Source organism: Syngnathus leptorhynchus, chromosome 10 (genome assembly GCF_054491065.1).
Source record: "Syngnathus leptorhynchus isolate UIUO chromosome 10, UIUO_Slep, whole genome shotgun sequence".
NCBI classification, from domain to species: Eukaryota; Metazoa; Chordata; class Actinopteri; order Syngnathiformes; family Syngnathidae; genus Syngnathus; species Syngnathus leptorhynchus.
Window position 1 is genome coordinate 1,638,989 of NC_141204.1, and position 113,809 is coordinate 1,752,797.

Genomic DNA, 113,809 nt, shown 5'->3' on the forward strand with positions numbered 1-113,809 from the left:
TAAACATACAGCTTGAATTGACTAAGTGGCACACTTGTAACGCTTACACTCTGTTTATGTCCATAAACTACACCTGGCAAAATTGCCCTTGAGTACATCGCCGTGATAAACCAATCCTCCAGATTACGCAGGCGGGGCTTCTGCCCTGCTTGAAAAAAAAAATGGCGTTATAATTTAAATTTCAGCTTTTTATACATAGCAGCAAATTCCATTTTAAAGAGATTACAAAGTGAAACAGTAAAATCCGGCTGCCAGACCCGCCTCAAAGCCCTGCAGGTAATGAGATTTTATTTTTTATTTTTGCTTTAATCGTAACTTTGTGTACTATCCCGTCTTCATACTATGCATGTCAGCATTTCAATGGGAGCACGTACACAAAAAGACATACAGATCATTAAAAGACAAGCTACTACATCATATGAGCACCATATGCTAACCCATCCCCAATACACGCACACAGCCATTAGAAAACACATCTTCTGTCTTTTTTTTTTTGGGTGTAATTTCCTACTCAAACCACAATCTATCCAGGTGGCTGTTTATCCTCCTTTAATTACAACTTTTTTTTTTTCTCCCTAGGATCATAAAATAAAAATCTATACTTGCACTCCCCGGGTGCTCATTATCCAGTTTCACATATACAATAGTGAAATAAAACAAGAGTGTAATGAACATTGGAATTTGACCCTATACTATTTGGGCCATGCAAAAGGTCAGAAAAATTAATTGTGCCTTCTGTTGCTGTGGAAGAATGAAGAAATGAAGAGAGTAAAGGTTATGTGCGGAATGAGACATCATGGGTATCTTAAACCTTTGTTTCAAACGGAGTATAGTGATTTATTTATTGTGGGTGAAGCACCTCCAATCCTTGCTGTCATTTTAAGAACAAAAGCATCCCGCACTACAAACCAGTCCAAGTTAGGTTGTGCCCTGTTATTTATGGAAAACGAGGAGTGTATGGATTAAAGAGATGATGCCAAGAGTGTGAAGAGCAACCAAAAAAAAAAAGACATGATTCATTTCCCAAACCAGGAAGAAGCCAAAGGACAAGCAAATCAATGGCAGTTTGGATGCTATCTGGCCTTAAGCATTGACAGGCCCTGGAGTGGTTGGCATGAATGTAAATGCAAAAAGTGCACTTTTCGTTATAGGCAGCATGTGTTTCTTTGGCATGATTAACATTCCACAAAATATACTTTTCAAACATTAGTCGACGTGTTCTCACAAGCAGCAAAAGAACCAGTGTGCTAAATACATATATTTTCCCTTTTGAGCTGAAAGGATTAAGCTGAAGAGTTGATGTTAGTCATTTTCAGAGAAAACAGAGAGATCCATCAAATTCAAAAGCAGCCAAAACAATCAAATAATGCAGTGGATAAATGATGTCACACTCTCAAATCTATGGCTTATTGTCTGGGCACAGGGCCAATTCACATCACTACACCCGTTATGGAAAACAGCGGGGACGGGAGCTCGTCATCAATATACGACAGCCGCTACTGTTTGACAATGTAAATCTGATACGTAAAGCGTTCGGGGGTGCTTGCAGCATGTGGCCACATGTGAGGAGGAGAAGGAGGACGACGCCACCGCCGCCGCTGATCCCTGGCTGGCTCACTGCCACTCATCTGGGCACCTTGTCTATAAGCAGGGCAGAAAAATCAGACACGCCAGGAGAGCGAGAGAGAGAGAGAGAATTAAAGGAGAAAAGAGAGGGAGAAAAAAAGAAAAATGATTTGATATAAATATATATATAAATAGCAGGGCTTGCCAGAAGGCAAAGGAAATGAGAGCAAGTGAGCGCTGGAAAAGAAGGGCTTGAGCTTGACACGGGGCTTAAAATTGAGAGGGGGCGGAAAGAAGGGACCTACTGCGTGAAAATGTCTCCAACCAAAGCAAGGATTAGTGTTCCAACCTCCTCCACCGCCAAGATCCGCCAGTACAACTAATCACCTTCCCAGCTTCTCTCTTTCTCTCTCTCTCTCTCACTCCCCTTCTCCTTTCACGTTCACACTTTTCAGTTCCTTCCGCTCTTCGCCACTCTTTAGGATCATTTTTGTCCCTCTCGTCGCCATTACGCTCAAAATTAAAGCAGAATGTTCTGCCAGGCGCGATTAGCCGTGAACGCCTAACTTGGGGCAGAAGTATTTGTCAGTCTTGTCAATGGACACACTTCAAATGGTATCTACATAGGTGATGAAACCGATTTAAAAAGAAAAAACATTCCCAAAAAACATACCAAAAATATATCACATTAATATCATTATACAGATACAAAAATATTTTTAAAAAACATACCAAAAACATAAAAAAATATATATTAATATTATGCAGATAAAAAACATTAAAAAAACATAGGAAAAAAAAACGATATGTGAAAACTACATCAGAGCCTCCTCTCTTTTCTTGTCCATGTCAGTGTCATTTTATATCCCTTCTTCTATGATCCCACTGCTCCACCTACTCCACCTGTCAGACACCCCCCTCCTCTTCTCCTTCTTTTCTCCTCCCTCACTTCTCTTCCTCCTTCCGGGCCGCCGTATATTTCCTCTCTGGTGACAAGGCTCCTCACAAATATGGCGACAGCATAAACATAAACAAGTCAAATTGATCACACAATGAGCCAGACGGTGGATTTTGGAGAGAAGTGAAGGAGGTGGAGGGGGGGGGGGGTGTCTGAAACAGACAGGAACGATTAAGCTTCTTTCTCGCTTTTTTTTTTTTTCTCTCAAGCTTGAGCTTTCTTTTTCCGTTGTGTGTGTGTGTGTGTTAGTTGCAGAACCATCCTGGAAGAAAGCGACACTTCACAAGCAGATGCCTGGCATACGATTGCAGTCGGGGGAGTGTGTGAATTCATTCTCCTCCGCTATAAATACACGTCGCGTCCGTGTATAGGTGCAAGCACAAAATGTAATTAGGCAGTGAGGCAGAAACGCAAGCTGCCTTTCTCACTGTTTGCATATTTTGTCCACAAATAATGGAGTACAAAGGCAATGAGAGGAAAAATCTCTCTTGAATATTCATTTACAAAATAACGGTTTGCTGATAAGGCCGAGGCATGTGATAATCAATTAGCTAAATGTTCTACAAAAACCTGGCATGGGGTGAGGGAGGGGGAGGGGGGGGGCAATGATAAATATGCACACACACATTTCCGTCTTACAACAAGCAAAATGACAAATTCAGCAGAAGTCGGCATTGAATAACCATTAGCCTGGATGGAATATCACAAAGAACACAAAGTAAGTCTGTAAAGAGACTTTTTTGTTTCAAGTGTTTGTATGATAACAGTTTGTTTAACATACTGTGTATCGAAATGCACCTGCTGTTGTCTGCATGCGTGGGATGAGCAATGTTGGAGTGAAAGATTGGCTTGTTTGTTGGAGAGGTCAAAGGCAGGCTAACATCAAGCCGGTTTTACTTTGGGGGAAAAAAAAGAAAAACAAATTGAAGGGAAACACCCAAGCAGATGTCGACTATCTCTAATGGTGTGACTAATTATCATGTTGTATTATTGACAAAAGATAAACGCATGGATGACAAGACCAAGTGAGTAAAAGCTCACCATTTCAAACAAGCCGAGAATGACGCTTAATGAAAAATGATATGTGAATGAATAAATAAGCCGCTGTTACATTTGATGCCTAAAATGAAATGTTCATCAATCAGTGTGACGTTATTTTTTTTTTTCCAAACGGTCACAGATTCATTTTGTGTCAATCACGCAATTTATCATCTCAATAGCTGCTGCAGCTCTAAAAAATCCTACATGCGGCTATACGGGAATATGCATGTCATTTCTTTTTGAAGGCCTATTAAGGTGCATGTCCAGTGTAATTAAATGGTATTAGCGGCAGCGCTACGGTATTATGCATTGCCAGCCGTACCGCTACGGTAGTACTGCATGTGAAAGCAATTAGGATACATGCAATTAGGCCTTGTTTCCATTAATAACAGCTAACAAATACTCATGTAAGTTCTGCACAGCTGGTGTCAATATGAAGAATAAACGTTAGCACAGACAGGCTTTCTCTCCCAAAGGCCTCGTGTTGCCATGCACGACACGCCGTCCTCTGCTGGCCAGCCGGTGAAATACAGCTGACCCCGTCTCCGTGACTTCCTGCGTCCGTCCGTCCGTCCGTCTGTCCGGGCGGAGAACAAAGAGGGAGCGGTGTGCCAAAGAGGACTATCACTCTCTCTCTCCTCTAGGGAGGACAAGGGGAAAGGCATCCAAGAGGTGGGGAAAGGAAAGGAGGGGTTTGGGGGTCCACCAAGTAGAGTCATGCAGATGTGCTCAGCCCAACCCGGGCATTCCGCTTCATTGTGCGCCTCTGGGTGCATGTGTGTGAAATAAGATGGGAGAGGAAGGATATTGGGTTGTTTGGTTGTTGGCACCCAGGGCTGGGCTGGGAAGACATCTGTCATCATATCATCAATGCTGTCACATCATAGAACAAATGGGCTGTGAGATTTTTACAGCTTAAAATACAAGCCATGGCAAAAAAGGTGTCGTTACGTCTGATCTATTACCGCTTCTTTTCAACAAAGCACAAAGCTCTGACCACCAAGTCAACTCGTGAAAATGTTACAACGGGAAATGGTTTTTTTTGGGCGCACAGATGCAAATCTGACAACTCGAAAGCGCTTTTTCCCTACGTGAACGACCTTGTCTGAGGCCCAAAGTCACTTTCTGGTGTGTAGTAGCGCCACTTCTGCACAACAATAAGGGGCTTAGAGACGGCGAGCATATTATGTTTAATTTCTCCCATCATACTTTTATTTTTGAAGCAGGTCACCACACTGAGGCAAGGTGTTCTATAATGAAACCTTGACTGTGAAGAACTTCATCCTCTGCTTTGCTACCCGGTGTCTCGGTGACAAGACGACCCGCTTTGTTGCCAAGAGAATGAAGGAGAGCTTTGAACTGCTGACTGACAGCGCAGGGAAGCCGTTCCAGGCGTAAATGTAAATTATTGTTACTTACACGTTTAACCCAGCACCTACAACCCCCCCCCCCCCTCCTCATTTGGAACTGGTTTGTGGAAGAACTATTGAGGTGTTGGGGGGGTGTGGGGGACAAAACTGACATCATGTTGCCCTCTTTTGGCAGGTATTTGCAACTGCACCTCCCTGTCCTCTCACCTCCAAGATAGCCAACTCATCCATTCTCAACTGCGGTGACATGAAGACATGATGAAATGGAGTGATAATGAAGATGAATTTGGAAAAAAGAAAAAGACAAGCTGGTGGAATCATCTGTTTTGTAAAACGCATTTTTTTTTTCCCATTTCAAATATAAAGAGCATATCCAACTGCAATGCAAAAATACAGTGTTGTATTTCATACACACAGCCAACACCAAAAAACAATACAAGAAAATGAGAGGAGAAATGTTTCATTTCCATTATGTGAGGAGCTTCAGGAGAAAGTAGTGCAAGCCTTATAAATTTTGTACACACACAAACAACTTCAAAAGTACCTGGAATGCAGTCAAATGGATAAATGCGCTTTTAATATTAAAAAAAAAAAATCTTGTAAGGATATCTCATGATAGAACTAAATCAATTTGGATGGTCTAATTTTGTTGTAGTTTACGTGAAAATGTTACCCCTACATATATTCATGATTCCTCATCCGAAAAAGACCATCAAAATGATATTGTGCGCCAAAGCACATCATGAGTGTGTTCCATATTGGGCATCTTATGAGAAAACAGGTACAAAGAGATAACGGAGAATAATCATTGACCACAATTGGATTTAAGGTATAAAGTGACATGAAATGGAGATTGAGGCTTGTATTCGCCACTTGATCTTATTTTACATGCAGACGCTCCCGGGCTGAGCTAGCTGGCAGCGCCTGTCGTCAGGCAACGCTCCAAGCTTTTTTTTTTTTTTTTTTTTTTTTTCCCACAAGATGCATCTCGACGGAATCAATACGGCCCTCGCAGCATATCATTAGACATAAGTATTATAATTACTTGTGTTATTAATTTGGCCTTAATACCAGGGATGATATGATATGTAATTCAGCCCCGTAGAGGGAAGCAAAAACAAGATCATCACAAATGCATCTCTTATGAAAATCAATGTCGAAATGGATATTCCAATAAAGCCAAAGCACTGCCCCTCTATTTGATTCTCATGCATATCCAACAATCATTTTCTGCATTCATTTGGAGAAAAAAAAAATACAGAAATACCAGCCACATATTTCACACGAGCGCCCTGAGTCGGAGGCAAAACAATATGGATTTGTGTTGCCTTGCAAACAATTTTAATAAAAAGCAATTGATTGGGAATCGAGTAGCTCGCCTGTAGGCGTGAAGCACTAGACCCCAGTGGGTCCAGATCATTAAAGTCCTCAACTGCTGGCACAAATGTGTTCAATAAGAGTCTGGAACTCATGCTTCAGGGTTTGATTGGGATACAGCCGCGTCAAGCTGTTTGTGGCTGGCTGGCTTGAGTCTTCTGAAAGCCCCTTTTGCTGAAACACGATAGCCGTATGTGATTGGAAAGACAAATAGCACAATCCGAGCTCATCTTAAATGACTAGGAAATGGAAATACAGAGACTTTGATGGTAAATACCGCGTGTCGAGGAATAATGTGACACACGTACGTTTCAAAATGACTTCAAATAGGTGAGAAACATAAGACAGGACAAAGTTCACTAGATTCACGCGGAGACTTTCTGCAGTGGAGAATCAAAGCTTTGGTGCTGCGACACAGTTTTTTTTTTTTAATTACCAGGTACTTTATTTATGCTTCGGATTTCAATTTCTCCCTCCAAAGCTGGTAATGATATTCAAAACGCCTGCTGGCAAATGTGAATCCTTATTGTCTGCCGTCTTTCCTTCCCTCTAAAATATGAATACCTCCTTTTTATATGGCTTATTTGTCCTCCAGTCACTTTGTAAAATCTTTATTCTGTGCCACATATATTTTTAAATGTGAGCCTTGCTGGAAGGGATGGCAATAAAGGCTTTTTTTTTTGTTTTGTTTTGTGAAGAGGATCAATGTAGAATGTATTATCCTGCACTGCTGAGACTGACTTCAATAATAAAAGAATTGATCCTTTAAAGTGAAGCTTATTCTAGGCCAGCATGGTAAAAGAGGATGGTCCATTTCAATACTGCACAGATGGAGAATCACAGCAGGCTATTTCACCCCCTACCCCAAAACTTGTATGTTAAATTCAAAGGGCAATTACATTGTGGAATTGCAGCCATTCCACAGGAGCATGTCTAACAATAAAGCCAATGGGATAAGCAAGTTAACAAATAGCATGCATAGACACACAAGGCTAAAGGGACGTGGAAAGGGTGTCAAAAGACAGATTGTGCTTTCCATTCACTTCATAGATTTACCTGGCTGATGTGATTTTGCCCTTGTCCAAAACAGAAGAGGTTAATGTTGGCTAATAAAGCAGGAGGGAACAATAACAAGCATATTGTCAATAGCGCTCACCTAACAAACTCACTTCACGCACTCAAGTGGACTGCTGTAGTATCCTTGTAAATTGGGCAATCTTTGGTTTCCCCAAAATGTCCAAAAGATTTGATGCATTTAAGCACAGTTTTCTGATCTGGAATGAATGAATGAATCAGAGAGGTCAGTGAAGAAGTGACAAATTACTTTGTGTATTTTTATTTGATGTATCTTCCCCCAAGCAGATTTTATTTTTCTCAATCAAATCTCAAATGTTTCAGGTTAGGAAAATGAATCAAGTAGTCTCACAGTTGCTGCAATTTAGTTTTCTGACGGAACACATCCATTATACGCCACCACACTAAATTAAATAACAGTTGTACAATCTGGGATTACATCAGCTTCCTTTCATACTCAAATATACCTTTGAGTCTATTAATTATACCGATGGGGAAAATGAATTTAAATTGTACCTTGGAGGACAGACACTGATTGGAAATGATTGTAGCACCTTTCCAAGTTTTGCTTGTGGCGTAAACTCGATACACACACACACACACACACTAAAGGCAACTTTCCATCTCGGGTCACCTATTGGTTAAGGTGTGAAGGGCCAGGGCAGACAGACGCTGCCTTGTAATCCCATCAACTCTTGTCAATCAGTAGTCTGGAGAGAAAGCTTTCTACGAGACCCGTAATCCATGGCTAAAACCTCACGGCTCACGCACTGTCCTCCCTCTTATCTGGAAACACACATGTGCACACGTGCATGCACGACGCCACTAAATATTCCTGGAAACACATGATGGCTGCTTCACTCAAATTTGATAAATCAAACATCAAGAATAAAAAAAAAAGCATGGAACAGTCCAGTGAAATTGGGTTTGCCAGGCAATATTTAATAGCAACAGCTTACCTTGAAAAACTTCCAATATGTTTTTTGTTGTATAAATACTGAACACACTCAAAATACTGCAGAAGGAGGGTAATATATCATTGTGTATGCACAAATTACTAAATCTATTAAACCATTCAATCAATCAACATGTTCCATTATCATTCAAATGCATATGCCCAAACACCATGACAAAAAAAAAATAAAAAAGGACCGCAAGTGATAAATGCTTCTAGGACACTCCCGTTCTTTTCTTGCTTCAAAAGACAGCAAGGAACCGAAGGGGAGAGAGAAAGAGAGAGAGGCAAGAGAGAGAGAGGGCGAGAGAGAGAGAGAAGGACCCACACGGTGTAGTTCCAGCCAATTGCATTCCAGAGAAGTGACCATGGCCAGTGATAAACAAAGCACCATAGATCATTCCCTCTCGCGCAGAAGGAGCCCAGCAGTGAAGACAGAGGACGTGTGCGAAGCGGTCAGAGAAGCAGAGCAAGACAACAGAGAGCTCACCCACTGCCTATGCATTTGCTTCTTTTCTTCTATCCTCTCTTGCTAAGATTTTCCACAAGCGGAATGCCATGAAAGCCAGTCATGCTTGTAGATTTTCTTTCCAAAAGACTGAGTCACAGAGAAAGGCTGAGAAAGAAGAGGGAGGGAAAATATCGTAGCTTCTCCCTATGGCTACGTTTCAATGCGTCCTGTGAAATAAATCCTTTGCTTGTTCTAATTTCCCTAAGAGAAGCAACAAATTGCAACTTACCCAATCCCAGACACGGTATTCAGGATCATTCGAGCCCCAGTCAGAAAGCTGATATATTCCTCCAGAACAGATGTGCAAGAAGGGGCTGTGAGGTTCTCTCTCTTTTGTTTGTGAGCTGAGTAGCTAGGTTCCCTCTGTTTGTTGCAGCTTTGAAGCAGGTGGATGACAAAAAAACATCAATCTCTCTGGGCACATTGTGTGTGGCAAGCATGCATTGAAGCACGTCTCTCACTGGCTCTGTACGGCACATTGACACATTCCAAATCTCTGCTTACACATTCAGGGCGGAATGGGAGCTAAAAGCGGAGTGGAGGTGTGCTTGACGAAAGAAAGAAAGAAAAAAAAAGAAGTATTTGCGATAGTTTGACAGTTGAAGGGGAAATTTGAGACATATTATGGATGTTAAATTGAATGTGGGCGTTGAAGAATATCCTGTCAGTGTTTGTCAACCTGATTGCATAATTGCATTTCATGCATATAATCATGATTTCAATTATAAACATAAGTCTAAATTTCCAACAACAATTTTCCTTCATTTCTGCACCGTAGCTGTGTTTTGATGAGTAAATCTTCAGTTTTAAGGGCATCATAATAGGAATGTTTTCTGAACTTGACACCAGCTGCCACTTTTACCAAATGGTAGTTGGCAGTGAAGCTATCAATCATAAATTCTAAATTGGAAGGACAAAGGTCAAACTGTGGGCAAGAGACAGGGAAAGCATGCAGTTGTTGGCCAGTCACTCACAGGACACATCGGGACAATGATTACAATCATTTACAACAATGTTTAACAACTTGCAGAGAGAGTTTAATCCCTCCCCCAAAAAGTGCTAAAACATGTCAATGATTATATAGTGAAGTGTCAATGAAAAGCGAGTCACAACAATGACCAAGTCGAAGTCAATACATTTTACAATTATCCTTTGAGTTCCTGAACGCAACTCGGTGACGTTTCATGTTTGTTTGGCTGACGGTGGCGGAAACCGGGATTATTTCCTCCCGCTTACTATTTGAAAGTTAAAACAACGCGTATTACTCGTGAAGTGTATTTTATTTCAACACAAGAGCAAAACTATTCAACTTTCAAAGTTTCGTCCATGCATGAGACAAATCGGGTGCACGGAGTTGGTGGCACAGCTCGCATTCGCGTTTGACAGATGTTTTGATGGCATCTCTATTGGCAAACGATAACCCAATGCTCTTACCCCTCAACGTGGAGAAAACCATCTACGATGGATTCATCACTGTGCATGTAGGTGGAGTGAAGACCGATCAGAGGTGGCCCGAACTATTTTGGGCCTCGGCTCATAGTGCGTCAATATGTGCTCATTCATGTTTTCAAATAATGAAACTTGGCTCCAGGTTGCAGATTTGTGTCTCCAGTTTCGATTTTGCATCATGCTTATATATGCATTTACTAAAAATTGCAAATTGCAGTTTCAATTGTATTTAATATGTGCGTGCGTGCGTGCGTGCGTGCGTGCAAATTAAGAGCGTGCGTGCGAGTTAAGGACAGATGATAAACTTAAAAAAATGCTTTGTGTAAACAACAAATTTGCAAACTAATATTAATGTCATGTTTTTTTAACTTATCTATGTAACTTAGCGTATTTGTTTTTATCAATAGGAGAAAGACCTGAGACTGAGAATACATCTACCACCAGATCGCCAAGTCAAAAAGGCCAAGTATGCATGATCACATATGTGTCGTTCATACAATTGAACACGTTGCTCCAGCCCGCAACACTATTGTTGTTTATTTTATAGGTTGCATTGCTGTTGGAAGTTAAAACACCTCTTAAATGGCTATGAACACATTGTCAAGCAGGTAATACAGATTTACACGACAATAATGTTTCCCAGTCTTTATTGGGCCAATGCACACCTGATGATCCACAGTGGTTGGGAATCTGCACTACACTGTGCACTTACTATACTGACAATATCTTTGATTGATTGTTTTTGTCTGAGTCATTTCACATCTTTTGTGTTGACTGTGTCATACCTGGCATTGTTCCTGTGCACCCATCAAGCACACTTCACTCAGAAGCAGAGAAAAATATTTTTCACTGTTTAATTAACACCGCCTGGAAAATGTCCCTATTTGTTATGTGGTCCCTCAGGGTTATTTGCATGAGATTGATATTTCACCTCGGGCTGCAAAGTTCATTATTTTCGCAGCCTTTAAGCTATCATTAATTATTAAAGGAGGTGGCAGCCCCCATTAATCACAAACACGTGTTTGATTTGAATGGCTGGCTTGAGGAAGAAGAAAAAAAAAGTGTCACTTTATTATCTTGCCATTCAAAGATGTCTCTTCTTTCTATTGCAGAGACTACATCAGTCGTCTGATCTTGTCAGTTTCATTCTGGAACTGAAGACTGTCTTGGTAAGCAGAGCAATGATATGTGGGTTAACGATGCAGAGTTGACATTGTTAGTTGATAAAAAGAAAAAAGTTCATGGGAAACTCACGCAATTGACAACATCGATTTTTGAGGCACAGACGTACATGAATATTATATTCTGTTAAATGAATGAATAGTCTTTATTATTTATATACTTTCTGACCCAGTCTCAGCTTGACCATATTTGTGTTTTTGATTTTTCTGTCTTCCCTGTTATTGCAGGAAGTGTGCCTAAGAAAGCATCCAATGTCTGCCTCAATTCCGCCTCCACAGTACTACTCCCAACTCATCTTGGAAATGGAAACCCTTGGGTGGGACAAGTGAGTTTTTAAAAGGATGTGCAAAAACATCATTTCTGGAAGAAAAGACGGTGGAATATTAACAGTAACAAAGATTTGGCTATTTGGGGAGCTTCTATTGAAAAAAGAAAAAGGTTGCCACAAGATATAGCGATGAAGGAAATAAGTCCATTGTTTTTATGATATTAATGATAGGGAGTTTTTGTGTGTGCTCCCCCGAGGTCTGATTATTTGTAACTGTGTCAAGGTGTTTTTAATTGGACTAACATCCGCTGATGTGCTGCCCTGCAACAACATAACTCCACACTAACAAATGGATCTTAATGACTTCCTTATTTTTACTGATTTGGGTTGTAGTTAAATTCCGGTCACATTTAATAAGTGTCAGTACACGTGTTGTGACAGGCCCTGTAAATAGCACTGACTTCTCTCCTCAGGAGGAGTTGAGCTGCAAAATGGAGATGGAGAGTTTGGGTTTTTTTTTTTCTTGCATGGATTAGGCCTTGGCTACTATAGTCATTTTCCACTTTGCTCTTGATGACCACAGCTACAATTATGATATTAGTAAAATGCAAATAGCTCTAATTGAAGACTCTCAGGTTTTAATAGAAGGGGGAAAGATATGGTGAAAATGTGAGGCATTATACACAGCGGACCTCAATCTCCAAAGCACTTGAGAGTCGCTTAGTGTCTTAATTGGCATAGGCTGTGTTAATAGCCACTAGGGGTTTTTTAGATGTAATTCTGTCTGCTGATTGGGCCAGGTAAATGAGTTGTTCTGTCTCTCCCTCTCACAACCTCCAGATCACCCGTTTTGCATGTTACCTGGCTTCGGAAGTAGAGTCAGCAGCGGAGGTCTGATGGCCTAGACCTAATAGCTCGGCACCTTTTGTTTACGTTGTATTCGCCACGACTTTTACAGCTGGCTGGTTGTACATTTATAAGGTTTATTTTTTTGGGTGCACCTTGTGACGATAGCTTTAATGAACACACATAAGTCAAGCTAACATACAGTACACAAGTATGCGTATACCCTGGCACACATTTGCATGTTTTTATCTGGAAGCAGCCCGCTTGGCCGTGGGGTTGCAAATGGGATGGTCTCATCAGTCTTCCCAGCATGATATCTAACTGTCACGCTGTTTCCATCACGGCCAAGTAGCGATCGGAACTCGTTTCTCCTAACGTGTGAAGAAGAGGTGTGTTAGTGATGCACTGTTGAGACTTATATTTTTACGGCTGATACAACTACAAACTGGTTGTGAAAAACTAAACAGTCTATTTGTAAAGATGAAATACAAATGGTTAAGAAGAAATAATTAAAATAGAAAGGATTTGAACAGAATTCGCATTGTACTGGATTTCCAAAATCAGTTTTGCCTAGTTGCATACGGCTGTGATTTGGTACATAAATAGAAGACTGTGTTCAGACAGCGCATATATAAGTTGAAGTAAGAGTTTTGTACGATGGCTCTGTATGTGATATGTGAAATCCATTTTATTTGACTTTTCTCTATTTTGGAGTCTGCAAAATTGTACCACCCTCCCTCCCTCCCTCCCTCCCTCCCTCCCTCCCTCCCTCCCTCCCTCCCTCCCTCCCTCCCTCCCTCCCTCCCTCCCTCCCTCCCTCCCTCCCTCCCTCGTTTAGCTCGTATTCTGCTGGTATCTCAAAAGAAACAAAAGATATGATGGGCCTTTTGCTGGTGCCATGACAAAAGTGTCATGTCACTGGATTGGATTTTTCTTTTGATAAAGCCACAATCATTTAATTAGCGCATTTTACTAAGTGTCAGCTCTTTTCCCTGGGATGCTTGTCACTTTGTTCACTCGGACAGATCTATTAAATGTTCTGGCTTGACAGATTTGTGTATTTATAGCTGTAAAGTGTAATGGCTTTTTTATTGCTTTATACTACTATTTGTATATGAGTACTCGAGGATATTAAGCTATTATGACACAGAAGCTGTCTTCTGGCGCGAGATTATATTTATCAACTTTCAGCATCTGCCACCGCTATCGCTATCAAAGCGCCGCAAAGGCGAGGATGTGTGTGAATTACAAAGAAAGAAAGATTCTGTGTTTGAAGATAAATATAGAGATACAATAGATATGGAGCAATTGGGGATAAGAGGTGGAGAAAGAGAAGCAAATTGGCCTCATTACATTGTGCATTTTGTATGCGTCGACTTCAATGTGAATACCCTTCACTCGTGTTTGATTGCAAGCGTGCGATTGAACGGTCACATTTATGAGGTAGTCGCCGCCGACGTGGTCCGCCATCATTCCATCACTTTCCTAAGATGCTGCGTGCCGGGGACACTGCTCCCATCACTCCTCTCTAACACACTCCATAAATCCTTGGCAAATATACAGCCACGTCAAGTTGTAAGGTATTGTAAATCTTGAGGAGGGACTCCTTTGTCTTAGATCAGTCTTTTGTCTCAAAGTTTCAGTTGAGCAGAAAGTGGACTGGAAAGGGGGAAGCTCCGAGTCCTTCGTAGCGTGCCGGCCGGAGCAGCCGTAAATCTGACTGGAGTGCCGGTGCATGATCGGGACAGATCAGTGCAGTGTCCTCCGCCTCGGCAGGTTGTAATCAGCTCAGGAAGGAGGCTCTAATTTATAGGCCGAGCATCGCTGGCGACCGTGATCTCGCCCGTAAAGTCATCCAGAGACGCGGGATTTTATGAGTTTGTTTATTTTTATTTTTTTCCCTTGGCTTCAATGCTTTATGAAAATGTGCAAATGCTCAGCGTTAGAAAATGTAGTCCACTCAGCTGCAAGCTATTCTATAGACATTTTTTTTTAAAATGATTTAGACATGACATCTGCACCCTAACGTCGTGGCATTCACAACATTGTGTTTGTGTTTTTGGAAACTGCAGACTACTTTTCATAGACACGCAGTTTCAAACGTTGAAGGTGAAAGCCGAGGACTCCTCTGGACGGCAGCACATTCTTACCATTCACCTGAAATCCAAGGTAAGTGTGTAAAAACACACACACAGTCGGTCGGTCGGCATTGATGACTAGGTCATCTTCTCGATCAAATGATTCATCATCACGTGGAACGTGGTCCATCCTGATGTTGATATTCAACCAATCCAGATCCAGGTCTGACTTCATTTACCACATATGGGCCATTCAATTTGCTGATAACAAATCAGCAATTTACATCTGGGCCCTTAAATCTGGGGCAAACTGGAGAGAGAGGGTGTACACACTTGATAACCCAGTGTGAGTGAGATGTAGCACAGATAAAACAAAGATAGAAAGAACAGAGAAAGCAAGTACACTTAGTCTTATCTACATTTGCGTGTCACGACTTGCTGCTTTTAAGATATGTACATGGACAGCCACAACCGTGTTACTGTAAATGGCTGAGAGGAATCTCGGACATGACGCGCTGTTACCCTTTATACGTAGGAGAAGGATAATAAAACTTGAATATAATTCTCTTGATAGCTGCTATTAAATATACAAGTCTTGGAAAAATGGACAGTAGCATCACTTGTATTGTCAAATTATAATTTTTTTAATCAAAGTCTAAAAGGACTTCACAATATATCTCATTTATAATCTCACGAAACATCCGTATAACATAAATATTGAATCAATAAAAAGTGATTCATTGATTGGTGTAATGCACGCCTAGATCAAGTGTGCATTATAATAATTCTTTTATATGGATACAAAAAAATGATCAATTCATTTTTTTTCATGAATTTAATTAGTTAATGCTGACTTCAAATAGCGTTTTTATTGAAGGGTTTATTGCCAGGCTTTTTGTGGCGCTTATTAAGAGCACAGGCAGCTGTTGATTTAGGATATTTGTTTGACTTTACCACGATGCGGCCATGCTTACCTAAGCCCAGCTGACATCCACCTGGGACAAGGGAGGATGCTGAGAGCCCACTCTGTGCCCACCTGCCCACCTGGCCATTTACACTCTTCTTTCTGGAACTGTAAAAATACGTAGCAGCTTCTTCCAGCCGATCTTGCGCCAGGTCATCCCTCATTTAGCACAGCAAGGGGGCTGGAGGAGTTGCGGATGACAGGGAAGGAAGGGAAAGCAAGGGTAAATGTGCAAAGTTTGAGGAAGAGTATTTATGCTGATGCAAAACATGCTGATTGTACTTTTACCGTCAAATCTGGAAATAAGCAGCACTGTTTTTTAAATGTTGTTGGAATATAGAACACCAAATCCACTTAAAGCTTTTTCATTTCAAATTTTGGGCATCTTATTGGTTGAGTGGATTGATTTTAATGTTGTTGTTTTTTTTTTCGGTAACAAATTGCCCTTTAAATCCTTGACCTGATTTTAAGGTTGTTGAATTCAAGTCTTAATTTGGTGTGCTTAATGGAGCAATCTTGGTCATCACCAGCACCCGGCAGAGGCTCCTGAATGCTCAGCTGACCTGCCTGTTCCCCTTGACTTAAAATGGACACCACAGGTATGCAAATGATTTGATACTTTTTTTGCCTCTCATCTGAGCAGCCTTCTTCAATTCGTCATTCCTGATAGTCAAATGAAGCTGCTTGTTATACAGCTGTTTCCATGTGGAATGTGATTTTTATTTTGGATTTTTTTCTTCACTCCTCTTTATTGTCGTTTCATTCATCACTTCGCTCCCTCAGCGCTCGTTTTGTCCCTCATAACGACGACTGCCCCGATATCCGAAAGCATCGTTATCATATTTTCAAAGAAATTGTAGGACGGACTGACTGGGTGTGCGTGTGTGTGTCGGGTACATGGCAGGCATACAGCGAGGACCAGCTTAGAACAGCGCTACCGTATGGAGGCTGTCTGCCTGCTGGGCTGGTGATGGATCTCTCCCACACTACAACATGAAGTGTGTGTGCGTGCGTGTCTTTGTGTGCGTACATGCACATCTATGCCAAGTGCATTTTTTTTTTGTCTGATGAGTGATGGGTAAGTGTGTGTGTGTGTGTGTGTGTGTGTGCGTGCGCGAGTGTAGGCCAGGGGGAAGGGCCTGTCTGTCGGCAGTCCTGACATGTTCATTTGAAAGACTAATTATTGCTTGCTCTGTTGCAGGGCCAAGATGTGCTACTCAGGGCAGAAATGAACAACTAATTCCTATCCCAATCTAACAGTGTGTGCCGTATATAGCTTTAGCGTTTTTAATTGAATGAGGTTTTTTTTTAGCAGTATACTATTATACTTTTGGTTGCTAATCCAATTTAAATGTTCCTAGGTCACCCACAGTGCGGTCTATATCTTGCTTTTGAGTTTGTCAAAATTCAGATTAGGTTTTAACTCCTGACTTCAAGTAGCGACCTAAGATTGTTGCCACGAATCTTCCGGACAACTTTAACAGAGGTGGACATTCCATCAGTACTGACGGAATGACAAAACGAATTTTGTGACGAAATTTTCTTTTAATTTTTGGAAAGAGGAGGGTTTAATAGGAAGTTGTGAAATCGTATTATGCAGACCCATACTCTATTTTAGATGGTGGCGGTCATGCACCAAAAGTTTTGTTTGCACTTTGTTAATCAAAGAAGGAAACAAACATTTAACTGCAGTGCGGAAAATAACACAATTGAATTAGTCCAATAATTTCGGGGCAGGCAGCAAGCGCATAAAAGCCATATTTGGTTTTCTTTAACTGCGTGTAAAGTGAGCGCAAAACAGAAATTAAGGATCTCTTCATCTGCTTTAAATTCATGTGTATTAAGGGCAGTACAGTTTCTTGCTGTATTATCATTATTTATAGATAAAGCTTCACATATACCAACATCAAAATGCTATTGTTTTGTAATGGACTCAATAACGTGTAATAGCTATTACAATTAAGAGTATTGAGGGAAGCAAGTGCAGCTCACATTGAGTCTTGACTAAATTCCTGCTTTCACTGCTACAGCTGTCTAAGATACAGAAAGAATTCAATTACCTGCGCTTCTCTTTCTTTTCTTTCTTTTGAATCTTCCTGAACTGGGCTTAGCATGGTTGTGGTGAGCGCTAAGCATAATCATGCCACTGGCATTAATTGGGCTGTAATTGCAGAGGCTCTCAGCACCTGGCCGATGCTTAATTGTGTGCACTGTGCTGGCACAATGACCTATAATTTTTGGGTTCTTTTTTTTTTTTCTTTCCCACTCGTACCATCTGTATTGCTTACCCGCACTTCTCTCGGCTTCCCTGTTTGTGTGTCCACGTTAATGCGTCTGCCCCGAGTTTCGCTGATTTTGTTTTCTGTTTTGTGTTACTGGTTTGAGTCAAACGTGTCTATCTGCTTCTTCTCCAGTCGTCTTTAAAGCAACTCCACAGCCAGTTCCTGCTGCTCGTAGATGCTCTGACTGAGTTCTGGGATGTTCTCGATGAGATTGACGCAAAGACTTGGATTCTGGAGCCGGAAAAACCGAGTCTTTCTGACACTATGAGGCGAATAGCTATCGGTAACAAATTGCCCGATTATCAGGGCCGATATTATTTATCGACGTCCTTAACCACCGATAATTGATATCGGCCCTGAAAAAAGTATATTGTCTATCACTATTAATTCATCATATATGGATATATGTATTCTTCAAATGTTTCTGCAGGAAACAATGTCTCCATTAAAGTGGAAGTGGATCCCCGACACCCAAAGATGCTGCCAGAATGCTGCCTGCTGGGAGCCCAGCACGGTCAGTCGTACCTCATTCCCATAGTAACGCTTATTTATATATTGAGTGTTAAAGTCTGTATTTTCCCAGCTTTTTCCCGAGCTTCCAGAAATTCTTGAGATCAATGATATAATAACGTGGGTCTTTGTTAGTCAAGCGGTGAATTATGCAGTGTCCTGATGCTATCGCACTCATTCCAGAGCTCATTCAGCGGTCCTTGACAATCCTCTGATAAATGATCCGCTACTCAATGCTGTTCAAACACCATCAAAGGGTGCATTTTGGACTTGTTGACGCAAAATGTCTTAGGCCGTCCACCTTTTTAAGAATGTACGGCGATTCCATTCAATGTTTTCAAACTGGATTCTTTGAATTCGGTTTAAAAGTAAGAACAAAACTCATATCTAGATGAACTGAAAAAAAAAAAAGAAAGTCCTGTATTTGAATATGAAACAAGGAGTTTGTCAAAGTTGCAGCTCTACAAAACTATTTCTAAACAGTTGCACATAAATAGACATGATGAATTATTATCTCTGTTATTTAATATTCGCTTCTGGGGATTTTTAATGATATGTTATGCTCAGGATCAGCATTCATCAGTTATCATGTATAACACTTACTATCTTGTTCAGGGCTGGCATCTCTTAACCTCCTCACTTTTCCCAATATCTGAGGCAAATTTTAATGTTGTTCTTGAATATTTTTTTCCCGCCGAGGGCGGCGTGTCCTCGCAGTCATGACACAATAAGATACGTGCCACGGATAAACTCGGGTAATAAAAAAGCAAAATCTGTCTGTGCTGGCTATTATTCAGATTAGCTCAGTAAGACACCATCAGGTGGGGAGGAAAAGGAAATATCAGCGCATCAATTTCCTTACGTTTGGAGTTGAGCCGGGGCGCTTGCGTTGATTATTGTCTTCCGTCATGTCAGAGCTTTCCCGATTTCATTCCCGCCGTGGCAACCTCTGAGACATCCGACGAGCTTTCTCTTTAATTCCCCATCAATTGTCAGCCATTGTTTCTGCAAATCCAGGGTCATGAAACGCCAAGCGTGTTGCCTAGCAATGCGACTCAAATGATATTAAACATACACACTTCAGCCACCCGAGACGCTAGGCAGGCGGCGACCCTCAAATATGAGGCGCGCAAAAAATATTGCTTTTTGGATGTAGGAATAAGAAATAGTTAAAGTGATGAGCACTACTCAGAGACAAGGAATCCCCTGTGGAACACAGCAAGCAGTGCTGCTTCATATCTGCATGCGCTCACAAAGGCTGTTAAATAAGAATGCATGCGAGTAATATCGGGAAAGAATGTATGCTGGGAAAAAGAGATATCAATGTCAAATTATACGGAGGTGGTGACTTTGAAGAAATCAATTGTTAACCCTTTTTTCCTGTTGCAGTTGTGACTCCGCTGAGGAATAAACTGAACGCCAATATGCATTGGTGGTAAGTGATCGGCCTGATATTTCAATCGTGCTCTTTGTTATTTCAAATTCTTGAAAGTGATCAGTCTGGTGAAGATGGTTCAATTCATCTGTGGGAATTGAAATTGCAACAGTTCAATTGTTTGATATGAATTACATGTAATTCGACACAAACTCAAAACACACTTTTTAATTTAATTCACCATATAAATGAAAGTGCCATCATAGTTGCTGACATTTGCGGTTTTGACAATCTGTAAAGGTGAGGTAAAACAACACAAATTGAATTGAATGTTGACCAATTGTTAACAGAATGTCACGCGGGGGCAGAATTACTCTTATTTTTAGATGAGACGGGTTCCATTTGCCTCACAATGACACATGTCAAGTACTGTAAACGTCTCTAACACTCTTCAATTTAACACAGTGGCGGCACAAATGCGCCTTGTTTTTTTTTTCCCCCTGTGCCATCACCCCATTTCTTTTTTTAAACCAACGGTGAAAGTCTCTTAATCGTCCCCTAGTGTCTTTGCAGGCTCATTTGCATGTGGTTAATTAGTGTGTGAAGGAGCTGTCTGTGGTCTGCTGGCAGGAACCCGGACTCTGGTGTCTTGCAAAACCTCCAGGATGTTTTGGAGATCCAATTCCCGTCACCTGCCACCCACGAAAAATCTGTATGTCACACAATTGGCCCCCTTTTCCATTTCAAACGTGTCTGCTCCTATCGCAATTACCTCAAGGAGGGAGCATTGTGTGTGTGTGTGTGTGTGTGTGTGTGTGTGTGTGTGTGTGTGTGTGTGTGTGTGTGTGTGTGTGTGTGTGTGTGTGTGTGTGTGTGTGTGTGTGTGTGTGTGTGTGTGTGTGTGTGTGTGTGTGTGTGTGTGTGTGTGTGTGTGTGTGTGTGTGTGTGTGTGTGTGTGTGTGTGTGTGTGTGTGTGTGTGTGTGTGTGTGTGTTTCTGTTTCACATCTCAGCATGCATACTCCTCTTGGTGTGTCTGCCTGAGCGTCAAATCTTAAGGGGGCGGATATCCACTATTGTCTCTTATTGTGTCTGTTGCCATTTTCTATTTTGTTTTGCGAAGAGGTGGTAACAACGACTTCTCTAATTGGGTTGTTTACAGATCGAGCTATTAAAAACAACAAAGATGGCACAATTCTCTGCGCTATTGCAATCACTTTAATCACGCAAAAGCATTTATCTTTTTTTATTTCTTTCTTTTTTTTTTCCCGGTGCCTGCCTCTTCTCCCCTCCTGTCGCTGCAGTTGACTTGAAAGAACGCACTGCCACCATTAATGCTTCAGCCTCATTAGCATTCCGAAAGAAAAAAAAAAAAGTTTAGTTGACCAGATGTTGGTTTTTTTGTTTTTTTTTTCATCTGCCACTGTCAATTAATGGCTAGCTGTGATAAAGAAGAGGCTCTATTCAGTTTATTCTGTATTATTTTATTTATTTTGGAGAGCACAGGACAAAAGAATCCATTTGAGTTCATGTTTGCAATATTTTGAAATCCTGCACAGATGTTCAGTGTGGAGTGCGGGATCTGCTACGCCTATCGCCTGGAAAGTACGATTCCGGATCAAGTGTGCAACGATCCTCGCTGTGGTCAGCCCTTCCATCAGGCGTGCCTGTATGAGGTATGAAGGATGTTGAAAAATCACAGTATGCACACTGTAACCAATTAGTCATTAGTTTCTTTTCACCTAATTTTATGACTTCATCACTTTGGGCCTGTATCAAATACGACAAAATGTAGTGATGGGAAAATGAAGCTTCAAATTTGCTTCATGAACCAATTGTCCAAATCGAGCAGAGATTAGATTTAGCCACAACTCCAATGTAAAGTTCACAATTTGAAATGTGTCCAAAACGAGCTCATTCTTGAGCAAAGATTGAGAAAATGCGCCGAGACTTTGATGTGCAACTTTTCAAAGTATTACCTTTTTAAGTGCGCAGTGCGTACATTCCGTCGAAACAAACGTTCTCACTTGACACGTCGAATTCAAGGTGACAATTTGATGAAGTAGTGCTTTCTCTTTTGTCTCCTCCAGTGGCTGCGTGTGCTGCCCGCCAGCAGGCAGAGCTTTAACACAGTTTTTGGAGAGTGTCCTTACTGCAGCAAGGTACGGCTGCACATCGCCATGTGACTGACAGCTGCCTTCATAAAGGCCTTTGGTGTACAGTCAATAGATATTCAGGATGCTTAATTAGCATAGCTCAGAGTACATCGCATGGCCTTCTCTTTAGTGAAAGGCTATTGGCAGCAGAAAAAGGTGCCGCATTCACACTGACGCTATTTGTGCCATCGTCATAAAGGAACGAGTTAAAGTATGTGCCGGGGAACATTGGCGCGTGTCATTGAATCAAAGACAAAAATGAACTTACTTGTGTGCATGCCTTCCAGGTTATTTGATAGCGCAGGTAGTCAGAAATGAGTGCACTTTATTGCATTGTTGTCAAGTATCCTTCGTAAAGCGTTTGACGCTTTAATAAGTCGAGCTTTTCCTCTATTTCAGCCCATTACTGTGAAAATGGCAGCTCAGAAGTCCTGAGAAGTGGCTTGGCGTGCCACATCCACCAAAGGAAACAGTTTAAAAGCTCATTAGAGACAAAGAAAAGAAAGTCACCGTTTGTGTTGGAAAAAGTTGAATCGAGGAAAGTCCAACTGCTTGCACAATCGCATCTTCAGGAGTCAAGCTCTCAAATGTGGGTCTTCTCCTGATTCACGCTGATGATCTTGAGGTCATCTGTATGTCTCCATCCTCTTGTGAAATGTTAAAAAGTTCAATTTAAGGCTTTGCTCTGTTGAAACCAAGCTCAATCAAATAAAGAGAAAAGACTCAAGACAAATGCTTTTATTTTACTTTTTTTTGGAGTGGTTCCGGGCGAAATTCATACAAGCAATAGGCCTAACATGTACACGAGATCTCGTTCTCACACCTTTTTAGGCCGACCTCTCTTTCCTTTTGGAGGGCCTCTTATGTAGCGTGGATCAATGGGTTTGCTTCTGACCTCTTCCTCCTCATCCTCATCGTCAAAATCTGAGCTGTCATCTTCCTTGTAACTCTTAGCTGTTGTGGTCCTAGTCCTCTGTGGTCTTAGGACCCTCTCACTCTTCTACAAATGGAGAGGGGGAAAAACAAACAACATGAATATGTGTTAAAGTGGTCATGCAAAAGATGTGTCTGTTAATAAGTTGCATGATTTACAAAATGTTGGTTCATTTTTGTTGTTGTGAACGCTTAAGACTGATCATCAATGTATGCATTTAGTACGTTTATACCTGTAATTATTAGTAGTAATTTTTCCAGAGCCTACCTGTGGAATTGGGGGCCCTCGTGTGTATCTTTTAGGCACTTGTTTAGGCTTCTTCTCCTCATCCACAACCTCGTCGTCGTCGTCGTCCTCTTCTTCATCCTCATCAACAACCACTTGCATGGCTACAGACTTTGCTTTGGGGAAGCCTCGAGCTTTTGCTGTTCTCTGTGGGGGGGAAAAAAAAAAGTGTTGCTGTTTTTCATATCGAGCTGGCGTGGTGTGAGAAATTCTAATTGACCAGGCGACGCCGGTGACTAATGAATCCGAGAATGGCCTTTGTCTCTGCTGACATTTCCTCTCTTGACTAAACCGCCCATAAATGGCCACTTCTGTTTAACTAGGGGTGGTCAAACTGGCCAACACTCTCACATGGAAATTAAATGACACGGTGAGGGGGGGGGGGCATAATTGGAGATACAAAGTATGTGTCATCAACTTCTTCAAACTGTGGCCTGAGGGGGTCGGGAAGTGATTGCTGTAAATTGGAGGAGAATCCTCCAGTGTTGGAAGGGCTCACCTCTGGTAGACATGCCTGTCACGTCTCACCCAGGGTCAAGAGACTCTGTGGCACAAATTGGGCTACTTGTGACCAGCAGTCAAACTGCAGAATGCACTGTAAAGCTGATTTAGATTACTTTTTGGATGATTTCATTTGTGAGCCCTCAGGAGCTAGTAGTGAAAGTCCAACTTAATGTATCTAACTACATTAGCATGAAGGCACCACATTGGTAGTTTTTCCCTTCATAATTCTATTTTATATTGTATGTGTGAGTTTGCAAAAACATGAGAATCTATCTTGGCCCAATGCACTACACTCGATACTACACTAAAGCAAAACTCTGTGGCTCTCTGGCCGTGAGTTCTTGCCACAAGACAACAACAAAAAAACCCAATGGTGAGCTTCTAACTCAAAAACTAGGCCAAAAATGAAGGTATCGCAGTACAGTCATTTCGGACACCCTGAGCTTATGTTCTCACCTTGCCCCTGGCAGGAGAACTGAGCACCTTAGACATAGACTTTTCCCCGACTCCACGAGGTACTGAAAAATCCAGTTTTTCCTTTTTTCCAGTAGACAACATTTGCCTGAGGCGCTGGTAGTCGGGTTTGTCTTGGAAGCCCAGCGATTTCGAGTACAAGAGCAGGGAAGCCACCTCATCTAAAGAAGGGAGGAACAGCGTACGTCAAATTACAGAGTCAACTCATTGTTTTAGTTTCATGTGTCATGTCTTGCGGTTTCAAACAAAAGGCTTCAGCAAAAGTCCTGGAACTTCAGATGGTGGGCTTACCTGTGCTGGTTCCACCTACTGAAAGCTGCTTGACAGACTCTGGCAGCTTATCCATCAGTCTAAGCACCAAGCAAGAGAGATAAAACAGTGAGGGAATGAGAAAGAAAGAAATGACGAGAGGGGAAATATTTAGAAGGAGATAAGTCAGGGTTGGGGAAAGGACACAGCGGCAATGAACTGAATTGAAGCAAATTATTCAACTGATTCTTTTTACAAAATATAGAAGTGTCAGAATTGGATTAATGGCAAATGTATGAGTGGTACATTTCCTATGCTATCTGATGGTTGAACTAAAATAGCAAAGTCTTGAATCCAATTGATTCTTTTTAAATTGACTTGTGCTGGTTTTACAATCCTGGAAAACAATAATGGATTCTTGACCTGTAACCTGGAGCATCAATTAAGATTTGGTCTGTTGCGCTCGTGTGTTCGTCAGAGCCTTCATGAATGTTTGGTGGTTTTGGATGCGAGATGTTGAAAAGGAAAATGTGTTTTCAATGTGATCAATTCATATATGATCAGTTTGTAAGGACCTACCTGGCTTTCGCTTCCATGACCTTAACTGGATTCTTGAGCTCATGATCCCAGGGAAGGGACCCACATAACCAGTGAAGAAGACAAAAACCAAGAATCTGGATGTCGCCACGTCTTGCTGGAGCTTAGGCAAAAAGAAACAGTATACATTTTACATACATTAATATCTTGCATTGCCATTAACGTATAAATGTTTGAATATTGTGACATTTAAAAAAATAAAAAATAAATAAGAATAGCAGAAATTTTTGTACAAATTGCGTTTTAATCCATCACAATTATTAATAATTGAATTACCGGTAGTAGTAAAAAGCATATACACTATTTGAGAGAAAAAAAAAAACGTAATGTACCAGAGAGCGCTTGCATATTCCTGTATGTGAGAAGAACTGCATGGATCTACATTAATTTGTGAAGTGCATCAATACTTGAAAACCAAGTCCATCTAGAAGGGTCGAGCCCCAGGAGTTTTAAAAACTCAATACAGTAATGGCCGTCACACGTCTTTGGAGAAATTACGTATCGACTGGTTTCATTTGAGGGGAGAAATCTCCTCCTTGAGCCATGACTGGCATTGATTCTCTCCAGCCAACAGGGAGGTCCGATGGGAAAGCATGGTCCTGGCCACCCAGGACAAGATAATCAACGGGATGCTGATAATCTGAGTACACCATAACAGGCTTGTAGTACTAAATGTGTAGGCATTTATAAATGTTCAACTATTCATCTTTGAAGCATTCCATCTTTGCTCAGAATGGGAGGATGTAGGCATGCACCGTTAAGGGAAGTGTAGAAAAAAAGGAAAGAGCTACAATGAAAATGTGTTGAGTGAATAAAATAGTCGTTTGCCTTCACGCCAGTCATTAAATGGTCGGGCCCAGGCAGGGAGGCTAAACGATCAATGAGGATCAGGAGAGGAGTGTTGGAAGGCTGTTTAAACTGTCTGCTTAGAGCCCTTAACGCTTAGAATAACAACATGACAAACTCCGCTCGTCTTCATGAATGACCATGTACGATGCCTCAAGATTAAATTGTGCTAAAATGACATTGCAAGAATGGAAAAGCTATTTTGTAAATATTATTGTGAGGCTTCCTAAGGTTCTGCAGCTAAAAAAAAGAGAGGATAAAATGAAGGTTTTTATTATTTTGATTCTGCACATTATTTGATGCTCCAACAAAACTGCCAATTTGGAATTCAATATTGCTGACAGGTCAGTATTATTTTAGGCATACACCATTGCTGATAGTCAACCAAGCATCCACTATTGACCCGCTTGGAGATGGTGCTAGCCAGCGTGGAGGTCATGTGTGACTGGTGCATCCTGCTAATCAAACATCAACGTCACCACTTAATGAATGCATGTTGCAGGTTATGACTTCAGCTAATTAGTAAGTTGTTAAACAGAGACTAGGTCTGGGAATTCTGCAGAGGCGGTGGACAAACAATCGATGGTCAATGAGAAGAGAAGGATGCAAGCAGGGAATTTGCCAATGAAATGCTTTTTTTTTTTTAGGGCCAACACAACATGATGGCCCAACTCAAAAAGACTTGATGTAGGACGTAATGGAAACCTACCAACTCCTTTGTGGGCATCAAGACTGGTGTACTCAATGGTTCCATTGTGACCTTTCTTGGGATTTTCCTTATAGTCTTTTTGGACTCCATCAACACAGTACTTGCGGGCCAACCCATAGTCGACTAAATAGAGCTACGAGCCAGAGGGGGGGAAAAAAAAAAAGGTTAGGACATTCATTATCATATGAGTAAATGTTTGAAAGTGAAAACTGACCTTTTGAGGATTTCTAAGACCAAGCATGAGGTTGGAAGCTTTAATGTCTGCATGGACAAATTCATTCTCGTGCACATACTCTAGTATATCCACCTAAAGCAGAACAACAGAATGACATGGGAAAAAATCTGACCCAAAAATTTTGAGAACTTCTACAGTCAATGCAAAGCTGTCTTGGAGTGTCGCCGTGAGTCACGTGTCTTCCACCACTCACCAGTATTTGACCAACCCGGAGCACAGTATCTTTCTTAAATCGACCACCGTTACGTTCGCTGATTTTCTGTAGATCAGTGCCCAGTCGCTCCATAACCATAAAACGATACCTAAACAAAAGGAACAGATTTACAAAATAGATCTTTTGGAAAAAAAAAAAAAACTGTTGAACACCACTCAAAGCCAGTCAAACATAACATCCGGAGTAAGACCCACATACATATGTATTTATATCTACCTGAGGCCATTATACTCTGTTTGCCCTGATCCCCAGTATTTGGGGACCCCGAGGTGCTCAAGTTTACGACTTCTCATCCATTGTTGCACTAAAACAAAGGGACAAAAGTGATTGTAGTACAAGCCAGATGTCATCAGAGCATCCAGATATCAGAAATCTTAGGTGGCTCCACTCATTTATCTTTGCTAATATTGAGTGAATAGAAGAGAGCTCGGTGGTACTCACCGGTCTCTTGTTTGGCCGCTTGTATGTAGAAGCTGAGCTCAGAGAACAGGGGGCCACTTTCAAGGTATTCCTGCACAATGATTTGATTCCAAATTAATTCATTAAGAGCTGACAGTAATAACACGTGCATATTCACAAATTGGAAAGATACTCACCACTTTTACCACAAAGTCAGTATCTGTTGAGACGGGGCTGCCAATGTCTTGGGAGGCTTAAAGATGATTTGAGACAGATGGGATAAATGAGTTTGCATACAGCCCATGCATAAGTCATACATTCGAATGAAAGTATTACGTCCTCTGTTCTGATTACCGTGGTAGATCAATCCAAAGCCACCTTGACCTAATATTTTTCCCAGCCGCCATTTCTTCTTCACCTGGTCTGTCAGTATGAAGTCTTCTGGAAGCGGCTTGGGTAGCGCCCTCTTTTGAGGAGCTGTCATTGAAACTGAACACAACAAAAATAATGGATCACAACAAGACACTTTTTTTAAACAAAAACTAGCAAACTATACCTTGGTGAGAAAATAATTCATCTTCAAAAGAATAATGGAAAAAAATGACTGCAAGCGGCTCAATTTTCTCACAAAATGATGCTGATTGTGATATGCATTCACATTGCATGGCTTGTTATGCCTCTTTCAATTTGTTATTGTAGCTCAGAATGCAAGCAAGACTTTTACTATTGATATCATATTGTAAAACCAATACATGCATTTGAAAATCACATGCCATACACCGATGCCAAGCAGGGCGAGGACATCGCGGTTAGTATGATCTCATCTTAGAGCATCTTGAAATATTTCCCTGTTTAGGCTGCAAAAAATAATGACATCCAGTCCAAATCAACGGAGATATATGCCGATACGATATCATGCGTCACAAAACGTTTATTTCCTGTTGATATCGAGTGAGTGATATTACAGTGAATTCAAATCTCGCAGCATCGCCCGAGTTAACAGCACACTGCGCTTTTCATAATGATAGGAGCTATAAATCTCGATCTTTTGACACTCACGTTGATACGACTAAGTACCGCTTGCAGTATTTGATGCATCCGTAGTTTGATAGCCAAAGCACGTCAAAATAGCAGCTAACTTAGCCATGTGGGCAACATTTTCCTCACCGAGCAATGTTAAATATATACCAACCTGAAGAGGGAATAATCAGCGTGTTACGTTTGTTACAGTGCAAAAAGGTAACGCTTCAGTGTGAATGTTGTGGAAACTGTTGCGGCATAACACATCGAAGAAGAGTTAAAAATGGTACCCGATCACTTCCTGAAATTTTCCCTCCCGCTACACTAGCACCCAATCACGAGACAGACAAATGTTGCTCAAATAACCCAGAGCCAATAGAAAAGCTGCTAAGGCGGACACAGCCATTGGCTGCGGCGCACAAAGCCCCGCCCAACTCTCATTGTTGACTTCCTGGACTGGAGAGTGGGCATAGCTACTTTACAATAAAGGAGACATATCATTGAAAATCCGATCTTTCATCTTTTAAATACATTTTGATGAGCTTTGTAAAATTCATCCCAAAAATGTTTCAGATGAACATGTGTTGAAAAGTTACCTGTGTCTAGCCATGAATTGAACTCGAATGCAAGTACTAGCAATCAGCAGAAGCAGTCTCTTGTAAACTGCTTACTTAACATTCGTAGTAAAATCAATAATAGCTCGCATATGAGACTTCAAGCACGCTGGTTGTAACGGAGGCTGATCTGTCATTTGCTGCACAACATGGTCAATACCACGCCTGGCTGACAACTGTGGCTGCTGGAGCAAATGCAGTACTTGCAAACACTTGCAAAGACAAACACATTCTCACACTCCCAATCAAGCTTTTTCATTTCTGATGAAAGAAGAAGGAAATACAAGCCTGTGTTGTCTCTGCCAGTGTGCACCTGCTGTGAAATTATTGATCTGCAGGAACGAACCTTCAATACCTGCTTTCCAAAGCCAAAGTTTCGTTTGAAACAAAGAAAAACCTTGGGCAATGAAAAGAAACCTTGTGTGCATATTAGATCAATTTGATACTTTATAGAAATCTGATGGTCTTTGTTATAAGCGGTACAGCCAGGTGCAATATTTTTCTTGCATGGTGACATTTTGTTTTTGTCAAACAAGTAATATGAACATATTTCCTTCATACAATATGATGAGAATTTGGGTGATACACATATGCTTTATTACTTTTTTTGCTCATGTGCTCCTCCCTACGATAAAATGCTTTGACATGGCCGGATGCTTTATATGACTAGTAAATGAATGTACATCCTAACACGACCAAAATGTGTCATGTCTTGAAGAAATATTGTCTGATGATTTGTGCAGCAAATTCTGAACATTAACATTAGCACAGATATTAATGTCAACACGACAGAAAAGGTGTCCAAGCTGGACTACAAATATTATAGAGCACTAAAGTAATTGATCTGCGGTCATTGTGCCAATGACAGTGATGCTACTTTCCTTTATTACAAGCCAGTGTACAACATGAATTTGTAGCATGACATAGAAATTATAGTGTGCCTTTCATCTTGGTAAAGACAGCTTCAGTACCTTGTTCTAATGACAAATTTTAATGTTTAACAAGCCAGAGCAAGAAATGGCCTGTCTCTGTGTGTGTGTGGCTCACCATGGTCAGGGGACCTTATCCCATCTGACATTGGGTGAAAGGCAGATTAGCTCCAAGACTGGTTGGTCAACAATTCACACTCACTACACCATCAGTAGCCATAATTGAAAAAATGGCAAAATAGACGCCACACTCCTTAAAATTGGCCATTTCTCATGAAACAATTGCACCCAAACTTTAATATTAACTGAGACGTGAGGTGCACCACGAACTGGTCACCAACCAATCACAATGCATATCAATACAAAAACAAACATTCATATCTTTGGCCAATTTTAAGACTAACCTAAGAAGCGTGTGACGTGGTCCATTCTCGATGCCGATTGAGAAGAAGATGATCTGACGGTCTGAAAAAAAGTGATGATGAAAGTGTTGTTAAAATAATGTTGAAAGAGTGATGGACTGACTTACGGTCCTAAAATAATGGTGACGAACTGTAATTAACCAACGGGGGAAACGTGCTTTTAATAACGATGATTGAGCGATGGACTGACCATGACAGATTTGGTCAATTTGAAGTAATGACGGATTGACGAAGACGCACGGTTTGCCTGGCTGCTGGCGAGTGGCCAATGATGAATAATAGAGCAGTATAATGTGGATATAATATGTGGAGTGTTCATTAAAAAGATAATAATGATGACACATTATTTGGTTTTTAAAAGAACAGAAAATAAAAACCCTATCACAGTTCGGCTTTAGCCACTGGTGCTTCTACTCAAGTGGCAAAAAAACAAACTTGTTTACCAACAAATGAGGCCCAAAAATATACTGCATCACAAAAGCAACTGATCTGAATGAAACGATGGTTGTTAACTTTTGTCAAGCATGCTTTGACTGTTGCAATGTGCCCAAAATGTTCATCTGTCTCCATCTGTCAGTTTGTCAGTCGGTCGGTCTCAGCTTTGTAACCTCCGAGCAACCGTAGAGCTCTCTGTGTGCTGCCTGTTGACCAACTTGTGTTTTTCCTCTCCAAGTGAGGACACAGTGACACCAATTTTGGTGAGGGCAAGAGTGAAGAAGAGAGTAACACCATTTTGTGTAACTGGCCCTTGTGCCTTACAAGCTATAATTGCATTCTCAGCAACCAAGGTAATGTGTTGTATCCACTACTGTGGAGAAGAATGAGGATGATATGGACGCTTTGCACATAATCCCCCGTGCTGGCAATATGCGGCTGGCTCTTTTTGCAAAGTTGTCACGCTACGAGTATTTTTGCCATTTTGGACATGACAAGTGTCTACACAATTGTGTGTGCGCTCTCCAAATTGTTAACAATTTGAAACCATATTTCCTGCACAAGGGAGCAAGCACCGATCAGGATTTTGATTAGACCCTAATGGCCTTCTGCCCTCAGGCTAAAATGTTGAGGGGAAAAAAAAGCTAAAAACCTTAACCAAACATAATTTTGTGGTAATCAGAAAGTGGAAAGTGGAGCCATTTAGTTGTTAAAATGTAATTTAATATTGTTTCCACATAGGCATGGCAAATTTCACATCTGCATCCAAATTACAATATTGATCATCAAGTCCAACTTTTATAGTACTTAAAAGTCGCAACATACAGGTCTTTACACCTATTTACATGATTATTACTAGAAATAAAATAGTATAGTTGTAAACACCTACCAAAAAGAAAATAAATGAAAATACATGAATCATATTAAGATAATCAGCATCAAGTTATGAAAGTCGTCACCACCGCGTTTGCTCAGGTTTTCTCTACCTATTTTTCCCTAACAAGTGCATCATTAGAGCTTGTCTCTGAAGTAGGATGTTGTTTGAAATGTATTATCTGTGCTTGGAAACCATAAGCAGATATGTTATCTTGCTACTTGAGATACACTTTCAGCACCCTTATTAACATAATCTTTTATTGGTCCCAAGGGATTTTGCTAATTTTATCTTTAGACTCATTTTAACCAGTGTCATACCTTGCATTCTAATTATTCCTGAGGGGGTCTGAGAAGTACATGATTCACATATTATTCAGCACAAAGTGTGTTAGTCTATCGTAATGTCACTTGATTTCACATCTTTGAATAGAAACAAAATGTGTAAATAAATAAAAATAAATGCGTCATAATGGTCTCTGAAAAACCTATTGTACCAATATGCATGTTGTGTTACTTTTGGCAGTACATGCAGGAGAAGAGAATTTAATTAGTTAAAATCAAAATTCAAGTGCGGCGAGATCATTTTCGTCGGACAGTGATGAATACGAAGATAGAAATCTAATTACATGTATGTGAATTAAGATGTAATCAGTACATTTGCATCCTCCATAAACAAAATGTCACTTGATTTCATTCCTTTTGCAAAATGCTAATAGTTTCACAAATCTGTAATTATAAACCTCCACAACAAAGAAATATCTCTCACATTTTTCTTTTGTATCCTTCCAAATAATACAACAAAGGAATAACGCTCATGTTTTTTTTTTGGGATCATATCAAGTCCCGCCCCAAATCCATTCAAACCTCAGTAGATAATTCGGTTTGTGAAATATAAAGGCATCTTTTCATGCATGCGTTTCCTCCCAGGTACTAGAGGGCAATTAGCCAAGTAGCATTTGCTTGCGACTACTTTTACACTTTGATGTTGCTCCTCAAACATTGACGGATCATTTGAGTTCAAACCCCATTGGTACAGAGAGAGTGTTAATTACTAAGGTAATTACCATCTGCATCCAAACATACACTTTCCAAAGACTGACTTTGGATCCTGTTGTGGCCCGGAAGACTGCCTGTCTAATCCAAATTAGATTATCATGTCGGATTATGGCTTTACATATATCCAAAAAAATATCACCCTTTAACTTAAACTCTCTTGCATGTATCATTGTCATAGTCAGTATCCTCCAATTTGTTCATTTAAATACAAAGTACACATCATTTATACAGATTTTTTGAAACAAAATATGAGTTCTTAATTTATGAGAACACCAACCTAAACGGAAAAGTGATGGTTAGGCCAGTGTCAATTTCAGTTTGTAAAGGTAAACAGTAGGCTAAACTGAGTTCTGCTTGGTTTACCTTCCATCAGAAATACACACACACACACACACACACATCACTTTGTCACTCTGATGCCAACAACAGATATGTCCATGTTTTTTTTTTTTTTTCCCCAGCTCATCGGTAGCACGGTGGGAATGCATTATTCAAATAGATCTTTGTTACTTCTCCGAGATGATTGTGGCACAATCAGCCATGAAATAAGTTTGCTCTTTTAAAAGTGTTATTCTCCCTCCAGGTCTCTCAGGTGTAGCTTTGTATTCAGGTCGACTTGCCTGCGCCAAAAATCAATCTCAATCAAAGGTGGTGAGGAGTTTATCATAAATTATCATGAAAAGGGTTCCCACTCAGTAGATGCTTAATTACAATCTCATTTGAATAAGTTTGCATATTAATGAATTTGGAATGAAAATGGTTTTCAGGGTTTGTGATGGAGGGCTGAGGGGTAACCCACAGCGATAATGACCACCCTTTAAAATGTAACTGTATTTCACAAACACACACACATCCAAGCGCACGGATGACGACACACATCACAGCCAGCGGAACGAAGGTGGAAAGAGGAGATATTATTTGGCTTTTTATGATAGAGTTTTGGCCTCTCATCATTTTTAACGCTCCCCCGCAGTTGTTACATCTTACGACCACTGTAAAAAAAAAAAAACAGACATGTGCCCACATCTGGAAATAACACACACACACACACACACACACACACACACGCACGCACACACACACACACACACACACACACACACACACACACACACACTGGCTATGTGACGTTAATGCAGGCACACGCACTCAGGGGCATTTTAATATGATTAATGGCGGAGTGTCTCTGACATTAATAAACTATAACCAAATTAAAGACTTCATTAGTCTCAAGTTGGACTCGGTGTTTGGTCACACGGTGAATCGGCGCCGTGTGATATTTGCCTCACCTGACTTTTTTTTTTTTTTTGCTTGTCCTTTTACATGCACTGATGTTTTGAATTGATGGATTTAAAGCGGTATCATGCTGCCGTGTCGCTCAAAAGTTACAGACGCAAGAGTTATGAGTGAAAGAATAGGAATGTGTGGAACTGATTATTTTGAAACATGCTTTCATGCATCACCTGTAACTCTTTCTTTGTATTGTAAAGTCCAATAGAAGAATGCTAATGGGCAATCATTTGGGGGATTTCAACTTTTGATGTTCATTTACATATCCTCACCAATCTCTAAAATCAACAAAAGTTATATTTTAGAAAGAATAAGACGAGCTGGTGAACATAATATAACTGCTGTCCTGACAATTGCTTTATGTTTATAGTCAATTAGGCCCATTCATAATCCCATCAAAAGATGCCAAAAAATAATAATATTCAGTACTTCTGTGTCACTTGTAAAATGTTAAATCCAGCACAAATGTCCTCTATTTTGGTATAAAAAAAAAAAATAATCTTGTCCATTTCATTGGTGCCCAGCATGACAAATCTCTTGCTGCCAGAATTAGGAACGCAAAGAGTATAGTATTAAGCGGTTCTGTCAGGAAGGACTTAATGAACTGACAGCTCATGCTGGGATGATTTGGAATAGTCAGTCAAAGTTGATCCACTTCAGCCAAACCTTTCAACTGCTATGCATACAGGTGCAGGCCTTTTGCTTCCTTTGAACAGATTTTTCTGATAATTTGAGAGAAGTGGATTGCGTCATGTGTTTGCACGACAGCCTCGGAAAATGCGTTCCATTTAATGCGGAAACATCCCTTGGAATAAGATTGTAATGTGGTTCTGAATATTCACCGCTGTCAGCACCCATATAAAGAGACTTAAAGAGTTTATCCCTGCTGCTAATCTGTGATGACCCATTTATCTGCAGCACCGTGGGGAAATAACTTGACACAATGGAAATAAATCGGGGACTAGAGTACCCACCAGGACTGTCTGAGAAGAAGAAGAAGAAAAAAAGATTTGCTAGGCTGATGTCAGGATAGAGTCTTTATTCTTCACTTGAGGAATTTTCAACAATGGCTTTCAACGATGCACCCATTATTTTTTGGGCTATATAAAATCACACTAATTTGATTCAGGGGTTTTTCAGAACAATTTGATTTGTCTGTCTTATCCCAGAATTCCTGAGGCAAAATAATTGTACTAATGCTCTGCACGTCACTTTGAGCAAGAACTAAAAAGTCGCTGTGGTTAATGCCCAAATTTGTGGATAAGTAATTTCAGCATTTTAAATTTCAATATCTTTTTCACTCCTTGTTACAAAAATGTTAAAATACTAACTGTCAAATTGTTATACATCATAAAGTTGGTTGTCAAGCATTTGTAAATAAACTATGGAGAACTAATTTAATCGCAATTAACTAACAATATCAAAACAAACTATAACATATTCATTGTATAAATTCTTGCATAGAATAGCAAATTTCTTATAGCTAGTTCAGTACATAGTATTTTTATGTAGGACTCATATTGCAGTAACAATTTAATGTTTACGCGTACTAATTCTAACGTTAAAATGAGTTTGCAAACACGATTTTTATAATGCTGTAAGTGAAAAAAGTATGGAACAGTCAAAATAGTAAGAGCACTTTTTTTTTATGGGAGCCAATTTATTGCTTCACATTTATACATAAAAAAAAAAAAAAGAGAGGAGCAGGTATTGTTCTACATTTATGGGCTCCACTAGATTATATACTCGACACTACATCATAATAGCCTCCATATAAAAATAATTTAACAATCTCAACGCAGAACTTGAAGCATCATTTCAGCCAATAGTCACTCTTTCTGTCCACATTGGGGGTGGACACATTTGTGACAATACAGCTGTCAATGCTTTGTGGACAACAATTCAATAATGTCTGAAAAACCTTGAGTTGTCAAGAAAGAGAGAAAAAAAGTGACTTTTGGGGTGTGTTGATCCACTGTGTGTGATAAAGCCAAGGATTCATCCTTGATGCAATAGCAGAGACAAGTGGTAAATGCTGGAACTGCACACTCCTTCACACTTTACCTCCAAATCTTTGTCTCCCTCGGTTTCTCCATCATTGTTTCCTTCAATCCTCTCATTCCTTTCTTAATCACCTTCTGGGCTTGACCTTTCCATCTGTTTGCAAGATTATTCGGGCTACAGTTATTGCAGATTACGCCAAGGGAAAGTGTGTATAGTGTGTGTGTGTGTTCTTGCACGCTCACACGAAAAGCTTTTTATTAGAGCTGTTTCACCTGAAGGGCACACACACGCAAAATGGTGGAATTATATTTGTGTCATTTCTTTTCATTGACAATGCAAAAGTTATTTTCTGTCTTTTTTTTTTTTTTTGGAACCTGCTAATTTATTAGAACAACAAAAAAAAGACCTATGAATTCTTTCTTTTCAATCAAATGTAAATAATCAGATTGGAGCGTATATTTTAGTGTTTGGTGAGAAAAGCCCCACAAGGACAGAAGGTGGAGTGTTCAGCTGTGTGGAAGAATCTGATTTTAACAAGAGCTGAGGGCCAGCAGATTAATTACAGCAACATTTACACACATAACACTAAAAAAGCACGCACACACAAATACGCACCATCGGACGTCGACGCTGGTGACCTGGTGGCCCTGACTAATAAAGCGGCATGCTAATGAGAAGTCCTCAAAATAGAGAAAGGAAGCAAAGAGCGGTGGATCAAATCAGTTCTAAATTCACGCTGATGTGTAAGTGGATACGTTAAACCTCCATTAATGGCAACAAAAGAAATGCATCATGCTCCATCAGCGCCGTGCACGTGCAATGGGGAGAAATGTGAGATCACAGACACTTTGTCATTAAGGACATCATGTGACATCCTCACACATGCTTGCACACTTCGTCATGTTTGCGCTCATGCATACACAATGACAGAGGCGGGCGGCAACACTGACTGATAAATACACACACGCGCACGCACGCACACACACAAGGCCATCGCATAGCAATGCGGATGCAGAAGCCGAGCAGAGGAGGGAGGAGAAAGAGGGGGAGAGACAATAATGGAAGATTAAGAGGGGGAGAAAGAGAACAAGATGGGAGGGCTCCTCTAATAAATCAGAAAAACACGCAACTCCCGTTTGTTTGGTGATGGACTCAGGCTGAGCTTTTATGAGTATGCGACCCTCCTGCAGAACACCACTCGAATACTAAATCTCTCGCTCTTAAATAGTCAACACGGTTAGAGCGCATTTGGAAAAACTAGCCTGTTGTGGATTGTGGAAAAGAAAAAACATCAGTGTTTTCTTTCGATTAGCATTTCCATACTTTAGCTTCATTTTATTTGATCGGGTTCGTAAGCAACTATTCACCATTGTTTTTTTTTCCTTTTTTTAAAAACATGATCAGAAAAAGTTACAAATCCACCCATCTGTTTTCTGAACCGCTTCGCCTCATCTTTTCCATTCCAAATTCATCGAAATAAGAGACTTGCGAAAACTGTTCAAATATTTAAAAAGATGAAGAGTCAAAAAATTCCCAGCAATAGCTGTAGTTTTTATTATTGACACAATTACTACGCGGGCCACATAAAATGATGTGGCGGGCCGTATCTGGCCCCCCGGCCTTGAGTTTGACATCTATGTGTAGGCAACTTGTGTCCTACACAATTTCTATGTCTTCTTGTTGCAACACCCCTGATTCAAATAAACTCGGATAAAAATCCCGATCATTGACCTCAAACGTGCCTCTATTCTTGACACTGAATCAAGATGTCGCGCCTCGCAGTTATTTTGTAATCAGGGGTGTGACGTGTAACGCAACAACATCAGTTCTGCTTGTCTCCTTGACACTGTGACAGCAGCGTCGCTACCGTCTCCACAGTGGAACAATTCAGAGCTCCATGTGTTGTATAGGTGAATATTAAAAGGGGGGAAAAAAAAGGCACCAAAATGTCGAATGTCAACTATTTTTACCGTCATGTGATGCATCGGATGCAGTATTTCTATCATACGGCTTTTTCATCTATTGCACGCACACGTTTTGGCTCCTTGTTAGTGCATGTGAATGACTGAGATTGCCCTGGCAGAACTCCAAAGCTTGTTTTGGGTTTCGCCCATGCTGGGAGAGGAGAGTAGATGCAGAGAGTTATATACTTCACCCTGGCTCTCATTAGACAAGTCGGGAAACATGTCAAACTGCAATTTGTTTGCCTTGCATCCAATAAACAGCTCATTCACTGGACAATCAGTCACTACTGTGCCTAGTGCGATTAAACCCAGTGGAGGTTGAAAAACCAAAACACAACTTGTGGGCGGGGGTGGGGATATATTTAGGGAAGGAACATGGACAGGACAACTACGGAATAAATGACAGGGAAAAACTGTCTGGGCTGTTTATAATTTCAATAAGGAATAAAAATGTCACCTGGCTGTCAAATTGACCCAACGCGTCAGCCCTTAGGCTTTAAAAAACGCACAATAATGAGAAAATATCATTACTAAGGGTGCTAAAATGTTTTGGTTCAGTACTTTTCAGTAAGGAAACAAAATATAGGGACACGTTTGTATAAATTAGCTCTTAACTTAAGAGTTTGTCTTTTAGACAAAGAAATGGAGGATGAGGAAAAGTGCAATAGAAGCAATTTGAATAGTTTCATTAATTATTATAAAAATATATATTGCGGATGGATCTATACTCATACATATTCATTTCATGTTTACTGTACACACATGACACATGTATGTATAGATCCTCATTTTGTCTATCCTTGTGCCAAATAATTTTCCTTTTCTCTACTTTTACAACTAACACATCCATCTATCCATCCATCCATCCCCCCATCTCTTTCTCTTCTGCAACCTCAATCCCACCTCCCTCTCTCATTACGTTAATTAGATCCAGCAGATGAACATCGTCTTGTCTGTTGGGGAGGAGGCTCGGCCTCGGTGATGCAATAAAGCTCATTTGCATTGGCAAAGTTAATTGCGGGAGCGGAGCAGGTGTATGGCAATAATGATCATCACACATGACACTCACCTGTGACCGCCGGCGTACGTGACACACACACCAACACGCTTACAGCGTGGACAGACACGTTTTCGTCAACGTGCTGTACGGACGTACGTACGCCCAGCGTTGCTATTAAAGCTTTAAGACTCAACAATGCTCATGCAAGTAGGCAATCAGATGCAAACAAGTTTTGAACTAATATCCAAAGTCCTTACGGTAATATGCAATGGAAAAGGGCTACAGACACATATTTGGATGACACCCAGTAGGCAAAGGAAATTAAAATATGTGGTGCATTGGAAATTGTGTGTGGATGTGGATGCGTCAAATGAAATGTGGTGACACGGATATGAAGCGTAAGAAAAACTTTGGTGCAGAAAAAGTTTGCACTCATTTAGATCAACATATTTCTTGATGAAGTAAAAGCAAGCATTTTTGGACAGGAACGGTATCGTAACATGGGACCTCTGTAATCTCCACTCAATCCGATGTTCCACTGGGGTCACTGAGAAGAGTGTCGCCCATATCTGGGAACTTGTCCGATAAGATCAGGATCTGGGGAAATGCAGTGTGATGAGTCTGTCGACGGCACAGCACAACGAATAGTGTTCATCCAGATTCTGTTAGATGATTTCTCCACAAATGTTTTTTTTTGGACACAATTTCCCTACAAGGGGAGTTTTTTTTTTTTTTTAGGAGAGAATAAGCTCCCATTGGAAAAACTCGGATGACATACAAGATTGACACTGTGAAGGTGACAAGTTTCTGAATTACTAGTGCATCACTCAGCAGGAGGTGTGATGTGCAACAGGGATGGGTTTTGGGCACGTGATGACGGCTGCCGTGAAGATCGTAAACAACATCCGCTTCCGAGCTAATCAGCAAAGCATATTCAAGGTGTGATTAGAGAAGCAGTCAGTTGAATACGGTGACCTCACTGGCTCAACGGGAATATTTTTGAGCCAAGACTTGCTGTACAAAGGTGAAAACACCTTGGACACTGAATGGACACTTAACCTTGCATTCGATAGACTCGACTGTGAAACGGAACCATTTGAACTATGAGCTGCGAAGTAAAGCTCGAGTGTTGCTCATGTGATATGAAATGCTCGAAATGCATTTAAAGGTCAGATGAATATTTTCTCTGGGCGCTTATAAAGACAAAAATCTGTGCAGATGCTGATGAAAGACAATGTTTGTGCATCTGTAACGGTAATATAGATGTGACAATACGGTAATATACGGTAAAATACGGTAAACGGTAATATAGGTAGTGTGTATTGGATTTATTTGAAAACATATGCAAAATAGTTTTATATATAAAATACATTTAGAGTTATGGTTCAAATGTTATGTCGAAGCAGTGAGAAAGAGAGCGGGGTGGGGTGGGGGTGTGTGTGAGCTATTTCAGTTGATTGGTTTTAAATGTGAGAATTCCAGGAATGTCAAATTGAAAGTATGATGATAGTGCCAGATGGTGAGTGTTCCAAGTCACTTCAAAAAGGCGGGGACATGGCTTTGTAGACACTCTGCAGACCGCTTCTTCTTTCATGTTTGGGTCAGAGAAGGTCAGCGATGCACAGTTTGAGCCACTTCATTAGACTTCTATTTCATTTAGTCTAGAGTCTGTTTTTAATTGTTCTATGCTTTGCTGTTTCTGACAACTTCAAACGTTTTCCTCGCTACAGAAAAAAATGCGACTTCTAATTAGCTGTAACTAAATAAACAATGAGCAGCAATTAAATACAGGAAAAACATGAGAATGTGTAATAAAAAAAAAATCCTGTAGAAATACTAGAAAAATGCTTTCAGTAACTTGGATTTTGTGATTAGAATTTCTAGGACTCAATTGCAATTAATCAAGTGAAAAGCCATAACAGTTTGGGTCATCTTTATTCACCTAATGCAAAATGTAAAGAGGTGAGGTTTGCAAGAAGAGATGGAAGAAGCAGAGGTTAAGGGTCTCCATGACAAAAAGTCAGCAAGTTCACACCTACTTGATAATTGAAACATTTTCATCTCATACTTCCCAGTGTTCTAAATGCCACAGAATAACCTTTACTTCATTAAAATTCTGATCTTAACTCGTTAAAATGTTCTTGAGGTGCAACATGAGCTCAGTGGTTGGGGTTTTAAAGCTAATACTATAGCAGCATTTTGAGTCTGCATTTAATGTTCCATCGCCTTACAAGGTCTCCCGTTAGAGTTTTTACTGCAAATAACACAACGCATTGTCTTACCTGATGAAAGGGATTTTTAATTTTTAATTTGCAGTTCATATTAGATTGCTTCTCCTGAATTATCGCTTTAGTCACAGGGGCTCCGTAATGAGCAGTATTCTAAATTGGGAATAGAAGCAGCATGATGTCATCAAGCGGAAGCATGTAAATACTAAACAGTAGCGGTCCAAGTATCGATCCCTGCGGGACACCGCATGAAACATTATTAAGCTCAGAAGTCGTGTTGCCATGAACTGCGCAGTGGGTCCTCTTGAAGCGATAAGAACTAAACCAGTATTAGTATTTACATAATATATATATAGAATATTTATATAATAGTATACTATTCAAATAATTCTTGCTCTTTTTCATCTTATTACGGATAGGTATGTTTTGCTTTTGTCATCCAATATATCTTCATATGCAAAGCTGCAGCTCCTATATGGGATATGAATTCATTAGGCTGTATGTAATGTGGTTAGTTATGTGATTTGGACAAAGTGGAACATTTTTTTCCATTTCAGATTACACTTGTAGTAGCGCCTATAAACCAGAAACATTAGGCTAACCATAATAGGATTACTGATATTGGAAATCTAAATTGTAGTGGAAATGATTACAGCAATATTATGTTCTGGGACAAACCGGCCTTAGTCTGCGCTATCTTCTCTATCATTCTTTGTCGATGTTATTCTAAACAGGATTATTTTTTTTTTTATTATTATTATCATTTTTATTCTGAAGTGTGTGTCACAGAATTTGTCTGTCTACAAAATCTGACACTGTCACTTTGAGCTAATCTGACTCTAATGACAAACTGGGAAACTGACACTGGGATCGGGGTGTTCATTGACTTATTGAGAAAAATGGGCCATCATAAGGGCAGTAATTCCTCCTGTGAGCCAGGATTTTCTTTTCTCTCATTAAATGAATAAAACGTCGTATTGCCATGTACATCGATATTACAATAGCTTCTATTTCCCAAAGGTGCTCGGTTTCAAATTTAGGGTCCCCTTATATCAACCGAGAGGATGACATTGAGTCATTGGGATGAGAAGAACAAATGTAAAGAAAGGGTGGGATGGATGGATGCTAACAGCTTGGCATGCCAATGTTCATTTCCTCGCATTCTTTTTCCGTTGATGGGTGGATAAACAGGACGCGTTGTGGTAAATTCCATTTGAAAAGTGTGATTGTTGACAGGACTGACCCCTGAGCTCTCGCCATGTTTCCCCATAACTCACAATTAACACAGACATTAGTGTATCCCGAGAGGCCCGTCCAGCTTTATTCCTTCCCTGGCAGCCACTGGGATCGGCAGCAAGGGCCCCTGGACCAGAGCCCAGTTCTATGATTTAGCTGGAGAAAAGGCATTAGAGTGGTGATGGGGGGGTAGGAGATGGTAAAGAAGATGGGGGGGGGGGCTACCCTGAGCACACTTTGGGGGGTTTGGGGCTGTTATGGATATGGCTGTGGTAATTACTCAGTCCTTGTTATTGCCCACACTGCCACACCTGCTCCCGGCAAAAGGACAATCGTCGTGTCGACAACAACAACTTGAAATTGTTGAAGATGGCATTAAGCTGAATTTGCACTAAGACTCAACAAACAGCTGGGAAAAATGAATGCTTTGCAATCCCTGCAAAACGTGGACTTCCCGGAGACACGGGATTGTTATTTGGACAGGTGCATTGTTGGACAATGTGCGGGCGAAGTCCTTTTAAGCTGGGAAAATAAATGAGCACCTGTTCTTTGACGTGTCAAACTCAATCTCACGGCTCGTTAGCGGGACCTCTGGCCAATAACTGAGCTTTAGCACCGTTTTGGCTTCTAATTCCCACGTCTGAGCTGTCACATTGCGTCATTGCCACAGTCCTTCATGTTTTTATTCATTTCACATTTCGTTATTTATTTGTCAACCAGCCAGGCAGGTGCCAAATCTAGAAACATCTAGACGTATATATATATATATATTGATACATCTCTGTAAACAGTGACCACTTCCACTGAAGTTTTTAGGCATCGTCCCTATTATACTACCATTTTTGGTCCCAGGCATAAAGCTGCTTTATTTTATTCTATTTATTTATTTATTTATTTTTTATTTGTATTTATTTGTTGCGAGACAATATACCCTACAATAAAGTTTTGCATACTGATATTTAGCTGGATACTACTTTTTAAATCATTGTTGGTCATTATTGTGAGAAATTGTGAGCAACACGATCAATGTCTTCATGTAGATGAATGTAATGATTTGAATGCCAAAGTATGCGTCACACCAACTGATCTTGTTTATGGCATTGTTTCCGACGCATGTGGGTTGGAAAATCCCCCCCTCCTTTCTCCACCCAGGAAACAGAGCTGTCACTCTGCTCTTAACTAAATGTGAAGGCATTAACACCTTCACCCGGTGTGCACTCTCCCGTGGGGTTCGGGTCGTGGGCGACAGCAGTGCGCCCCGGCCCTGGCCTGCCCTGCCCTGCCCTGCGTCTACCCTGTCCTCGCCAGCGCTGGCACATTAGGATGGGCTCGGCAGGACGGGCTTGCACACCTTGGCACGCAAAGCCAAAGTCACTCTGCGGGCTCTGGCAGAAAGCCAGTCAGTTGAGACCAGGCCAGAGATAAAAAGACAAGAGAGGGACACGAGACAGATGAACAGAGAGAAGCAGGGAGAAGGAGAAGCACGTTTCCGCTTTCATTTAGCCGACCAACTGTTTTCGTCTCTTCTTCTAATTGACGGAGTAAATGCACCTGCCATTATGGTGCATCACCAAAATTGCAAAGGGCCACCCGAGAGGAAACATTGACAGGATGAGGGAAAATATCAAGGTTCAACGATTCAACATTTAGGATTTATTCTTCATTCAAGTGTTTCCAAAAATTAATTGCAGTGCTTTATGTAACTTCATATTGGGACCTTGATTCAGAAATTGGTATTATTGATAGATGGGATTTTTTTCTCCCCCTTCTTTTAAAACATTCAAATTCACTTCACGACTCCAATTAGTTGTGTGTTCAAATTATCACATGTGCTGCCATTGATGCAACTTTCAAAAGCACATCATTAAAAAAAAAAAGGAATTTATATTTATTTAATATTTAAATGTGTGCAGTGATGCTTTGTGAATAAATACTGGAGATGTGTTTGAATGCGTGCCAAGCAGACCATAAAAACAGATTTAGGAACTGTACGTGATATTGACTGTCACAAACAAACAATTAAATAAAAAAAAAAGGAAACAAATTCTCAGCTTCACTCTGACATCTCTTTTTTATGCAGGTACATTGTTTCTTTGCAGCATAAATACACAGAAAAAAAAAAAAAGGATTTCACCTCCGAACCTAAATTCCGAAAGCAACAGATGGAAAATTCCCCGTGTATAAACATGTAGTGATATACAAGTGGTGGCACTTAGGTCTAATGGCACCATCAGGACTATTCATAACAGATAAACTGTGCCGTATCATTATTGTGGTCAGCGGTAGAATTTTATTACTAACGCTGAAGGCTATCTTTGTCATTTTAATTACATTGATAAGAAAACCTAATGAAAAAAAGATTGACCTTCGTCATGTATTGGTTGAATTCTAATATACATAATGACTCTGGCAGTGGAAGTTGGAGATTAGTTACCTTGATGGGGCCACAGGCGAGGTGGGAGCATCTTCGTTGGACTGGAGAGTGAATATAAGCAGAGACATTGTGTTATTAAATACATGTATTTTGTTATTCTTTTTTTTTTTTATGACTACACTGACTTCTTCCCACCTTCCAAAACGTACACGTTAGATTAAATGAAGACAAGATGCAGTGTATGTGTCCTGGAATTGGCTTTTAGTTAGGATTACTTGTCCCGATAAAGCCAAGCAGTATCAAAATTTTGGCGTTCAGAAGTTCCTAAAAATACATTTTAGATTTTTTTTTTCTTTTTGCCAACTGTACAATGACTGCTCCTATTTCTGTTGCATCATCTCCATCTGCTGGACCGTCAGTTTGCTCCCAGAAAGTATTGATATTTCTGCTGTCTCTTCTTCTCAGAATACACAAAACCTCATGAACGTGATATTTAAAACAAACAATTTACCTTGCAACTAGTTTGCAGCTCATCTTAAAGTACCGACTTGGACGTGGACAAAAAGCAATGCTATAATGTCTCATTTGTAAACAAACATGGTTCATTTGAAATGTATCACCTCCAAAAATAGAGATGCAAGTCGAGTGAAAAGAAGACGCTTGCGTGTTCACGACTGCACACATTTTTTTTTTTTTTTTATGTTGAGGTGTCTGTAAATTTGGAGATGGAGGAGGGGAGGTAGACCGGACAGATTCCAACGCATAATTTAAATTTAATTGGACCAGGCCTGACTGGCTGGGGTCAAAATGAAGAGAAAATCAGGCACATTAATCAAGATAAAATTATCAGCTGATTAATCAGTGTTCTAATTATGGTGCCAGCGAGTCTCTTCTTTGTTCTGTTTTAATTACTCTGCTTCATTGTCTTTTCCATATGGCCATCATGTCCCCTCAAAATGCCCAGTGAGCACACAGACAGACAGGCAGGCTGTGACAAATACGTGCACGCACACACACGTACATGCACACGCATAGTCATAACTGCTGTATCGAGACACCGCTCAAATAATTTTATGAAGTGGTTTGTCCGATTTTCTCGAATAGAATATTTTACCGGGATGAGAACTGAAACAACATTGCCTTACATCATGTCTGCTTTCTTTCTATTCATCATGAAAATAAAAGTGTGAATTGTTGTTATGCGTTAATTTCCAGTTGAACTCAAATTTCACGCACGGATGGGCACTATTTATGAATGTATCGCTTCTAAAGTTGATCACATAGCATAAAACATGCTTCTCATTTCATCACTCAGAAAATGATCATTATTATGTCTGTGATAAGCTGGTGAATAAAACATGTTCTGTTGCCACAGGGGCTCTGCATTAGGCAGGGCAAAGTGGTGATTAGCTGAACCATCAGATTGTGCATTGTAATTCCCATGAATGCGCCCTCCATCTTTTTTTTTTCTTTTTCACACTTTTTTTTTTTTTTTACACGGTGGGGCTGGCATCATATAATTTATTCTCGACAAGCTTTTTTTTGTCTTGCTGCACTAATTCCAATAGATCTCTTTTAAGATGTGTTAAGAGGAAAGAAAATAAATGGAATCTTCAGTGGTGCTTTAAGATACGAGCTTAATTCATTGTATGACCGCACACAGGTTAGATCATCTTTGGAAACAAAAATGACCTTAATAGATTCCATCCTTGTCCCCAAAACAACAAAAACCGATGGAATCTATTTTTAATCAAATTTAAAAAAATAGCACTCCATTCCAATAGCTGATTTAAAAAGTTTTAAGTAAAGAACAAAATATATATATATATTTTCCGCATTCCCTTCCGGAAATATAAGGGATTTTTAAAATAATTGCATGATTTTATGCAAGTGACATGAATAAGATACATAGTTTGCTGTTGGACTATAAATCAATAGTGATACAAATAAAACGATGGGGGTGGGACAAATCTGAATAAGGTTGAAACACTGCTGCTTCCTGCAGTACTGACTTGTCATTGTGTCCAAAAAGAACTGTAGTACTCACCTTTTGCGCCTGTGACCACAATTCTCTCTGAATATATTATTAGCTGCAAGTGCATCATGAATATTCATGATCTTTTTAATTAGGCGGCTTTTTGCAGGCAAGCCACCTCAAAAAGTTACCACCTCATCACGCACAGATGTGTCTGTCCCTGTTTGTGTGTTTGCATGTGTGTGCGCTTGCTTGCTTGCTTGCTAGATCTATTTCTCTGTCCGTCTACCCGTCTATCTGTCTCAGCCTGTCCATCCATCTGTTACGCTGCATACAAGAAAAAAAAAGGTGGAACATGCAGAAGCTTGACTTTTTCTAACAAAGAGACATGTGTGAAGCATAGTCAAGCAGTTTTCTGAAATAGCTCCAAAATTTCCCAAAACACTTCTGTATTTTTTCAAATGCAAACTGGTGTATTCATCCCCAGCGATAGAATAATAACTCACTTATTATAATATCCCACAAATAATTAAAGCCTTTTAATTGATGAGTAGCTACTAGAGCTATTTTGTAAATGACTCCCCCCCAATAAAATTTTCATCCAGAGGCTATAAAATGACGTACTGTATATAATTTTGTCTGTCACAAAAGCGCCATAAAAGTCCCGTTGCTATAAACATTGAAATAACTATATCCTTAGTAACTCGAGCAGTAGCTCATCTAGACTAGCGATCACAATTTGAACCAGCGAGGCCTCACTTCACCAAGTCGTCTTGTAAAAAGTCACTTTTCCAAAACAGTGTGGGTCACTTACGGAAGTGAGTGTCGCTGATCTAATAGCTTCCCTCACATGTCCAGTCATAAACATGTCAGTCACTTGACACATAAAGTGATGATATCTTGGCTCTTCCAAATGCTGCTGGATTATCATTCCCACTTTGGTAAGTGTCACAATGTGATTTAAGGCGGCATCGTGACCTTCTGAAGAACACCAACCCTTTCCTCGCTGTCGTTCCTCTCTGTGTCTGTCAATATCGTGTTGTAAGGTAAACAATTCAACATGATGCCGCTCCAAATATGTTTTTTTTTTTTATGCAGAATACATGAATCATAATATTTTCGGATGTAACAACCTTGACATTAAGGTCATAAGATTTTTAATATATATATAATACAAATCTATTAAAGATTAGATTCTAAATATTAAATGATAGTGTTTTCATTACACTGACGTATTTACAACAGTTTGATTCTACGCGACTTTGTCTCTTACGCAGTTTGGTCATGGAGCCCAAAGATGGTACAAAACTAAATGCCTGACGCATAAACCTTAGCGCTAAGCATCTGTTTTAATCAGGTCTCAGTTTCTCCATGAGGGGTCTGTGGCTTGGCACAAAATGTCTGGCCTCAGGCACTTCTGGCAAGTTGTTGCTAAACTGTGGCACCATTTGGGATGTCTCCAATGTGGCACATCTATCCATCACCTTACCATTTATCACACTCTGCAGTGCTGGCAAACTAATCCATCAGAGCCTTAGTGTCTGAAGCCACTGGCTCCGTCCGGCATGTGGTAAATAAAGAGGAAACACAGTAGGATCCCCATGCAAATAGGTGGCCAAGGCAAGAAACAAAGGGGAAAAAACAAAGTAGGATCATGACGGGGATGAAAAAAAATCTGAGAGGGGAAATGCGCAGAAAGAAATGGAAGAAACACTTACGGAGGAATCAATGACATCTACGTGAAACAGATCCTCATCCTCACCATAGATGCCCCCAAACCGTCTTTGTTGCTTGGCTCTCAATTAGACCCAACAGGACAATAATGTTGACCGTTTGAGGTGATTTGGGCAAAGCTACACTATCACTTTTCGTCATCAAGGAAATCTATCTGACTCTTGGCGGTTACAGTTTTATTTTTTTTTTGCTTCAATAATGACAACCTCAGTTCATATTTGCATTCATTTGTTACAATATCATGGTAATAGGATGACTGCGTGTTGTGTAGGACAATAATACTTTATTAGCTGGCATCCCATTAGGAAAACAATAGACTATCCAAACCCCCGTGCATCAGGTGTTGGATATTCAAACAATAATGTTTAATATGTGTCATAAAAAACAACAACAGTGATGTGTGGGGCAACAAGAAGAGTTTATTTATCTATTTAAAATGTATTTGGATGACAATAATTGCAATTCATCGATGCATTGTTGCTAACATTTCACATTCCTAGATGGTGCAACCTTTGCAACCTCTGAACTGTTAGGGCGGATGTGCAAACCAGTCCTAACCGTGCCGTCCCCAAATCGATAGTTGCTAACTGAGTTCAAGTGCCTCTCGATAAAAATGAAAACCGGAGGTCACCTTGAAGTTGTCTTTCTTTCGAGATCGTCCTTTCGGATGAATGAAAAGACAGAGAAGGTAGAGAGTAGGAAAAAAAAATCCTGAGTAAGCTTTGCCTGCTGAGAAAAGCTTTACCCCACCATCAATCCTCTGTCTGTGTCTGGCTCCCTCGCCTCGTTAGCTAATTGAATAAATGAAAGATTGTTCTCTTCTCCTCGGGCATTGTGTGTCCCTTTGGCTTCCATTTTATTTCTCACTATGCTCTCTCTGGCTTCCATGGCCTCTTTTATATGTCAGGCTCGCATAAAAATAACATTACTGTAATGATACTAAAATAATGTCTGTCCTTGCTGATCTATGCGCTCGCTGTATGAGTGCGTGCCAGCGAGCGTGTGTGTAGGTGTGTGAGAGAGTGGGATGGAATGCTCCAAATCATATGTGAGGAGGAGGAGGAGGAGGAGAGGACCATAAGTGTGGAATTCAAAGTTAAAAAGAGATTGAATTTAACTATATTTTAGTTTCTTTCCTTTGCTGCTCCTTGCCAAATTTGAGAATTATAATTTTGTTGTCTTCATTTGATGTTTGTCCACTTCCACCACTTTTCTCCTTTTTCTTCTCTATTGCTCTCATAGCAGAACCACAATAGACAAAATGCCGCCACGTTCAGATTTCGGTGCTGAATGCTGAATACTTAAGCTTGGTAAATCCTTCTGGACAATTCTCAGGTTCCACCTTCACCCAAGTGCCAGTTTTCGATCTGTTATCAAAGTTGTGCTCAAATTGTGGCAGAAGTGATATTGCCACATTATTTGTGGCCTCCCTCAAACTTGCACTTTGAATGCATTTACATAGCATTGCAATGCCCCCTACAGGAGAAAGAAGAGCAATCTCATTTCCACTGCTTTGTGGATCAATTTGTTCATATGATGCTGCTTCACCTTGAAATGGAGATGTTTTCTAAGCAAAGATTTTCTGGATATTGTGTGAGCCAAGGTTATAACTAGCAACTAATTTTCATTTGTGGCAGACCGTTTGCAGCTAAATAGTTTGATTGCAATTCCAAATGTCAACTGCGGCACAACGGCATTGATGTTTTTATGGCACATCAAAATGCTCTCTTATAGGTCTCATCTTCCACGACAAAAATTAGGAATATAATATAATATGGTATAATATAATATAATATAATATAATGTAATGTAATGTAATGTAATGTAATATATAATTGCACCCCAGTAATCAACCCTTCAAGAATACATTCGATATACTCGTACACTGTGACTCACCTGTGAAATTGCTGCAGTAATTGAGGGCCTTTTAACACAAGACGGAGAGATTAGACCTAATTTATCTCCGCGCTTTTCCCCTCCCGAGAAGCGTGGTTTCAAAATAAACCTACATGCATTTTTCTTCGTCAAAGGGGTACATTTAAGACCTTCCCAAGAGTCTTGTTGAAATAGAAATGATGATCAAAACACATGGCGTGCCCGCTTTTAAATGAGGTACCTACCTTCAAGTGTGTGTGCGCTTGAGCTCAGAGGAAGTGGATTTTGTATAACCTTCTTTTTTTCTGGTGTGTGGACACTATGCAGTATATGGAGTGAGTATCAGGGGAAAGTGGGATGTGTGTGATTTTGCTTTGATAGCATGTCATAGAGAATTAGCCTCTGTGTGGCATCTGGCTGGCACACACCGCAGCCTGCCCTCTGCCCACCACACTGCATATGTGCCCAAGATTAGAATTAATAACCAGCACTGCCAATCATGCTTAAATCACAATAAGTCCACATTTAGGGGGCGCTGGGAGGTCACAGGCATCTGGGCCTCTCCATAGCCAATCTGGAGCAACTAATAAGGCAAGTTTGCAGACGTGTGTGTGTGTGTGTGTGTGTGTTTGTGTGTGCACGCACATACTTTACTCATTTCAGTGCCGGTGGTGGCAGCTGCTCCGGTGGACCACTGAGACTTGACAGAGTTTACGCACAGTCGGAAAGAAAAAAAAAAAAAAAGCAGGACATCACACCAACTGCCGAGGCAGGCAATCACAATAGATCAGTCAGTGTATTTGGATAGACACAAGTCAGTATACCTTTGTGAATTCAGAAGGATGCTCTGACAACACATGGACATCACCACCAACATATATGTATGGATACGTATATATATGTAGATATATCATATGTTAGGATTATTTATTTGAAAGACTCTATAGTTAGGATGCATGGTTATTAGCAAGTGAAAGGTTTATGAGCTCCTGGATTTTTGGGAAAGAAAAAAGCTTACAACCACAACACACTAATTATAAAATTCAGCTACATTTGGATTTTGTACATATAATAATAATAATGATGATAGTGTTGGCTTTGAGCGGTGGAAAATGAAAGGTAAAACATATTGAGTGATGTGAAAATGTCCCCTGTAATTACCAAAATACTTGTGCATCCCCTGTCTCCAGTAACAAGAGCTGTGGCCATGTTCTCCTTCTTTAATATGCAGACACATCCTGTAATTGCAATCAAAACAAGAAAACAACGTATGTCAGCCCCCCGGAGACTGACTGGCAGCGGCGTGTCCTGCAGGCTCGGCAAATGAAGAGTGATGCTTGACAAATGAACACATTGTAAATACGATTTCTGTCAATTCAGCCAATAATCATTTGGGATTCACAGCATCCATCCATTCAAGATGAGACTGAGGGTATTAGTGCAAAGGAGAGTTGTGGAAAGAACAAAGAAAAGAAAACTACCTTGTAATATTCAGTAGATAGCACTAGATGGAAGCAAAGTCCCTTTGAAAATTTCCATGAAGGTACGGAGGAACAAATCTTTCAGATGAACAAGCAGAACATTGATTCAGTTCATTTACAACTCTTTGCAGTCCTTTGCATTTATGCATAAAAAGATCAAATATTGTCTGATGCTCCGATGTTTGCTTCACAGAAAAATGTAAATGCATTCATCAATACTGAGCAACAACATCTCAGTTAAAAATAGAGCTCTGCGATGTGACGTTTGCTAAGGAAGGAAGCAGAAGCTACTTGGAGAGATACATACGCAGTCAATTACAGATAATTACTTCCTGCGCCACTAGTTGAATGATAGAAATGCAAAGTTGTCTCGTCTTGCCGGCTGTGTTTGAGGTTGAAGTGCTAAAGCAGGGGGTGTCCAAACTTTTTTCAAGGAGGGCCACATACATAAACATCATGATGTGAAATTAGGTGGATAGCCTTAATTTAAAAGTGAGAAAAATCAATGAAAAGTGCTCAAATAATAGAATAGAATTCAAAACAACACTGCATTCATCCTAGCTTCCCATAAATGGATCTTTACAGTAAGAAAAAAAACAATAAAAGGGAAAATGGGACGGGGAAATTTCAAGCTGATTAGCATCACACCTATTAACATTTGTTTACGTCCTGGTGGCTTGCTTCTTTTTCTCATTCCCCTCTTTGATTGTGCAGTTGAGAATCCCAGTCTTATCAATCAAGACTAATTGGTTGGAGCCAAAGGCAAATTCCACATGAATGTATTGACAGTACCCAGGGGGGGAGAGGAGGAGGCTCCTATATCTTGCTGTTCTGACACGGCTGTGATCACAGGTGATTTGTTGGCATTGTCTTCTGGGTCTTAGCTGGAGTACGCTTAGGTAGTCTACGATTGATCATCAAATCATTCACTTTATTAAGTATACCCACAAAATGTGAGGCAAAAAAATTCTACCTGTGTGGCAGAAATGTATTATATTCAATTGAATGTCTTTTGATGAGGCTTTGCAAAGGGGGGGGGGGGGGGGGGGGGGGGATAAATCAAATCCAATGTGTAAAATATTGTCATAGCCTGGTTGCACTCTAAGCATTAAATGGCTGCGAGAGAGACAGAGAGAGAAAATACAGACGCCTTACTCATTAACTATGCAAATGTCAAACTTTATGTCTAAAGTCGGTTTTAATTAGAGCGAGCGAGGGAGAGAGAGAGAGAGAGGGATGGACAGACTGCCAATCTTCAAATCCAGATTTTAAAAAAAAATCTGTTTAGCTGTTTACAAGACAACTGAATTATTTTAAGTACACTTTATTTTGTATCTTGTATAATCATCAATGGAAGTTAATTGAATTGAACCAATTATTAATGACTTTTATCATTTATGGAATACATTCATTTGATTGCTTTGTATGTCATTTATGGAGCTATGGCATGACACTTTGATTTGCCTTATGTGTGACTTGTGAATGCTTTCTTTGGCATGATAACAACACTTAGTTCTGTTTGCTTCTTTTGATTTATTTAAGAGCTTCCATAACCACAATGCCTGTTCAAAATGGTTCATTTGATTAGGGAGTGTGCACAATAAATACATAGAAAGTAAATAATCCTACTCCTTTTATTGTCGGAGGTTCAATGGGATTGAAGGGTCACCATGGCAAATCACAATCATTTCATCTTTCCAGTTAACCACAGTTACTAAAGAAAAGTCTTGCTGAAACTGCTATTTTTTGTAACCTTTTGGCAATATATTAAGTGTCCAAATGGTAATGTGGTTTCATTTCCAAGTATATGTATTTATAGATCTGCTATGAATTATTGAAGGCTCATTTTCACATCTTTTTTTGGACTCCAAGCTTAAAGTTGGCAATGATCTGTGTTACACTTTTTCACATCAGCTTCTCATCTTCACTCCCTCTTTCTCACCTCTCTGTGAGAGTGTTCCCTATTTCACAGTCTGCAGAACGACTTGAGCTCCAATCTCTTTTCAAGAGTGGAATACTGCCTTCTCACAAGCTGCTTCACTTCTCACCTTTGGCTTATATCTTTCCCTGCTTGAATTTCCTATTAGCACTTTTATAAATCTCCAGTAATGCCCACAAACACATATTTATTGCAGGAATAAATGAAACGGGGGAACTGCTTTGATTGAAAAAGTTGGGGCTTTCTAAAAAATAAAAAATGAATGAAAAGGGCTTGTTAGGGTAACAGAAAAGCCTTCCAAACAGAAAATGTCATTCAAAAGCAATTGCTATAGCTGTATCATGATCAGCACCGTGGACAGCTCATCTCTCCTGCCCCTCCCGTTCTGCACCTATGGCTCATTTGCACACCTGTTCCCAGGTAGTCAGCCACCCTATATAAACCCTGCACACCCAAGCCTTCTGTTTCACTTCCTTTTGTTGTCTTGCCATGTTACGCTACGTTGCCATCCTGTATGCTACTCGTGTCGCTTTCCCCCAATTGGATAAAGTCCGTGCCGCTCATGGTTGACACATGTTCCACTCTGAGAACATTTCTGGTTTAGGAAAAGGTTAAGTCGTGCATGATGTGTTTGCGTATTGAAAGCAGTGCCTTTATGTGTGCATTGGAAGGTCCATTTCCTTGGTCAAAGTGAGTTATTTCAAGTAAAGATGTATATTTTCCTCCAATTGTGACACAACAGAGGCATCAGGACTTTTCAAATTGTCACTCGCTTGAAGCCGCTTGTTGCTACGTTACGTTGTGAGTCACTGCCAATCACGGCCCTTGCTGTAATCCACCAGATTACCAAAAGAACAAACGTCTGTACAAAATCACTTTGGGGAAATTAATATTTTAGAAATATACCGGGAATTAGATGATATGGAATGGTAGAAATGCACGATTTACTGCAGTAGCTGCAACTGCCGCCGCCTATTCTGGCAGACAGTGTGCAAGTAAAAGTGAGCAGACAAAAGGTCACGGTGGCGGTATAGATCTAATTTCATATTTATGCCTCGGGAATCATGTGCTTCTGCACCACAAACCAAAAGAACATTTTTGGACACGCTTTATTTTTTTTGTTTTTTTACTTATGAGGCCTTTTTTTCTTGTCACAAGTAAATTTGATTATTATGTATTTCATCAAACTATTTTATTTAGTCTGCATTAAAAAAAACTGGATCCTTGTATATTGATACAGTTTGCTAAAGAAAAACATTTGTTTTCCAGAAAATATTGTCACAAAAAGAAAATCCTCTCACGTCTAAGAAAGGGAAGGTGGATCAGGTTGCCATGGCAATCTTTAGCTGGAAAAGTGCTGCACCAAGGCTTCAGGTGAACTTTAGCCAAAGAAGATACATAGGTGGAAGGAATCCCTTGAGAGTCAAAGCAGAGGCAGTAAATGTGCAGTGTAGTCTGTTGACACCAAACTCCATTTGATATACTGGTTCATTATTATTTCCTGGATTCTTAACTGTTCTTTAACAAAATGAATATAAATATATCATCAATAAATGTATATCTAATTTATAAATGAACCGTGAGCAATTTGACATCAACAAAGCATCAAAAGTATTGATCTGAAATTCTGAGCAATTATTCAGCCTTCTAAATTCATCTTGGAGCACTCCTACTCATATTGCTACATTAGGACATCACACACGTCTGAAGCAGACATTACTGTGAACAAACTATTGGGAATGCATGACCCAGATGGTAATTTCTCAATGTAATATGACCTTGGCAAAAAAATCATTTCAATATGACTTTGATCCATCTACTGTCTTAGATAACATCGTTTGACAGCAACACACTCACAAGGTGGAAATCAATTTCCACTGTACAGTACAGCCAATATTCTTTTCTCACTTAATCAAGCATGTTAGTTATTCCGAATTGAAAAGTTATCAACATTTTCATGTTACTACCAACGCAATATTTAGCATCAGTGCCTTTTGTTTCTACGCAAAAGTCCAACTGCCTGTGGAGTGCAGCCTTTCTAGCAACTTAATTCACTTGATCACATGAATTAGATTCCAAAAAGTCCAGAGCTTCCTTGGGTCCATAATTCTGTGTCTGGAGAATCAAGTTGGCCAAGGTGAGTGGAAAAGTTTCCGCAAAAAAATCTCTGCAATGCATACACACCATGACTTCTAATGAGAAGAGAAAGTGCTGACTCATGCCTTCACTCTCCCTAATTCTTCTCACTAAGAAATTTCCTCTTCTAATCTGTAGCATGAAATGACATTTGCAATTGACTTTTTAACCCTGTGTGACACAAAGAATATTAGAAGCCTTTTTTTTTTTCCCCATCCATTTCCATACATTGAAGTTTTTCTAGGGCCACACTATTCCAATTGTGAATCATTTAACGATGAATCAAACCAAAGTGACACGGTGCTGCCCTTTAGTATGTTGGCAGGCAGCAAATATTGTAACGTTAAGTCGCTGGAATGGCAATCCCCTTTCCAAGCCAATTACATTGCAATGGTGATAGTGGAATAGTGGGAATGTGGACCTACACGTCTTCAATCAGGCACTTTAAATAGCTGGGAGCTCGGGCCCATCCATCACCTTGGAATCTCATTTCCACATGTCCAATGCAAATGAACAGGGATTGCAATCAAATGGCTTTTGTTTTTGTCAATAGTGGCAGGGAGACAAGAACAATGTGATCCGAGGGGCTTTGCCACTTGGAACGTTGACTTATGTGTTGGCTATTCGATTGATTTGCTGTTGCGACTGATAAAAAAAGTGGAGTATATCATTCGATTTGAATTTTTGGGCAATTTAGAGACAAGGTTTAAAGACTGAATATGATAAGACTATTTTTGATTGGTAATATTTCAATTTCTTCTTTTTGCAAAGTATCAGAATTTTCTCTTGAAGTGATACATTCATTGACTTTGGTGGTTTCAGTTTCTTCTCAGTGATGGTGTGAATGGCGACTGAGCGGCAAATGGTTCAAGATGCAGTTTTGTTTTTTTCTTGGAGTCAGCTGGAGCTCCTCCTTCTCCCCATGTGCCTGAACAGGATGAGCTGTGTGGAAAATGGATGGATCAATGAATAGAACTGCTGCCATATACAGGAATGTGTCACCGGGGTTATACATCTTCATCTTGACATCTTGGTGCAGTGACGGAAAGTCTCAGTTTTTATGCATCACTTTAGAGGGAATTGCTATTTTTTCTTCCCTACACCACATCACTTGCATTGACCTGTGAAAAGTGACATTTAAAAATACCTCAGCCTCATATGAACTCAAACTTGGGTGTTTAGCGTGAGAGTTATTGAACAAAAATATGCGTGGGGCAGATGAAAAGGTTGCTGCATTGGTATGCACTGGTTGGTCCCTATTCAAATTTGAGGCGCCTTTCCAGCTACTAAATATTTGTGGTATGATCTTGTCTGACAGCTCTCTAGCCAAATTCAACCTTTTTGCTGTACAGATGCATGAATCATTTCTCTTTACATAGCTTTAAATGTTTTCATTGGATTGGGCTATTGGTCAGCTCAATTTCCCTAAACGTTTTATAGCAGACATTTTTTTCTAATCTAAAACAAATTTTATTTGTGTGTTCCCGCTGAGATTGGAGCGTGACATCTTTAAATGATGTTTCTTCATGATTACAATTACATTTTTAATCCATGTAAGATCAAAGCTGTTAGTTCTTTATATTGAATTACGTACCACAATGTTTTTTACCTTTGTAATTTTCTAATGTTACTTACAGAGATTGCATCCGTTCATGCAAAACAGTCATGTGGAGCACAACATCCTCTGGTCATAACGCTGTGGATATAAAAAAAAAAAACATATTCCACCCACACAGCAGCTGCAGGCCAACATGACTCTCTTCCAGTATTTTGGAGGCTTCAACTTGCTTCTTCCTGAAGTAACATAGTTTTCCTGTACTGTTCCATTACAGAGTAATTGATTGAGAAATACAAACACGCTAAACAGATCAAAACGTTTTCTCTAAAGTCACTTTATTGGTTTCTACATACAATTTTGGATAGAATAGCAATATCATATTGTGAGGAGTCAAAAATAATAATTTATGATATATATTTATAAAATTACACAGATTTACAGTACTGTTGTTTTAATATAATCATATTATAACTAGCATATCATTTTACTCATCAATGAAAATCACACAAGGTTAAGCGGTTATACAGGATGGACATTTTCATATAACGTGTCGTTTCTTGCTTATTTGTTGTCAGGCATTGAAATAATCCATCACCAGAAGAAAAACTTTTGCAGGTCCCTTTCACAATCCTCACACGATACAGCAAATACTTTTTGTAACAAGGTTTCTTTTTGTGTTGTTCAGTTTTTATATAAGCTTTGATTCCATTTCACACAGCTCTTGAACAATTTTGGCACTTTTGCTGAGTGGAGTTTGTTCCTTTCCTTGCGCAACTTAAATCACATCATTGAAATTTCCAGCTCTGTTGCATCAGCAAAACAGGTGGTCATCTTCAATGCAGTGACTACCATACATTTTTTTTTTTTAAATCAGAGAGGTATTTCTAAACACTTATGAATGCATGTTTTGCATGAACTAAAAAGACGGCATATATGTCCTATATATTATATATATCAAGCCAAGCAAAATCTTGGAACCAAACCATCATTTCAATTCAAAGACCTAATTTGGATTTCTCCAACAAGCATCTAGTGAGGTCCTGTTTGTCTCCTTTGTCTTCCCATTCATGCATGTACGTATAATATTTCAACCCGACTGAAAGCTCTTTTAATCTGTCAATCACAGGACAATTCTGAACGGGGTATTGAGTCGAGGCCGGCAGAATACGAGTCAGCTTTGTGAGCCCTAACAATGGATTATAGCGATTTTGTAACACTCTGTGCTTTAATACCGGCTGTATCAGCAGTATTCACACAGTTCATTTGATCATTTGTACGGCACCGGGCTCCCCTAGCCAGCTCTCTTTTTTTTCTCTTTTTTGCAATGAGCATTTTCATTGCTGTTTCTTGAATTTGGCAAATCAAATGTTGACGTGTCACAATATACAAAACAAAGCAGCCAGTAGGGCAACAATCCTTTCAACCCATCGATTCGGAACTTTGTGACCATTCAGTTGTGCATTGATCCATGTGTCTTTCCATCCATACATGTGCATGATAACTTTATTTTGCTCTCTCTCTGTATGGTCAGGAGCCATCAAAGCTGGAAGACACAAGGGAAACATAGCAATTACTGCATATGTATGCTTGCATGTAATGTGTGGGTCATGAGTTTTTCATGTGTGTGTGGTCAGCAGAATGCCAGGATTCTTATTCCCGAGGTAAAGATGGAGTCTGATTTATTCGGCCATTAGGAGATGCTTCACCATTAAATATTAACCTCCTGCCATCACTCACCGTGCATTAAAATCGCAGGGTGACCTCGCATTGTGACACACATGATGGTTAAAAGTAGGCAGTAGCATAAATACTGTTTAGTGGGCTTAAAATGACAAAGCTTGACATTTTATATTCGTATCAGAATGCTTTGTCAATGAAATTGGAATGTAAATGGAATTAAAGTGCAATAATTGACAAATTGCTAATATTGTTTGACAGAAAAACAGTATGCAAGAGGCTCACCTGTCCCAAAGCTTTACACTCCTGCAGGAATTGGTGCAGCAGCCAGCAGATATCAGAACTGGAAAAGAAAAAAATTGGAAATGATCAATGACAGTATCGATGACACTATTATTCATGAGTCAATTATAGACTCCAAAAGTAGTCTCGTAAATTCAACCTTTCCACAGCCACAGAGGGAAACATGGAGCTCCAGTTGTTGAGATGAAACACTTTTTTTTTTTTTTTTCCCTCTTGATTCCTGTCACAGTTGGACAGCCACTGGCAGCAATCATTTCCCCTCCCGGTTTTCCTTTTCTGTCTTTTCCTTAGATGTGTCAATCTGTTCTGGCTGTAAACATCTTATTTTTAAAACGAACTATGATGTTATTCATTCGAAACAATTGCAGCTGTGTTGGCAGGTTTTTCCATCGAGCAACGTAGCGGAATGAAACAAAACGCTCAACACTCACTGACAATCATTTGAGAATATATTGTATGATTAAATGACTGTTTGTCTTTCCAGAGGGGTACGTAGAAATGTTAAATATATATATTTTATTTCTTATGAATGTATTTGGAAATCCATCACCAAATGGAAATCTCAGAGAATCCGACTTCAAAATGTTTTCTATTGCTAATTTCAGAATGTGATGGAAAAGGGAAGTTATTTTTAGACTGTGTCTTCACCTCCACGCAGGGCCACCTATGTGCATTTGATCAGCTTGCAGCTTCAAACATTCCCTCCTCTGCTCCTCCTAAATTCAATATGGCCTCATTCGCACAGTGACCTGCTTGTACCTCTAGCAGCATCCCAGTGGCCCAGGCTATCAGAGAGAGAAAGACAAGCCTCTGGGCCCATTCACAGCTGTGTCCTCTGGTTCACTTCACTCACTGTGCATGTCAGCGAGAATGATGGACAAGGGTGGATGGATGGATGAAAGAAGAGTGCGTGTTTGCAAGTGTACAGTTTGCGTGCTTGGTTTTTTTCTTTCAGCATTTTTTATTTACTGGAAGAAAACCGACAGAGAATATTTGATTTATAATGGTCTCAGTGTATGAACATGTTTCTTTTGCAAGGTGTCCCTTTGTTGAAATAGAAGGACAAAAAAAAAAAAAGGGCATCAAAGCTGAGTGGAGATAAATGACCAGGGAAGCAGCTGTTGGCCTAGTTAGCAGGGCACTACTTAACACAGGACATCTGATTATACACACACCAACGCACACACATAGATAGAATTGTATAACGGACAAAATCCTCGCTGACAAAGCCCAATCTAACAAGTTGGCCCAAACTGCCGGTTCAACATATGGTAACTTCATGACTGCATGTTGATTTCCCTTTATTTGTATTTTATATTCCATTGATCCATTTGCATGGCCGATCGATTTCTTGTTAGGTGGAAGTGAACAATTTATACTGTCCATAGGTGTGAATGTGATCGGGAATGGTTGTTAACCCAACTGATATTTTATGGACCCTAAAGTGATCATGCTGCACACTAAGGAGCCTATGAATATGCACACAAACAACTGCCACCAGCATTTGGGCTTGCCCTTGCTCAAGGGCACTCCAGTAGTGTTTGGGAAATGATGCACCTCTCCTAGAACTGTGTGTGTGTGTGTGTTTTTTAATTCTTGATTTGCTTTTCAAACCAAATTCGTATATCAAGATTTATTACGAAGGTGATGTTGAATGTACTTGCAAGCTGACTGCTGCTGCTGCTGACAACACCGGGCTATAACTAAGGCTGCCTGCTACTGCAAAATTTGAGACCTGAACGCACTCCAGCAATTTCAGCGACAACCTCTCGTCTTTCTCTCTGGCCTCGAATGAAAAATTCTTGTTTCTCTGCCTGCTTGTTCTGCTGTTTGGTCAATCTTTCCCGAGTCTCTTGAACAGTACTTTGCAATTTACGTGCAACATCTCCCAATTTAGAATCTTTTTCCGAGAAGAAAAGTAGAGCAAGAATAGATTTATGAAAATCCTACTTCAAGCTGGTCCTGTGGAATGACCTCATAATTATGGAAATGATCCATTGTTTGAAATGTGCTAACAATGCGCAACTTGCGATGGTCACGTCTGCTGGTGTCTGTGGCTTCTGCATAAACTGCTGTTGCTCATTAGATGAGAGGACAAAGTGTAATGAGTCTGAGCTCAGCGTTTAAAACAATAAAACCAAATGTATGTAGTCCAAAAATAAAGACAACTTCAAACATCGACGAACGCTAAATTTACCAGCGCTCGCACACATTCTCCTCACACATCTCTGCAATGTGTGAATGTTAAATGAAACACATCTCCTGTTAAAGAAAACCAGATAGCCCAGTTTAGAGAATCCAGCCTGGCGTCATTAAGCAGATGGATGACAACTTTTTCATTTTCCAAATCATCGGACAAATTGGGAAAGGTAAGCGCTACAAATCCTCTTATTCATGTTCTGGATTTTTAGAAGCGCAATGATGTAATGGTATAGGCCGTGTTTTTCCAAGAGATTGAAACAAAATACTCTCAGCACGTTTAACTCATTCAGTGCCGTTGACGGTTATAGACGTTACATATATGAACTGCGTTGGCAGTGAATGAGTTAAATGTCCCCTGAAATATGCTACGCCAGTGGACTCAAGATGAGGAAGTGATTAAAAGAGGAGGGGGGGGATACAACCCCAGGAAAACAGAACTGGTAAGAAAGTCTCACAAGAAACTACAAACACAAGAAAGTTCATGGAGCGGGACAAGAAAATGAATTGATTAAGTAGTGTGGCCGCCAGACCAAAGTTGTGTGTGAAGCTTTTAAGTCACCTTCAAAAAAAAAAAAAAAGAGAAGAAGCTGTGATCTGACAACCAGAAAAGTAAATGAGAAACTGCACCTCAGTAATGGACCCCTGGCCCATGCCACCGTGTATGAAAGGTGTGAATTGATGAGAGCCAATAAAATGTCCATTTCCTCTTATTGAAACAGCGCCAAATCACAACACAGAAGTTGTCTCAGGTTACTTTACACATGGAGCAGGTCCAGAACCATCATCAAAGGAACCCAATTGAACATCACATAAGGATTAGCATATCAACATTTTTATGAGGGTTTATTTTCAACTGGGCCCTAATCTCAATCATAAATAAATCAAACTCAAATCAAAATTCAAGCTTCATTCGCAGGCTGTATGAAGCAGAAGGACAATCCGAGCGTTCCCTAAATGTTGTCCTATTTATAAATAATGGAGCAGCAGGAAATGCGGACGGTTCAAAATATGAATGTGAATACAAATGAATATTACCCTGTGCCTACCGTTGTACAGACTCTGATGTTGGGGGGACCTCTCCTCGCCAGCAGCCCTCCTGTGAACCACGTCTGCTTTCGGGGAGCCTCCCTTGCTGTATTCCATTTGATAGTGATGATGGTGTCTTCTAGATTCTGGACTGCCCACGATCACTCTAGCTTTTCTTAGATGCTCAGGTGTTCCAAGTATTGCTTTTTTTGCCTCAGGACTTCCACAGCTTGCGCCCATAGTGCTATCTGAGCGGTGTCTTTGACTCAACTCTGGACTGGACTTGGCCATGCCTTTTTCGCACCCTGGTAATACGTGACCTAAAATGAATAACTGCTTCTGGGCAAGTAGGTCAGAGCTACAGGCCTTGCGGTAGGAGTCGCACGCTTGCCTTTTGGGGGACCTGTGTTTTTCCGGGCTGCGTCCTCTAAAGTCTTGAGGGTCCAGGTTGGTGAGGGATCCCCCCCGTGGGCGGCACGGCTGGGGAAATGTGTGGTAATCTGGAGTGGAGCTATGCCTCCTGCCTGTGGAATCGCACATGACTCCCAGTCTGTCAGGGGGTTCCAGGGATCTAGCACCGGGAGCCGTCGGTGAGGCTTTGTGCTGGACGTTATCGGGGCCGTCCGCGCTTCCTGTACTGGAAGTGCTGCTTCCATCACCGACATCACGTAGTAGACCCGATGCAGGTAGCCCGCCCCCCAGCTGCGAAAGGCTGCTCTGACTGTCAATGGACGTCCTGCAGCCGGGCCCCTCTTGCCCGACGGCGGCGGCCCTCTCCTCCTCCAGCATGAGGCACACCTCCTTCAGCTCCAAATTATCTCGCATCACGTCGTTCTGCCGCTGCTCCAACTCCTTCAGCTTCTGCAGGTAGATGGTCACCTCTTTTCTCATCAGACCGCTGCTGTAGCGACCCAGGCGCTGCCACTCTCGAGTCACTCGTTTCCCTTTCTGACGGTCGTCGTCCAGGAAGCAACACAAGTCCCGAAGCTCTTGGTTATCCTCCTGCAATTTCTGGTTCACATCCTGGTTTTGAGACACAGAGACAAGAGAGGGAAGAGAGATCAGAACCAGTGAGGGATGACACGCACATGTCAGGGTAACCAGATGAACAGACACGCGCTGTCATAAATTCGTTGGACAAGATGAGCGGCCACACTTGGAGAACGGCAGTCGATGGGCACGCGCTGTCACCAAAAGCGTGGTCCGAGGTCACGGGTCTTCAGGGAGACGGGACAAGCAGCTGTCAATCATTACTGGCAACAAAAGGCAATTTGTGCCATGGCAAGCTATCCTTTGCTCAGATGACAACATTTGTGTGTGTACATGGAAAAGAAACAGAAAAGATTTCATTTTGATTTACAGAGGTCCAGAGGGGGGAGGAGGGGGGGCTTACCAGACAAATATCTGTCCCTTCGCAATCAACTGTCATTAATGTATGTACTCGGGCCGTTCAAAGTCTTCCTCACCCCCATCCCATCCCATCTCACCTTCAAACTCCGGATCTCATTAAGGTGTTGCTGGAGCCTTCTGTTCACTTCCCGCATCAGGTTCCCGTGTTCCACGATGACGCCTCTCCTCTCAGCCTCGGTCTTCCGCAAGCATCTCACCAGCTCGTCTTTGCCCCACAGGAGCAGCTCCTCGTCGGCTACCTTGGCGATGTCGTCGGCGTGACCGTCTGCCCTTTTGGACGGCTGCGTTTTGTGCGCTGTGCTTTTTTCCATCCTTTACAACTCCAATGAGGACCCAAAAGTATTGTCCAAAGAATTCCAGCTCACCAGCCCGCCCTTCTTTTAGGTTGCTCTGTCCGTCAATCACAGCATCAGTATAGCGACCTTGTCTCTGTCCAGGGTGCTGAAGGCCGCCGCCATGCATTGCGCAGAGGAGAGCGAGCACCCGCGGCGGGGAGGCTGCAGGTGCAAAGAGAAAGAGCGAGGATGAACCGGTGTGTTCATGCTGGAAAGAAAGTCTGCCTGGCTGCCTGCCTGCCTGCCTGCCTGCCTGCCTGCCTGCCTTCCTGTGGCTGGCTGCCTCTCCTCGCGCGCCACCTGCTGGTATTCATGCAACAGTACAACCAATGTAAATGATTCGTTTCAATTGGAAGTGCGCGCATGAAAAGAAAGTTATGGTGCACTACAAGAACGATAGTGTTTGATAGTCACTTTTTCCACAACGACATTTTCCGACAGCTGTGGTGGAATGCATTCCAATGGGAGTGAATATGGTGCAGGATAATATTAAGTAGCATTAGAAAACAATATTGGCCAAATTGCTGTTTATATTGTAGAGTCCCCATTAATGTTGTCATTTGATTTTGTGTAAAGCATTTTAAATAATTAACCAATATGTCAACTTCAGTGGAATTTAGTGATGAAGTTTCAGGGATTCACCCAAAAGCAGGTGGCAGGAGTTCGAAAAGGTTTTTAGATGCGGGACATGATAAAGGACAGGTTGATCTGCTCCGACTCGTTCACGCAGTCATCGTAGCATGAGATAAGCCAAATTCCAGGACTATTTCAACCTCTTGTATTAGTTTGTCAGAAGAAAAAGGGTGAGCCGTGTTTATTTTTGATGAAAAAATCTTTTTTTCACTGCAATTCTTCATTTGAATGTCTCATAATGACTCGTCAACACTCAACTTTAGCAATATGCACTGCACAGTACTTCAGCTGTATCAGAGTTGTACATAAATGATAAAAGACAATCATAAAAAGAAGTACAAATGATAAAGAACTACTAAATGTTGTTTGCTAATTCCAATATGTAATAGGTCCCTTGGCATGAAGCATGAAGAAGATGCATTTTTGCAGTGGGCTTGCCACACCTACTCCGCATATATATAGCAGTACTGCACAACCTTGCTCATCCAGTTGTGATGGCTTCACAGTTTCTTTTTCCATTCTTAGCGCTGATCCTTGTTTTGCTGTGCAAAGCACTGTGCAATGAAGGTATTTGCGGTGAGAAAAAAATATGCCCTGAATACATTTCGCTTGTTACTCCAAACGAGGTAAGTTGTTGATATTTAGCCACTCTCAAATGATGTTTTTTGTACTTCAGAAAAGTGAATTTCATGAGGTATGTTTTACAGGATTTTGAAACACGTCTGTATGTTGTAACGCGTTGGATTACCACTCAAATAAAAAGCCAACAATTGTCTGATGTGATGGCTGCGCATTACAGATTGCAAGGTTTTTGCGACAGACAAAAGGCAAAAGGTATGGCTAGGAGGGATTGGATTGTTCTTCAAATATTAGAAATAGCCATAAAATGACCTTATATGATTTGATTAATATCAACGCATTTCGATTTTGTGAGAATTACATGGTAAATAAATGCTTACATATATTTTAAAACCTTGATCATTGCCTCTCAGAGTCAAATGTATTTTGTCTTTTGCTGGTTGTTTTGTAATAATACAGAGTTGCATTCATACAGGTTATCCGATGCCTGAAGGCTACCCTGTCCTCATCTCAGCCATTAAAGTTGCAGATAAGCTGTACGCAAACATGTCCTGGTTTGTTCCAAATAACACACAAATAGCTATAACCAGTGACACAAATGTCTGGATACAAACAAGACCCATGGGTTATGTTTACGTCAGGTAAGAAGCAAAGTCATGTTTTCTTTCTGCTTTGATTGACTGAATCGAATATGTTTCCTTCATGATATCTTGTTCAGCTCATTTGAAGGAGTGCCAAGCTGGAAATCAAGCATTAAAAAAGGAGAGCAGTTGCAAGAACTGGTGACTAAAGCTGGGAAATCCTTTGTTGCCAACCACTTCTTTGCGGCTGTTTATAATTCTTCCTTGGAGCTGAAGAAGTACAAGGAAATTTGGATTCCTGCGCCATAAAAATCCCCATCTCAATTGCTGCCTATCCTAAATCAAAATTGTTAGCCAACTTCACTTTGTTTGATTGATTTTTTAAAAAAAAATGAAATCAACATTTAGGTTCCGTGTCATGGTTTGCAAAGAACAGATGTGGAAGCTTCATTTGGGCTGCTTTATCCACTGAAGTTCCATCTAGTTTCCACCAGACAGCGCAATTTCTTGAATTATGCAAAACTGATGCAGACAAGAGCCTGAGCCTCCCAATGAGTATAAAATGACCAGAGGATAAGCTGTGCACCTAATGCTGCGTCACGCAGACTAAATGTTTTTCAAGAGCTAAGCTGAAAATAGTTTCTGACATGTATTTTAAAGTCATTGATATTTACATAATTCTGTAATAGCTGCTTTTTGTTTATGCAAATGAAATCAATTCTACAAACCCTTTAAGCTACATCATGTAACATGTGTATCCTAAAAAAAAAGAAAAAGATGAAATAAACTGCAGTTTAAGCAATCATTTGAAAACTTAATAATGGTTAGCTTGGATACAGAATTGAATGGCACAAAAGATGTTTCTGCAGCACCATGACACATTTAATAGTTAGTACAGGAAACATGAAAAACATCCCAAACAAACTAGTCATATTAAGATTGTGGATAGTTTTACATTTATTTGGGGTTGATCACTGAGATGCAATGAAAATATTTTTTTCCTACCAATCATTTGATTTCAGTATGAATGAGAGAACGCAATCAGTGTCTCCCAACCTTTATTGAGTCAAGGCACCCATTTTACATAGAAAAATCACAAACCAAACAAAACTATAACAAAGTATGAAATATAGCTTGAAATGATCTCATCTCAGTGGACTCGTTTATTTCGTGAGAAATCTGGCCTTGTTTAAGAGAACACAAATCTGTCATAATTCTTAATGGCTGCACGTAGATAGATAACACAGTTTTAGAATAGCTTTTGCTTGTCGATGACATACATGTACACATTGATCATTTTGGGCCAAATGAAGTTGGAATCATCACCTACAGCACCCCTTATGATTTTTCATGACACCCCACAGCCCAATTGAGATCAAATCCTGTATCATATGCACTTAAGCGCTATATTTACGCACACACTTAAATACAGTCACACTAGACAAAGGAGACGTGATCTAATTGGTGATTGGGAAGCGATGTGCACTTTACTACACCAAGTCAGCTTGAGGGCTTGTGTTAAGTGTGCCATGCTGCTACAGGATGTACGAGTAGTGTGGATGGTAAATTCAGCTTTTTTTAAATTTTCTTTGCCAATTTGTAGGCCCACTTCTATCCAAATAATTTTCACATTAACACACAGAGCGAAGCATTTTAGCATCCAGACACATTATTGTTAAATCCAGCTTCAATAATAAAAAAAAAGAGTGAAAATAATTCAAATGAATTTGAAATAATTACCATCGCAAAATTAATTTATTAAGTAAAAATACAAATTAATATCATAAGAATGACATTGACCAGATATGAAAGTCTCACCCAAGAAATCTTATGGGTTGAAAAATAAACCAGTGAAGGCAAAAGTATAAAATAAAGACATGGAAATATGTTAGTCTTTTTTTTTTTTTTTCTTCCCAAAAAATTTATGTGAAATGAAAACTGAAAATAGCAAAAATGTTCTCAGTACAAAGGCTACATACTACTGAAAGGTACTAGCAGGTAGTAGGTAAATACACAGTAGAAAATTATTCTTGTGAATCACAATTAAAATAATTTTGCAGTAAAGATTTATGCCACATTTTTTCATCTTTTTTTTTTTTACAAATAGTACAAACAGTATTGCACGTAACAACAAAGAGGTTCTTAGCTTTGGAAAGGTGAAAAAAAAAAAATTGGGACAAATTCAAGTGTTGCATGAGCAAAAGGCCACCAGTCTTGATGCACCTTGGAGGCTTTCAGTCGAGTTGTCTCCTTTTCTTACAACCTCCCATCACATTTTCAATGAGGCCAGGCTAATATATCAGGGATTTTTTTATTTGGAAAAAAAAAAAAAAAATACAAAAACAATTGGAACATGTATTTTAGAAAAACTTTAAAAATAAACATCTTAAAAATAACAAACAGAAAACCTCTTTTGCAACTGTGGACAACAGAGTACTAAATAAGTGATTATAAAGATACAAAAAGTGGGGACAAATTGTTTTTTTTTTCTTAATATCTCAGATGTGACCACAAAACTAGGCTGTACTCTCTCACACAGACTCAATATTATATTGGTTGTAGTTTTAACTCCTTCAACCTTCTCCCAAAAAATATATATTTTTTAAATAAAAGCAAATGAGCAAATAAAAAAAGCAACCATCTGTTAAATAATTTCTCTTTAAGAATTAAATTAATATATATATATAATTTTTCATCTGAATGAACTTAGAAAATATCAGTTTGTCTCCTATTACATTTCAAAAGTGAGGTATTGCAAAAGATCTTGTCAGTCAGAAAGAAAACTTTTCTCATCTTTTTTTTTGTTGTTTAACAAAAACAAGTGTGGACACTTGAAAACAATACAAAGAGTAGTGCATAACAAAAACTTATCCTGCAGAGGAGAAACAAACTCAAAAAACCTTCCTGGGTGGGTGGGAAGAAAATGTCACAAAAATTGTCACAAAATTCACTTTCGTAGGGATACACCACTGATGGTTAGCCTCTAGATTCTTATCATCAGTAAAAAAAGATATCTTCTGCTTTTTTTGTGGACAGCACAAAACAAAAACAAACAGATTGCGACTAAAAGAGATGATGAGCTTCGGGGCATGGCGCAATCAATGACCCCCAACGAAAAATCAAAAGTGAACACGCGTGACCTTGCAAGAACCTTACAGGCTATGGATTGTCCACAAAACTGCTTCAAACAAAAAAAACAACAGGTCATTTGCCATCACTGCACTCCATCAACTTTTCATACAAAACACAAATAGACTGTTAGCAGGTTGGTTACTTCAAGCTTTGCAGGACAAAATAAATGGGGGAAGGGGGGGGGGGGTAAATAGTGTCGTACCCTTAATTTGCACATCTGTATTATTTCTACCAATGTGTAGAGAACACGTGCCATCCGGTAGCTTCATTTCTGTTTTTCCTTATCACTGCATCCACCGCACAAAGCAGCGCTCCCTTGTGGGAGGGAGGACAAACGACTGCTAGGCTGACTGTCATCGAGTCAGAAACTCTTTGGTTGACTTACGACATCGTTGCTGTCCTTTTTATCCAAAGTTCACTCACTACGTTGGACATGAACAACAGCTAAAGCGAATCACAGTTCTAGGCATACTCTGACCTAACTAAATAACGGTATAAAAATTGCACAATTAGAACAACAATCACTGCAAAAAATCACCTATCAGAGTTGGTTTGTCATCGTATTTTACACTGAATTGGATACGAAGGTTGCATCTAGCTAAGCGATGCTTTTGAATTTTCACTGCCTCTTGATGAATATGTCGTGTGCTGTGCAAAGATGGGCAGTATTAAAAAGCATGCAGCTACCTGAAAGAAACATGCGCTTCAATGGCAGCTATCTTTTTTGTCAAGAATGCACCGTGGATGTGTTCTCTTTGCACTTTGTACTTCTGGTATGTGATCATACCAGAACATTTAGCAGCAAAGCCATTGCAGCGATACATTTAGAAAAATAACAGTGAACTAATCTGCTTGTGTGTATGAGGTATTCATATTTACCATTATGGATTGATTGATTGATTATAATGTCATTTTCATCTTTTCAAGGCATTACAGGGCCCCGTATTTTGCAATGTTTCTTATTTTGCTCAGTTTGAGTAGACTTGTTGTACACTTTGGTGACACTTTTTCTCTTAGGGCCTACTGTGTATATTCATAGTACATGTACATGTATGGTACGTGTGTAATGTATGGCTGTGTGTGTTTGAAAATAAGTGCATGCTCTTTTGACATTAAATTAAAGATAAGTACAAAACTAAAGATAGGCTTTGTTTTTTTTTTTAAATATTCATATGGTCCCACCACCATGTGGCTATGGAGGGTGGGGTGGGGGATGAGGGGGGGGGGGGTCAGCAGGACCTCGTCACCTCATCAAAGAAGAGAGTGAGCTGAAAGTAGTCTGAAGTTACATCCTGTGTGTCTGTGTGTGTGCACGTGTGTGTGTGTTGAGGTGGTATGCCAAAGTGCAAATTCAAAGCTTTCACGTTTCACAATGCTTGATCAAAGAGTTGGGCCTGAGGGTGTGAAGATGGGGTGCTTTGTGTTATTTTGTCATGCTCTGCTCACGGATAGAAGGACTATTTGTTTTCTTTTTTTTTTTTTTTTTAGGTATCTGGGGATGGTCAGGCAGACACACTACTCAGCTCCAGCGGAAGGAGACGTGTCGAGGACGGTCGCCTCCTTCCTTCACGAGCGGCTTGTGGAACTCTCGGCCGGCTCGCGAGTGAATGCTGGCCCAGCAGTACTCGCAGTAGTACTGCAAACATGTGACGTTGGCGCAGAAGAAGGGGGCGAACTTGCCCCCGCAGCGCGCCCCCTGACATTCATCACACATCTGATCGTCAAGCACGTACGGCTTCACCTCCACCTGTGAGGAAGAGCAGGAGACATCGTCGATGCAGCACAACTCCCATTTGTTCTTTTGGATTTTTTTGCAGTTTGACCACTGATCAGGAAACGTGTGTGGGAGTGTGGCCACAAAATCCTCCTCGTTTAATTTAAAGCTCGTGTGTCAGCCTCTTTCAAAACCATTTAAATGACTCCCCATTTCCCACTTTCTGTTATTGCTCCCAATACTTAGTAAGTCGTTTTTGTGTACTGGCGCAAAGTCAGGCGAGAGAGAAAAAGGCCTTTCCCAAAAATGTGAAGCATAGAATTACTCAAAATAATATAGTTTGCCGAAGAATTAAGGTGGATTGAAGGGTTAGTCACATCCTTCAGAGGTGTGTCTCGGTCGGCTACTGTTGCCCGCACAAAATAGGTGGGGCCACGCCCTAAAGAGTATTCTGGCTGACAACCAGTCTAGTTTGGGCACAATGTATGAGTCTGCTATTGGCTGGCCTGGCTCAAATATGCGGCACGTGAGGCTCTGCATGTATGGAGAACTATAATTAAATCAATGGTGTGTGTCTCCAACTGGAAACACGTGTTGAGACGGCCCAAGCCAGCCTTTTCATTTTAGCAAGCTGAAATGTGCACCAGAATAACAATGGCAAAGAGAAGGGTGAGACAAAGTTCAAAAACCTCAGCGGTGGTCCTTCGAGAGGACGGACGGACGGAGGGACGGAGGGACGGAGGGAGGGAGGTGAACGTACCCTTTTGTCAATGTCATTGTGCTGCAGCTGAACGAAGCGAGCGCTGATGGCGGCGATGTAGCTCTGCTGATTGGAGAAGGCCACGCGGCCGGCCCCTTTTGGATATTTGAGCTCCGGGTCGGTGTCGATGCCGGCGTAGCAAACGCCTCCGTACAGCCGATCCATGATCATAGCAAGCTCCACTGGAGTGACAGAAAGAGAGGGTTCATCATTGTGTGGATTAGAAGAGGAAAGTCATATTGGTTATGTCAGCTACCTGCACGTAGAGGACGGGGCACTCCCCCTACAAAGATGGTCTTGCGGGGGTCCAAAGGTTGGGAGCCATCCATGACAAAGTCACTGTCACTCAGGTTCCATGGACGGATCTGGACCTGTGCGTGTTTGTGAGGGGGGATACAATGGTAAACATATTTTTTTTCATACAGCACAGAGAGGATTCTCAAAGTGCTTCACATAGTTAAAATATAAAATCAAAATCTTGCAGGGATTTTTTTTACTACTATCTGCTCACCGGTTTGTCTTTGATAGTGGGACTGGACACACACAGGTAGAGTTTGCCGTCCTCCTCAATACAGGCATCAATCAATGCCTGAACAGAGGTCTCTTCTTGGAACAGCAGGAAGGCATAACCTGGAAAAGAGGAAATAGATTTGGAAAAAAAAAATGATGTGATGGTGTGCATCACCTTAACGTAACAGGAAAGCCTTTAAGCCTGATCAACTCTTAGTAAAAAAACATGTACTGCAAATAAAATACTAAGTGGGAAAAAAATGGAAATGCTACAAAATGAAAATTAAATGGACTTAAAATGTTCAGCCCAAGTTACTTAAGTGTTTTACACAATGAACAATGGAATACATATTCATGGACGGAAAGCAAGTGGATAACCTTAAGCACTTCAACAGTGCTACATGATGGCGTATAAGCTTTTTTTTTTTTAAACATAAAAGAAATGGTCAAGTCAAAATGATTGGTCTGGAATGAGTCATGGTGGTTTGCAACCATTTTCTTTTTCTAATGTGAGCAGTCGATTCCAAGACTCCAGTTTTTCCCTTTTGCTGTATAGTAAGTAAAAAAAAAAAAAAAAGACAATCAATTCCTGTCATATGTTGAAAAGGTCATTTTTATAAAAGCATTTTGATACGACTACGGCTTTCGAGAAGGATGATGTCATCTTGCACTTTGCAGCGCTCGGGCAATTTTGCCACCTCGATCGCTCAGCCCAAAATAGCTCCTTAACATTTGCGGCATCAAGCGTGATGACGGTGCTGGGTGATATAGGGCGGATGTACCTGCCATCACCATAGTGACCGCACTTCATTGCGGTTGCCATGACATCACAGACATCTGAGAACCAAAAGGCTGGCTGGCTGGCTGGCCGGACATTTGTTCATCCCGAGAAATTATTCAGAGCGCATCAGAAGCATTCACGGAATCAATCAATTTCATGACGCGGATAAATGTTGATTGCCCACGCAATCAACAGGCACATTCAAATTGCAATTGGCCTCCACTGGTGCTCGGCTAAAAATACTGGCTGATAACAGGTTGCTGCGACAAGTGGATAACAGTTGACGAGAGCAACACAACAAACTGATTAAATAAGACAAAGACTTGTGAAAACACCGATGAGCAATGAGTGAAACTGACAAGTGCTAATTAAGTGATTTGAATGTTTCACATTTAAACGTTCAAAAAGCAGATCACGGTTTATGTTATTTTGCACCCAAAAAAATCTATAAAGATAAAAATATATCTATTTTTTAATTTGATATATTTTTGGGTGCTTTTTTGGCACAATATTAAAAATGAAAATGCCTTTTTTTTTAAGACACTTGACCGCACCCCTTTTACAATGAGGTCATTCCCCGAAAAGGTTGTCATATTTTGGCTGCTGGGTGTGGCGTTAGTCGAGTCAAGACTACGCCCAAGGAATCCTCCCAATTCAGGAAAACAATAACATTGAGAAAGCAGGTCCTCCAGATGTAGTCTATTACCACGTGTATGTGGAATGCCAGTTATTTCCAGCTTCTCTAAAATGACAGAAACTCATGGCTTGCTCATGAAGTTGTTGAGGAAAACATTGTCCCGCCTGAGGTAAACATCAGTGTGAAATCTCATGGTGTATGATTACTACGCAGATGAACAAATGTGACGCTCTCTCGGTATGAACTATGATTTCTGGGTAACATGAACGTTCTATGATGGTGAGAATCACCCAAGGTGATATTTATTAGTGTAGTCTTTTGATGCGCGATGGGAAAACCAAGCGTTTGTTTGGACAAACTAACGTTACCTTTCGGCGGGAAGTAGGATTTGCTCTCGGCTTTGTGGGGCCAGTCCACCACCAGGTGTCCGTAGCGACGGAAACTATTGGTGATCTCATCTGGTCACATCATTTGTGCTCATTATATGAAAGTTATATTAAGATTCTCTGATGGTAATAAGAAAAACAAAGTTTACCTTCGTCTATATCTGGGGGCAGGCCTCCGACAAAAACCTTGCGGGAGTAGCGCTCCATCCTCTCTCCGTTCTGACAACGGGTTGGAGAGTTCAGGCCCGGGGTCAAAGAGAGCTCACCGTGGCCATCGTCAAGGAAAGCATCTTCAAAGGGAAATAGGTAGGAACGACCTGCAGAGGTAGGAGAGGGTAGATCAGAGATTGACAAAAGGAGGACGCAGGGACAGTACAAATACATATTCCACATGGTCCACAACTTCTGCACGTATTTAATATTTAAAAGTAGACCCCAATCCACAATAACAATGCGCTGCTTCTAAATTGAAGGGGCAGGACTAGTTTTCCACCTTTCCCAAGTGGAAACAGCTTGAGGTAATGTATGGATGGCCATTATGAGCAAAAAGGAAAATAAAAAACAAAGCTTAAGGGAATCCACTAGCTTAAGGGAATCTATTGGCTGCTTTCCACCAGTTTAATTGCCTACTTGGCTCAACAATACCAAAACGGGTCATGTAAACCTGCTGGTTCCTTATTAGTGGAGAAGATTTCTGTTTGAAATCCTCACCACGCATCTAATCTCCTCAACTACGAGCTCCTTATTGTGAAAAGAATCTGACGATGAAAACTTTTGTGTTTTGAAAATAACTGATCATAAAATTGATTCTGATTTTTGGGTGTCAAGGCTGGCTGGCATCAAGAGCCGGATGAAAATGGAATTGCTTCTAGAAAAAAATCTTTTGGCAAGCGGCAGGGTACAACATGGACTCGTCACCAACCAAACCGAGGCCGGGTCAAAACATAGTTAGTAAATGAGTCCTAGCCGGATGACACTCTTTTATTATTATGACTCATTTTCTAATATGACAATTGCACGCTAGGTAGTAAAATGATTCATTGGACACAGCCAAAAATTAACATTTGCTTACTGAGGAGTTGGTGACATAAAGTCCGTCACTATGCATTGGGGAAAAACAACACATTTAGATTGAATGACTATGTTTGTGTTTATTTGCTGAACAAAGTAACCGTGCAGAAGTTATTGGCTCATAAAAGACCTTGACATTTCTGCTCTTCAAAAGCATATTGAAAAACTCAACAATATTCGAATCACTCATTTGCCAATCAAATGAATCATGTCCAACTCAGCATAGGCTTTCAACTAAAATCACAAAGTATTTCAAAGGCTTGTTGCCAATTACTAAGCTGCGTCAACATTCATGATTTTCTTTTCCTTAGCCCATTTTGATTTCATGAAAATGGATTTATTTGGATGATTTCATCAATGACAACACAGATGAGGCATTTTTCAAGAAGCAGGAACCTTGAGTAAGATCTACGTATTACCTCTTCTGCGGCCAAAGCTTCGGGCTGCTTGTCAGGAAAGTGAAGGAAAGAAAAACAGAGGAGACACAGTTGGGGAGGGGGGGGGGTCGGGCATTAACACAGGTAGGGGAGAGATACGAGACATTTTTGTGGAAACAACACCAGTCCAGAAACATCGCTAAGGTAACAGGAAAAACACGGACGGACGGCCACACCTAAGCTTGTTCAACTAAAGGAGGAGGAATTTTTGAACTTCACGTTGCAAATTGCTCCACTGACTTTACCAACAACAGACATTTCATCTGGTTTGGTCATGGATATAGCGGACATTGTTTTGGAAGTTTAATGAACCAGCAATGGTTGACGTTGATGCTAATCTTTTGTGTTTATCTACGAGCCGAATATATACACGGCTTAAGGTGGCGCAGGTTAGTCATTATCATGACCTCAGTGAAGTATTATAATTTACTCCCTGGGTAGGAATGGAAGCCTGTGGATGAGTGGAAAGTTCCCACGGGGTATTGCGTGGACAGGTGGCGGCCTCAAGCCTTCACTTGAGTCAATAGTCCAACTTTTACTTTTATCATGTGGAGCAGACCTGGGCAGAACATCTGGCCTGTCCAATTGCTCCTTGCAGGGTTGTTACAAAATGAATCTCACTTTAATGCCCTGCTTTTAGAATTCCCCTCATGGGATGAATACAATTCTGTTTATTTTGTCTCTACTCCAAAAATGCTAACAGCAGGAGAGGAAAGAGTTTTTTTTTTACATTATAAACATGGACAAGCACGAGGATTATTCTCAGAGAATATGTTGTCTCTGAGGCTCGTTTCCTTCACAACGTTTTCATTTAAAAAAAAAAAAACTCTGACTCTCCAACTGTCTGTAGTATTGCCCTTTCTCCCCGAGTAACAAAGTCGCCTAGCAACCAGGGAAACAGACAGAAACTACAGCACTGGGAGCAAACCTGTGAAGGGGGATGGAGATAAATAATGGCTTGAAGCTACATTTCAGGACTTTGGGCCACGGGGGGAAAATGAAATTTCTTTGAACGTGAGGAGTTTTTTTATGTCCTGATTTCCACAGGTGACAAGTCGGCTACAGACACCTTTATTAAGTCTGCCACTGCTACTTTATTCCACACTCCTCAAAGCAAATGAATTTTGTTGTGACATCTTTGGAAGATCTGACAGATCTGTGCTTGCTTCCGCGTACTCCCATGAAACAAGAGGTTAACATCAATGCAGGACGCGCACGCTGCGATCATGAAAAAGAATCGTAGTGTATTGTAGCACTTGAAAATTAATGAATGCTCTTATGAGTGTGGAAAAATGTAATGGATCAAAAATATGAATCCTGATTTCTTGGTCATCAGCATGCTGCACCAACAGATTCTAGTCTTACATGTGGGGCTATTTATAGTCATGCCATTCACAGGTCAACTGTGAAAGAAGGTTCATCCTTGGTTTATGGTGTCAGGAAACCCAGCCCCAAATAAAGGCTAAGCAGGTGCACCAAATGTTTAGTGGCATGGTCTACCCCACATGAGATGTGTCAGAGAAGTTCCAAGACTGGTGTCACGCCAGATAGATTTCAAACCGCAACAAATTGTCAACAACCGACCGGCAAGTCTACAGAGAAGTCCTGTGGTTAGTTCACTGCGAGAGGAAGAGGAGGCGAGAGTTGTAGCTGTGGAGGATCCCGAAAGAATCTTTCCAGGAATTCATGAAGGTATGGGAGAAAAAGATCGGAAAGAGACTCCAGGGGAATTATTTTGAAAGGGAAAACCTGCATTTTGGATTTTATTTATTTATTTTTGACTTATCCATATTAGATTTGTATTCATAACACATATGTAATAATAAAACGGACATAGGTAGTTTTAAAGCAAAGCAACGTTGGCCACGCAGAAACCTAATCAGGAAACAATGGTAACGGCATGGTATTATTTCCATAAAACAGGAAAGTTCTCCTAATGTGAACCAAGTGCACGTTCCATTCCCACTGTAACAAGAATTCTGTTGAGCAAACAATGTTCATCAGTGTTTTTGCTCCACCCATACACAAGCATTTGCACTAATTACACCTTCCCTACTGCAAATAGATGCTTTCCCAGGTCTTCATTGCAACTAAGTCAATAAACCCACACCTGTCTGAAGAAATGCACTATTTGTGCTGTACAAACACGGCATCAAATACTTCACACATTAGCTAAGGCTTAAAAAAAACCTTTGAGAAAAGAGAAACAAAAAAAAGCCATTTTACTTACTGTTCAGTGGCATTATGTGTTCGGCTCCAGGATGATGGAAGTTAATGCCTATACGTCCTAGGAAAGAAAAATAGGAATGAACCAAATAAATCGAAAGCAGCTTGAAGGCCATTTGTTTGAATCGTTACAATGGACCGTAGAAGAAAAGCAACTTATAAAACACTACACATTAAGATTGGATGAAATGAATAGAAATTTTGCGAACATAAGAAAATACTCATTTATTTGTTGTCACGTCTTTGATATGCACACGCAGGTCATTTCAAATGCTGGGAAATCAGCAGAGCTTTTGTCTCTCAATCTATCTGTCAACACTTTAATGGGGAGTGGTGTGGTTTGGTTATCTTAGTCAATCCAAGCATACACTCTGAACCCACGAGAAACATTAAATGCCATATGTTATCTGGAGAAAATATCGTGGCATGAACCTCATTTCGAGTCTCTATCCTTCCCTTTCAAAGGTTGCCTACTACTAGATATTGAAATACACCATTTTAACTCAACATAAATATGACTCCTATTTTTAATATGCAGCTCAATGGTAAAGAGGGCTGATAAGATGCCGTTGTGGATTTAACCCTCTTGAGAGCCGGACCAGCTGCGTGTTACAGGTTGGTGGCGTGCAAACAAAAACACTAAAGTTGGGCTAGGATTCAGGCATGTTGGACAATTAAGGCCTTGAATGTGCTTGCCCATCTTCCATGAGTGATTTGGAGAGCATTGCTTTCCTAACACGTTAAAATAGCTCTGGCCGACCGCCATCTGCTCCCCCCCCCCCCCACAAGAAGTTGAACCCCAGAGGGGCCCCTGAGTTAGAACTACGGCTCTGGTTAGGCTTCCTCACAGACAGAATTAAACAAGTGCGAACCGGGACGGCAGTAAAGTGTTACTATTTAGGATACGAGACCACGCTTTCTTTGCTTGGCTCACCAAGGAACTTCTACCAAAGTGATGTAAAGGATCTGCTTATGATCAAAATGGAAAAATACACATTGCGCATTGTGTTGACCTGGACCAATTTACTTTGGTCCCAATGGAGTACTGTACTGTGAAAAAAAAGAAAAGAAAAGAAAAACAATACCCAGTGAGAAGCACCTGACATGGTTGGAAAGACCGAGTTATTTTCCTTCCACATTTGTCAGCATGACCTACTCCCCCCGTGCACACTTGCACCAACAACATCGTGAAAATTATTACAGCTACACAACAGAGAACAGAAAGTTTCTTTCCATGGAAAACAAAACTCCAAATAACCATTGGGTCAAAAGTAACCCAAATAAAATTACGGCATGTCTTTCAAAACTGCTGTTAGTCTGGGAGAATTTTTTATTTGTATTTTTTTTAATTGAATATGACGCTTTCCATCCGATTTGGACAAACAAAGTCTTGATTCATTATCAAAACAAGTAAACTTGTTTTGTTGCCTTGGAGGGATTAGCCCGGACTAACGCAAAACAATCACCCTGCCAGGATTTATTGGACATTAGTTGCAATCTCACCTTTAACACAGCCATCATCTTATCTTAGATGTAGTCATTAAATGGTGTTTAAAGTACAGGGCCATCATCTCAGAGTAACGTGCTAAAAGTTTATGAGGTCAAGTCCGGCATGTCAGGCAAAGCTAATATTGACCTTTCACCTCAACTTAATTTAGCACCAGCCCTCTTCCAAACCCTTTTCCCTCATGTGTGGACAATTGCGGATTACCTTATGTACAGAGTGGCCACGTGGCAAAATTAATCTGGCACAGTCCGCTCACACTTGACCCAAATGAAGCAACGAGGCGTAAGAGTAGTGCAACATTCCCGCTTTGACACTTTGTAAACGGGCTTCTGGTGGCTACGACTCTTTTGCGAGGCCTGTTTTGCTCCCGATAAAGTCCTCGTGTGTTAGCTCATATCTACAGACCCATGCTTTTGTCAACAGTGTAGAAAGTCAAACAGCAGCAGTATTATTTGTTCTGCTTCTGATGACTTATACTTGCTGGCAATGTCCAATCAATAACAGGAACAAAGCCTGGAATCAATACTTTACAGGTAAAGGCCAAAAATAGCGTACGATTGAATCAATGAGAAATATTTGGCATCTCAAGAGCAATCAAAAAATAGATGTTATTTTTATTCATTTAAAAAATATATATTTTGGGGTATTTTTTTTTTACATAGAGTAAAAGCAGGGACGTATAAAATATAATCCCTGCCAAATGATTTCTTCACAAAACATCAATATTCATCAGTGGGCCTAATGGCGAGTGGGTGAGTGAGTTTTACCTTTGTCATGGTCAGTCCTTATCATATCCATTAAGGAATTCTCCAAAGAGTGCAAGTTAAATGCGTCAAAGGGCCGATTCCGGTCCTACAACATAAGAAAACAACAACCACAACAACAAAAAAAGAAAGAGAGAGAGAACAGGGGTCATAATCGGTGGCAGCACATTGCAAAAGACAAAATGAACATAGAACAGATCAAAGTACAAGCAATAATATATCTTATTTATTTACACCTTATATGTTCCTTGCATCTTTTGCTAAAATAGCAACGTGTTCTGATCGGAGTGAAACCAATGGAAACCAATTGACTTGTTCTACATAACAGAGAAGGCTCTGATGCTGCCTCAGTGGAAAGTTGGTCTAGTGGTCATGGGTCACACAGGGATTTATTCTGGTCCTTAGTTAGCACAGATGACTAATCATGTGCTGTGTATTCTGTCCTTGTGATCAAAAAAAAAAAAAAAATGCAGATTTCTTTTTTTGGGGTATCATGTGAGGCACATTGACCCCCTCCCTCCTTGCAAACCAGAATAACAATCAATACTATGGCGAATGGCTCAAGGTCAAAGCAATCACTACCAGCTGATCAAACGTCAGTGAACGAATGCATTGGAGTGACATGCGTGCCGAAGGTGAGGACCGAGAGTGTCTCGCTCCAGGCTCGGCAGCCCAAAACCAAGCAGCATTGTTTGCGCACCAACACTATTGTTGCGCTTTAGGCTGAGCATTCAAAAGCCTCATTCACCCCGCAGTGTGGAGCCGACAGCAGATAAAAATCTGCCCACTTGGTACAAACGCTAAATACGTCAAATGCTGAGCTTTTAGTTTCCGTGCGCATCCATACTGATCACCCAGGAGGGGGCCAGGTCAATCTGGTCCAGCGACCTAAATAGATACAACGATTTTACATTTCATGGAACGAGAGGTCAGGATGGCGTGTGGGCTGGGTCTTCTCTCAATAACATGACGTTGAAATAAAATAAATAAATGATATTTCATTTCAATAGCTATCCTTCAAAATATGTCTACCTGAAACGGCTTTTCAAATTTAAAGTGTGCTATATCCTTTTCGCATGTTTCCCTTACACATTTGATGGAAAACTCCGTGTTCCATGATTTCCCTTTATCTTTAGGGTGTCCGCGTTCATTCAAAACTAAACGTGCAGTGGTCAGACATCTGTAGCGGGGGAAATCAGAAGTGGGGACACTTGGAAAAAGTCTGGAAAACACGGCCCTTGGTGAGATCTTCGACCTCAACGGGCACACCATGGGCTCCCCCAACGTGACATTGCGCCTGCTGCTGCTTGGCTCAGCAATTTGCCCGAGTTTCACTTCAGTAAACAAAGCAAATGACATGTGGCAGGCACCCTGACCTTGCATGGTGGTGATAACTCCCCTCCAATTATGGTTGGAATTGTGAAGCACTTGAGTGCGAGTTGTGGCTGAGATGACATCAGTGAGGCATCCAAAGGTTTTCGAGGAAAAATACTATGTTGGTTATTGCGTTAGTGTGAGTAGGTCAGTGCAACTGATAATGAGGTCCACATATCTTAAGATTTGGACTTGTCTCAGAAACAAAGGTAATATACTCAATAGCCACAAAACCATGCGTCAAGATAAATCCTATCTTGATATCGGACAGGATTTTAGAAAGACGCCAGTTGAGCAGGAAATGAAAGGTACAAATAGTGAGAAATAAAGGCGGGCAAAAACAAATGGCATCTAGCGTCAGCGTAGCTCGGGACTAACCGTGACATGTTGATTATGTAACGAGGAAGATGTTACGGAGAAAACCAAGGGCAAATAGGGCGGATGACCGTGCATTTTCCCCTCCAGTGTTTGTGACTCATTTTCAATTCATTTTACTTAAGACCGACGCTAGTCATTCATCGGTTATATAAAACATGTCATAGTCTTACTAAACGAGTCCTTTTTTAGGATTGTGTTGTTGGGCGTGAGAAAGATTGAATGACAGTGAAAGCATCTTTTCTTCTAAGGCAGTGAATGTTTCATCCGCACGCGATATGTCATCGTGACGACGCCAAGGTATTCTTCCAAAAATGTATCCATGTTTAGATTTAAGAGATTTATTTTGCAGTCAGCATAAAGTCAGGGGGAGGAGGCGGGGGGGGGTCGGCCATGTGTGAAAAGCAAGTCAGTATTGGCAACGGTCGTGGAGTCGACTTGCAATTGGATATGGCGAGCAGAGAAAGGTGCCCTTCTGAAACAGTCTTGAGGCTGTTCATACAAGTAAACATAGATGAAGCCTGTGGAAAGTGTGGACAGTATCTACACCCATCTATACCTTTCATGAGATAGTAAATATGGCATTACTATCGCAGTAGTCAAGACGCGTATCGCAGTAGTTCCAAAATCGCTCCGTTTCTTTGATTTTGAGGCAGGATTCAAATTTTGAACCGACAAAAATAAATCTGAGACAAAATAACCCATTTCCTTTGTCAATCTTTTTTTTTTATATGCAAGGGAGTGTGTTTACCTGGAAAGGTAGTATATTGCTGTCAGTCCTGAAGGCACCTTCCTCATTCCAGGCCTTGGGAGCGAGGGGACCAGATCTTGGAAATTTTGGCGGTGCAATCACATTGCTGCCGTAATTTTTTTTCATGGGTGAAATAGGGCTCACGGGAGAGGGGACTCCGACACCGACGCCCCCGGCTCTGCGTGGGTCCCTGCCTGCCTGTAAACCACTCCAAGGGTGGTTGGAGCCGGTGCTCCACCCCGCGTTTTGGTGGTTATTCCATGCCGGTGACGATACTGAAGAAGAAGAAGAGCCTTTAGCTGCGTTCATGATGGTCTGATAAGCGTTTCTCTGGAGGAAGGGGCCTTGGTTGGGGCTGAGGGGAGATCTTCTCTGCTGAGGCTGCTGCTGCTGCTGCTGAGCTGGTTGTTGATGCTGTTGAGACTGAGGGGCAAGTCCCATCTGCGGGGAGAAATTACCCCCGAAGACCGCGTTGACGTGGTGGGGGAAATTCTGGAAAAGCATGGTCCCGTTCACGGAGGGTATTCCCTGGAAAAAGCTTTCGTCCAGGACGTTGGTGTTCCCGGTGGACCAAGTGCTCCCGAAGGAGGAGGGCGGGGAGGAAATAAGATCGGTCTCCTGTGGCTGCTGGTGGAAGTTCAGCCCCGGCAGGATTGGGGACTCCATCGACACTTTGTCCGTCGCGCCGCTGTTCCCGATCGACGGACTCTCAGACCCCGACGATGAGGACGAGGGCTCCAATGAGGAGGTCGGGGGGGTAGCGGAGGAAGGAGGAGGGTCTATTTGTGTCGGATCTTGCTGATGGTGAACCTGGGCTGCGTTTTTGTCCATCAGTAAATCATCCTGCATGTTTTGAAGAGCTGCAAAACAGACGGATTTAACGTGTAATTGTTATATTTCAGCCAAGCACACAGCAACTGTCGGCTCTGTCCGAGTATAGCAACTCCAGGGTGGATCTGACTCTAGCTGGACCGTGCAAGTGTCAAAGCTCATTTGGTGATCACTCATTTCATGGAAAGCAAACAAACACACTTTCCAACCATAGCATAAGTATTCATAGTTGCCACGAATTGCACAGAGCATATACGTGGAGATAGTTCTCCGATTTCGCCACGTTGCGGTTCCCCTTCCACGCAGGAAACTCTAAACTGCAATGTGAAACGGAATTGTGTGTGGGGGCATATAGGACCGCCCCTGTACTCATTTGCATACGTCAGTAAATACAGCTGTCCTCCCGTAAGGAGAAAGGATCCTATAGGCTCTGTTATTAGGCGATCAATGAACTGACACTTTTTTTTTTTCTTTTTTTTTTATCCATGCTGCACCGTGACGCGCCTGGAATTCTTTATGAATGCGCATATCCGGTTATGTGCTCTGAATATGTGGACACGGTGTTAAAAAAAAATGCTTTATTTTTTATTTTTATTCAGCTATAGCGCACTGGTGGAAGTCCGCAGTGATAAAGATAAAATGTTGTGTACAATCCTTATTTTGTAGAGCGGTGAAACCATTTCTATTCGTGAAACGCAAATAGCACGGCCAGCAATTATCAGCCTTGCATTCATTTATTGTCTCAAAAAGAAATCCAAACGCATGAAAACATATTCAACTGTGGCAGCAGTAAATGTTAAGTCACGCAGTGTTTGTAGTCATGACAAATTTGCCAAGCTTCTTGCATCCAACCGCAGAGACACGAACGTATATTGAAAACGAGCAGATAGGTTTGGATTTGAGATGTGTGACAGGTCTAGATTTGAAAAGAATCGCAACAACCTGCATTGCACAGCAGTTAATCCGCGATTTCCACCCAAGAGGTGCGCTTCCAAGGTCACCAGAACACAACAGTCCAGCTCTCCTCACCCTCTTTAGACGCATTGCCACATGACTTTAGCAACACAGACGTGCGATACATTTCATGGACTTGACATGCCTTGCCTTGAAATGCCCTCTTTGATCCATATGTGTGTCACACAAAACGACACAAGCAGCATGCACCACAGCCGTTTGTCAGTCTATCGCCAAGTTACCTTGATTGTTCACCCTTTGGGGACTCGGTGAGTGAATATATTTCAGTTTTTCAGTCGTCAAGGTTTAGAAATGACAAACGAAGCAAGCCTTGTTCCGAGGTAGTCAGCAGTTGCCTCAACAGCTGATTGACTGCGGCGCATGGATGATGCCGCAGAGGATCATGGGAGTTGGAGTTTTATGGAAACATCAACGATCATTTGCTTCCACATATTGAGTGAGCGACAATGTTGAATGTGCAATATGGAGATAAAGACACATTGAAATACATTTCTCGTGTGTTTTCAAAACATATGGAAAACAACAGAACTTAAAAAAAACAACTAAATATTGTGTCATTATATGATATCTTATATATGGGTATTTTGTGATTATGATTTATAATGATAAAAATGCGACAAAGCAGCTGACAAACAAAATCAACCTTATTCCTAAATGGCTCGACTACAGTAAGAGTAGTTTGACAGAAGTGTAGTTAAACTACATTTCCCAAGAACACGACCTTGTTTTGATGACGTAATCACGCATGGCCGTGCTGCCCTGCGCCGCATCACAACCTCCTGTCATCGTTTCGGAGTCAAGCGGTCACAACGATGTGGTAAAAGTGACAGTCTACTAGGCCTTAGCCAAAATGTTTGATAACTGTGGTAATATGCGGAGTGCAGCAAAGAGATCGATAGCGCGCAATGACCACGAATGATTAGATTTTTGCACAATAATAGCTTAGTAGTTGGCGACACGCGTCAACACCAAGGCCTTCGTAGCCACTAGCTTGTTTAGCTAGCGCCAGTTCTTGATGTCCGTGATTTAACGGCCTTTTTTGTTTTTATGTCTATCTTTAAATCAAGTCATCGGTTGTTCAAACACGGCGTCTAGACGACACATATTTCCTCTCGATTATGGCGGACGTAGATGCGGTGGTTCTGCAGCAGAATCTGGACAGGTGAGTGGACGGCTAGCATGCTAATGGACGTTACGTACCATGCATGATATGTTGCAGAAAATCACAACAGTTGACTCTAGACAGCTGTCAAGTCATTATTATTATTATTATGGGTTTGAACATTTTGAATTTTAGGGCAATCCGAGATTGCGTTTGGGAGCCACGACCCTACGGATCTTAAAAGAGCTACAGTATATCATGCTAAACCGATTTTTAAAATGAAAATTCTCATTCTTCAACAACCCTCCATTCATTTGGAGCATTGTGCATCCCTCCCGAGGACCACTGCCCGATCTGATCCTCACATTGTGATGTCACAAAGTGAAAAGCCATCCCGTACCAGACTAAACACACGGCCATTTTTTTCAGCTGTCCCTGCAATTTGAGTTGACGTGCGACTATTCTGCTTTTGGTGTGTTAAATCCTAAAATGTTGCCACACACCCTCTTGCAGTGTGCACGCCCTGCAGTGTGCTCATTGTCACTCTTTGCTACATTGAATGAGTGGTGTGAGTGGTCACTGACCGCACCTTTAATCTACCGACAACATGTTGAGCTGGGGTTTTACTTTTGCGTTGAAAAAATGGCCACCAAAATAGCTCCTATTTTATAAGAAACTAAATTGCCATCGTGTCAAAGGCGTAATGCAGTATAATCCTATATATGCCCATGATTAACTCGTAAGCGTGAATGAATAGGAATGATGTTAACGTCATTTGTTTGTGAATCATGACAAAAACAAACACACACACAAAGGATTTTTTTTTACCAGTAGCAGGCGTACATGTACACTCAATGACCCTGGTCATGTTTGAAAAGGTGATGGCAAGAAGTTGCACATTGTGTTCCCTGCCACTATCACTCGCAAATATAAGGCCACCAGCTCTTATCTGGGGCTGTCTCGGGCAGTCAGGTCATTTCTGCCAATAAGTTTTGTGTTGTGAACGCAAGTATATATGGCACCACAGTGACATCCTTTCAAAATGGATGAAAAGACAAGAAGAAAAATGGTCAGGGAAGCTGCTAAGAGGCTAGCGGCAATATTGAAGGAACTATTTTAGGCTGTTTAGGACATATGACAAAGAAACTCTTGTCTCCTTCATATGTCTGCTCGGTGGGGTACCTTAGCTGACCCCATGCAGACACCAGAGAGACGCAGCTGACATTAACAGCGTGTGACATTCTCGCCACAATGTCTTTCTGCTTCGTCACCCCTCTTCCTCTTGCTTGTCTTTAGTTTCATTTCTCCTGAACTAGCTCAGCCAGATGAAGGGCAACATGACTCCACTTTTCTGATTGTTGCAGCATTTTTGCCATGTGATGGTAAAAAAAAGTATATATTTTTAATGGGGACAAAAAGACTATGTATTATTTGACCAATGTACAGAAGAGTACCTTCATGTATTTAAATTTTCATACGCTTATAGAAAACAGTCATTGCTCATCTTTTGCAATAATAATTCCCATTCAAAACAGTTCCATTTTTTTGGGTATGATTTCAGAAGAAAAAAAAATGTAAAGATTTTAATATTGTCCATGTTTTGAAAGAGGCCATGCCCCCCTCTTCTTCACAATGACATCCTTGGGCTTGAAGATGCTGGTGAGTGAGTCTGCCACCCTGTGGTTAACACTGGTACTTCAGCTTTCAATGGCTCAGCATTGTCAAACATGAATCAAGAGCCTCTGCCAGCGTGGGTGAGGGCCGACAAGTGCTGAATAAGAGAATTGTCAGCTCTTTTTAACGTCAATAAAGTTTCGATGTAATGCAGGGAGACTGACACTATTTAGCACTTTTGACTCTTCCTCGAGTTCCGTTGGAGGCAAAAGGGTGAGTTACAGTTTCAAGTTTCGCACGTAGGATTGCATTTTGGCTGTGGTTTATTAAATCCTGTCCCGCTGTGAGGCTGGATTACCTTGAATGGGAGCGCTGTGTTTTGTCTTGAGAACTTTTTCAGCTGCTAAGTGACAGCTCGAGCTTCACTTTTCTTCTCAAACAAGTGACATCAGTGGGCATCCCCCTTAGTTCACGTAGAGGTCTCTATGAATCACCATCGGAAATACACTGACTGGAAATGTCTAAATGCGCCATGAACATTTCACAGATGATTTCGTTTGTTATTCTCAGACCCGTGCTCATGTCTACGTTTCAGGAGTTGCTGGGTATGCTTCGCAACGGACGAAGACGACCGCACGGCCGAGTGGGTGCGTCCGTGCCGTTGCCGGGGTTCCACCAAGTGGGTCCACCAGGCCTGCCTCCAGCGTTGGGTGGACGAGAAGCAGCGCGGCAATAGCACAGCACGCGTGGCCTGTCCGCAGTGTAACGCCGAGTACCTGATTGTTTTTCCCAAACTGGGTAAGTTGCTGAAAGGAGCCGCGGGAGTAGAGTAGATTCCTTCGGTATGTCGGCAGAATGTTTCGCCCGCACAAGATAAAAAGACATCTAGCGGGCGCGCTCGCGTGCCACTAATTGCCAATTTGCCACGAGGCCACTCGAATTGTATCTTGAAAGACGCCGCGACGTGAGATGGCGCCTGGCCCCAAACCAACGGTTTTTGCGGGAAGCCCGAAAGTTTTATTTTGAGAGACCGAGGCTGTGTTGTCACTCACTCATTCATTAAACAAACAGTTGAGCACCTTTCCGATGCCCCAGGTAATAACCTGGCGCGGTGATATTTACCACTTGGCTCTCTATTTTTAAGATGAAAGTGTTTCTCGATTAATTGCTGCTGCGGTCTGTGAGGAGCTTATGATTACCACTCTGCCGCCATGAACACCGCCAAGGTCGTTCAAAAGGTGTTCTTGAAGTTGCGCAAGATTGATGAACTGTGTCAGTTATATGTAACAGTTTTATAAGAGCTGTTGAACTTGTAAGAAGTTCATCCAAAATGTTGACGTCAAATATACCCGAGCTTGGACGTCATGACGATATTACTCCAGACATCACTGCACTTCACTCGATCTCGTTCAACCGCCATTTGATGTTTTTGTGATCGAAAAGAAAAAAAAGTCTAGATATTTTGAAATATGCAGGTGTCGTGAATGAAATGTTCTCATCTGTATGACCAAAATAAATTTGCAAGGTTCAAAGCTAGGGCTAAAAGTAGCATCTTATAGTCCGGAAATGTTGCCATTTTCCGACATGTCACTTTGGTTTGTTTGGAAGTTTGCGGTGTCGAAATAACCAGCGAGATTTCAATGTAGCCTAACTGTTTGCCAGTCTCATGCCAAGTTGTTGACCTTCTCATCGGAGGGGTGTTTTTTTTTGGGCCCTGGTTTCCGCAAAGCTCCCGAAAGCGGTAGGAGGCTGCCGGCGGGGGTTGTGGCAATTGTGGGTGCGCCTGCAAGTGCGTGACAAAACATTTCTCACTCGTTTGTCTTTGATTCCTTTCAATGCGTGCTGCTTTCTCGAAAGTCACATTAGAAGCAGAAGATGGGGCCAGAGAGGTTTTTCAATTTGACTCCTTTATTGTCAAGTCCTATGACGACAGCTTTCAATTTGCAGAATGGAGCTAATGTAAGCTCGGGCCGTCCTCTCGGGGGTTACTGCCGAGTTCGCTCGTCTCATTTCCACAAACTAACCCCCCCCCCCCCCTCACAGCAACATATCAGCTTTTCTCTTTAGCCAGCTTTTGTTTATTGTCTGAGAAAGGTGGCGCAACGATGGTAACGGCTCCATGAGCGGACACTCCCATCGGCGCTCCGCCTGCTCCGAAACCAAAAAACAAGCCCGTCAACACGGCTCAGAGGACAACCAGTCCTCGGATGCGTCTTCCTTTGCCGTCACTCTGAGCCCAAACACGCACGTACCGTTGAATTACTTACCACACCTCTTTTTCAAAAAACAAACAAAAAAAAAAACCTCATTGCGTGTAATGGAATGCTTGGAATCGCCTGTCCTGTGGGCGGCTCATTAAAGGCAAACTCGGGTTAGATCTCGTTCCGGTAGCGTAGCGCTCAGGAACTAAACGAGTAATTTACGAGAAGTAAACGAAAGGAATTTATTCAAGAAGCTGTCAAATAACTATTCAAGTGTTGCGAAATCACTCTCGAATGAAATGATAACACAGGTGCAGTTCAAAAAAAAAAAAAGAAGAAAGAAAAGGTCACGTTCGCCTCCATTTGGTGCCAATACGTTTATTCATTTCCTTGTTGACGGTCGCTTTTGCATTTATTAAAATTCAACTGTGCTCCTGATTGAATTCGATTTTTATTTAATTTTTTTTTCCCCCATCAGGGCCCGTGGTCTACGTACTGGACCTGGCCGATCGTGTCATCTCCAAGGCCGGTCCCTTCGCCGCAGCCGGCATCATGGTGGGATCCATATACTGGACCGCAGTCACGTACGGCGCCGTCACCGTCATGCAGGTTTGAAGGAACCTTCTGCTTCCTACCGCTCTCCAAGCACGATGTGCCTGACGCCGTCTTTACCATGCGGTTGATATAAGGTGGTGGGCCACAAGGAGGGTCTGGATGTCATGGAGCGGGCCGATCCTCTCTTCCTTCTCATCGGCCTGCCCACCATCCCCGTCATGTTGATCCTGGGCAAGATGATCCGCTGGGAGGATTACGTCCTGCGCCTGTGGAGGAAATACTCCAACAAACTGCAGATCCTCAACAGCGTCTTTCCCGGTTAGCGGGCGCACGGAGCTAGCTCTCTTCTAGCCTCTACCCAAAATGATTTTTCCTTTTTTGAATATCTCCTCCACAGGGATCGGCTGCCCGGTCCCTCGGATCCCGGCCGAGGCCAGTCCGTTGGCCGATCACGTCTCGGCCACCCGCATCCTGTGCGGCGCGCTGGTCTTCCCCACCATCGCCACCATCGTGGGCAAGCTGATGTTCAGCAGCGTCAATTCCAACCTGCAGAGGACCATCCTGGTGGGTGGAGCCGCAAAATATCCGACAGAAAATAGCATTTCGATCAACCTGCGCTTGGTCTTCGCAGGGAGGAATCGCCTTTGTGGCCATCAAGGGTTCCTTCAAAGTCTACTTCAAACAGCAGCAGTACATGCGGCAAGCGCACCGCAAGATCCTCAATTTCCCTGAGCAGGAGGAAGCTTGAGGACCAAGGGTGGGTGAGCGAGCTTTGTGGGACAACATATGATCTTCACACCTCGACGACCGCCGGAATCCTGCCGACATTTTGTTTTTAATGCTTCTGCCTGCTGAAAATAGACAATGTGCGCACACATATGGCAGTGAGTTTTATTTTTGTTTTTTTAAATCCTAATAAATAAATTGTTGTTTTATAACATTTTTTTGGAAAAGTCCCCTTTGCCAGTTTTTGGTCGCTTCTGTTGAGTCATCACAACATTTTGGATGTTACTAACTTTCTTCACGCTTGACTTCCTCAGACTGCTCCCAAGAGAACAATGTGAACAAACCTTTGGTGTTTTAAGGCCTTGATTGCCTTCACTTTGATTGTCTAACAGTCACATCTTATAAAATGATGTTTGTTTTGTTTTTTTTACTTGGGCGGAGGCCAACATAGACATGCCGGTCCCATGGGAACACAGGTGCGACGATACGACGGGAAAAAAAAAAAAAAATCGATTTAGTTTTATCTGCTGTGAATGTTGTCATTTAAAAGACTTGAAAAATGAAACTTATTTCCCCGTGCACTTTCCCCTCTGACTCAAATCTCCCAACAGCAACAATGAAGAATGTGAATGGGGGTCAGCTCTAAATCTGAATTTTATCACGGGTAGGTTCAACTGCTTGATTTTTTTATTTTTATTTTTCTCCCAAATGTGCCCTACGACGCTGGAGCTGTGATCACTAAAGCTGTAAGTTGCTGTTTCCCATTTTGAGGACACTGTTGGAAATGTGGAAAGACACGATTTGGGAATATTTAACCTGCACGTGTAAACTTGGTGAGCTTTTTCCTGCACCCTCACTGTGTCTCACTCACTTCCGTCCGTCCTTTGGTATCTGTTCTGTGAATAAATGTATTTTTCCAAATACAAGTACAAATGCTAATGTCGCGTAACGTTTACATTCACATATGCATCGAGAATGCATGCAGGTCATCTAAAAAAAATACAATTTCTTACAATGTATAAAAGGTAAGTCAAAAACGTGAATGCTATTCTGTCAAAAAACATGTTTTTCTTGAGGAATACCTGGAATATGAAAAGATCATTTTTTTGTGATGAAGCTATTTTTTTTAAAAACAACTTCACCAGGTCATTTTTTACCCACTTATGCATGTTTATCTATTCTTAGTGCACAAAAGTGTGGTGAGTGACACTTGAACTGAAGCGCCATATCGATTCTTTTTTTTTTTTTTTTATACAAACCCATGCAGTGCTTATGTACACCACTTATTGTCCAGTTCTGCCTTCCCACTGTTGAAATGACTTCACAGGACTTAATTCTACCCCCAATCTTTTTTTTTTTTTTTTTTCCTCTCCATTTGTATCTTATATTTTGTGCATCCAACCACATTGTGTCAATGTTCCCAAATTGGCTCATGAATCAGAAAGTTGCAAATTGATTCTCATTGTTAACACCAAGAGTGCCATTAGGGAAAAAAAAAAAAAAAAAGACCTCGTTCATTCACCAAAACACAACCTATGATTTCTCACTTTATGTTGAAATCTAAGTTACTTTAATTGCTAAGTAACTCACGCTAATGGAATTCATTTGATTGACTGCTGAGCAGCTGACGTGTTGGAGAACGGCCAAACTTGTCGGCCTATGATTTCAAAGCAGCCCATTTTAAACCATTTCTTAAAACCCTAATTGGTAAAACTTCAATTAAGATGACAAATTAGCTTGGCATTATTCAAAGTTGTAATTGTGTTCTTGCCTCAGCATTTTTCTGTGATGTGCCAGATCTCAAACCCCGTTTCCTGGTTTTTTTTTTAATCATCAATGAAACCAATGGAAAAATACAACCAACCCCAATTTGACATAATTACTTAATTACTGCTACACATAACCAAGTTAGAACAATGTTGTTTGTTTACAGCAATCTCTAATTACCAAATAAAGTAAATCAATTGAAGAACAATCCAGCGTGTAGATTCAGGAAAAAACAAAAAACGTATTCCCTATTAAGGGCATTTTTCAGACTCTAAACTTTCTTTTTCTTTTCAAATAGTCTTTTCCTCCCTAAACTGAGGTTTTCTGTGCATGAGAAAAAGCATGTTCTTTTTTATTTAAAAAAAAAAAAAACCTGTATGTGACACTGCACATGCAGCAAGTACCAGTCAGTCAGTCAGTCAGTCAATCAGTCAGTCAAAAAGCAATTTAAATCTGAACTCCCATCCACACCTGTCTGGAGTTATTATTAGTCTTTTTTTTATAATCCACAATTTGATGCCCCTCTTCAAATTGGCCAATTTCCCGTAAAGTGAATCTTAAGCTCACACAATTGTTGTTAGCGACACTGAAAAGATGCAACCACACCTTACGGTCATTAGGTGACACACCTTAAGTGTTTTTTTTTCGGATAGTGCTCCCGTACGCCAGTGCTTGGAATAATTGGCTGCGAGAATGACCATTGAGTAGCAGTCCGCATATTTCTGCTAGTTCGAACACATGACATGGAAAATGCCACTTGATGACGTGTTTTGTTGCTTCATAACGTCAATTAAAAACAATCCCATTTTTTTTTTTAAATTAAATGGCACGCCCTAATGACTACGCCTTTGCATGGGAGGAACATTCAATCATTACACTTATTAGCCATCACAACTCAGTTGCGAGGTGATACATAGGACAGGAGCCAAACTAAGGCATTCTGTGATTTACTTACTTCATCCGGCACGGTAAGTTCTTTCTCCTGCTTCACTTGCAAATATCATGCTCAGGTTCTTGAGGTGTTTTTATGGCAATAGCATCTAGGACCGGCCGTAGAACTTTGACCAACATCCTTCATTTGTGCGGCAGACTGACTGACCAGTCCATTTTGTTTTTGGTTTTTTGAATCAAATTTATTTAGCAGTTTTTATGAACATACAACTTTCAAACATATTAACAGTGAAAAATGTACTCACCTCCAAAGGCTGGCAAACAAAAAGAGAAAAATACGAGAACTAAGATAAAAATGATGTGACGGGAACCTCGATGATTTGAGCATAGTAGAAATGAGTTGTAACTATCAAATGTGTCATTGAAAGGTCAAACTTGAACATTTTCTCGACTTAACATAGCTCAATCGCTTAACCAATGTCGGTATGACGGGTTTAAATTAGATTGCCAATGAAAAAGTCAGAGTCTGCACACAAGCAGAGAGCCCATGAATTATTATTCCAGAAATGTCATGTTAAGTGAAATTCCAGGTTTTTATTGTTGACTACTCATTCAGTGCATTTTAAAAAAAATATATATATATCTATATTTTACGGTTGTTAACTCCCGTTTTGTTTTTCTACAAATTCCCCATCACCTCATTTGGAAGTGGATTTCAAATGGGCAAAAAAAAGGTTTTGTTCTCTATGGCAGTCATTAAATTCTTGTCCATCCATTGCAGTCTGGTTTGGCGTCGCAACAAAGAAGTACAAGCGATACTTGGGACTGCCGAGAGGATCATTGGTCTCCTTAAGGACTGCCAGAAGTTTGGGCTGACAAAATTCTCTTGGACTCACTACATCCCAGAAGGAACCTTTTCCAGCTCCTTTCCACTGGTAGGTTTTACCGAATGATGCACACCGGCAGAAATCAAAATAGCCATTTTTTTTCTTTTGGACATGAACTTCTCAAAGAGACATTTGCTCATTTATTTGATGACTCCATTTCTCATTGTAGCTCACACATCATGAGCAAATGTTGATTGCTGTTATCAAGCCACTGAACATTCTTTTTGGCCTCATGTTGAGTCTCAAGGCCGACTACAGAAGTTAAAGACGGTTTGGGTGTGGGCAGAACATGTTAAGCACAATTAGTAATGCGCAAAAATGATCAAAGATATTGTGTTTAAAAGGTTAATGGTAAGGCGTGTGGACCAGTAGTGCAGCAATATTGGGAACCATGTTATGCAAATCATAGCGACTGGGCACAGGTGCTTCCGTTTCATCCGACATCATCCATGGAAAAGTCTTTTGTCACGTCACGTCTGTCCATGCATGTACAGATGGACTTTTTGAGGGTGCAGGATAGCGTGCGACTCTTCATTTGAATGGTCACGTTTGTCATTTGCTCTTAAAATGAATCACTCTTTTGTGTCATTGGGTGACATGATCCAAATTCCTAAAGACAAAGGTTGTCTGGGGGGTGGAGTGTACCGTGTAAGCTAACCGAGACACTGTGAGTCAGTGGAGTGAGGGAATACGTTGAAGACTTCCTCAATTGCAGACATACACACACCTTCCTTGAAGGAAGCAGATTATGGGGACCCCAAGGTGGAGTCTACTATCTCTGGGGTTTGAAGTCCACTAGGTGGTTTGAAAAGTTTCCAGGGTGAGTCCTTAAAGACTCCTGGTTGACAAATTTGCATGGGATGGTGCTTCTGGACTAGCAACTACAGTATGACATCTCTCAGCCTCACTGGCCACAGTAGTGCATCTCTATTGTTCTCCGGATAATGTGGTACCCTCTCCAACTCTCATTGGAGCAGTCTGGAGTGAATGTCTCTCAGGTAGCCTGGAAACGCCTTGGGATAACACACACACACCTCCGAAGGGTTAAAAGAAGGGGCTGGAACGAGGGAAGTCCGGGCTTCCCTGTTTAAGAAGCTTCCTCCGCGACCCAACCCCGAATAATTGTCAGAAATGAAATGGATGATGAATAGTTATCAATGTGACACACATTTATTTACTCTTTCCAGGACATCATCTGCTACAATGATCACTTTCCAAATATTCACCATTCTCCTTCTCCTTGTCAGTAAGTATTCAATCTCCAAACTAATATGTAACAAACAGTCAGAAAAAAAGTCATCATGAAACTTTGTTGTCAACACATGAACATAGGAATCACCAGTCTGCCAACAAGGAAAAAATACTCAAGGACGCTAAAGGAGAATTTAGGACCAGAAGACCTCCACAAGGATAATCCCGTTTTTTTACCGGAGGCCAGCCAACATAATCTTAATGTTCCCTCAGAAAGCTCACGCAAATATGACAGCACAAATAAAAGGAATTCCCACGACGACACAAATGACAAACTGAACCCACATGGAGAAAATAGCCCTTGCCGGAAAACCGGTGACTCCGCCCACGAGAAAAAACCGTCTTGTCCCCATACCCGTGACTCCAATCGGGGGAAAAAAAAGCCTTGCCGACATCACCGTGGCGACATTCATAAACAACATCCTTGCCGGCATACCAGTGACTACCCCGATAAAAAACATCCCCCTTGCCATAAAGAAAAAAAACCTTGCAAGTATACCTCCCACAAAGAAGACAACGACTCTGTCTTTTATGAATATCACCCTTGCCGGCCGAGAAACCAAACGACGGAAGCAACGCAGACGACTTCAAGTCAAACCACAAATGATATCACGCTAACCAGTGACACCACTCTCTCTAGCGACAGCACCCTGTCCAGCGATAGCACGCTAAGCAGTGACAGCACCCTCTCTAGCGATAGCACGCTAAGCAGTGACAGCACCCTCTCAAGCGATAGCACGCTAAGCAGTGATAGCACCCTCTCAAGCGATAGCACCCTAAGCAGTGACAGCACCCTCTCCAGCGATAGCACCCTAAGCAGTGATAGCACCCTCTCTAGCGATAGCACCCTGTCTAGCGACAGCACGCTAAGCAGTGACAGCACCCTCTCCAGCGATAGCACCCTGTCTAGCGACAGCACGCTAAGCAGTGACAGCACCCTCTCAAGCGACAGCACCCTCTCTAGTGATAGCACCTTGTCCAGCGATAGCACGCTAAGCAGTGACAGCACCCTCTCTAGCGATAGCACGCTAAGCAGTGACAGCACCCTCTCAAGCGATAGCACGCTAAGCAGTGATAGCACCCTCTCAAGCGATAGCACCCTAAGCAGTGACAGCACCCTCTCCAGCGATAGCACCCTAAGCAGTGATAGCACCCTCTCTAGCGATAGCACCCTGTCTAGCGACAGCACGCTAAGCAGTGACAGCACCCTCTCCAGCGATAGCACCCTGTCTAGCGACAGCACGCTAAGCAGTGACAGCACCCTCTCCAGCGATAGCACCCTGTCTAGCGACAGCACCCTAAGCAGTGATAGCACCCTCTCTAGCGATAGCACCCTGTCTAGCGACAGCACGCTAAGCAGTGACAGCACCCTCTCCAGCGATAGCACCCTGTCTAGCGACAGCACGCTAAGCAGTGACAGCACCCTCTCAAGCGATAGCACGCTAAGCAGTGATAGCACCCTCTCAAGCGATAGCACCCTAAGCAGTGACAGCACCCTCTCCAGCGATAGCACCCTAAGCAGTGATAGCACCCTCTCTAGCGATAGCACCCTGTCTAGCGACAGCACGCTAAGCAGTGACAGCACCCTCTCCAGCGATAGCACCCTGTCTAGCGACAGCACGCTAAGCAGTGACAGCACCCTCTCCAGCGATAGCACCCTGTCTAGCGACAGCACCCTAAGCAGTGATAGCACCCTCTCTAGCGATAGCACCCTGTCTAGCGACAGCACGCTAAGCAGTGACAGCACCCTCTCCAGCGATAGCACCCTGTCTAGCGACAGCACGCTAAGCAGTGACAGCACCCTCTCAAGCGATAGCACGCTAAGCAGTGATAGCACCCTCTCAAGCGATAGCACCCTAAGCAGTGACAGCACCCTCTCCAGCGATAGCACCCTAAGCAGTGATAGCACCCTCTCTAGCGATAGCACCCTGTCTAGCGACAGCACGCTAAGCAGTGACAGCACCCTCTCCAGCGATAGCACCCTGTCTAGCGACAGCACGCTAAGCAGTGACAGCACCCTCTCAAGCGACAGCACCCTCTCTAGTGATAGCACCTTGTCCAGCGATAGCACGCTAAGCAGTGACAGCACCCTCTCTAGCGATAGCACGCTAAGCAGTGACAGCACCCTCTCAAGCGATAGCACGCTAAGCAGTGATAGCACCCTCTCAAGCGATAGCACCCTAAGCAGTGACAGCACCCTCTCCAGCGATAGCACCCTAAGCAGTGATAGCACCCTCTCTAGCGATAGCACCCTGTCTAGCGACAGCACGCTAAGCAGTGACAGCACCCTCTCCAGCGATAGCACCCTGTCTAGCGACAGCACGCTAAGCAGTGACAGCACCCTCTCCAGCGATAGCACCCTGTCTAGCGACAGCACCCTAAGCAGTGATAGCACCCTCTCTAGCGATAGCACCCTGTCTAGCGACAGCACGCTAAGCAGTGACAGCACCCTCTCCAGCGATAGCACCCTGTCTAGCGACAGCACGCTAAGCAGTGACAGCACCCTCTCAAGCGATAGCACGCTAAGCAGTGATAGCACCCTCTCAAGCGATAGCACCCTAAGCAGTGACAGCACCCTCTCCAGCGATAGCACCCTAAGCAGTGATAGCACCCTCTCTAGCGATAGCACCCTGTCTAGCGACAGCACGCTAAGCAGTGACAGCACCCTCTCCAGCGATAGCACCCTGTCTAGCGACAGCACGCTAAGCAGTGACAGCACCCTCTCCAGCGATAGCACCCTGTCTAGCGACAGCACCCTAAGCAGTGATAGCACCCTCTCTAGCGATAGCACCCTGTCTAGCGACAGCACGCTAAGCAGTGACAGCACCCTCTCCAGCGATAGCACCCTGTCTAGCGACAGCACGCTAAGCAGTGACAGCACCCTCTCAAGCGATAGCACGCTAAGCAGTGATAGCACCCTCTCAAGCGATAGCACCCTAAGCAGTGACAGCACCCTCTCCAGCGATAGCACCCTAAGCAGTGATAGCACCCTCTCTAGCGATAGCACCCTGTCTAGCGACAGCACGCTAAGCAGTGACAGCACCCTCTCCAGCGATAGCACCCTGTCTAGCGACAGCACGCTAAGCAGTGACAGCACCCTCTCAAGCGACAGCACCCTCTCTAGTGATAGCACCTTGTCCAGCGATAGCACGCTAAGCAGTGACAGCACCCTCTCTAGCGATAGCACGCTAAGCAGTGACAGCACCCTCTCAAGCGATAGCACGCTAAGCAGTGATAGCACCCTCTCAAGCGATAGCACCCTAAGCAGTGACAGCACCCTCTCCAGCGATAGCACCCTAAGCAGTGATAGCACCCTCTCTAGCGATAGCACCCTGTCTAGCGACAGCACGCTAAGCAGTGACAGCACCCTCTCCAGCGATAGCACCCTGTCTAGCGACAGCACGCTAAGCAGTGACAGCACCCTCTCAAGCGACAGCACCCTCTCTAGTGATAGCACCTTGTCCAGCGATAGCACGCTAAGCAGTGACAGCACCCTCTCTAGCGATAGCACGCTAAGCAGTGACAGCACCCTCTCAAGCGATAGCACGCTAAGCAGTGATAGCACCCTCTCAAGCGATAGCACCCTAAGCAGTGACAGCACCCTCTCCAGCGATAGCACCCTAAGCAGTGATAGCACCCTCTCTAGCGATAGCACCCTGTCTAGCGACAGCACGCTAAGCAGTGACAGCACCCTCTCCAGCGATAGCACCCTGTCTAGCGACAGCACGCTAAGCAGTGACAGCACCCTCTCAAGCGACAGCACCCTCTCTAGTGATAGCACCTTGTCCAGCGATAGCACGCTAAGCAGTGACAGCACCCTCTCTAGCGATAGCACGCTAAGCAGTGACAGCACCCTCTCAAGCGATAGCACGCTAAGCAGTGATAGCACCCTCTCAAGCGATAGCACCCTAAGCAGTGACAGCACCCTCTCCAGCGATAGCACCCTAAGCAGTGATAGCACCCTCTCTAGCGATAGCACCCTGTCTAGCGACAGCACGCTAAGCAGTGACAGCACCCTCTCCAGCGATAGCACCCTGTCTAGCGACAGCACGCTAAGCAGTGACAGCACCCTCTCCAGCGATAGCACCCTGTCTAGCGACAGCACCCTAAGCAGTGATAGCACCCTCTCTAGCGATAGCACCCTGTCTAGCGACAGCACGCTAAGCAGTGACAGCACCCTCTCCAGCGATAGCACCCTGTCTAGCGACAGCACGCTAAGCAGTGACAGCACCCTCTCAAGCGATAGCACGCTAAGCAGTGATAGCACCCTCTCAAGCGATAGCACCCTAAGCAGTGACAGCACCCTCTCCAGCGATAGCACCCTAAGCAGTGATAGCACCCTCTCTAGCGATAGCACCCTGTCTAGCGACAGCACGCTAAGCAGTGACAGCACCCTCTCCAGCGATAGCACCCTGTCTAGCGACAGCACCCTAAGCAGTGATAGCACCCTCTCTAGCGATAGCACCCTGTCTAGCGACAGCACGCTAAGCAGTGACAGCACCCTCTCCAGCGATAGCACCCTGTCTAGCGACAGCACGCTAAGCAGTGACAGCACCCTCTCAAGCGACAGCACCCTCTCTAGTGATAGCACCTTGTCCAGCGATAGCACGCTAAGCAGTGACAGCACCCTCTCTAGCGATAGCACGCTAAGCAGTGACAGCACCCTCTCAAGCGATAGCACGCTAAGCAGTGATAGCACCCTCTCAAGCGATAGCACCCTAAGCAGTGACAGCACCCTCTCCAGCGATAGCACCCTAAGCAGTGATAGCACCCTCTCTAGCGATAGCACCCTGTCTAGCGACAGCACGCTAAGCAGTGACAGCACCCTCTCCAGCGATAGCACCCTGTCTAGCGACAGCACGCTAAGCAGTGACAGCACCCTCTCAAGCGACAGCACCCTCTCTAGTGATAGCACCTTGTCCAGCGATAGCACGCTAAGCAGTGACAGCACCCTCTCTAGCGATAGCACGCTAAGCAGTGACAGCACCCTCTCAAGCGATAGCACGCTAAGCAGTGATAGCACCCTCTCAAGCGATAGCACCCTAAGCAGTGACAGCACCCTCTCCAGCGATAGCACCCTAAGCAGTGATAGCACCCTCTCTAGCGATAGCACCCTGTCTAGCGACAGCACGCTAAGCAGTGACAGCACCCTCTCCAGCGATAGCACCCTGTCTAGCGACAGCACGCTAAGCAGTGACAGCACCCTCTCAAGCGATAGCACGCTAAGCAGTGATAGCACCCTCTCAAGCGATAGCACCCTAAGCAGTGACAGCACCCTCTCCAGCGATAGCACCCTAAGCAGTGATAGCACCCTCTCTAGCGATAGCACCCTGTCTAGCGACAGCACGCTAAGCAGTGACAGCACCCTCTCCAGCGATAGCACCCTGTCTAGCGACAGCACCCTAAGCAGTGATAGCACCCTCTCTAGCGATAGCACCCTGTCTAGCGACAGCACGCTAAGCAGTGACAGCACCCTCTCCAGCGATAGCACCCTGTCTAGCGACAGCACGCTAAGCAGTGACAGCACCCTCTCAAGCGACAGCACCCTCTCTAGTGATAGCACCTTGTCCAGCGATAGCACGCTAAGCAGTGACAGCACCCTCTCTAGCGATAGCACGCTAAGCAGTGACAGCACCCTCTCAAGCGATAGCACGCTAAGCAGTGATAGCACCCTCTCAAGCGATAGCACCCTAAGCAGTGACAGCACCCTCTCCAGCGATAGCACCCTAAGCAGTGATAGCACCCTCTCTAGCGATAGCACCCTGTCTAGCGACAGCACGCTAAGCAGTGACAGCACCCTCTCCAGCGATAGCACCCTGTCTAGCGACAGCACGCTAAGCAGTGACAGCACCCTCTCAAGCGATAGCACGCTAAGCAGTGATAGCACCCTCTCAAGCGATAGCACCCTAAGCAGTGACAGCACCCTCTCCAGCGATAGCACCCTAAGCAGTGATAGCACCCTCTCTAGCGATAGCACCCTGTCTAGCGACAGCACGCTAAGCAGTGACAGCACCCTCTCCAGCGATAGCACCCTGTCTAGCGACAGCACCCTAAGCAGTGATAGCACCCTCTCTAGCGATAGCACCCTGTCTAGCGACAGCACGCTAAGCAGTGACAGCACCCTCTCCAGCGATAGCACCCTGTCTAGCGACAGCACGCTAAGCAGTGACAGCACCCTCTCAAGCGATAGCACGCTAAGCAGTGATAGCACCCTCTCAAGCGATAGCACCCTAAGCAGTGACAGCACCCTCTCCAGCGATAGCACCCTAAGCAGTGATAGCACCCTCTCTAGCGATAGCACCCTGTCTAGCGACAGCACGCTAAGCAGTGACAGCACCCTCTCCAGCGATAGCACCCTGTCTAGCGACAGCACCCTAAGCAGTGATAGCACCCTCTCTAGCGATAGCACCCTGTCTAGCGACAGCACGCTAAGCAGTGACAGCACCCTCTCCAGCGATAGCACCCTGTCTAGCGACAGCACGCTAAGCAGTGACAGCACCCTCTCAAGCGATAGCACGCTAAGCAGTGATAGCACCCTCTCAAGCGATAGCACCCTAAGCAGTGACAGCACCCTCTCCAGCGATAGCACCCTAAGCAGTGATAGCACCCTCTCTAGCGATAGCACCCTGTCTAGCGACAGCACGCTAAGCAGTGACAGCACCCTCTCCAGCGATAGCACCCTGTCTAGCGACAGCACCCTAAGCAGTGATAGCACCCTCTCTAGCGATAGCACCCTGTCTAGCGACAGCACGCTAAGCAGTGACAGCACCCTCTCCAGCGATAGCACCCTGTCTAGCGACAGCACGCTAAGCAGTGACAGCACCCTCTCAAGCGACAGCACCCTCTCTAGTGATAGCACCTTGTCCAGCGATAGCACGCTAAGCAGTGACAGCACCCTCTCTAGCGATAGCACGCTAAGCAGTGACAGCACCCTCTCAAGCGATAGCACGCTAAGCAGTGATAGCACCCTCTCAAGCGATAGCACCCTAAGCAGTGACAGCACCCTCTCCAGCGATAGCACCCTAAGCAGTGATAGCACCCTCTCTAGCGATAGCACCCTGTCTAGCGACAGCACGCTAAGCAGTGACAGCACCCTCTCCAGCGATAGCACCCTGTCTAGCGACAGCACGCTAAGCAGTGACAGCACCCTCTCAAGCGATAGCACGCTAAGCAGTGATAGCACCCTCTCAAGCGATAGCACCCTAAGCAGTGACAGCACCCTCTCCAGCGATAGCACCCTAAGCAGTGATAGCACCCTCTCTAGCGATAGCACCCTGTCTAGCGACAGCACGCTAAGCAGTGACAGCACCCTCTCCAGCGATAGCACCCTGTCTAGCGACAGCACCCTAAGCAGTGATAGCACCCTCTCTAGCGATAGCACCCTGTCTAGCGACAGCACGCTAAGCAGTGACAGCACCCTCTCCAGCGATAGCACCCTGTCTAGCGACAGCACGCTAAGCAGTGACAGCACCCTCTCAAGCGACAGCACCCTCTCTAGTGATAGCACCTTGTCCAGCGATAGCACGCTAAGCAGTGACAGCACCCTCTCTAGCGATAGCACGCTAAGCAGTGACAGCACCCTCTCAAGCGATAGCACGCTAAGCAGTGATAGCACCCTCTCAAGCGATAGCACCCTAAGCAGTGACAGCACCCTCTCCAGCGATAGCACCCTAAGCAGTGATAGCACCCTCTCTAGCGATAGCACCCTGTCTAGCGACAGCACGCTAAGCAGTGACAGCACCCTCTCCAGCGATAGCACCCTGTCTAGCGACAGCACGCTAAGCAGTGACAGCACCCTCTCAAGCGACAGCACCCTCTCTAGTGATAGCACCTTGTCCAGCGATAGCACGCTAAGCAGTGACAGCACCCTCTCTAGCGATAGCACGCTAAGCAGTGACAGCACCCTCTCAAGCGATAGCACGCTAAGCAGTGATAGCACCCTCTCAAGCGATAGCACCCTAAGCAGTGACAGCACCCTCTCCAGCGATAGCACCCTAAGCAGTGATAGCACCCTCTCTAGCGATAGCACCCTGTCTAGCGACAGCACGCTAAGCAGTGACAGCACCCTCTCCAGCGATAGCACCCTGTCTAGCGACAGCACGCTAAGCAGTGACAGCACCCTCTCAAGCGATAGCACGCTAAGCAGTGATAGCACCCTCTCAAGCGATAGCACCCTAAGCAGTGACAGCACCCTCTCCAGCGATAGCACCCTAAGCAGTGATAGCACCCTCTCTAGCGATAGCACCCTGTCTAGCGACAGCACGCTAAGCAGTGACAGCACCCTCTCCAGCGATAGCACCCTGTCTAGCGACAGCACCCTAAGCAGTGATAGCACCCTCTCTAGCGATAGCACCCTGTCTAGCGACAGCACGCTAAGCAGTGACAGCACCCTCTCCAGCGATAGCACCCTGTCTAGCGACAGCACGCTAAGCAGTGACAGCACCCTCTCAAGCGACAGCACCCTCTCTAGTGATAGCACCTTGTCCAGCGATAGCACGCTAAGCAGTGACAGCACCCTCTCTAGCGATAGCACGCTAAGCAGTGACAGCACCCTCTCAAGCGATAGCACGCTAAGCAGTGATAGCACCCTCTCAAGCGATAGCACCCTAAGCAGTGACAGCACCCTCTCCAGCGATAGCACCCTAAGCAGTGATAGCACCCTCTCTAGCGATAGCACCCTGTCTAGCGACAGCACGCTAAGCAGTGACAGCACCCTCTCCAGCGATAGCACCCTGTCTAGCGACAGCACGCTAAGCAGTGACAGCACCCTCTCAAGCGATAGCACGCTAAGCAGTGATAGCACCCTCTCAAGCGATAGCACCCTAAGCAGTGACAGCACCCTCTCCAGCGATAGCACCCTAAGCAGTGATAGCACCCTCTCTAGCGATAGCACCCTGTCTAGCGACAGCACGCTAAGCAGTGACAGCACCCTCTCCAGCGATAGCACCCTGTCTAGCGACAGCACCCTAAGCAGTGATAGCACCCTCTCTAGCGATAGCACCCTGTCTAGCGACAGCACGCTAAGCAGTGACAGCACCCTCTCCAGCGATAGCACCCTGTCTAGCGACAGCACGCTAAGCAGTGACAGCACCCTCTCAAGCGACAGCACCCTCTCTAGTGATAGCACCTTGTCCAGCGATAGCACGCTAAGCAGTGACAGCACCCTCTCTAGCGATAGCACGCTAAGCAGTGACAGCACCCTCTCAAGCGATAGCACGCTAAGCAGTGATAGCACCCTCTCAAGCGATAGCACCCTAAGCAGTGACAGCACCCTCTCCAGCGATAGCACCCTAAGCAGTGATAGCACCCTCTCTAGCGATAGCACCCTGTCTAGCGACAGCACGCTAAGCAGTGACAGCACCCTCTCCAGCGATAGCACCCTGTCTAGCGACAGCACGCTAAGCAGTGACAGCACCCTCTCAAGCGATAGCACGCTAAGCAGTGATAGCACCCTCTCAAGCGATAGCACCCTAAGCAGTGACAGCACCCTCTCCAGCGATAGCACCCTAAGCAGTGATAGCACCCTCTCTAGCGATAGCACCCTGTCTAGCGACAGCACGCTAAGCAGTGACAGCACCCTCTCCAGCGATAGCACCCTGTCTAGCGACAGCACCCTAAGCAGTGATAGCACCCTCTCTAGCGATAGCACCCTGTCTAGCGACAGCACGCTAAGCAGTGACAGCACCCTCTCCAGCGATAGCACCCTGTCTAGCGACAGCACGCTAAGCAGTGACAGCACCCTCTCAAGCGACAGCACCCTCTCTAGTGATAGCACCTTGTCCAGCGATAGCACGCTAAGCAGTGACAGCACCCTCTCTAGCGATAGCACGCTAAGCAGTGACAGCACCCTCTCAAGCGATAGCACGCTAAGCAGTGATAGCACCCTCTCAAGCGATAGCACCCTAAGCAGTGACAGCACCCTCTCCAGCGATAGCACCCTAAGCAGTGATAGCACCCTCTCTAGCGATAGCACCCTGTCTAGCGACAGCACGCTAAGCAGTGACAGCACCCTCTCCAGCGATAGCACCCTGTCTAGCGACAGCACGCTAAACAGTGACAGCACCCTCTCAAGCGATAGCACGCTAAGCAGTGATAGCACCCTCTCAAGCGATAGCACCCTAAGCAGTGACAGCACCCTCTCCAGCGATAGCACCCTAAGCAGTGATAGCACCCTCTCTAGCGATAGCACCCTGTCTAGCGACAGCACGCTAAGCAGTGACAGCACCCTCTCCAGCGATAGCACCCTGTCTAGCGACAGCACCCTAAGCAGTGATAGCACCCTCTCTAGCGATAGCACCCTGTCTAGCGACAGCACGCTAAGCAGTGACAGCACCCTCTCCAGCGATAGCACCCTGTCTAGCGACAGCACCCTAAGCAGTGATAGCACCCTCTCTAGCGATAGCACCCTGTCTAGCGACAGCACGCTAAGCAGTGACAGCACCCTCTCCAGCGATAGCACCCTGTCTAGCGACAGCACGCTAAGCAGTGACAGCACCCTCTCAAGCGACAGCACCCTCTCTAGTGATAGCACCTTGTCCAGCGATAGCACGCTAAGCAGTGACAGCACCCTCTCTAGCGATAGCACGCTAAGCAGTGACAGCACCCTCTCAAGCGATAGCACGCTAAGCAGTGATAGCACCCTCTCAAGCGATAGCACCCTAAGCAGTGACAGCACCCTCTCCAGCGATAGCACCCTAAGCAGTGATAGCACCCTCTCTAGCGATAGCACCCTGTCTAGCGACAGCACGCTAAGCAGTGACAGCACCCTCTCCAGCGATAGCACCCTGTCTAGCGACAGCACGCTAAGCAGTGACAGCACCCTCTCAAGCGACAGCACCCTCTCTAGTGATAGCACCTTGTCCAGCGATAGCACGCTAAGCAGTGACAGCACCCTCTCTAGCGATAGCACGCTAAGCAGTGACAGCACCCTCTCAAGCGATAGCACGCTAAGCAGTGATAGCACCCTCTCAAGCGATAGCACCCTAAGCAGTGACAGCACCCTCTCCAGCGATAGCACCCTAAGCAGTGATAGCACCCTCTCTAGCGATAGCACCCTGTCTAGCGACAGCACGCTAAGCAGTGACAGCACCCTCTCCAGCGATAGCACCCTGTCTAGCGACAGCACGCTAAGCAGTGACAGCACCCTCTCAAGCGACAGCACCCTCTCTAGTGATAGCACCTTGTCCAGCGATAGCACGCTAAGCAGTGACAGCACCCTCTCTAGCGATAGCACGCTAAGCAGTGACAGCACCCTCTCAAGCGATAGCACGCTAAGCAGTGATAGCACCCTCTCAAGCGATAGCACCCTAAGCAGTGACAGCACCCTCTCCAGCGATAGCACCCTAAGCAGTGATAGCACCCTCTCTAGCGATAGCACCCTGTCTAGCGACAGCACGCTAAGCAGTGACAGCACCCTCTCCAGCGATAGCACCCTGTCTAGCGACAGCACGCTAAGCAGTGACAGCACCCTCTCAAGCGATAGCACGCTAAGCAGTGATAGCACCCTCTCAAGCGATAGCACCCTAAGCAGTGACAGCACCCTCTCCAGCGATAGCACCCTAAGCAGTGATAGCACCCTCTCTAGCGATAGCACCCTGTCTAGCGACAGCACGCTAAGCAGTGACAGCACCCTCTCCAGCGATAGCACCCTGTCTAGCGACAGCACCCTAAGCAGTGATAGCACCCTCTCTAGCGATAGCACCCTGTCTAGCGACAGCACGCTAAGCAGTGACAGCACCCTCTCCAGCGATAGCACCCTGTCTAGCGACAGCACGCTAAGCAGTGACAGCACCCTCTCAAGCGACAGCACCCTCTCTAGTGATAGCACCTTGTCCAGCGATAGCACGCTAAGCAGTGACAGCACCCTCTCTAGCGATAGCACGCTAAGCAGTGACAGCACCCTCTCAAGCGATAGCACGCTAAGCAGTGATAGCACCCTCTCAAGCGATAGCACCCTAAGCAGTGACAGCACCCTCTCCAGCGATAGCACCCTAAGCAGTGATAGCACCCTCTCTAGCGATAGCACCCTGTCTAGCGACAGCACGCTAAGCAGTGACAGCACCCTCTCCAGCGATAGCACCCTGTCTAGCGACAGCACGCTAAGCAGTGACAGCACCCTCTCAAGCGACAGCACCCTCTCTAGTGATAGCACCTTGTCCAGCGATAGCACGCTAAGCAGTGACAGCACCCTCTCTAGCGATAGCACGCTAAGCAGTGACAGCACCCTCTCAAGCGATAGCACGCTAAGCAGTGATAGCACCCTCTCAAGCGATAGCACCCTAAGCAGTGACAGCACCCTCTCCAGCGATAGCACCCTAAGCAGTGATAGCACCCTCTCTAGCGATAGCACCCTGTCTAGCGACAGCACGCTAAGCAGTGACAGCACCCTCTCCAGCGATAGCACCCTGTCTAGCGACAGCACGTTAAGCAGTGACAGCACCCTCTCAAGCGACAGCACCCTCTCTAGTGATAGCACCTTGTCCAGCGATAGCACGCTAAGCAGTGACAGCACCCTCTCTAGCGATAGCACGCTAAGCAGTGACAGCACCCTCTCAAGCGATAGCACGCTAAGCAGTGATAGCACCCTCTCAAGCGATAGCACCCTAAGCAGTGACAGCACCCTCTCCAGCGATAGCACCCTAAGCAGTGATAGCACCCTCTCTAGCGATAGCACCCTGTCTAGCGACAGCACGCTAAGCAGTGACAGCACCCTCTCCAGCGATAGCACCCTGTCTAGCGACAGTACGCTAAGCAGTGACAGCACCCTCTCAAGCGACAGCACCCTCTCTAGTGATAGCACCTTGTCCAGCGATAGCACGCTAAGCAGTGACAGCACCCTCTCTAGCGATAGCACGCTAAGCAGTGACAGCACCCTCTCAAGCGATAGCACGCTAAGCAGTGATAGCACCCTCTCAAGCGATAGCACCCTAAGCAGTGACAGCACCCTCTCCAGCGATAGCACCCTAAGCAGTGATAGCACCCTCTCTAGCGATAGCACCCTGTCTAGCGACAGCACGCTAAGCAGTGACAGCACCCTCTCCAGCGATAGCACCCTGTCTAGCGACAGCACGCTAAGCAGTGACAGCACCCTCTCAAGCGACAGCACCCTCTCTAGTGATAGCACCTTGTCCAGCGATAGCACGCTAAGCAGTGACAGCACCCTCTCTAGCGATAGCACGCTAAGCAGTGACAGCACCCTCTCAAGCGATAGCACGCTAAGCAGTGATAGCACCCTCTCAAGCGATAGCACCCTAAGCAGTGACAGCACCCTCTCCAGCGATAGCACCCTAAGCAGTGATAGCACCCTCTCTAGCGATAGCACCCTGTCTAGCGACAGCACGCTAAGCAGTGACAGCACCCTCTCCAGCGATAGCACCCTGTCTAGCGACAGCACGCTAAGCAGTGACAGCACCCTCTCTAGTGATAGCACCTTGTCCAGCGACAGCACGCTAAGCAGTGACAGCACCCTCTCAAGCGATAGCACGCTAAGCAGTGATAGCACCCTCTCAAGCGATAGCACCCTAAGCAGTGACAGCACCCTCTCCAGCGATAGCACCCTGTCTAGCGACAGCACGCTAAGCAGTGACAGCACCCTCTCTAGTGATAGCACCTTGTCCAGCGATAGCACGCTAAGCAGTGACAGCACCCTCTCAAGCGATAGCACCTTTTCCAGTGATAGCACGCTAAGCAGTGACAGCGCCGTCTCAAGCGATAGCACGCTAAGCAGTGACAGCACCCTCTCCAGTGATAGCACACTAAGCAGCGATAGCACCCTCTCTAGCGATAGCACCCTCTCTAGCGATAGCACGGTAAGCAGTGACAGCACCCTCTCGAGCGATAGCACCCTGTCCAGCGATAGCACGCTGTCCAGCGATAGCACGCTAAGCAGTGACAGCACCCTCTCTAGCGATAGCACCCTGTCTAGCGACAGCACGCTAAGCAGTGACAGCACCCTCTCAAGCGACAGCACCCTCTCTAGTGATAGCACCTTGTCCAGCGATAGCACGCTAAGCAGTGACAGCACCCTCTCTAGCGATAGCACGCTAAGCAGTGACAGCACCCTCTCAAGCGATAGCACGCTAAGCAGTGATAGCACCCTCTCAAGCGATAGCACCCTAAGCAGTGACAGCACCCTCTCCAGCGATAGCACCCTAAGCAGTGATAGCACCCTCTCTAGCGATAGCACCCTGTCTAGCGACAGCACGCTAAGCAGTGACAGCACCCTCTCAAGCGACAGCACCCTCTCTAGTGATAGCACCTTGTCCAGCGATAGCACGCTAAGCAGTGACAGCACCCTCTCTAGCGATAGCACGCTAAGCAGTGACAGCACCCTCTCAAGCGATAGCACGCTAAGCAGTGATAGCACCCTCTCAAGCGATAGCACCCTAAGCAGTGACAGCACCCTCTCCAGCGATAGCACCCTAAGCAGTGATAGCACCCTCTCTAGCGATAGCACCCTGTCTAGCGACAGCACGCTAAGCAGTGACAGCACCCTCTCCAGCGATAGCACCCTGTCTAGCGACAGCACGCTAAGCAGTGACAGCACCCTCTCAAGCGACAGCACCCTCTCTAGTGATAGCACCTTGTCCAGCGATAGCACGCTAAGCAGTGACAGCACCCTCTCTAGCGATAGCACGCTAAGCAGTGACAGCACCCTCTCAAGCGATAGCACGCTAAGCAGTGATAGCACCCTCTCAAGCGATAGCACCCTAAGCAGTGACAGCACCCTCTCCAGCGATAGCACCCTAAGCAGCGATAGCACCCTGTCTAGCGACAGCACGCTAAGCAGTGACAGCACCCTCTCCAGCGATAGCACCCTGTCTAGCGACAGCACGCTAAGCAGTGACAGCACCCTCTCAAGCGACAGCACCCTCTCTAGTGATAGCACCTTGTCCAGCGATAGCACGCTAAGCAGTGACAGCACCCTCTCTAGCGATAGCACGCTAAGCAGTGACAGCACCCTCTCAAGCGATAGCACGCTAAGCAGTGATAGCACCCTCTCAAGCGATAGCACCCTAAGCAGTGACAGCACCCTCTCCAGCGATAGCACCCTAAGCAGTGATAGCACCCTCTCTAGCGATAGCACCCTGTCTAGCGACAGCACGCTAAGCAGTGACAGCACCCTCTCCAGCGACAGCACGCTAAGCAGTGACAGCACCCTCTCCAGAGACAGCACCCTCTCTAGTGATAGCACCTTGTCCAGCGATAGCACGCTAAGCAGTGACAGCACCCTCTCTAGCGATAGCACGCTAAGCAGTGACAGCACCCTCTCAAGCGATAGCACGCTAAGCAGTGATAGCACCCTCTCAAGCGATAGCACCCTAAGCAGTGACAGCACCCTCTCCAGCGATAGCACCCTAAGCAGTGATAGCACCCTCTCTAGCGATAGCACCCTGTCTAGCGACAGCACGCTAAGCAGTGACAGCACCCTCTCCAGCGATAGCACCCTGTCTAGCGACAGCACGCTAAGCAGTGACAGCACCCTCTCCAGCGATAGCACCCTGTCTAGCGACAGCACGCTAAGCAGTGACAGCACCCTCTCAAGCGACAGCACCCTCTCTAGTGATAGCACCTTGTCCAGCGATAGCACGCTAAGCAGTGACAGCACCCTCTCAAGCGATAGCACGCTAAGCAGTGATAGCACCCTCTCAAGCGATAGCACCCTAAGCAGTGACAGCACCCTCTCCAGCGATAGCACCCTGTCTAGCGACAGCACGCTAAGCAGTGACAGCACCCTCTCAAGCGACAGCACCCTCTCTAGTGATAGCACCTTGTCCAGCGATAGCACGCTAAGCAGTGATAGCACCCTCTCAAGCGATAGCACCCTAAGCAGTGATAGCACCCTTTCTAGCGATAGCACGCTAAGCAGTGACAGCACTCTCTCCAGCGATAGCACGCTAAGCAGTGACAGCACTCTTTCTAGTGATAGCACACTTAGCAGTGACAGCACCCTCTCAAGCGATAGCACCTTTTCCAGTGATAGCACGCTAAGCAGTGACAGCGCCGTCTCAAGCGATAGCACGCTAAGCAGTGACAGCACCCTCTCCAGTGATAGCACACTAAGCAGCGATAGCACCCTCTCTAGCGATAGCACCCTCTCTAGCGATAGCACGGTAAGCAGTGACAGCACCCTCTCGAGCGATAGCACCCTGTCCAGCGATAGCACGCTGTCCAGCGATAGCACGCTAAGCAGTGACAGCACCCTCTCTAGCGATAGCACCCTGTCTAGCGACAGCACGCTAAGCAGTGACAGCACCCTCTCAAGCGACAGCACCCTCTCTAGTGATAGCACCTTGTCCAGCGATAGCACGCTAAGCAGTGACAGCACCCTCTCTAGCGATAGCACGCTAAGCAGTGACAGCACCCTCTCAAGCGATAGCACGCTAAGCAGTGATAGCACCCTCTCAAGCGATAGCACCCTAAGCAGTGACAGCACCCTCTCCAGCGATAGCACCCTAAGCAGTGATAGCACCCTCTCTAGCGATAGCACCCTGTCTAGCGACAGCACGCTAAGCAGTGACAGCACCCTCTCAAGCGACAGCACCCTCTCTAGTGATAGCACCTTGTCCAGCGATAGCACGCTAAGCAGTGACAGCACCCTCTCTAGCGATAGCACGCTAAGCAGTGACAGCACCCTCTCAAGCGATAGCACGCTAAGCAGTGATAGCACCCTCTCAAGCGATAGCACCCTAAGCAGTGACAGCACCCTCTCCAGCGATAGCACCCTAAGCAGTGATAGCACCCTCTCTAGCGATAGCACCCTGTCTAGCGACAGCACGCTAAGCAGTGACAGCACCCTCTCCAGCGATAGCACCCTGTCTAGCGACAGCACGCTAAGCAGTGACAGCACCCTCTCAAGCGACAGCACCCTCTCTAGTGATAGCACCTTGTCCAGCGATAGCACGCTAAGCAGTGACAGCACCCTCTCTAGCGATAGCACGCTAAGCAGTGACAGCACCCTCTCAAGCGATAGCACGCTAAGCAGTGATAGCACCCTCTCAAGCGATAGCACCCTAAGCAGTGACAGCACCCTCTCCAGCGATAGCACCCTAAGCAGTGATAGCACCCTCTCTAGCGATAGCACCCTGTCTAGCGACAGCACGCTAAGCAGTGACAGCACCCTCTCCAGCGATAGCACCCTGTCTAGCGACAGCACGCTAAGCAGTGACAGCACCCTCTCAAGCGACAGCACCCTCTCTAGTGATAGCACCTTGTCCAGCGATAGCACGCTAAGCAGTGACAGCACCCTCTCTAGCGATAGCACGCTAAGCAGTGACAGCACCCTCTCAAGCGATAGCACGCTAAGCAGTGATAGCACCCTCTCAAGCGATAGCACCCTAAGCAGTGACAGCACCCTCTCCAGCGATAGCACCCTAAGCAGTGATAGCACCCTCTCTAGCGATAGCACCCTGTCTAGCGACAGCACGCTAAGCAGTGACAGCACCCTCTCCAGCGATAGCACCCTGTCTAGCGACAGCACGCTAAGCAGTGACAGCACCCTCTCAAGCGATAGCACGCTAAGCAGTGATAGCACCCTCTCAAGCGATAGCACCCTAAGCAGTGACAGCACCCTCTCCAGCGATAGCACCCTAAGCAGTGATAGCACCCTCTCTAGCGATAGCACCCTGTCTAGCGACAGCACGCTAAGCAGTGACAGCACCCTCTCCAGCGATAGCACCCTGTCTAGCGACAGCACCCTAAGCAGTGATAGCACCCTCTCTAGCGATAGCACCCTGTCTAGCGACAGCACGCTAAGCAGTGACAGCACCCTCTCCAGCGATAGCACCCTGTCTAGCGACAGCACGCTAAGCAGTGACAGCACCCTCTCAAGCGACAGCACCCTCTCTAGTGATAGCACCTTGTCCAGCGATAGCACGCTAAGCAGTGACAGCACCCTCTCTAGCGATAGCACGCTAAGCAGTGACAGCACCCTCTCAAGCGATAGCACGCTAAGCAGTGATAGCACCCTCTCAAGCGATAGCACCCTAAGCAGTGACAGCACCCTCTCCAGCGATAGCACCCTAAGCAGTGATAGCACCCTCTCTAGCGATAGCACCCTGTCTAGCGACAGCACGCTAAGCAGTGACAGCACCCTCTCCAGCGATAGCACCCTGTCTAGCGACAGCACGCTAAGCAGTGACAGCACCCTCTCAAGCGACAGCACCCTCTCTAGTGATAGCACCTTGTCCAGCGATAGCACGCTAAGCAGTGACAGCACCCTCTCTAGCGATAGCACGCTAAGCAGTGACAGCACCCTCTCAAGCGATAGCACGCTAAGCAGTGATAG

General features: G+C 43.3%; 6 protein-coding genes and 2 long non-coding RNA genes across 8 annotated transcripts; 4 read left to right on the forward strand and 4 right to left on the reverse strand.

Annotated features, from left to right (window-relative positions):
* The first annotated feature begins 10,025 nt into the window (after positions 1-10,025).
* Positions 10,026-22,704, forward strand: fancl (FA complementation group L). Its single transcript, XM_085922573.1, has 14 exons — positions 10,026-10,333; positions 10,709-10,767; positions 10,849-10,909; positions 11,414-11,470; positions 11,711-11,808; positions 14,670-14,766; positions 16,170-16,238; positions 18,054-18,204; positions 18,352-18,435; positions 19,821-19,866; positions 20,437-20,518; positions 21,364-21,480; positions 21,895-21,966; positions 22,360-22,704. Exons 1-14 carry the CDS (start codon positions 10,247-10,249, stop codon positions 22,393-22,395), a joined length of 1,116 nt encoding a protein of 371 aa, XP_085778699.1. The 5' UTR covers positions 10,026-10,246; the 3' UTR covers positions 22,396-22,704.
* On the reverse strand, positions 22,684-28,760 carry LOC147049817 (serine/threonine-protein kinase VRK1-like). Its single transcript, XM_085922572.1, has 13 exons — positions 28,599-28,760; positions 27,761-27,895; positions 27,604-27,659; positions 27,449-27,518; positions 27,224-27,311; positions 26,987-27,095; positions 26,773-26,865; positions 26,559-26,691; positions 24,986-25,106; positions 24,449-24,507; positions 24,140-24,318; positions 23,162-23,326; positions 22,684-22,960 (listed from the first exon to the last, which is right to left on the reverse strand). The coding sequence occupies exons 2-13, from the start codon at positions 27,888-27,890 to the stop codon at positions 22,778-22,780; spliced, it is 1,386 nt and encodes a 461-aa protein (XP_085778698.1). The 5' UTR covers positions 27,891-27,895; positions 28,599-28,760; the 3' UTR covers positions 22,684-22,777.
* A 1,623-nt stretch (positions 28,761-30,383) lies between these two features.
* Positions 30,384-50,750, reverse strand: LOC147049818 (uncharacterized). The gene is made up of 3 exons (XR_015067463.1): positions 50,684-50,750; positions 44,915-44,955; positions 30,384-30,434 (listed from the first exon to the last, which is right to left on the reverse strand). It is a non-coding gene; the product is annotated as an uncharacterized LOC147049818 (long non-coding RNA).
* An 8,329-nt stretch (positions 50,751-59,079) lies between these two features.
* LOC147049819 (uncharacterized) lies at positions 59,080-64,481 on the reverse strand. Its single transcript, XM_085922570.1, has 4 exons — positions 64,248-64,481; positions 62,781-63,783; positions 59,515-59,572; positions 59,080-59,095 (listed from the first exon to the last, which is right to left on the reverse strand). Exons 1-4 carry the CDS (start codon positions 64,479-64,481, stop codon positions 59,080-59,082), a joined length of 1,311 nt encoding a protein of 436 aa, XP_085778696.1.
* Positions 64,482-65,632: 1,151 nt separating this feature from the next.
* On the forward strand, positions 65,633-67,100 carry LOC147049820 (uncharacterized). Its single transcript, XM_085921835.1, has 4 exons — positions 65,633-65,764; positions 65,846-65,972; positions 66,193-66,358; positions 66,436-67,100. Exons 1-4 carry the CDS (start codon positions 65,633-65,635, stop codon positions 66,605-66,607), a joined length of 597 nt encoding a protein of 198 aa, XP_085777961.1. The 3' UTR covers positions 66,608-67,100.
* A 209-nt stretch (positions 67,101-67,309) lies between these two features.
* cpeb3 (cytoplasmic polyadenylation element binding protein 3) lies at positions 67,310-84,905 on the reverse strand. The gene is made up of 10 exons (XM_085921834.1): positions 84,751-84,905; positions 82,724-83,583; positions 80,227-80,311; positions 77,957-78,013; positions 74,368-74,535; positions 74,201-74,290; positions 72,416-72,534; positions 72,161-72,275; positions 71,905-72,086; positions 67,310-71,177 (listed from the first exon to the last, which is right to left on the reverse strand). The coding sequence occupies exons 2-10, from the start codon at positions 83,570-83,572 to the stop codon at positions 70,950-70,952; spliced, it is 1,893 nt and encodes a 630-aa protein (XP_085777960.1). The 5' UTR covers positions 83,573-83,583; positions 84,751-84,905; the 3' UTR covers positions 67,310-70,949.
* A 303-nt stretch (positions 84,906-85,208) lies between these two features.
* Positions 85,209-90,954, forward strand: marchf5 (membrane-associated ring finger (C3HC4) 5). Its single transcript, XM_085922608.1, has 7 exons — positions 85,209-85,346; positions 85,597-85,691; positions 87,841-88,043; positions 89,925-90,055; positions 90,136-90,319; positions 90,399-90,565; positions 90,633-90,954. The coding sequence occupies exons 1-7, from the start codon at positions 85,275-85,277 to the stop codon at positions 90,747-90,749; spliced, it is 969 nt and encodes a 322-aa protein (XP_085778734.1). The 5' UTR covers positions 85,209-85,274; the 3' UTR covers positions 90,750-90,954.
* A 2,090-nt stretch (positions 90,955-93,044) lies between these two features.
* LOC147049823 (uncharacterized) lies at positions 93,045-96,247 on the forward strand. The gene is made up of 4 exons (XR_015067430.1): positions 93,045-93,462; positions 94,167-94,320; positions 95,460-95,518; positions 95,605-96,247. It is a non-coding gene; the product is annotated as an uncharacterized LOC147049823 (long non-coding RNA).
* The last annotated feature ends 17,562 nt before the right edge of the window (positions 96,248-113,809 follow it).

Bases quoted from the DNA above. Each gene is read 5' to 3' on its own strand.
- fancl (XM_085922573.1), top strand. From the start codon at position 10,247: ATGGCATCTCTATTGGCAAACGATAACCCAATGCTCTTACCCCTCAAC. The intron at 11,471-11,710 runs GTAAGCAGAGCA...CTGTTATTGCAG, and splicing joins TGGAACTGAAGACTGTCTTG to GAAGTGTGCCTAAGAAAGCA. The intron at 18,436-19,820 runs GTCAGTCGTACC...TTCCTGTTGCAG, and splicing joins CCTGCTGGGAGCCCAGCACG to TTGTGACTCCGCTGAGGAAT.
- cpeb3 (XM_085921834.1), bottom strand. From the start codon at position 83,572: ATGCAGGATGATTTACTGATGGACAAAAACGCAGCCCAGGTTCACCAT. The intron at 78,014-80,226 runs GTAAAACTCACT...TTTCTTTCCTAG, and splicing joins AAGGACTGACCATGACAAAG to GACGTATAGGCATTAACTTC. The intron at 71,178-71,904 runs GTACGTTCACCT...TCTTCCTCACAG, and splicing joins ACAATGACATTGACAAAAGG to GTGGAGGTGAAGCCGTACGT.
- marchf5 (XM_085922608.1), top strand. From the start codon at position 85,275: ATGGCCGTGCTGCCCTGCGCCGCATCACAACCTCCTGTCATCGTTTCG. The intron at 90,056-90,135 runs GTTTGAAGGAAC...GGTTGATATAAG, and splicing joins GCGCCGTCACCGTCATGCAG to GTGGTGGGCCACAAGGAGGG. The intron at 90,566-90,632 runs GTGGGTGGAGCC...TGGTCTTCGCAG, and splicing joins ACCTGCAGAGGACCATCCTG to GGAGGAATCGCCTTTGTGGC.
- LOC147049817 (XM_085922572.1), bottom strand. From the start codon at position 27,890: ATGACAGCTCCTCAAAAGAGGGCGCTACCCAAGCCGCTTCCAGAAGAC. The intron at 27,660-27,760 runs GTAATCAGAACA...ATCATCTTTAAG, and splicing joins CTTTGGATTGATCTACCACG to CCTCCCAAGACATTGGCAGC. The intron at 25,107-26,558 runs GTAGGTTTCCAT...TTTTTGCCTAAG, and splicing joins TGATGCCCACAAAGGAGTTG to CTCCAGCAAGACGTGGCGAC.
- LOC147049820 (XM_085921835.1), top strand. From the start codon at position 65,633: ATGGCTTCACAGTTTCTTTTTCCATTCTTAGCGCTGATCCTTGTTTTG. The intron at 65,765-65,845 runs GTAAGTTGTTGA...TATGTTTTACAG, and splicing joins CGCTTGTTACTCCAAACGAG to GATTTTGAAACACGTCTGTA. The intron at 65,973-66,192 runs GTATGGCTAGGA...GCATTCATACAG, and splicing joins CGACAGACAAAAGGCAAAAG to GTTATCCGATGCCTGAAGGC.
- LOC147049819 (XM_085922570.1), bottom strand. From the start codon at position 64,481: ATGGAAAAAAGCACAGCGCACAAAACGCAGCCGTCCAAAAGGGCAGAC. The intron at 63,784-64,247 runs GTGAGATGGGAT...TCTCAAAACCAG, and splicing joins ATGAGATCCGGAGTTTGAAG to GATGTGAACCAGAAATTGCA. The intron at 59,573-62,780 runs GTAGGCACAGGG...TTTCTTTTCCAG, and splicing joins ACATCAGAGTCTGTACAACG to TTCTGATATCTGCTGGCTGC.